The sequence below is a fragment of the Eubalaena glacialis genome, chromosome 15 (genome assembly GCF_028564815.1).
Source record: "Eubalaena glacialis isolate mEubGla1 chromosome 15, mEubGla1.1.hap2.+ XY, whole genome shotgun sequence".
Lineage (NCBI taxonomy): Eukaryota > Metazoa > Chordata > Mammalia > Artiodactyla > Balaenidae > Eubalaena > Eubalaena glacialis.
Genome location: NC_083730.1, coordinates 20,989,759 through 21,133,937, shown reverse-complemented (window position 1 = coordinate 21,133,937; position 144,179 = coordinate 20,989,759). Strand labels below are relative to the sequence as shown.

The 144,179-nt window shown below is 38.9% G+C and overlaps 1 protein-coding gene and 1 non-coding gene across 2 annotated transcripts; one reads left to right on the top strand and one right to left on the bottom strand.

The window, feature by feature from the left end:
• Positions 1-44,611: 44,611 nt before the first annotated feature.
• MBD2 (methyl-CpG binding domain protein 2) lies at positions 44,612-113,445 on the bottom strand. The gene is made up of 7 exons (XM_061169865.1): positions 112,754-113,445; positions 98,320-98,479; positions 79,815-79,952; positions 54,586-54,676; positions 53,112-53,289; positions 48,759-48,897; positions 44,612-45,088 (listed from the first exon to the last, which is right to left on the bottom strand). The coding sequence occupies exons 1-6, from the start codon at positions 113,287-113,289 to the stop codon at positions 48,771-48,773; spliced, it is 1,230 nt and encodes a 409-aa protein (XP_061025848.1). The 5' UTR covers positions 113,290-113,445; the 3' UTR covers positions 44,612-45,088; positions 48,759-48,770.
• A 25,683-nt stretch (positions 113,446-139,128) lies between these two features.
• On the top strand, positions 139,129-139,263 carry LOC133076077 (small nucleolar RNA SNORA1). The gene has a single exon (XR_009697485.1). It is a non-coding gene; the product is annotated as a small nucleolar RNA SNORA1 (small nucleolar RNA).
• The last annotated feature ends 4,916 nt before the right edge of the window (positions 139,264-144,179 follow it).

Sequence of the window (144,179 nt, the reverse complement as noted above, 5' to 3'; positions counted from 1 at the left end):
AAGGCCGTGCGCCACAACTTCTGAGCCTGCGCTCTAGAGCCCGCGAGCCACAACTACTGAACCCACGTGCCACAACTACTAAAGCCCACGTGCCTAGAGCCCGTGCTCCGCAACAAGAGAAGCCACCTCAATGGGAAGCCCGCGCACCGCAACGAAGAGTAGCCCCCGCTTGCCACAGCTAGAGAAAGCCCGCACGCAGCAACGAAGACCCAATGCAGCCATAAAATAAATAAATAATTAATTAATTATTTTAAAAAAAGAAAAGAAAACCAAACTGTGTGGTTGCTAAAGCCAACTGTCCAGCGGATGAGGAGAGTCTCCAAGTTGATGAAACCCACCTAGTTTGTATAAAAGGTCTGAGGGTTTTATCCATTAAGAGCAAGGCCCTATCCTCCCTTATTAGAAACGCCTCTTCCTGACTTTGTTCGCTGGCAATTCTTCTCTGGCACTCATTCCTGGCAGCTGATTGAACACATTAAATCAGCCCATAGGAATAAGTCAAACTCTATTAGTCACTCTGTAAAAATGCTATGTCTATTTATTTATTATGAGTTATTCATAAACACCAAGAGTAGACTCTATAATTTAATACCAGCTGCAATGATTCCTGAAAGTGGCAAGGTTTTACCAGTACAATCTGATTAATTGACCTGGTCAAACAGAGCTCCAAATCAAGCATAACTTCCCTTTGACAGAAGTACATTCATCTTCATCTAAAGGCAGCCTTCTTGACTCATCAGGGGAGAGCAAAACAGTGCATCACTTGGAACCAATTAACATCATCTGGATAATATGCACGTTCCACTAAAGAAATATTTATAAGCTTCTAATATTTTCTTAATATATATATATATATATATATACACAAGGAAGTACACACTTTATGATTTCAACTATATAGTGTCTGAAAACACAAATGTAGTATATGCTGTCAAAAGACAGGACAATGGCTTTTCTTGGTGGCCGAGGTGGGGAGACCCAACACCTGGGACGGGGCAGGAGAGGGGCCCCTAAGGGACTGGGTGTGTTCTGGGGGTTGGTTTCATGGCTGTGGTCACTCTGTGAATACTCTTCATATGAACACTGTATTTATATATGCTATACTTTACTAAAATGTTTGCCAAAAATTAAGAAAAAAAGAAACTCACACTTAAGTAGCAACATAAGCCTGGCATTTAACTAAAAATGATGCTATCTCAACTCTCCCACATTCTAGAGGCATTTAGATGGGCAAGTCACATTAAATTAGCCTTGATTTGCTCACTTGTAAAATGAGAATAATATGTACGTGATAGATGGATTAAATATGACTAAATGTATAAGCAATACATGTATATACATGTTTACATATAAACAATATATATATACACAATTTGCCAACTTGTAACTTGCCATGCAAATTAAGCATTGTTACTATTATTATTATAATTATTGCACAATCCTTGCTTTCAGCAATAATGCACATCATTCTTCCTGACAGAGTCTGAGCAGAGAAGTCAACATGTTGATTTTTAAAAATTTTGTATTTGGTTCATCCAAATAGTAGTAAGAGGGTAAAACTAATTAGTTACCACAATTTTGCTGTTGTCTATGAGTCATGAAATCCCATTGTCCATGAAATTCCCAGGCAGGGCCAGCCTTTTTCCTGGAAGAGTTAGCAGCCTCTTACACAGAATTTTTCCAGACCTTTTCCTCAAGCTTTGAACTAAAATTCAAACATGAGTCATTCCTTTGATTGACAATAGAGAACAACACTGTTTACAAGGCAATCCTTTGGAAGAGAGAATTTAGTAGACCATTCTCAGCCATTAACACCTTTTCTTAAATTACTCACTTTTCCAGCCTCTCACCAGGGAAGCAGGGTCCTGGGGGAAGGAAAACAGGAAAGGTGGGTTTATATCTCTAGAAGATCAGATGCTCCACCACTGTATGTTGGATGTGTAGGGACAGATATCTTGTCCTTTTAGTTCTTAGGTCACCAGTGTCTAGGGAGCCATATCCAGTTCTGAGGAGGAACACTGTAAACTCCTAGGATATTTTTTCCCAGCAGAAAAAAAAATCACATATTTTATGTGACTTAATTCTTTTCCAAGGTATCTCCAAGAGCTCCCAGGTGAGGCCAATGCAAATGGTGCAGGGCCCACACTTTGTGAAACATTGGTCTACTTTAAAGGTATATAAACGTGTCTGGCATAAATGATTCTGAAAGATCTTAAATCGGTTTGGAGAGAAATAATCTTAGAGACGTTGGTAGGATCTGAACTTCCATTTTAAGGCAACAGGAAATAGTTTCCGTCAGTGTCCAGGGGCGCTCCCCAGGACCCAGGAGAAACAGTCAAAATAGCTAAAAGCAAACACAAGCTTGAGGTAGACACTGAAATGGAAAAGAATTCATTTGCAAGAAGAAATTGCCATCACAGGGACAGTAAATACTTACGTAGCATGACTAGCCCACTAATCCTTTATGTAGACCTACAACCAAAATAAGGCCAAATCTGGAAAAAAAAAAAAAGGCAGTATATGCTTTCAATATTTAATGTACCAGTCTGGCTTGATACATTCATCTCATACAGTGGAAGCATCAATACTCAAAATCCAGAATCCTCTACATTAAACTCCAGTAAGAATATAGCCTTATTCTTGGGACCAGAAATACTCAAAGGCTAAAACCCTCCCAGCTGGACATGTCCAACGTGTGTTGTTAAGACACCACTTTTCTTGTATTTCCACAGACAACTGCCTTCAGATTGTCCCATTCTAAAAAAAAAAATTAAAAAAAAAAAGATTGTCTCATTCTTTTCAATGATATGGTAACGCAGTCAAATCATTTACATCAGCAACATTCATGCCACAAATGATTGTGAATACGTGTCAGGCGTTGAAGAAAACCCCTTAAGCTCCCTCCCCTTACTGGGCTTACAGTCGAGAGACTGTAAAAGGGTTTCATGGTCAGGTAAGTACAGTAAATACTGCATCCAAGATCCACTTATCAGAGATTCACAATATCCACTGGGAGTAAATAAACCTGTATCTCTCTTTTATCACCACTTCTCAATCTCATTAGATGCTTTTAGCATGGCATACACATGAACTCTTCTGGAACCCTGAGAAACAGTGATATGGATTAAAATAGCTCCAAGAATTAAGGAAAATAAGCCAACAGTAAAAATGGTGACAGAAAGGCTCGCACAGAGAAAAATGAGAAGTGCCTGGGTAACTTGGTGAAATTCAGCCTCTGTTCTACTAAATCCTCCAACGTAAACAAGCTTGGAACTGAACTGGCTTCCCAAGGACACGCTTGACCCAAGCCTACCTGCATTATAGAGTAACCATGTCTATCTCTTGGACCTTCTAGAATGAAGCAGGAATCTGGAGGAGGAGGCTTAAAGAGGAAGAGCAGAAGATTCTGCAAATGAATGTGGCCCATTTCAGGATTTCATCTAAAGCTCGTCTGGTGGCCAGTGGGCAGCCACTAACACCCAGGATTCCAGGAGCTAACATGCCTCCCACCAAACGGAAGATGCAGAAAATCACATTCTCATCTGGCAAAATCTAGTTTGATTACTTCAAATATGCTGACAAATCTCATAAAAGGAAAGAGCTATTCATTCACTGGGAAGAGGTATTTTCTTACTTAGCAGCAATTCCATGATCCCTCATTATTCTACTTTAGAGTTTTTCTACCTAAAAAAGACCTTAAACACTATCTAGGGCTTCGCTGGTGCTGCAGTGGTTAAGAATCTGCCTGCCAATGCAGGGGACACGGGTTCGAGCCCTGGTCCGGGAAGATCCCACATGCCGCCAGCAACTAAGCCCATGCACCACAACTACTGAGCCTGTGCTCTAGAGCCAGTGTGCCACAACTACTGAGCCTGCGTGCCACAACCACTGAGCCTGTGTGCCACAACTACTGAAGCCCGTGCGCCTACAGCTCCCGCTCACTGCAACTAAAGAAAGCCCGTGTGCAGCAACGAAGACCCAACACAGTCAAAAATAAAATAAATAAATTTTTTAAAAAAGGAAGCACACACATGCACACACACACATGCACACAATCCAAAGAAATAAATGGAAACCAACTTTATAAAAAAAAAAAAAAACACTATCTAGCCCAGTGTTGATAAAACTTGATTGCAACCACCTATGAGTGAAATGAATTCAGTGAGTCTCAACCAGCATTTTGCTCTAAATGAGATAGAATGGAATGAAATGAATTAGAGGATATCAGAGCATCAGACACAGCAGGAGTGATTTTTTTTGCAAAATTTTAATTTACATTTATATATCTATTCATATATGTATATATGTACAGTTTTATAATATAAAATATATTTCTTACTGTGAGCTGTAACCAGAAATATTTAACAACCAGTGATGCAGCCTAATGCCCTCATTCTATGTCTAAGTATATTGAAGCCCAGAGAAGTTAAGCAACTTGCCCAAAGACACACAGCTAGAAAAAACCATACTTAGAATCTAGCAACTCTGACTCCTTGTTCAATATTCTTGGCATTCTGCCAACTAATTTTGTTCAAAAAACAAAATTATACCTCATTTCTACCTTTTAAAATAGAACAATCCTGCCTATAAGGCTTGTTTAAAGATGCCTTTTCAATAACTCTCCACTCATTGCCTTAAACAAAACTCTAAACAAAATAGTAATATTGACCTTCGCTGAGATCTATGCCAGACAAACATGAAGCCTGAGGCAAAACCTGAAGGTGTTTAATGTTTTGCCTTATAAACTTCCTCACTAAATATGACAGAAGGGAATATAGCTAGAAGCGCTATAAAATTCCTATTAAACAATGTATCTCTTAAGTAGGTACTGCTTACAAAATAAACCATACTGTCCCATTTTCTCCTTTATGACCTAATTTTCTTGTCATCAGAGCTTAGATATTTTTTTTCTGAAGAAGAAGGAAAAGATTACTTCAGCAGCAGTAGTGACCTTCCCCCCAACCAATGAGAGCTTGTTATAAACAATAACAATGAGACCCTAAAGTTTTATGATAGCCTTTAAATTTCACAGAACTCTCTCAAGGGCGTTGAGTCAGACATAAAACCTGAAAACGTAGTATTTTCAATGAAGCTGCAGATGGGCAAAATTGGTAGAGAAAAGGAGAAAAGTGGATATGGCAGGGGGGAGGGTTTGTTTCTTTTTCTTCTCTAATTCTTTTACAAATAATTACGCAAGGAACTTCAAGCCACTCAAATTGAACTCAGAGATGGCAAAAAAAAAAAATTGTGCTCGTGGTTTTGAAAACAATTCTCTACAATAACTGGCACATAGGAAGATGCTTGCTGACAGGCGTTTCAAAGACAACTTTTATTTTTGTTTTGTTTTTCCCCTGGGGCAACTTTGCGAGCCATCATTTTTCTTGAAAGATTTCTCTCCCCTGAGGTGTTCCACATATATGCCATAATAAGAAAGTGAAACAGATGCAAATTCAAAATGTATGTAAGGGAGAATGTGGACAGAATAGATTTTATAGTATCCCATGGTACTAGCTTGAGTGATGGGAAGATTTTCCACTGAAATGCCCCAGTCCCCTGATTTACGTTATATTCAGAGGAATAAGAATTTCTTAGTATCCATCCTGTACCTAGTTTGTGGGCCCACAGAGCAATTGGGTTAATTAATATGACAGAATGACCTCATATGAATCATTCATTAGGCCCTGACACATCTCCAATGAAGTCAAGTCCTGACTTACCAACATTCACCTTTCACGTATTGGCTTTTAATTCAGCTATTTGCTACTAAGCTCTTGTTTTGCCATTAAAAAAGTGTGCAGTGCTCACAATAACAATCATTGTAATTGTAATATATATTAAATAGTTTCTTTATGTCAGCCATTGTTCTAATTGCTTTACATGTTTTAACTCTAATTTTCACAAGCTGATAAAGTAGATGAGGGTAAGTTCTAAGAAGGCAAAGATTTTTGTCTGTTTTGTTCACTGCTTTATCTCTATCACTGAAAATAGTTGCTGGCATACAGTAGATGCTCAGTAAATGTCCCCTTTAGAGAGCTGAGAAAAGTGAGGTCTAGAGAGGTCTCTTGTCCAAGGTCAAACAGGTAGGAAGTAGCAAAGCCCAGACGTAAAATGTGTACCTAATGGCTCGTAGTGTTAGTCAGTGGTGACTTGCTATTCAGTTATTCCTCGTGCTGTATTTTTCAAAACATCCAATTTTTAATTGAATGTTTCTAACTTAAAAGTTCTTTTTATTGAAAAGTTTTAAAATTCTGAAGATATACACAGAAAACAAAAAAAATGTATCCCACTAATTGGATGATAACCACTGTTAATGTTTTGGAATGTTTCAAAATCTCTGATAAATTTCTATGAATGTACTTATGAGATTAAAGGATATGGTCTACAAAATATGCATTCTGAGTTTGGAAATAATATGACCCACCAGTTTTTATGCCCACATTAAAAAAAAAGCAGGGTTAGCCTTGCCCAGTGATGATGGAAAAGGTCTGTAGGTGCCAATAATTTGCTAAAAGTGCATTAGATACAACTTTATAACAAGATATTACAATTGTATAATATAAAAATATAATGTTACAATGTGTTCTATCTCCTACAAACAGAGCTACCTTCACCTGTAGTCGGGACTCAGAGTCTCCCAACAACCATTCATGTGTAGGAGCCCAAAAGTTCAACCGTCAACAACAACCCACCTAACCAGGAAGAAGTGAACTTGGATGGCCAAGTAACTGGGTTCAAGTTACAAGGAAATTAAATCAGTATGAAGATGTGCCCAGAAATCAAGGAAATGCGTGAGAATGCCTAAAAGAGATAGCCTAAGACAAAAATCAGACCGGTGGCCTCCAATTTTCCTTCGTTTCACCACTATCAGGAAAAGTATTTTAGCATATGCTTTTAATATAGGGGGTTTTATTATAACATATATACATGTATCACTGTATTGGTATATTCTAAACCACAGGAAAAATAAATATTTTTAATGTGATGAAATTAATTTAAAAATAAATGTTAATGGGGACTTCCCTAGTGGCGCAGTGGTTAAGAATCCGCCTGCCAATGCAGGGGACACAGGTTCGAGCCCTGGTCCAGGAAGATCCCACATGCCGCGGAATGACTGAGCCCGTGTGCCACAACTACTGAGTCTGCACTCTAGAGCCCACGAGCCACAACTACTGAGCCCATGTGCCACAACTACTGAAGCCTGAGCGCCTAGAGCCCGTGCTCCACAACAAGAGAAGCCACTGCAATGAGAAGCCCGTGCACCACAACGAAGAGTAGCCCCCGCTCACCGCAACTAGAGAGAAAGCCGGCGTGCAGCAACAAAGACCCAACGCAGCCAAAAATAAATTTAAAAAAAAAATTAATTCCTTTAAAAAAATAAAAAATAAATGTTAATGTTATTTTTCCACACACCAATGGATCATTGCACATCCTGGAATACTTTCACTCTCTTATTTAGAAACTACTGATGAGTTGACTGAGGCAGTCTATGTTTTTAAGGATTGTGCCTGCTTCTTTTCAATTCAAGCCATTTTGCCTTACGGTGGTTTTGCTCATGGTAGTAAATAAAGTCTAATTTTTTTTTTCTGTTCACAGTTTTGCCTGATCCAGATTTTTTTTCACACAAAAGTCAATAAAAGACCAATAATGCCCAAAGTGCTGTGCTGGGTCCCATATCACAAAGTCATTTCACGTCATTCCCCAAAACCAAGAGAGATTAAGAAACTTCTCTTTTCAGATGAAACGATAAAGAAGATGTGGTATATATATAGACAATGGAACACTACTCAGCCATAAAAAAGAACAAAATATTGCCATTTGTAGCAACATGGATGGACCTAGAGATTATCATACTAAGTGAAGTAAGTCGGAAAAAGAAAGACAAATACCATACAATATCACTTATATGTGAAATCTAAAATATGACACAAATGAACTTATCTATGAAACAGAAACAGATTCACAGACATAGAAAACATACTTGTGGTTGCCAAGGGGGAGAAGGGGTGGGGGAGGGATGGATTGGGAGTTTGGGATTAGCAGATGCAAACTATTATATATAGAATGGATAAACAATAGGGTCCCACTGTATAGCACTAGGAACTATATTCAATATCCTGTGATAAACCATAATGGAAAAGAATATGAAAAAGAATATATATATACATGTTTAACTAAGTCAATTTGCTGTACACCAGAAATTAATACAACATTGTAAATCAACTATACTTCAATTATTTAAAAAAATGATCACCTCAAAAAAAAAACCAAAACTTCTCTTTTCACAAATCAAATGAATAAGTAATTAACTGCAGGCATTAATAGGCAATTCAAAAAAGAAATAGAAAAATTAATCAAATCATTAAAAGAATAACCAAAACAATTTTGAGAAAGAACAAAGTTGGAGTACTCATATTTTCCAATTTCAAAACTTCTCCAAAGCTACAGTAATCAAGAGAGTGTGGTGTGCTAACACATATATATGGAATCTAAAAGAAAAAAAAAAAAGGTTCTGAAGAACCTAGGGGCAGGACAGGAATAAAGACGCAAACTAGAGAATGGACTTGAGGACACAGGGAGGGGGAAGGGTAAGCTGGGAAAAAGTGAGAGAGTGGCATGGACTTATATATACTACCAAATGTAAAATAGCTAGCTAGTGGGAAGCAGCCGCATAGCACAGGGAGATCAGCTCGGTGCTTTGTGACCACCTAGAGGGATGGGATAGGGAGGGTGGGAGGGAGACGCAAGAGGGAGGAGATATGGGGATATATGTATATGTACAGCTGATTCACTTTGTTATAAAGCAGAAACTAACACACCATTGTAAAGCAATTATACTCTAATAAAGATGTTTTTAAAAAAAGAAAAAAGAAAAAAAAGTGTGATACTGGCATAAAATAGATGTACCTATCAATGGAATAGGATTGAATGTCCAGACATAAACACATACATTTATAGTCAATTGATTTTTGATGAGGGTACTAAGACAACTCAATGGGGAAAGAATAGTCTTCAACAAATGATGCTGAGACAACTACAGGTTTCACACCCCAAAGAATGAACTGGACCCTTCCTTTACACCCCACATGAAAATTAACTCAAAGTGAATCAAAAATTTCAGTGAAAGAGTTAATGCTATAGAACTCTTAGAAATCATGAAAAAATATTTAAAATCACTGACAATCAAAAATTAAAATTAAAATAATTAGAAATTATTTTCATCTCTCCAACTGATTAAAGAAATTCTAAAGACTAGTACGAGCTAGGTTTGGAGGAAAAGGAACTTTGATGCACTTTTGATGATTATGTAAATTGACAGCTTCTGGAAAGCAGTTTGGTAACATGGGCCAATGTTAGACTGTACATCTACTTTGACTTAGTAATTCCACTCGAAGGAAACTATCCTTTCAAAAAAAAAATTTGATAAGAATGCAGAATTGTATGTGTGAAGATGCCCATCTAGGCATTGTAAAGAAAAAGAAAATTGGAAGTAAAATTGCCCATCAGTTAAGGTTTGGTTAAAAACATGTATCCAACAAAATAATAAGCAGCCATTAAAATTGTTGATGAATACATGTATTTTATTGAAATGGAAAGATGCAGACAATCTAGTATTATGGTAAAAAAAAAAAGTAGGCAACCCCAGGCCAGATAGGGAATACAGAAAAGGGAAATTAACACCCAAAGGGAGTACCCAAGGTGCTAAAGTTGAACATTGTGTTCCTCTCTGCTTTTTCATGGGTCAGACCTGGCTGTATACTTCTTCCAATATGCTAAAGGTTGATTTTTCTCTTATCAATATTTCCTGGCTGGTAACAATTTGAACATTGGGACCAACAATCATAGGTCAATGTAATAATTCTAGACTGGCTGGCAGATGCTAAGGAATGTGGATGCATGATTAGACAGCTTTTTCCAATTACTCTAGCCAGTGGCCAGAGGTTCTGATCTTTGGATAATTGGGACGGATGACCCTAAATTACCAGATAATCCCAAAGATTCTAAATCTGTTTAAGAAAAAGAAATAGTAACAACCAACGTTCTCAACTAAGTGGTGGTACTCCTTTGTAGTATAAAACATGAGTCTGAGGAATATTTCCATGTTCACCCTTAGTTAGAACCCTCTGGAGAAAGGAGCTGTCTGACCCAGGGATATATTTATTCCTCCCAACAAGTTCCCGGGGGACAAACATCTGTCAATACAACTATAGCCTAACCTCCCCCAAATGGAGCAAAAGTCAATAACTATGTTTCCTAGCTCCTTCAAGAGAGTGCTTAGAGTATTAAAACAGCCCATAAAAGATTAGAGATCAACTGTTTTATCACTTGTCAGCTGCCTGAGCTACATTTTGTAACAATTTTGGTCTTACCTCCAACAGTCACCAAAAATGTTCCCTGGATGGACTACCTTACGCTAAAGTCCATGGGATCAAACAGCTTGGAAAGCCCCAAAGCGAGAAAATGCTGAGGACCTATCTCAGACGCTCTCCTTCCCTCCCAGGTCTTAGCCCAGAGCACACACTCTCATAAATTATCCATGCATCGCCCAAGCAAAAAGGAGCTTGACATTCCAGGGAATCACTCGGTCAAGTGTATATTTAGTTTCACTTCTGAAATGCTCAGTTAAATGTGGCTGTAGAGAGGAGACCTTCAAGATGGCAGAGTAATAAGACACGGAGATCACCTTCCTCCCCATAAATATGTCAGAAATACATCTACATGTGGAACAGCTAATACAGAACACCTACTGAACGCTGGCAGAAGACCTCAGACTTCCCAAAAGCCACTGGGCTGACAGGGTCTTGGTGCTCCGGCCAGGTGTCAGGCCTGTGACTCTGAGGTGGGAGAGCCAAGTTCAGGACATTGGTCCACCAGAGACCTCCCGGCTCCACATCATAGCAAACGGTGAAAGCTCTCCCAGAGATGTCCATCTCAATGCTAAGACCCAGCTCCACTCAATGACCAGCAAGCTCCAGTCCTGGACACACTATGCCAAACAACTAGCAAGACAGGAACACAATCCCACCCATTAGCAGAGAGGCTGCCTAAAATCATAATAAGGTCACAGACATCCCAAAACAAACCACCGGACGCAGTCCTGCCCGCCAGAAAGATAAGATCCAGCCTCATCCACCAGAACACAGGCACCAGTCCCTTCCACCAGGAAGCCTATGCAACCCACTGAACCAACCTTAGCCACTGGGGGCAGACACCAAAAACAACAGGAACTACGAACCTGCAGCCTGCGAAAAGGAGACCCCAAACACAGTAAGATAAGCAAAATGAGAAGACAGAGAAACACACAGCAGATGAAGAAACAAGGTAAAAACCCACAAGACCAAACAAATGAAGAGGAAATAGGCAGCCTACCTGGAAAATAATTCAGAGTAATGATAGTAAAGATGATCCAAAATCTTGGAAATACAGTGGAGAAAATACAAGAAATGTTTAACAAGGACTTAGAAGAAACAATGAGCAAAGAGCAAAGAAACAATGATGAACAACACAAGAGCAAAGAAACAATGATGAACAACAAAATAAATGAAATTTAAAATTCTCTAGAAGGGATCAATAGCAGAATAACTGAAGCAAAAGAATGGATAAGGGACCTGGAAGATAACATAGTGGAAATAACTACTGCAGAGCAGAATAAAGAAAAAAGAATGAAAAGAATTGAGGACAGTCTCAGAGACCTCTGGGACAAGAATAAACACACCAAGTTTTGAATTATAGGGGCTCAGAAGAAGAAGAGAAAAAGAAAGGGACTGAGAGAATATTTGAAGAGATTACAGTTGAAAAATTCCCTAATATGGGAAAGGAAAGAGTCAGTCAAGTCCAGGAAGTGCAGAGAGTCCCATACAGGATAAATCCAAGGAGAAACACACCAAGACACATATTAATCAAACTATCAAAATTTAAATACAAAGAAAAAATATTAAAAGCAACAAGGGAAAAACAACAAATAACATACAAGGGAATCCCCATAAGGTTAACAGCTGATCTTTCAGCAGAAACTCTGCAAGCCAGAAGAGAATGGCTGGACATATTTAAAGTGATGAAAGAAAAAAACCTGCAAACAGGATTACTCTACCCAGCAAGGATCTCATTCAGATTCAACAGAGAAATTAAAACCTTTACAGACAAGCAAAAGCTAAGAGAATTCAGCAACACCAAACCAGCTTTACAATAAATGCTAAAGGAACTTCTCTAGGCAGGAAACACAAGAGAAGGAAAGGCCTACAATAAAAAACCCAAAACAATTAAGAAAATGGTAACAGGAACATACATATCGATAACTACCTTGAACGTAAATAGATTAAATGCTCCAACCAAAAGACATAGATTGGCTGAATGGATACAAAAACAAGACCTGTATATATGCTGTCTACAAGAGACCAACTTCAGACCTAGGGACACATACAGACTGAAAGTGAGGGGATGGAAAAAGATATCCCATGCAAATGGAAATCAAAAGAAAGCTGGAGTAGCAATTCTCATATCAGACAAAATTGACTTTAAAATAAAGACTATTACAAGAGACAAAGAAGGACACTACATAATGATCAAGGGAGCAATCCAAGAAGAAGATATAACAAATGTAAATATTTATGCACCCAGCATAGGAGCACCTCAATACATAAGGCAAATGCTAACAGCCATAAAAAGGGAAATCAACAGTAACACATCACAGTAGGGGACTTTAACACCCTACTTTCACCAGTGGACAGATCATCCAAAATGAAAATAAATAAGGAAACACAAGCTTTAAATGGTACATTAAACAAGATGGACTTAATTGACATTTATAGGACATTCCATCCAAACACAACAGAATACACTTTCTTCTCAAGTGCTCATGGAACATTCTCCAGGATAGATCATATCTTGGGTCACAAATCAAGCCTTGGTAAATTTAAGAAAATTGAAATCATATCAAGTATCTTTTCCGACCACAATGCTATGAGACTAGATATCAATTACAGGAAAAAATCTGTAAACAATACAAACACATGGAGGCTAAATGATACACTACTAAATAACCAAGAGACCACTGAAGAAATTAAAATCTAGAAACAAATGACAATGAAAACATGACGACCTAAAACCTATGGGATGTAGCAAAAGCAGTTCTAAGAGGGAAGTTTATAGCAATACAATCCAACCTCAAGAAACAAGAAACAACTCAAATAAACAACCTAACCTTACACCTAAAGCAATTAGAGAAAGAAAAATAGAAAAACCCCAAAGTTAGCAGAAGGAAAGAAATCATAAAGATCAGATCAGAAATAAATGAAAAAGAAATGAAGGAAAAAATAACAAAGATGAATAAAACTAAAAGCTGGTTCTTTGAGAAGATAAACAAAATTGATAAACCATTAGCCAGACTCATCAAGAAAAAAAGGGAGAAGACTCAAATCAATAAAATTAGAAATGAAAAAGAAGAAGTAACAACTGACACTGCAGAAATACAAAGGATCATGAGAGATTACTACAAGCAACTATACGCCAATAAAATGGACAACTTGGAAGAAATGGACAGATTCTTAGAAAAGCACAACCTTCTGAGACTGAACCAGGAAGAAATAGAAAATATAAACAGACCAATCACAAGCACTGAAATTGAAACTGTGATTAAAAATCTTCCAACAAACAAAAGCCCAGGACCACATGACTTCACAGGCGAATTCCATCAAACATTTAGAGAAGAGCTAACACCTATCCTTCTCAAACTCTTCCAAAATATAGTAGAAGGAGAAACACTCCCCAACTCATTCTACGAGGCCACCATCACCCTGATACCAAAACCAGACAAAGATGTCACAAAGAAAGAAAACTACAGGCCAATATCACTGATGAATATAGATGCAAAAATCCTCAACAAAACACTAGCAAACAGAATCCAACAGCACATTAAAAGGATCATACACCATGATCAAGTGGGGTTTATCCCAGGAATGCAAGGAATCTTCAATATACGCAAATCAATCAATGTGATACACCATATAAACAAATTGAAGGAGAAAAATGATATGACCATCTCAATAGATGCAGAAAAAGCTTTTGACAAAATTCAACACCCATTTATGATAAAAACCCTCCAGAAAGTAGGCATAGAGGGAACTTACCTCAACATAATAAAGGTCATATATCACAAACCCACAGCCAACATTGTTCTCAATGGTGAAAAACTGAAATCATTTCCACTAAGATCAGGAACAAGACAAGGTTGTCCACTCTCACCACTGTTATTCAACATAGTTTTGGAAGTTTTAGCCACAGCAATCAGAGAAGAAAAGGAAATAAAAGAATCCAAATCAGAAAAGAAGAAGTAAAGCTGTCACTGTTTGCAGATGACATGATACTATACATAGAGAATCCTAAAGATGCTACCAGAAAAGTAGCATATAGTAGCATCCTAAAGATGCTACTAGAGCTAATCAATGAATATGGTAAAGTAGCAGGATACAAAATTAATGCACAGAAATCTCTTGCATTCCTATACACTAATGATGAAAAATCTGAAAGAGAAATTAAGGAAACACTCCCATTTACTATTGCAACAAAAAGAATAAAATACCTAGGAATAAACCTATCTAAGGAGACAGAAGACCTATATGCAGAAAACTATAAGACACCGATGAAAGAAATTAAAGATGATACAAACAGATGGAGAGATATACCACGTTCTTGGATTGGAAGAATCAACATTGTGAAAATAACTGTACTACCCAAAGCAAACTACAGATTCAGTGCAATCCCTATCAAACTACCAATGGCATTTTTCACAGAATTAGAACAAAAAATTTCACAACTTCACAATTTGTATGGAAACACAAAAGACCCCAAATAGCCAAAGCAATCTTGAGAAAGAAAAACGGAGCTGGAGGAATCAGGCTCCCAGACTTTAGACTATACTACAAAGCTACAGTAATCTAGACAGTATGGTACTGGCACAAACAGAAATATAGATCAATGGAACAGGAAAGAAAGCCCAGAGATAAACCCACACACATATGGTCACCTTGTTTTTGATAAAGGAGGCAATAATATGCAATGGAGAAAAGACAGCCTCTTCAATAAGTGGTGCTGGGAAAACTGGACAGCTACATGTAAAAGAATGAAATTAGAACACTCCCTAATACCATACACAAAAATAAACTCAAAATGTATTAAAGACCTAAATGTAAGGCCATACGCTATAAAACTCTTAGAGGAAAACATAGGAAGAACACTCTATGACATAAATCACAGCAGGATCCTTTTTGACCCACCTCCTAGAGAAATGGCAATAGAAACAAAAACAAACAAATGAAACTTAAAAGCTTTTGCACAGCAAAGGAAACCATAAATGAGACAAAAAGACAACCCTCAGAATGGGAGAAAATATTTGCAAATGAAGCAACTGACAAAGGATTAATCTCCAAAATTTACAAGCCGCTCATGCAGCTCAAAATCAAAAAAACAAACAACCCAATCCAAAAATGGGCAGAAGACCTAAATAGACATTTCTCCAAAGAAGATATACAGATTGCCAACAAACACATGAAAGAATGCTCAACATCACTAATCATTAGAGAAATGCAAATCAAAACTACAATGAGGTATCACCTCACACCAGTCAGAATGGCCATCATCAAAAAATCTACCAACACATGAAGAACCTAGGGGCAGGACAGGAATAAAGACGCAGACCTACTAGAGAATGGACTTGAGGACACAGGGAGGGGGAAGGGTAAGCTGGGACAAAGTGAGAGAGTGGCATGGACATATATACACGACCAAATGTAAAACCGATAGCTAGTGGGAAGCAGCCGCATAGCACAGGGAGATCAGCTTGGTGCTTTGTGACCACCTAGAGGGGTGGGATAGGGAGGGTGGGAGGGAGGGAGACACAAGAGGGAAGAGATATGGGGATATATGTATATGTATAGCTCATTCATTTTGTTATAAAGCAGAAACTAACACACCATTGTAAAGCAATTATATTCCAAAAAAGATGTTAAAAAACAAAATCTACCAACAATAAATGCTGGAGACGGTGTGGAGAAAAGGGAACCCTCTTGCATTGTTGGTGGGAATGTAAATTGATACAGCCACTATGGAGAACAGTATGGAGGTTGCTCAAAAAACTAAAAATAGAACTACCATACAACCCTGCAACCCCACTACTGGGCATATATCCTGAGAAAACCATAATTCAAAAAGAGTCATGTACCACCATGTTCATTGCAGCTCTATTTACAATAGCCAGGACATGGAAGCAACCTAAGTGTCCATCAACAGATGAATGGATGAAGAAGATGTGGCACATATATACAATGGAATATTACTCAGCCATAAAAAGAAATGAAATTGAGTTATTTGTAGTGAGGTGGATGGACCTAGAGTCTGTCATACAGAGTGAAGTAAGTCAGAAAGAGAAAACAAACACCGTATGCTAACACATATATATGGAATCTAAGAAAAAGAAAAAATACTTCTGAAGAACCTAGGGGCAGGACAGGAATAAAGACGCAGATGTAGAGAAGGAACTTGAGGACACGGGGAGGGGGAAGTGTAAACTGGGAAGAAATGAGAGAGTGGCATGGACATATATACACTACCAAATGTAAAATAGATAGCTAGTGAGAAGCAGCTGCATAGCACAGGGAGATTAGCTCAGTGCTTTGTGTCCACCTAGAGAGGTGGGATAGGGAGGGTGGGAGGGAGATGCAAGAGGGAGGAGATATGGGGATATATGTATATGTATAGCTGATCCACTTTGTTATAAAGCAGAAACTAACACACCATTGTAAAGCAATTATACTCCAATAAAGATGTTAAAAAAAAAATGTGGCTGTATGTTCTTAAAGTCAAAAACAAACAAACAATCAAACCCAGAAATCTGGTGCTCCTGGATCATTGCATATGCAGACCAATTACCTTCCACATTTCACCTCCATTATATTGTATCTTCTTTTGTATTCTGTCCTTCTGAATTCTTCTTGCCACCAACTCTATTTTGAAACCCTATGGGTTATTGGGTATGGTATTTTTAAAGAGAATCTCTACTTAGCTGACACATTTGGGAGAGGGAGTTATTTAATGTTGCATGGGAAACACCTGGGTGCCCATATTTCTGTCCAACAGGTGATCCATTTTCAACTCTACTTCTGATCAGAAAGCTAATTTTTCTATCAACAGCAGTGAAATCCTCTTCTTCCAAGCACTAAGTGTAGCTCATGGAAAACACAAGAGCCAATGGCCAAAGCCTTGAGAACAATTGGAGCAGATGATGAGAAAACTATAGGAACAGATAGCTATTATCTCATTCTTGGGTAATAATAATCAATAACCAACAGTCTTGCTGAAAGTAATGTTCATCAGGAATAGAGTGGATAAACACTGTAAGTGAAATAATTTGGGGTCTCTTCTTAAAAACAAAAACTTATTATTTTCAACTAGCTAGGGCCATGATAGAAGCAAGGAAATCTCTGGGTACACATATATGGAAAAAGTACAGTATAAAAAATACATTAGAGGATAACCAAGATTTATGTAATGGTGGGGCAGATGTCCAGATGAGACAAGAACAGGGCCATTTCTCTTTACATTCACTCATCATTTCCTTAAGAGGAAGAATCAGACCACAACTACTCTATATCACTTTTAATTGGTTGTCCATAATTATTTTAAGGGTATAGAAAACCTGTGTTGCTTTCATCTCAAAGTATGAGTTCAGTCATTATGAACTAATACATCTTCACAAATTTCTGAATTAAAGACTACGTCCAGATAGCATGAAAAGGGGATATCTGAATATGGTGGACCCAAATGACTATGGCGGTCAGGATTTTTGTACCTGGTGGGGAAGGCACCAGCTACATAAAGAATAATCCTAGAATGTCACCCTCTTCTTAATATGTTACCTTAGCAGGTATTTAATCTAAGAATACTCTTTGCATTTAGTTTTTTACTTAGATGACAAAGATGTGATTGGATTCTTCTTTCTAAGCAAGGCCTAGAGAAAAGAAGTCCTATATTTTAAAACCTGATCTGCCGATGTGAACAAGCAAGGTTTCCAGCAAGTGGAGTTCTCTGTACTGACTTAAGTGACTTAGTGTACAAGGGGGGGTCAGCCACTGAGATAAACAACAGTCTCAGGAGTAACTGTATAGTCAAAGCATTTCAATGAAACAACCACAGTTTTCTTCCTCCCCTTCCTCCCCTTTCTCCTCCTCCCCATCTGCCCTCCTCCTCCTCCTCCTCCTTCTTGTCTTTTAGTGATTCCAATGCTTTATAGTTATTAATATTCAAATATAGTCACAATTTCTAAGTCAAATACTAATTTTTAGTATCTGATATTTTAGATGAAACATGTTACTACTGCCTCTCTGAAAAGAGAGAACCTATCAGTGTTTCACCCACTTTTTATAAACTTTGCTCAGATGTCAAATCCCTGTTCCTTTCTAAAGGTATCAGTAACTGTGCAGGTGATTCCCAAGTCTTTCATCCAACAAGCTTGTGTGAAATACTCCTATGTGCTAGGCCCCAGGTGCATAAAGATGAGAAAAACAAAGTTCCCGCCCTCCAAAACTTTTAGGGGAAACCATCAAGAACACAGATTGCACTATAGAAACATAAGTAACATAATAGAGATCTGAACAAAGGCATGAGAACATGGAGGAGTTGATGATCTGAGTGTCTGTTCCAATGTGGTTTACCAGCTGTAGATAATATTCTGGATCCAAGAAACAGGTCTATGCTGTTGTTCAGTGTTCTGCAGGAATGTATCTGCTTTCCCTTTGCAGGATTTTACTACCAGAGAGGATTACAGGCTCAAACCAAGCATAATACCACTATTACTATTCATCACGCTAAAGGGTCATTTTTCTGGGATTCATCTTTAGGTGTCTTCTCTGCTAATGCAATCCTGGTGCAGTCTTTGACTTCATAGGGATGTGAAGTGATAGATTTATATGAGTTGGTAGATGAATAAAAAGAAGTCATTCCAGGTTATAGACTTAAAGAAATTAGAATGAAATGGAGAAAAGAAATGAAACGGGTGGTCAACAGCTCTTTCAGAAATGTATTAATAAGATGCCCAAAACTACTATCTGTGCAATCATGTCTCAATTTATGTATTACATGCCATCTCAGAAATTGGACTGTGAATCAACATTTGAGTCAAATTCTATTTGAAATGTACCCCAGGGCAATTTAAAGAAATAATTTAGTAAATCTCCTTCTAAAGCAGAGACTCTTACAATGTGAATAATCACTTCCTCATTTTATGTCTTGTAAGTTGGAGTTTTGTCAAGTTTACTTAATGCAAGGCAAACCACACCTTGTAGTTTATGTAAAAAAAAAAAATTACTATGAAGTTTCCTTCATAGTAAGGAAACTTTATCTCCATATGCATTCTAGTCACTAGGTTCATGAGATCAGTTGTTCTAGTTTTTAAATCACTTGTGCCAGGTAGATGAGTATCCCAGGACAGAGGCAGAATAGGAAGAGGCAAACTGAGTTGCAGACAACAAAGGGAAGGGAAGGAAAGGAAAGGAAAGGAAAGGAAAGGAAAGGAAAGGAAAGGAAAGGAAATGAGAGGAGAGGAGAGGAGAGGAGAGGAGAGGAGAGGAGAGGAGAGGAGAGGAGAGGGGAGGGGAGGGGAGGAGAGGGGAGGAGAGGAGAAGAGAGGAGAGGAGAGGGGAGGGGAGGGGAGGAGAGGAGAAGAGAGGAGAGGAGAGGGGAGGGGAGGGGAGGGAGAGGAAAGGAGAGGAAAGGAAAGGAGAGGGGAGGGGAGGGGAGGAGAGGGGAGGAGAGGAGAAGAGAGGAGAGGAGAGGGGAGGGGAGGGGAGGAGAGGAGGGGAGGGGAGAGGAGGGGAGAAGAGGGGAGAGGAAGGGAAGGGAAGGGAAAGGAAAGGAAAGGAGAGGAAAGGAAAGGAGAGGAGAGGGGAGGGGAGGGGAGGGGAAGGGAGGGGAGGGGTAGAGAGGGGAGGAGAGGAGGGGAGAGGAGGGGAGAGGAGGGGAGAGGGAGGGAAAGGAAGGGAGAGGAAAGGAGAGGAAAGGAGAGGAAAGGGAAGGAAAGGGAAGGAAGGGAAGGGAAGGGAGAAAAAGGAAGGGAAGGGAAGGGAGAAAAAGAAAGAAAGAAAGGAAGGAAGAAGGAAAGAGAGAGAGAAAGAAAGAAAGGAAGAAAGAAAGAGGGAGGGAAGAAGAAGAGGGAGGAAGGAAGGAAGAAAAGGGAGCGAAAGAGGGAAAGAGGAAGGAAAAAGGGATTATCTAAGCCATCACTTATCAAAATTTGATGCACACGTGAGTCACCTGTATTTTGTTAAAATGCAGATTCTGATTCAGGGGTCTGGGGTGAGGCACAGAGGTTCTGCTTTCTAACAAGTTTCTGGGCTATGCCAACGCTGCTAGGCCATGAACCATACTTTAAGTAGCAAGGATCTAAACTGAGTCTCTAAAATAATGGTTAGAAGCATACCTTATACTATGCAGTTTATCAGCAACTTGAACATGCAGGCAAAATGACTTTGAGGTCTTCAAACCATATTAGTGAGGGAAAAAGATCAAGAGAAACAGGGAACTCACTGAGACAATATTTCCTGTTCCTCATTTTTTTTTTTTTCTATTGCACTCCCAACCCCACCCTCTCTTTTGCTGGGGAGGGCATTATTTGAAGCAGGAAGTCAGCTACCATAACATTTTTCAGAGGAGTCTTCATAGTATTTCATAACAGCAATGAAAAGGCAGGGCATTGTGGGGCTGGTCAAAGGTTTTAGCTTTGATCTCACGCAATATCTTTCACTGAGCCACCCAAGCTCACTCTTTGAGCAAAATTAAGGCAGTGTCTTTTACTCTGGCTCTCTCCCCCGCCTGAGATGTCTCCGGAACAATAGTGCTGTATATGTAAAGTTTTTCCTTTGAACTAAGGCAAAGGGAGCACATAAGCCCCAGAACACCTTTGGGTTCCAAGCACTGTATCAACTTGAGTTGAAACTAGTTGAAACTATGAGACTATAGCTCTACATTTTTAGAAACACATATTTACTGAAAAATTGTAGGTATGCTATTGCACCAATTTTTTTAAAAGCCTTGGCCCAAATAAAAGCTTATAAAGAACTTCCCCTTATCTGGGCCTCAGGATAATTTCTACACCTTGGTTTTCTCAACAGCCAAAGAGAAATACATAATTAGTTGTACTTCACATTGCCATTATAAGGCTTCCATTTCTACATGGTTTAGAGAATTCCCTAAAACCACAAATCAGCCATAACATTCACTAGGATTTAACTTCCTACATAGTAGAAGTAAACTGGCAAAAACGATACTCAAAATCAAAATAATCCCACTTAGAAATTGCACATAGCTCTTCTCCAAGCTGATGAAAAAAAAAATCTTGAAGTAGAAATAAATCAGTATATCAGAATTGTTATTTCAAGTATATATCAGGCAAAACTAGGATATGACAGCAAATGTTCTTGCCAAATGGCATGCCATGCCAATTAGTTCTACATTTATTTCTTCTTAAAATCTCCTGTGATGTATGTTCTATGTTTCAAAGGAAATCTGGGGTAACACAAACCAATGTCTATTGCTAAACAGCCTTTCCAGGTCCATAAAACCACTATAAGTGAAAGTACAAGTAAAACCACCATAAGACTATACATATTCACTTAGGATAGATATCAGTGTTATACATACCCCTATAGAAGCTTATAAATATTAAAGATATACAGAGAAAGATACAGGAACATAATTTTTATGATACATTTTTTTTTAACCTGGTCTTCCTTTATTGCAAAACATACCCTGAGTGTTTCAATAGCTATGACATATCTGCCCTCTGGTGGAAAGATGGGTTTAGCATGTCAGGCACCACTGTTCTGGATCCTGCAACAGAAATTTGCCTGCAACAAGAAGGACATCTTTATTGAACCAGCAGAAGAGTATAATTCCATCCTGACTTGATGTTAAAGACACATCTAGGGGTGTCTTTCAGAATAATCAAGTCAGCTCTGCAGAGATATAGTTACATGAGAAATGGAGAAACCCTGGGTAAGAAAGAGCGAATCTTATGGGAAGCCAACAGACCCTTATACTTGGTTGCATGACAGTGTCCTAGAATCTGAGGGGAGGAAGAATTTTGAGTACGGCAGGTATCCTTCACTCAGATGGTCCTATGTTAGGGTCTTAGAAAGCTAAGGGCTGCTTACAAAAACTGAAAGATCTATTTTCAGTACTATTTGGGGAGCAGAAGGTAGCACTGCCTTGGAACCAAGAGGATGCGGCAGAAAGCTAGGGAAAGGATGTCCCCTCACTTCATCTGTCCATGCAGCATGGCACTGTCACATCGAGGGGGCTGGGCATCAAATGGCTTCAGCAGCATCAGTGCTTTAGCACAGGGCAACGCTGCAGGGCCCTTTGGGGTTGGCACAGCACAACTTCAGGGGCATCAGCAGATGTTGGTACCCAGAGCAGCTCTGCCAGCAGCAGCACCGGAACCAAGAGCATCGCCTTGGCAGAAAATGTCGGGATGTGTCGTCAAAAAGAAGAGACATGAGGATGCCTTGCACGGGCTGAAAAGGATTCTATTCATGAGCAAAGTGAGATTCTCAGAAGACCCCTAGAAATAACTGGCTGTTGGAGATTTTGAAATTGGAGGAGAGGAAAGAGCCAGAAGAGTAGTATTTACTATTATCATCAGCATCTTTTTAAGCTCAAACTGATGTGGCCTGATAAAGTTACAACAGTCTTGTGTACAACTGAGAACCTTTAGACGATGTCATGGAATTAGCCTTGTCACGACTCACTGATATTCAACATAAATACTGTTGCTGATAAAAGAACAACAGTTCTGATGAGTGAACGTAGATCAAGAATGAAGGAAACAGAAGAAGGCTGGGAGAAACTAGTTTAGTTAAGGATGGAACAACCCAGTCTTCACAGAGAATAAACCCTAGAGAATCTTTAGTTGTATAAACTTCACACATGCAAGCAACCTGTCAGCATCTTCATTGTATTTAATTGTTCCCACCACTGGAATTCATGTTTGGTGAGTATATTTCAATAGGGCTTTTCATTCAGGTATCTGATTTCTCCGTTCTGTAAACTCTATCACAATTTCTGTGATACTGGTCCCATAAGTTTCCACCTGTAAATCTTTCCTTGCTACTTCTTAATGTCATTTCCTCCACAGTGCCTGGCACAGATTAAGGGACCAATAAGTTTTAAACAAGCACATTTTTATGAGTGAAATATTTTTTAAAACACAGAAGGCAAACCATTTGAAAAACTCCCATAGAAATCAGGTTTACCTTCACCCCTCCTGCTGTTCCATCTATTTCTTTAGAATTAATAGGCCATCAGGAATATCCCAGGAATGGGATGCATCAAAATCACAAGATGCTGAAATTCTCTTCCATAATTCCTGCATTATCCAGGTTTTCTAAAGTAAGCATGTAGTTACTCTTAACATCAAAAGCAAAAGCATTTCAAATTCTCCCAGCTTAATTATTTTCCCCCGAACCATTTCCATCTACTTTTTTATTCTCTGTTAACTTGGGGCCACCACCCTCCCAGTCACTACTATCCAAACCTCAACTTTCCCTGGATCTTCCCTCTTTCCATTGCTTGCCTCCCCTATGCAAAAAAATCTTCAGATTTCATTTGTTTTTTTCCCCTCCACAAAGTCTCTTGCAAACATCTTTCTTCCCATTCCTCTGCCACTCAACATCCTTATGACCTAATCTAGACTCCAGCTCCATCCTGAAAAAACTGCAAAGTTAACCTTAATTTAAATATATATGTATACATATTTGCTTTGTTTTGAGCAAATCACTCCATTCAAAACTGTCACTGCCTTGAGTAAGAAATCCAAATGTTCTAGCCTGACAGCTTGGCTTTCAGCTTCCCCTCTGGCTTCTACACCCCACCACTCCACCTCGAGCATCACCACCTTCTGGCAACCCCCGATCCAGGCAGATGGATCTGCTCTTGGCTCCTTTATACAAACCCTTGGGTCTTCCCTCATTATATTCACGTTCACCCCCTTTTCCACACTTCAACATTTTCTCCTACCTCCTCTCACCATACCAAATCCTCCTCTTCCTTCAGGTCCTATAACAAGGTTCTCCTCTCCAGAGATTCTGTGACCCCTCACCTCCTAATGCTTGCATTCTCCTCTGAAACTCTGACATTTATAGTTCACGTTAAACATCTGACAGTTTTCCTTAGTGTGACCGTATGTCCCGGTGTGTGTGGGACACTCCTATTTTGCATCTATATTTCTGGTGAAATACTTAATAGCGCCCCCTTTCATGCTCAAAAATGTTTCCATCCAGATGATAAAACGTGATCACCCTACTTATCAAACCCAGCTTTGCAAGAATCTTGCCTCCTGAGCAGGACTGTCCATGACTCAGTGATGAGAACTTCACCACATTCCTCTGACACCTCTGCACGTGCTGCACATTTGCCCAAAGTAGCAGCTCAAACAGCCCCCGAAAAATCAACTGGTCTTATTTGACAGTGGGCAAGCCAGGAATGCTTATTTTGCTTATCAACTGTCTGCCCAACAGATAATTCTATGGGGAATTACCTACTCTACTCCTCACCACCCTCCCCTACACACACACACTCACACACACACACACTCACAGTCTGGCCAGAGTACATGTCTGAGCTCCTTCCACAGACACTGTCTTTACCGTGTGCCTCATTCCAGGTGGGTGGGGCTAGGGGCGCCTTTGTGTCTTGCAAAACCCAGAACTTCTAGATTGTAAATATCTTTACTAAGGATTGGTCTGAAACATAATCCTAACAGCTTGTCGCTGATGACACTCATTTCCTGTTTTAGCACATCCACTGCCTCCTTCATTCACAAAACAATTGATGGGCATCTGCCATGTGCTAGACACCATGCAAGGTGCTGCGGACTCAAAAAATAAGCAGACGTCCTTCCCTGTAGGAACTTAGAATTTTGGTGGCCGAAAAGACACCCAATCAGGATTCTGCGTGGCACGCGCTATTGAGAAATGTATAATATCATATGCTAGGGGGACACAGAGCAGAGAACACCTAATTCTGATTGGTCTACTTGGATGAGTTGGAGAAGGTTTCACAGCAGTGACCTTTGAGCTGGGGGACCAAACAGAGAATTACGAAGAAAAGCTACACCGGCAGTTAGCTGCAAGAACAATGTCCTGCACGGGGAGGGGGAAGGGTAAGCTGGGACGAAGTGAGAGAGTAGCACTGACATATATACACTACCAAATGCAAAATAGCTAGCTAGTGGGAAGCAGCTGCATAGCACAGGGAGATCAGCTCGGTGCTTTGTGACCACCTAGAGGGGTGGGATAGGGAGGGTGGGAGGGAGGCTCAAGAGGGAGGGGATATGGGGATATATGCATACATACAGCTGATTCACTTTGTTATACAGCAGCAACTAACACACCATCGTAAAGCAATTATACTCCAATAAAGATGTTTAAAAAAATGTCCTGGAAACATGAACTAATTCAGTGTATAACGAGCATGCCAGGCATGAGGGCTGGATGTGAAGGGGGAAAGGGCAGAAAATATGGCTGAAAATGTGGACTGAAACCAGGCAGAACCTCAGATAACATGCTCAGAGTTTTGGGCTTTACCTTACAGGCAAAGAGAAACCAGTAAAGGTTTATTAAGTTGGGGAATGGTGTGATTAGATTTATGCTTTCTTGCAGAGAACTCCAGAATTCATATACAAGAGGTTAAGGGCTGCTTTTCTGTAAGGAGAGGTTGGATAAGTATACTTAGAGTGTATGTTTTCAGGGTATGACTGGTTGGGAGCGGTGGTTTAATAAAGAGTATGGAGAAGCTAAAGCCCTTCCCACCAAATAATTACCCATTCTACCCAATTGTCATTTATCATATAGAGTCTTTGTTACTGGGTGGATTTTGAGGGGAAAGCAGTAGTGATGTGGGGAGTAGGAATGGGGTGGGGGGAGATTGAAAAAAAGAAGAGAAGCTTCTAGCTTGGGCCACTAGATGGATTATGATGCCGTTAACAAAGTTGGAGAATACAGCAGACCCAGATTTGCGAGGTATGATGATGAGCTTGGTTTGGGACATGCTGAATTAGAAGCACTTGTAGGCATTCCAGATGGGAAAATCTAATAGGTTATAGAACTATCAGTGTTAGGGGTCAGGGGGAAGACGTGTTCTGGAGACAGAGATTGGGGTGTTGTCAGCATATGAGTACTCATTGGAATTGTGGGAAGGGATGATGTCGTCCGAGGAAAGGATGGATATCAAAAGGAAATGGAATCAAGGATTGTAGGAGAGGCACAATTAAGGCAGGCTGAACGGGAGGTATCATCCATCCTGCCTACTTTGATAAACTGGCAGTGTCTGCTTGGAGCCCCGAGAGAGCATGCTAGGGCCACAAACAGGTGCCAGGATGGATTCACAAGGTCGTTAGTGGGGAACGAAGTGGTGGCACCGGTGCCATGAGGCTACCATGCCAGGTTTAGGAGGTTGTGAAATGCAAAAGTGCAAAAGGCCAACAAGAAAGCACATCGGAAAGAAATGTTCAACACAAGCAAGTGCCCCAGGGAGAGCTAATAGAATTAAGGGCTGAAAAAGGGATGCTGGAATTTGGACCTTTGTGATTTGAGAGTTGTCTCGGTGATGTAGTGGGGGCAGAACTGAAGAAGGTTGAGGAGTAAACGGGAGGAGTTGAAACTACTTCAATAAGGAGAGACTACAGCTCAAGAAATTCCCAGCATCCTTCACACGCTACAGTGCCTGCCCAGGGATCTCAAGTTCTCCACCGCCACCTGCCGTTTCAGTGTGTCCTGTGCCTGTTTATCATTCTCTCCCCCAACACTTCCACACCATCTCCACCGCGCCCTAACACTGAAATATCCTTTGATAACATAGCAGAAGAAATTAGGACTTCTCAACGTTGAAAAACAAAGGCCAAAATGACATATGTATACAAAAAGGGACACGCACACAGACACACACACACACATACACGGGTTCTTTTACTACAGGGGAAAAAAGGGGGAGTTAAAGTGAGGTGAAAGGCCAACAGGCTTCTGCCCACCCTGGGGGTGAAGCTTTGAAAGGACAGTGAGCAACCTTCGAGGTTCAAACAGAACAGGTGAAAAGCAACATATTTGAAAACAGCACAAACAGTCCTGAATTTCAAATTAGAGCTGCCTTTGATTGTACATGTTTAAAGTTACATTAAAGGAAAATGGCCATCTGGGGGATTGTTCTGGAGCCAGCCTCGGCAGGAAGTAATGGGACCGGTCCCTCATTAGGATGAAATAGGGATAAAGCTGTGATTGAAATCTCTGGGACTCAGCTCAGCTGCGAGCCTTGGCCATTTTTTACGTTGCACCCTAGAGGTTCTTCATTTCCTTCAGAACATGCTAGGCGTTTGGCCCAGGGGAAAAGAAATAATAAAGTATGGGAAAATGTTGCTTCGCTTTCTTAGCGCTTTCAAAAAGGGTGTGGAGAGTAGCGGTAAAGCAGAGAGCGGGATCTCACTGCCAAGTGCCATCAATTAAAACCGCCTTAATAGGAGCAAACTTCATCAGCGTTATTTCTCATGACCCGAGCGCCAGCAGTTAAGCTTGCTGCTGTATTAGTCAGACAGATTGGAAACAAGCGCTTGCATTTTAAATGTGCAACTTTGATTTCCTGCCCCGCGTAGCAGCTGAGACCCTAGGCCAGCTGCCAACCACTGCAGTCCCTCCCAACACAGGGAAGGCAACGGGGAGCTGTGTCCCTGCGTGGAGGCCCCGGGCTGCCTGGGATGCGGCATCACTCGCATCACCCCTTGCCTTGCTTCATTCCTCATCTAGAAGAGAAGGTTGAGTCACACTAGGTTGAAATACCAGCGCTGCCACGGAGGCTGGGGGCGCGGCGGACACAAGTTGCAGCATTGCCACCGAGTGGGGGGAAAACAGCTGTGGCGTGTCAGCTTCTCCCAAGAATCTTAATGACACACTTCTGGCAACTGAAATTTTGATTTGTAATACACAGATCACCCAGGGATCTGTCCCCATATATAGGGGGATTGAAGGAAAAGAAGCACATGGAACACTGAGATTCCGAGTCTGCAAGTCTAACTTTGAAGGATGGGCGATTTGGGGGGTGCATTCTAGGGTTGCAATAAGGAATGAACCCCCCCCCCCGGGGCAGACAGCCCACGTCAATCAGTCCGGAAGGAGCTGGGACTGTACTCTGAAATTCAAATGATCCGCAGTTATGCTCAGGGAATCTACCTAGTGTCACAAATAGGGACAGAGGAAAACTATAAGGAACTTTGGAAACAGCTCCAAAACCATAGCTCGATCACCCTCTAAACGTCATGTAAAGCTTCCTTATCCTTGAAGCAGCCCAGACCTACCTAAAGGGGTCCTCCCCTTCCAGGACATCTCTGGTTTAAACCGGCTTTGTTTGCACCTGGTCGTACACCAGGGCTCAGGGCTACCTGATTGGAACTGGAGGATGCTCCCCAAAGGGGTTGCCAACTAACCTGGAGAGGTCATTGCAGTCCATGGGTGAAGCAGCATAGTGTCCACTCCTCGGTCCGTGATTGTCTTGGTCTGAGCAGGTAAGAGTTCGGATGAGGTTTCCAATCTATTTTCCTCTGGGCAATAATACTCTCACCTACAAGATCGCTACCCTAAAGCTCCTTTCATCAGCAGTGTTAATCGTTAACATCTCAAACAAAGCCAGCCTCTCCAGAGCATACACCTGGGAAGAGGCTGAATTTATTGAAAACTGGTGAGTCTGAGAAATATAATCGCAGATAAATCTCTTTATCCCTATGAACTGTGGAAGAAGGAATTTTAAGCCGGTATATACATAGGTGACTTATTTCTTTTAAAAAATGAATACCTGTGGGGGGAGAGGAGATGACTTCTCATCTAGACACTTGATTTGACACCAAAAACAGAAACATAGATGGTAATTAAACAACTCGTGTCTTGTGGCTAAACCAGTTACCCATTTCATGAAAATAACAACTGTTAGTGTCACTATCCTTGACATTATCCATTTGGAATTTCAGGCTGTCTTTACTACTGATAGTCTAATAATTGATCAGGCAGTGATCTGATTTGATGGATGACTAGCTGAAATAATTGGATTGACAGTTTCCACAGATGAGGAGCTTACACACCATCTTTTGCCCATTAGGATCTCATGCATTTCCTTCAGTAGATCCATAGAGCATCATAATTATTCACAAAATTTTCCAGTGCCCCACTGCAGTTGTCACTCAAAAAGTGTGTCCAGAAACCAAGGAAAAGAAATACATAAGTATGTGAGCATTTATCAAATGTATCCACCTTACTGCCAGTCTAAGGGGTTCCCACTTTCATATACAAGGAGTCCTGATGCAGTCAGTCCTAAGACTTATAGCACTGATTGTGCCCTCAAATATGTCCCTTTTCCCCATGTGTAGTTTGAGTTCTAAAAAAGTATCAGAGCAAGCACTTGCTACCAACTTGTAAGCCTTCATAGTTACGTCTATAATTTCTAAAAAAAAAACCTGGGAGAATACCAATCTTCCCAAATTACAAGAAGATGTGATTTATACTTACTTTCCTTTTCAATTGTGTTTTGTTAGTTAAGCACCTTTTGCCCAAGGGAATGAGGCATTTCTAGTTGTCCTCTGGGCTTGGAAGGTAGAAGAAAGTAGAAAATACAGCGGCTAAGTAGGCGGGAAAAGCAAGTGCTAGTTGGCTAACTCCTGTACCCACCCCGGTCCAAGGATGCAATTTCTCCTTTAATTTCATCTTTTGGACTGGAAATCATAGAATGTTTTTGGTTTGCATTCTCGGGAGTTCCCCTGGTGAAATTCAAAACCGGCCCTAGTATGCAGAGGACAAGGAGTGACCATAGGCAGGCCACTCCAGATTGGTAGGTGGCAGGTGTAATAAGCAAGAGAACTTACCTACAAGGCTTGTCTTGAGCCGCTGCAAGATGAGTAACTCTCCGCACCTGCCCACCAGAATCTTAAGTTTATAAAAAGCCCTTAATGGAGTTCAGTCACATACATGGTCCAGGTGGTCTCAATCAGACATTACTCTTTCTAGACTTGTTCCTTGCAATGGCTGCTGATATAAGAACAGTGGACGGGTGGAACATACACCCCAAGGACAAGGGGCGGGGTGATGAGCCTCTGATGTCATGGTCAACTGGTGGCCATATCCTCTCTGTGACCTCCTCCAACTGTATTTAAAGAAGCCTAATGCATGGACATATATACACTACCAAACGTAACATAGATAGCTAGTGGGAAGCAGCCGCATAGCACAGGGAGATCAGCTCCGTGCTTTGTGACCACCTAGAGGGGTGGGATAGGGAGGGTGGGAAGGAGACCCAAGAGGGAGGAGATATGGGGATACATGTATATGTATAGCTGATTCACTTTGTTATACAGCAGCAACTAACACACCATTGTAAAGCAATTATACTCCAATAAAGATGTTAAAAAAAAAAAATTACCTTCCTCACAGTGTCCCTGTGAGGATTAACTGAGTTCATATGTGGAGCACTTGAAAGAGTGTTGGGTACGTTATAAGGGCTGTACAATGTTGTGTATGCGTGTGTTGAATGTGGAGACAAAATGTAGAGTGCTTGTTATTTATGGGAAAGGTATTCTAACAACACCACCCGTATGTCAACCATTAGACCCTAGCATTTTTTGCACTACAAACGCACTAAGAGTCTGATGGATGTGTGCTCATAGTGTAGGACACAAGTTTGCTTTATGATTTCAGCATGTTTATGGACCCCAAGTAGTCCATGGGCTCTAGCCTCGCCTTATGCTGAAATCAGGTTTACAGTGAAAACATGATGGCACAAAGAGCATTAAGATATTTTTAAAACTTCACCATCTAAGATGTGGTATCAAGGATGTAGGGAGTTATGGACTGAACTGTGTCCCCCCCCAAATTCATGTCCATATGTCTAGTCATAGCCCCCGGTACCTCAGAAAGTGACTCATTTGGAGATAGGGTCTTAAAGAGGTAAATGACTTAAAATGACGTCATTTGAGTTGACCCTAATCCAATCTGATTGGTGTCATTATAAGAAGAAACTGGACTCAGCCATATAGAGAAGGAAAATGATGGGAAGACACAAGGAGAAGATGGCCATGTACAAGTCAAGGAGAGAGGCCTCAGGAGAAATCAAACCTGCTGACAGCTTGATCTTGGACATCTAAGCTCCGGAAGTGTGGGAAAATAACATTCTGTTGTTTAAGCCCCCCACTTTGGGGTGCTTTCTTATGGCAGCCCTGGCAAACTAACACACAGGGTAATAGAGACAGTGACAGCATTGGGGTGTGCTGAACCAAAGAGCTGAAAAAGTTGCAAAAAAGAGGGGGAACACATTCCTTTACACTTAGATGTGTGAATATGGAAAAGAGGTGAAGAAAAACAGTTGCGATTATGAATTTTACTGAGACCTTGTTTGAAATGCTACATCCTTGTTTTGAAATTCTCAAACTGTTATCCCACGTGAGACTCTATGAGACTGTCCGAATGAACCAACAATAAATACAAAACCTTTGTATCCGGATGAATTTAATTACGTGGCAAGAGGAAAAGATTCCATAGGCAAGTGTATACAAGCATGAATGATGTAGATGCAGGTGTTATATTTCTGATAGGGGGAAAACTGTCTCTGTCCTTTGTCAAAACACTAGTCACGTTTGGCCAGAGAGCAGAGATTGAAATCTCCCTGTACAATACTCAAGCTACGGCCATGCATAATTGAGGGTAATGGTAGGGCTGCTACTGCACGCAGGAAGGACATGAATGTTAGCACCAAATGTTGTTTCTAGGAAAATAAGAGCCCAAGTCTGTGAGCCAGGTTGTTTTTCTCTTTTAGAAAAGGTCCTGAAACAAAGCCCTGCATGCCATGGTGATGACTAAAGAGAGGGAAAAGGAAGGGAGAGAAAAAGCAAAGAAGGAAGAGGAGCCCCATCATGTAAAGGCTTCCCTTCCATCCAGCCTGGGCAAGAATTGCCTACTAGCTCTGGAAAAGACTCAGGACAAAATTCTGAAAGAATATGGTAAATGGAACCTCAGAAGAGTTCTCTTGGAAACTCAGCACTGACTTTTCAACACGTGCTTCTTGGAGCACATTTCATTGTAAGTATTTCGTGGACGTTGATGCATGAGCTGGCAATGCTCCTCTTAAATTTTCTTGAATAAAAACAATTCAGGAACTAGCTTGCCTACATTTTGTATATGATTTTTAGAAAGAATGTAGCATTCAGGAAATATATTACATTGATGGCTTATTCCCAGGAGTACAGAAAGTTTCCCATTTACCCTGCCTGGGTCATTACCTCGGCTTGGCCCATCTGAACCTGAGCTATCTCGACAGCCAGTAAAAAATGAAGGTAATGAGGCTGCCTCTCCAACCAAAGGCTAGGAAAAGTGAAGCATTAAAGAAATAAAGCATGCCATTTGAGTGAAGATGCAAAATGCTGAAGAAGCAACATTTTCTAAAATATCTAAATGTGGCTTCTTTCAACATGGGACTCTTGCTCTTGTTTTCTTGCAGATTTTGACACAGGCTTTTTCTTTACATTTTCTTTACCATTCCCTGTTTAAAAATATATATATATATATTATTGAATATGAATGAATATATATATATATTTCTATTTCAAATCATCTTTTCTCATTCTTTTCTCATTCCTAGGTCCACTACTCCACTCAAATATCCCTACTTTCCACTCATTTGAGTTCATGCCATTTCTCTCAGTTCTGGGGTTTTTACAGGAATGTTGCCAAAAATGTTGTTCTCCCACTTTAACATAATCCATTCCTCTCTAGAATTGGGGCACTCCCTCATGCTGTTCTTTCTGTGAATATGCTAACCCGATCCACAGAGACAGAATGGAGAGGTGAAAATGGTGTCCTGAATGGACTCTGGCACCAGCTGGGTGGCCTTGATGAAGGTCCTCTAAGACTCAGTTTCCTGATCTGCAAAATGGGGATAGTAATGTCTTTCTTGCAGGGGATATTGTGAGTCTAAAATGAGTGTATGCAGATATCTGTCATTATTATATGTTATCTCATAAGCTATTTTCTGGGAGTTCTCCAACTCAGTAAGAACTGATAAGCCTTTTCCATGGAAAGAAAAATGGATTGTAATAGGAAACAGAGTAATGCTTCTCCTGGAAGTGTTCGGTCTGTGTCACTTCCCTCTGTGCCAGCAGAACCACATGGAAGAAGGTCCAGTCACTGCAAAGATCATCTCCCTTCCTTACGTGGCATCTTAATGTGATCACAAGGGTGACCCTGGGCTTAGGCCCCATGGATCCTTACCCCCGCTCATTTGTATCTTCATACACAATTCTAAATATAATTGGATCTTTTGAAGGCCCATCATTGGGTCAAACTGAAAGTTAATTATTAAGTTCACTAGTCCAGCCTGCCAATTTTCCATTAAACACCACCATAGAGTGTCAAGTCAGAAGTCAGCATTTTTCTTCAGGAATTAACCAAAACCGCCACCAAAACCATCCAACAAAAGAAAGAAACTGGTCACAAGGAAGGAAAGAAATTAAAAACTGAAATTTACAATAAGGGAGATGCTATGGTAACATAAGTTTCATATTTGACAACTGCTGACCAAGACCCATCTGGAAAGTCTGCCTCTTCACGGAGATTCGGGAGGGTCACACACTGATAGATGAGAAAGGCAACACACTCCTTTCCAGCCAGATCAGCAGGATCCACCCTCTGGATCTACCCTCTGGATTAGCAGTATAGGAGATGTTGCAGCCAGAAAGCCCTCCTATCCATGTTTGTTTAGTACTAGAGCAGCCAAAGAAATTCTGATTGCCAAGGGTGAAAGTAGCTTAAACAAGAAAAATGTCACTCAAAATACTTGGTAGGGAAATGTTCAGATGAATATACAGTTAGGATTCCAAAAGAATATCATTAAGGTTATATGATAGTGTTTTTTCTTTTCCTCTTTAGACCCACAATGGCTGTGATTACCAAGCAAACAGCATTCCCATATTATGTTGGGTTAGGCCAGAGGACAAAGAAGGTGTCTAACTCATGTGTTGCATTTGGAGAGTGTTTTGTACTTTTGTTACTGTATCCAGCACAGTCCGGAGCATATATTAAAGTGCAACTCTCTCTCTGAAACAAAAAGCAGAATGATTAAAAACAGAGCAATTGTCTCCTATTTGAATTTGACTTACATTGAATTTGGAAGTTCACTATGCATAGAGTATGATGCTACTCTTTTGTTTGATCCTCTCCACCATAAGATGTGTTAAGATGATCAAGTTTTGATCCTAAAACAAAGTGGAGTAATGTCCTTCAACAGATGAATGGATAACCATGGATAAACAAACATCCACAGCAATAAAAGAATGAACTTTCAATACATGACTTATTCTCAGATGTATCATGCTAGGTGAAAGAAGTCAGTCTTGTAAGGCTACATACTGCATGATTCCATTCATATGGCATTCTGGAAAAGGCAAAAGGCTATGGACATGGAGAACAGATCAGTGGTTGACAAGGGTTTAGGGTAGGGAAGTGGTTAACAACAAAGGAATTCGGAAGGGTGATGATGATAGAACATTTCCGTATCAACTATGGTGGTGGACATATGACTTTCTTCCTTTGTCAATACTCACAGGCCTGCACATCAAAAATTTTAGTGTATATAATTTTTAAAATAAATATTTTTTAAAACCAAAATTATATGTAATCCTCTAGGCAAGCAGGAGCACTTTAGAAATGTCTACCCACCCACCCATCCACCAACCCCAATTCCCATCTAGAGAGTGACATTTACTTGAAAGGCAAAATAAAATGCTCAGATATATCCACATTTTGACCATATGTATTTTGGAACCTCAGGATCCCCCAGAGATCATGACTCTATTGTAGAAATAATGTGTCAAGACTTGTTCTCCTGTCTTATAACCTCACTTATTGGTTTATCCCTTTTACTAGATTTTTATGACTAGCATTGTAAGATTAGCATCAAGAAAGTTCTAATGTGATATAGATGAAAGGATGGATTTTTTAAAAGGTCTAAAAAATATTGAATTAGAGGTAGGAAAGACCTATGACTTTGTAATTGCTGCAATAATTAAGTATTATTGTTAAAGTTTAATGGAGATTATTGCTTTTTCTTTCTAGGAGGTAAAGTGTTTGCATGATTACTCAGTCTGTGGCCTTGTTGTTTATTCCTACACCATTTATTTGCTCCAGATTAAGAAAAAAGAAAGCAATTATGTCTTAAGTATCTTATATAACTTGTGAAGAAAAAGCAACAGAGAGATACTCTTGCTTATTTTACATTACAAGTGCAAGGAAGTATTCCTGTATAATAAGAGCAAAGTTGAAAAATAAGGTTTTAGTGGAATGGCACAAAATGCTAATTGCTCTTCAAGTATGATCATTCTATAGCATATCTAAATATTAATTTGATTATCACAGATCTTTGCTGAAGGCTCTAGTAATAACCAGGTTAGTATATGTTATTACTAAAATACTTACCATGAAGTGTGTAGTAAAGAATTTGGCCTTGCCTAGAGAGAAGAGTGGCCATTGCCCTTGGCTTCTGGGAGGTAATCTATGTCATACCTGAAGGGAGTCTCTCTTTTTACGGGAAGACCTGGTCACAGTAGATTTTAGAATGGGGCTGACCATGCTGCACTGTCTTAGGGGGAGAGGGGCTAGCCACACCAGAAAGAACCAACCGTGTGACTTGGGTAGAGGCTTTGGGTCAAGCAGTATCGTGGAGACTGAGTTTGACCATGTGGGCAATCAATCAATCAGCCATGACTAGATAGTGAAGCCCCAGTGAAACAATGAACCCTGAAGCTCAGGTGAGCTCTCTGGGTTGGCAATACCCGGTGCGTTTTATCACGTTGATGCTGGGATGGTAGCGTGTCCTAACTCAGCAGGGAGAGGAAAATGGGGATTTTGCAGTTAATGCCAGGTATTAAATTGACGAACTCACCCCCAAATTCACTGCTCACATCCTGGAGGAACTTAACACCTAGTTAAGATGAGAAACATTTGAGGAAGGTGCCATATGGAGTCACACACAGTGTGTCAGACAGAGTCATGCTATCTGGAAGGGATAGATTGGAGGGAGGGATGCATGAGAAGCATTCCAGAAAGCAACGCGATGTTCTCGGGCTTAAAGACAATATAGGACTTGGACAATTGTGAGAAAAACAAGCTAGTTTTTACAAAGAAACAAAACTGAAAGCACAAATGTGGGGAAAGCATGACACAGAAGAATAGTGAGTCGTTTGAAGCAGGTATTGTGGTTGACTCCTAACAGCCATATCACTCCCATATGATTAATCTAAGCCATTTGGGGTAATTCCAACCCCCTTTTTCAGTGACTAGTTTAGGAATGGGCAGGTACCCAAATCTAGCCAGTGAAGTATAGAGAAAAGTGTTTGGGGCTTTTAAAATGCAGACGTAGGAAGAAACAGTCTATCTTCTTCCTCTGGCCACTGTCCTGTCTAAACATGTCATCTGGAACCATCCTGCTACTGAGATGAGGATGTAGCTAATACATGGAGGGGAGGCCAGAATCAGAAGACTACACAGAAGCAAAGCTGGGGGGCAGCACTGATGGTCTGCCCTGGGTGTCTGTCCTCCACTAGAATTGTCTTTAATATGCATTTAATATTTAAACCACTTAAGGCTGATTTTTCTGTTACAAAATGTCCATGCTCTAATTCTTAGTAGCATCAATATATTAGGTTCCATGGCAAAAGGGATTTTGCAGATGCAGTTAAAGTTGCAGACCTTAAAATAGGAAAAATTATTCTGGATTATCTGGGTGGACTCAGTCTAATCAAATGAGCTCTTAAAAGCAGAGAACTTTCTCTGGCTGGAGTTGGGGACATGAGGCAGAAGGGGAGATGAGAGAGATACAAAGCATAGAATGGATTTGACCCGCTTTTACTGGCTTTAAAGATGAAGGGAGTCATGAGCCAGGGAATGTGGGCAGCCTCTAGAAGTTGAGAATGACCCCTGGCTAACGGTCATCAAGGGGGACCTCGGTCCTATACTGCATGTACCTGAATTCTGCGGACAACCTGAATGCACCTGGAAGCAGATCTCCCCCAGAGCCTCCAGATAAAATCTCAGACCAGCCAACACCTCCATTTCAACCATAATACTCTGAGCAGGGAACCAGCTTGTCACACTGTGCTGGGATTTCTGACCCACAGAAACTATGAGATGATAAAGAGATGCTGTTTTAAGTTTCTAAAACTTTGGTAATTTGTTACCCCAGCAGCAGAAAACGAATACACAGTGTCTGAGCTGATTAAGGGGTTTAGTTGGGAGTATCTTCAGGTAAGGTATGTCGACCAAGGGCCAGACGTCATTTGAGGAATACACACCTGGTCCAGAAGGATAGAAGCCCACTGTAAACATGACCAAGAACATCAGATCATCTAAGAGGTATAGGCGAAACATCTGGCAGCAATAGGCAAAATGGAATGGAGCTGGAAAAACTAGAGGCAGGGACAGCAGATAGAAGTCACTGCAGGAATCCAGGCAAGGGTTAACAAAAGCATATGAAACCATGAGAATGAGAAGGAAAACTGGGTGGGGCTTCCAGTGACTAATTGAATACGAGTGTTCAAAGCTGAGTCTAAAGTTTGGGTACGTACTAATTAGCAATGGCTGCTGAAGATCTAGGCATCCGATCTTAATTAGGAGCATAAGTGTGGCACCAGTACATCTGTGAATGGCTGTCGGGCTAGCCAACCTTCTCTGTGTGCCACACATCACATGGTTAAATAACCAAATAAGAGATTTCCCTTTTTTGGGACTTCCCTGGTGGTGCAGTGGCTAAGACTCTGCACTCCCAATGCATGGGGCCCAGGTTCGATCCCTGATCAGGGAACTAGATCCCACATGCCACAACTAAGAGTTCTCATGCCGTGACTAAAGATCCTGCGTGCAGCAACGAATCCCGCGTGCTGCAACTAAGACCAGGCACAGCCTAAATAAATAAATATATTTTTTTTTAAAAAAAGAAGTTTCCCTTTTTATTTGAGAACATGAGCCAAGATTTTTATAGATATTTAAACTAATAAGCGAGTGCTAAGTGGACATATTTGTGAGAGTGTACATTTCTTCATTGTCACATTTGTTTCTTCCCCAAATGTCCTCTGTGATATCTCTGTGCCAGGTAGAAATCTCCTTGAGTGGTTTGAGTTATCTCTATTCTTTACCTCTCACCTGTATTTCCTCTTGCCTCTCAATTGGTCTTCAAGGATATGGCAATGGAGCCTATCGGATTTCATTAAAAAAAAAAAAAAAAATTCAGAAGAACAAAGATTGTGACCATTCCTTGAATGAATTTAAAGTTCCAGGAAAGTTGTGCGTGTTTTTGACTCATTGAGTAATACTGCATTTCTCCCCAGTGTTAAGTGTTTTCAGGGTTAGGTGACTAATCCATCCCCTTCTCACAGCAGGTTCTGATAAACTAAAATCTGGCTTGCTACAAAGAGCCACAATGTTATTTTTTAAAAAATAACAGTCATAGCTGTAAGCCTGTGGTTTTCTCATTTACATTATACTAAGTGACTTTATGTTTTGGGGGTGACAGAAGAAAGAAAGGCTTTAAAAGAAGACATTTATTCCCTTCATAAATAGAACATTCTACCATGCTGCTATTCATATCTTTCCTTTTAAGTTTCCAAATGTTTCTATTTTCACACAACTAGCTATTGTTGGGTCCAAGGCTCTTTAGTGTAAATCATGCTGCGATCAACAAGGCACTCTGACAGCTGGGCACCAACCTCCCACCAACACACCCAACTCCCCACTTTGGCTCTCTCTTGCCCCAAGAGGTGTCTGTCAAGTCAGCAAAATTCAGGATAACTCCCCCCAAAGCAGATTCCAATCCTGAAAAAATCATTGGGGTGTTTTTTGAGGGAAGGGGTTGGTACCATTTATGAAATACGGAAACTGTGATATGTATTCCCTGTTGAGAATTTTATGGAAGCTCTGGATACTAGCCCAGGAGAAGGGCACATCGCCACAAAACTTTGCACTTGATGGCAAGAGGTTGGTGGGCTCCTTGACTCCAGGGTACATGAACCCCAGATGAGGAGTCCTGCACTGGAGTAGTGGTCTCAAAACTCTTTTAATAGGGCTTCCCTGGTGGCTCAGTGGTTGAGAATCTGCCTGCCAATGCAGGGGACACGGGTTCAAGCCCTGGTCTGGGAAGATCCCACATGCTGCGGAGCAACTAGGCCCGTGAGCCACAACTACTGAGCCTGCGCGTCTGGAGCCTGTGCTCCGCAACAAGAGAGGCCGCGATAGTGAGAGGCCCGCGCACCGCGATGAAGAGTGGCCCCCACTTGCCGCAACTGGAGAAAACCCTCGCACAGAAACGAAGACCCAACACAGCCAAAAAAATAATAAATAAATAAATAAATTTAAAATTTAAAAAAACCTCTTTTAATAGTAAGAGTTTAATAACAAACCCTTTTAATAATAATAAGCCCTTTCAAAAACAAAAGTATATGTCCCCAATTTATGGATATTTACTTATAAATCATATACATGTACTATTCTGCTAATGTATTATATCTTTAATTAAATACTCAAAAATTAAAATCTCAAACAGATGAGATGAAAACAAATATTAAAAGGTCAGATATTTTCCTGTAACTGAGCAGGGCCCTTTGGGGCTTTCCTGGGACAGACCCCTTCCTCCATATCCTCGGCTGCAGTTCCTCTCTGAAGTATCTAGAAAATAGTATCTGACGCAGATTTCCTGAGTTTTTCAGATGCTAAAACCACCACCGAATGGAAGAAATTAACTACTTGATGATCATAAGCATGTAGCCCCCATACCTACTGGCACCTAAGGATTGATAATGTTAACCCTTGTGACACTGCCCTGTTACCTCACCATCCACAGATCAGAGAATTGTGCACAAGCTGATCACATACCCTGGGACATTGCCTTTAAAAGTGCTTTGCTGAAACCCATCAGGGAGTTTGGGTGTTTTGAGCACTAGCTGCCCTAGACTCCTTGTCTAGCACCCTGCAATAAACACTGCACTTTGCCTCACCAAGACCCAGTGTCAGTAGATTGGCTTTACTGCGCTCGGGTGGGCAGACCCAAGTTTGGTTCGGTAACATCTCCACCCCCACTGAATGCTTTTACACAAGCCCTAGATGCACGTGCCCCACTTTGCAGCCCCTTCCCCAGGTCCTGCGGTCCAGTTGCATCTTGATGCCAGACTTCTCACAGCATCAAGCTCATGAAGCAAAATATAGAAAGTACTACAGCAGAAAGAAAATGCTAACCCCCTCAGATAAAAATAACTCCCAACGTTCTGCGACTGAGAAGCTGCACCTCTTATAAAAGATTAATCTTAGTAAAGATTTCTCAGCAGAAGAATTCAATGGAAAAGCTTTGACTATTCAGACTGAAAAGAACAAAGTTTCCCATAAAGAGTCACTCTGCCCTGTGTAAGCTTTTAGGCCACAGTCACGCTGTACTTGATAAACCAAACTGTTTTGTTCTCTGTCACAGAGAGAAAGGCAGATTCAGATGTGAGTGAAGAGTGTTGGAAGGTTGCATGGCGTTCTAGAAACAGAAGACCTCTGCATTCAAATGCCCCTCTCTGTACCTTACCAGCTTGAGTAAGTAAGTCATTTAACCTGTCTGCTTCTTAGATTCCTCAACTCTTAAATGGGCGTAATAGCATGTGTATATGACATGGCTTATATGTAGCTTGAAATTCAAACATGACATTCATGGAGGTAAACGTGCTCTATAAGTCATAAAATGCTATATAAATGAGAGGAAATAAAAACTTGTGTCCTCCTGTCATAAGAACAAAAGCCAAATAATTGACAGAGTAACTTACATGTGCCCTTCTGGAAAAATCAGTATGCAACTGGAAATTTTAAAGTCCACCCCAGACCCTTTGAGACATGCAGGTTTGATAAGCCACTGCTGCGATTCGCAATCCCATAGCTAATGCTATTCTGACTGATGTGATGACTCCACCTGTGGATTTGGTAGCCACTGAAGTAGATTTCATATAGGGGTCACATATGCATCCCAGCAGTGAAGGCGGGCAGGACAAGGGAGCTATGACAGTCTTAGTGGAGGTTCAGAGGCTATGGCCTCACGAGGTCAAGTGTGGCCGCCACCTGATTCTGTGGAGAACCCTTCCAGACCTTTCTGTTCACTAGACATGCCAGCAGCATGACTGAGCAATTTGTCTCAGTAACAAATGAAAGAAGTATCACTGGATAAACTTGAAAGCTTTGGGGCCCTAACCCCAGTCTGAAGCCCCTATGTCTGGGAAACACAGGTCCTAGATGTTCTCCATAGATTAAGTCATTGAAGATAACTTACACAAACATTTTTAAAGCTTCAAAATTTATTGCTGTACATTTTCGCATAGCATTTACTATGGAAATACTAATAGTGCAAATATTTATTTTGGACTTTGTAGCATTTGAGGGATCACAAAGCTTTTTGATATCTTTTGCAATCATTTATGAAGATCTATATTGTTCAACTTATTTTAGAAATTCAAACAAGTCATCTTCTATTCAAAGAGATTACATAATGCTTTCTAGATCTCCTCTCTAGCACAAAAAACTACCCCGGAAGCTGCCAGGGGCATCCCTTTCTGTAATAATACATACATCTTGCAAGATTTTTCCAACTGCAAGACGCTTTGTTCACTAATTCATTCAACAAGTATTTATTGACAAACTGTTATGTGCCAGGCACAGCGCTAGGCTCTGGGGACATGAGGATGAGAAGATGCAATCTCTGCTTTCACTGTGCTTACAGTCTAAAAGTAGAAACAGACATCCAAACAAATTTACAATACAATACAGTAAAGTGCTTCCGTGGAGGTATTGACAAAGTGCAGTGGGAATTTGGAAGAGGGGAAAAAGAACATCTGCCTGGAGAAACCAGGGACAGCTTTACAGAGGAGGGAGCTGTGACTTGACCGGTGCTCAGGAATTGGCCATGTAGACAGGCAGGCAAAGGGAACGACAGGTGCAAAGACACAGAGGCCCAAGGGGCACTTCAAAGGAGCAGGTGATGTGGTTTTTCTTGAGCCGAAGGTGCAGTGGGGACAGTGGCAGGATGAGCTAGACAAGTAGGCGGGCGTCAGATCGTGAAGAGGCTTTTGATCATTTGTCCATGTATTCAACATGCACTTATTGAGTGCTCACTGTGTGCCAAGCACTAGGCTAAGCGCTGGGGTTATAACAGGGAACAAGACAGACACACCCTTGCCCTCACGGAGCTTACATTCTAGTAGATAGACAGACAAAAAGTCAACAAATAAATAAAATACAGATTTAGAAGATTTCTACAAAGGGAATAAACAGAGTGCCAAGGCAGAAAATAAAGTATTGCGGGTATTTATAAAGTGGAGGGTAGTTAGGGTTATCAGCGAATGCCTCTTGGAAGTGACATAAAATGACACCTGCAGAGATAATAGCGAGAGCGCCCGCCCCAACAGGAGCCCTCACTACGCGCCAGGCACTGTGCTAACGCTTGACAAACAGTATCTCCTTTAGTCCTCACAACGACTCTATGAGGTAGGTATTATTATTCCTATTTCACTGAGGACGAACAGGCTCAAAGACATTAAGTAACCTGACAAGTCACACAAACGGCAAAACCAGGGTTCAGACACAGGTTCTCTCCATTTCAAAGTGCTCGTTAAGCATGATTCTAAACTGCACACACGGAGAAGTGAGGAATTTCGAGCAGGGAAATGATAAGGTCACATTTGCTTCCAGGACCATTCTGATGACTATATGGAGGAGAAAAAGGAGGGATGGAGAGGGAAGAAGGGAAAGGGGACAGGTGGAAAATAAAAGGAAGCCGCTGAAAGAGAAGAGGAGAGGAGGCAGTGGTTGCAGGAATGGAGAAGAGATGTAGATGAAGGTGTGAGAAATGTGGTTAACAATTCTAACAGGATTGATGGGATATTGGAGGCAAGGGGAAGAGTGGCATCTGGGATCACTCCTGGGCTTCTGCCTTGGGCAACTGGATCAGATGATTTGCTTTTACACAAGTCAGGGAATGCAAGATGGTGGTAGGTTTGGGGGATAAGACGATGCATTTATTTTTGGACATGTCCCGTGGGTATACTGGGAACACCTGGACTTACGGGATAGTTCCCAGCTAGACACCATGTAACGGCTTTCAAACCTTGTTCTCTACCTGAGCAATGTATATAAGGACAAAAATCAAAGTTTTGTACGTGTGTGTTTTTCCTTTTACAAAATTTGTTTATAAAGGCATGTACGTCTTGGTTGGATTGCTTTGTGAAGAGAACATAGGATCACCAAGGTGAAGTTACCCCAAGCTTGATTACAAATGAAGACTCGTGACTTTGAGGAGTCTAAGCAAAGCCTTTGGACATTCATTCTAACTAGTCATAATAGCTCTTAGAAAGAAATCAATATTATTGTAACTTCCCACTGCCACCCCAACTGGGACAGTCGGAAGGGCCCAGAGCAGGCACCCTCTGTCACTTGTCTTCCCAGAGTCTGCAAGTATCTCTGCTTATTTGCCAGCAGGATTACTCTGTGGAAATTGGTGGCCTAAAGCCCAGAGAGCAAAGTTGCATGTAAATCAGGAATTCCAAGAAGGTGATATCTAGGTAGTTTTGCATAAGGTCCACAGAGACGGCAGCTCAAACCTAGCCAGTCACATCGCTTTCACCATTTTCTTTTCTCTCCCCTCCTCGGAAACCGGAAGGGTGCTGGAGGTAGTGATAAAAAAATGTACAAGTGACATTTAGAGGGGTTTGGTCACGTCCTTGATCGCATCATTCTGCATCTGATTTTGAAAGAACTCAGAGTTAAGAAGTGCATAAACCCTTCGTACAGAAAGATAACATGTTTGCTCTATTTCTCAAAATGTACTTAAATTTGCTTATAACCACTCCCTCCTTTTTTTGGCATCAGATTACCTTAAGTATGTTTTGATTTTTAAAACTCATTTCTCAATGCTATGCCAGTTTTAGTAATTAGATATCAAGGAATTTAACTGGTAATGAAGTTAACGCTTGTGAGTTTCAACAGAAAAAAAGATGTTAATACTTTGGAGGCCGGGTAGTAATTAGCAAAGTATTACAATCTGGTTCATTAAGCAACTCTGCCCAGAAAAATGCCTCTCTTTGTGGCAAAGGGTCTGACCTGCACCTGTTAACTCTGTAAGCCAGTACACACTGGAAAATGTAAAATGTTCTAGAAAAACAGACATGGACTTCCAGTAACATCTGAAGCGCACCTGTGTACCTAACTCACGCCCAAGGGAAGAAAATGCCTTATTTTTATAGAACTAACAAAAGTACTCGTTACAGGCAAGGGGAAAAAAATTACCCATGCTACACGACAACTTACAATTCTGGTGAAAGCAGCGCAATTCTCATGATATCCAGAGGCATACAGCAAATGTATGAACTATTTGCTACTACCTCCATTTCAAACCTAAGTCCCAGGGATCACAGTTGAATGTGAACCAGGAATCCTAAGGAGGGGCTATGTATTGTGTGCTCCTTAACAGAAAGAATTCCAATCAGTCTGTGAATAGAATCATTTATTTGTCTTTACAGTGATGATGGAAGAATGTACAGGTGTCCTCTTTCAATAAAGTATAAAAATCTGTTTATATACAGTGAAGTCACAATAAGCTTTCATTGGGAAATTTATTTGGTACTCCTGATCCGTTCATATTAAAATTGCGGGGGAGACGAATATTTCACGTTAAGTGCTACATTTCCAGTAGATTGCACCTGGCATGAAAAGCTCAGCTTCATCTTCAGGGTCCTGCTTGATAGATATTACAAAAGGCTAATTTTAAGTCCTGGGACTCAAAATAAACATCATTTTTGAATAATAGATATATACATCAAAAATACATCTAAAAAGGCATTGGTTAGTGCTATTAAAAAGCTCTATGTGCTCGGGTGCATTTTTTTCTTACAGGCAAAACCCAGTGGAAACGTTTTTGTTCAATTCTAGGAATTTTCTCTTGGGGAAAGTCTGTCGAAAGTTACCTGTAAGAAAAAACAAACAAACTTAAGTAATTCAGTGATTTCTCAGGTGAAGTCAGCAAAACCTGGAAAAGCAGTTAGAGGCCAAATTTCACTTAGAATAGGATTTTTAGAGCCTTGATAGCATTTAGTTACAGCACTTTGTACATAAAAAGTGCTCAACATTTCCCTTCATTGTTTCAAGTGTTTTATTTTGAAAATAACCCTTAATACTTCATTTTCAAATAAATCATATGTACCCCTTTGTATGCTTGTGAAAATATTTCCTATCATTAATTAAATCAGCATAAAAAGAGAAATCACAGGGCATACAAATGAAGAAAACATAATAGACGTAGCCAAATCCAAACATACCTTGAGAAAATTTAGGAAAATTTCTAACAATGATTTATTTTATTTCACAATAACTTATTTTACTTCTCAGAATTTACAGATGATAGAAATGTACTGAAGTTTTATTACTGCTTAACTTGGGTGAAATGGTACTGTGCAATTGCCAATTCAACTATCTATGTATTTGATACTCTAGCTCATTTATAGCTGAGTGTTTTAACACCTTCGTTTTTATAGTTATCGTCTTCTTGCAGTCACTCCTAAAATGTTTGATAACCTGGGCACTCCTCTTGAGTGTAAAATCTTAAGTAACACAGCAAACCTCAACCTGTTATTGACGGTGTGCGTGTACACACACACACACACACACACACACGCACATGCACGCACGCCTGTTCGCCCCGATCAATAACAGCCTCAGCTCCGTCCTCCCTGACGGGCTCACGTGTTCCGGCAATCTCTGGAGCAGATTCTGGCGGGAGGAACACACGCAGAGGTGGGCTGAAACCACAACTGAGCCCCAGGGGCCGTGTGACTAAGGAAGAAGAGCTGAAATCTCTCCTTGCGACTGCATGAAACTTGGAGTTACACCTCCGCTGACAGCTTCCTAAACTCTGCGCCTGCCAAATATATATATATACATACAAATTAAGGTCCGTTTTGCTAATAAGGACCATCAGAAAGAGCATCCATGTCATAATGCGGTGAACAGACCTAAACAGAACCGCATGTTACAGGTTCCATCTCTTAGCAGCCATGTGAACTTGGCCATGTCCCACCTTTAGTCAAGCTAAGTCCTACCTATTCCACAGGTTATTATGAACACCTAATTAAGTCATGTGGCAGTGCTCTGGTTTATTAAACACTTTAGGTGTACGTGGGGCTAAATTAGTGATTTAGGTAAATTTAATTTTGATAATTAAGAAGTACATCTAAATCTTCCATAACCTACAAGTCTAATGGCCTGGTCTAATAATACCATTCTCAAGTTTAGAATATGATACACGTAATGCAGATCTCTCCCTAGCACCATGCCAAAGTGATGGCTACTCTTTAAGTACATATTAAAACTTTAATCCCTCAACTTTAATTAGTTTGTTCGAGCATTAACCACAGGCTCGCTTACATAAATTAGGGTGCTGCCCTGACGTCAACCTGCAAAGTAATCTGCAAAGTAAGTGAGGGTCTCGTAAAACCTCAACTACATGACCCTTGATTATTCTAAACTGTTTGCAGGAAAAAAGTCTGAAAAACAACAAAAAGCTCTGGAGAAGAAGAGGGCTTTCCCAGAGTCAGTTCTGATGTGGTGCAGGCGCAATGGTCCAGATTCCCACACTGCACTGAAGTCTCTGGAGAAAAGAAGCACGCTGCAGACTTGCCTCTGAGAGACTTCACACACATTAAGTACGCTCATCAAAGTCCATAAAACACATCCTGATCGGAGTGGAAAACAAGATTCAGTGTCAACACGGCATCTTCCTGTCCTCAACATGGAAAACAAAACAAAACCACTTAAAATAGCACTGAACTCGATTTAAAAGGTTCTGCGTGGTCAGGAAACTGTGTGACCGAATGTTGCTGCTGTCACTGACTATGTAAATGGAAGACACTGTGATTATCACCTGATCTGTGTCACTGTGGCATGGGCCACTCCCTGAATTAAGACAAAGCACGGATGGGAAGGAAAGACTGTGTTAACAATGAATTCATCCCCCCTGCATGCAACACCCTCAGTATGACCCTCTACCAAACAGGACCCCTCCCCATCCACCCAGTGGCTCCAGTAAAACACCTGGAGTCATTCATCCCCCTCTCTCACCCTCACTAACAGTCACCCGGTCAAGTCGATTCTACCTCCAAATACATCTCAAATCGGCCTTTTCCTCTTTTTCTCCCCATCCGCTGCTGAGACCCTCGTGAAGCCACCATCACCTCTTGCGGGACTACGGCAGCCTCCTAACTGGTCTCCCTGCTTCTAAGCTTTCCTTAGAAAGGACATCCTTTTTCATGCAGCAGCCGTGGGGATCTTGTAAATAAGCACATCTAATCACTTTACACAGCCTTCAGTGGATTCCCAGTGGTTTTAATGATAAAGCTCAAAATCCTTAACAAGAATCCACAAGGCTCACCATGATTTGATTCATCTCCACACTTTCTAACCCTGCCCAGACTTCCTACATTCCAACCATAGTGATCTTTCCTTTGGTCCTCAAAGGAACTGAGTTGTCCCTGCTATTTCTTTTGATGAGAACACGTTTCACCCTAACTTCTGCTCACTCCTACCCGCCTTTCAGGCTCACCGTAAATGCCACGTCCCCAGAGTCCTGTTGGCCCTCACATCGCATTAGCTCCCCTGCCGGCAGCTCTCCCAGCACCTTCATTTCTCCTTTATCGCACTGATCACAGCTGGTGATCATACAGTTATGTGAGCATTTGTTGCATACAACTGTACGGTAAGTTCTGTGAGCGCGGGGACGTCCCCAGGACCCAGCACTGAATGCAAGGCTGACTCTCAGGACGAGGTGTGAGGGGCAGAGACAGGGCTCCAAGACCAGCACGGGGTTAGAACTCCCACACCCTCTGCTCGCCCTCCTTCTCGGTCCATCCCTTTCTCTTTCCCTCCTAACACCACCACCCACCGCTCAGTTCTGCCTTCAAAGGACGCAAATAAATAATTGGCTTGGGGGTGGCAGAAAGACATGGCCCCCAAAATGAAGCAGGATAGAAGGTGGGAAGCAAGATGCCACATAAACCCTTGGGGATTGGAGTGTAATCATCTACAGAGAATATGTACCCGATGGAACAGAGACTGTGAGACTCCTACGTGAGCTCAGGACAGGATCATTATTTGTATTTTTTAAGGTAAATTATTTATCATACTTTAAAATGTCCTTCTCATTCTCCCTGCGCCAAGTCTGTGCTAGAGAGAACAGAAATGGAGGGAAAAAAGGAGGGATTTTTGCCTACTTTGTGACCATAATTTTACAGAGGGGACAACAGACCCCAGAGAGCTACTGTGGTAGAGGCAATGGCGCCTTCATCTCCTCCAGCCGCTCCTCCCTCCCTGGCAGAGTCCTTTCCTCCTTCTTCTGCTTTTCTCTAGTGACACCTTGGAGACCAGATCCCTTGCAAGTGGCTGCAGGGGTGTGAACATCTTCGCATAATGAGAACAAAAGGATGCACACTTATATGGTCCTTAAATATAGAGGGGGCCAAACAACAGCACATGCACAAGATTTGCAGAGGAGAAGCCTTTGTAGGCACTGCTGAATCAGGCTACAAGGGCAAAAGCAAGGAAATAAAAGACCTTAAGTTCCACGTCTCTCTGGTGTTGCTTTACCTGATGCTAATCTTAGGCTTCATCTCCACTGTCCATTTCAATGCCCATCGCCTCCGTATCAGCAGCTCGTGACAAGATGTCTGCCATCAGTGCTTCTTCCAATTTCTTACGTACTTGTTGTACTCGCTCTTCCTGTTTCCTTTTTTAAAACAGAGTAAAAAGATACTAATAATTTGGCAAGTATTGGAACAATGAAGCTGCCGAAATGGTTTATCTTTACTTCAAAGTCATGAAAATTCCTGAGAAACATACATTTCCTTCTCCTTAGACTTTGCAAAAGTTGCTTCTACCCTCAAAAAACCAAGTCACATGGGGGATGAACTTTGTCCAAAAGAGGGACATTCAGACAGGCAGATAGCCCTCATCTCACAGAGAATTCCGGCAGGAGTAGATTTATTTCAGTGACCTTTTCTACAACTTCACAAACTTCAAATATGTGAAGATTCAGGGTTATTCCTATAAAGGATAATTAGAAATAACTTAAAAGCAGGGAAGGAATACAGAAAATAAAGAAGGAAAAGAGATGTGCTCAGTGAAGCACTGAGAAAGATGGATGAGCTGGGATTTCGTTGGCATTCTCTGGCTGTGTCAGGGGGAAGGTAGTTGGAGTTCTCCCTGGGTTCCCCGGCCTGCTGGGAGCAGGCCATCATGAAGGAACCAAGAGCACATGATCCTGTACACCAAGGACAGGGAATGAAAAGACTCTTGAACCGAGATGAGCTGAGTAGGTTAAGAATACACCACAAGTTTCCCTGTGTCTTGGGGACTCTAACGGAACCTCAAAAGTGAGAGTTAGTAACACCGAGTCATAAAAAAGTTCAGAACCATTAGGTGAAAAATAAAGCACAGGAAGAGAGGCTATTGGTATACAATTCATCTTAAAAAAGCAGGAAAAAACGGAGACTAGCTCCTTGACAGGGCAAGAGAGGGATTCCTAAAACAGTTCTAGCAAATGAAGATGGTAAATAGAAATTCGCATCCAGAACCCAGTGGAGAGGCAATGGTTGAAGACACAAGGGAAGGGACAAGACTGGCTAAGTAAAAGACTTAGAAAAAAGCAAGAAAGGGAGAGAGGCAAAGGCCCAGGTGGGAGGATGAGCCCTTTGATTAGAAAACAGGACGAGTCACCTCCTGAGACCAAAGGAAAGGTGGTTAGGATGGATACAGAATGGGAGACGGAGCAGCCCTGGGACAAATAAGAGATGCAACAAGGAATACTGATGGCTCTACTGAAAGAAGAAGTGATTTTCTCCATCAATAGTTGAGGAAGACAAAGTGTAACAATGCCCCAAACCTGGGAAAGCAGAAGGGTAGAGGAGCAATGTTCCAGAAGATGCCACTAAGATGCCCTGAGTATTCACCCCTTGGGCACTCAACCAGTTGTAAAGTCGTGTTTACTGTAGTCTAGTCCCCACGTCTCTCTATCTCATGAGACTATCCCCACGTCCCTCTATTTCATGAGACTATGTCCAAGGTAGTAAAATTAACATATACTGTGTAAACACAGTAACTTTAGACGTCATCTTTACTAAACTCTAAAAACAGCGCAAAGAGATAAAAGGTTTGGACTTCTACCTTTTAAATGAATTTTCAAAAAAGAGGGATCTGTCACTGAATTAATCGGGCTTTGCAGCCTCGATCATATTAACAGAAACTGAAGTTCAACCGATTTTCATGCAGTGGAGCAGAGTCACGAAGAACACAATGTTTATTTCTTCTACAGTTAGCCTTGCCTCTGGCTCAGTGACTCCAGCTTTATGATAAATGGCGTATCAGTCTCATGGCAGTCTCTCATGCCTAGTAACAGAGTATGAGAGTCTACACAACTGCCCTAAAGTCACCCCATCAGGAAGACAAAGAAAATGGAAGGAATGGTGCTTCTGGCTAGAGAAGCATATCTGAAACTCTTGACATTGGCCACTGCTTCTCTTTTGTCTTGAGCACTGCTTCCCACATTTATGAAAACTGAAATTAAAGCATCTGCTGGATGTGGTAGGCAGAATTCTAACACAGTCCCCAAGATGTCCCCACCTGCCCCTGCTTACATTCCTAGTATAATTCTCTCCCCTAAGGGCAGGCAGAACTTATGAATATGATTGAGCTATCATTCTCTGATTAGGTTACTAATAACTGACCTTGAGTTAATCAAAAGGGATTATCACAGAGGTCCTGATCTAATAAGAAGAGGCTTTAAAAGGGGCTGGGCCCTTCCAGAAAGAAGCAGGAGAGGGGATGTGAAGGGAGCCATGGGGCAAGGAAATGCTGGCAGCCTTTAACCGCTGTGAACCGCCTCGCCCCACAGCCAGCAAGAGAACGGGCGCTTCATTCTTACAACTGCAAAGAAATGAATTCTGCAACAAACTTAGGAGGAGCCCAAGCTCCAGAAGGCCTGCGGTTCCACTGACACTTTGATTTCAGCTTTGTAAGACCCCGGGAAGGGAATCCAGTCATGCCTGTCCCAGACTTCCGACCTACTGAACTAAGAGCTATAAACAGGTATTGTTTTAAGCTGTGAGGTTTGTGAGAACTTGTTACTCAGTATTAGGAAACAAATACACCCGTGGGTGAAAATAGCATCAAGACTGATGAAAATATATATGCTTAATGTTGAGATTCTTAGTTGAAGGTTTAATACAAACAGATTACTGGCTACCCAATTGGAGAAAGGGTAACAATTCCATCTGCAGTCATGTGTTTTGAACCTGTACTAATTCAACAAGAAATGTTTGCTTAATAATTTCTGTTATGACAATGAAATCAAATGGACAATTTGTTAGACAAGTTTACCGTAAAAGGAAAGCATCCAGGTCTGGCTTTGAGACAGCTTCCTCCACTGTCAAAAGATCTGGCGTTGAAGCCGTCAGCATTCCCATGACATCACTCAGAGAACCTCAGTCAACCCCCATAATGACCTAGCGGAATCCCTGCTGATTAACTGGGTACTCATTCCAAGACAGATAGGAACTTGTCTCCTAAGTAATTTCCTTCCTCAAAGGTAAGAATTGTCCAAAGAGCAAGTTGATTCCTTTCCTTGATTTTACGTTTTGTTTTTCTTAAAAAAATAACACTGATCGTAAATTCTATGTGATAAAGGCATCTGAATGCAACTTTGAACCATTCTACATCTTTGCAAAAGGAACTACTTTAAAACCCAGGAACGGCTTTCCAATTATAAACCTAGCTAGACTCAGGCATTTAAAAACATTCTCATGCCAACTTTCATGGATTTAGAAAAAAAAAATACAAATATAATACATGTTTTTTAATTCAAAAGTGACTTCTGCTGGTTTGGTTTAGGAATAATACTCCAGTAAAGCTTTCTGGTTTACATTCAGAGGACAGAAATAGTGAAGTGTACACACTGCCCTATATTTAAAGAAAATACAGTATACTACACCATCATTCTAGAGTAATAATACTGAAGTTCATAAATCCCATATAAGAATTTCTTTGTGGTCCTAAATATCTGGAATAGTTTTGTTTCTTCTGAGCAATGGTTTGCTTATACTCCTTGGGCATTATCAATCTGAGCTATATGTCTTCCTTTCAAAATGTGCTGCTAAAAACCTAATTTGTGGCCCAGCCTTAGAAAGAGTGAAAGATGTTAACAGATGCACCTTGTGTCCGCTCCTCATTCCTGGCTCTGTTTCATTGCTTTACGCTTTGCTTTGTCTTTCTTCTCATTTGCTTCTTATCCGGCTTCACTGTGGGGGGTGTGTGTGTGTGTGTGTGTGTGTGTCTCTCTGTGTGTGTCTGTGCGTGTGTGTGTGTGTGTCTCTCTGTGTGTGTCTGTGCATGTGTGTGTGTGTGTGTGTGTGTGTGTGTGTCTCTTTGGAGCCACCTTAAATCTTTACTTGAAACAAGTTGAAGTAGAGATAAATAAATCTCTAAATTGAGCTTAGGTGAGGTAAGTATAATCAAGATAAGTAAACTGAATTCTGAAAACACAACCTAACTTAAAGTAGCACGGCAATGATCTGCTACTGCAGACAAACCAATGCAGTCACAAAAGGCATAACTGAATGAAGGGGTTCTTAGAGCAGAAAGGCAGAACCCCAGATTTCATAAGACACTGCAAAACTGATGTGGAGAGAGTACAACTGATCTGTCCTTTGGACGTCATCGTGATGATATGCCTTATACACAGCACTGCTACCTTTTTCAAGCATGTATTTGTTTTAAACGTTCTCTATCACGTTTCATTAGTTTCACAAAAGCTCTGTAAAAAAAAAAAAAAAGTATAACTTTCTGATTGATTCATCACTTACTAGATGTGCCACGGAACCTAATAGGCAGTATAAAATGTAACAAGTGTAAAAGACAAGCTTTTGAAGTCATGTTAAGCTGCCTTACCTAATGTCTTCATCTGTGACAATGAAAGCCTTGCAGAGGGGTTGAGATGTGTTAAGCCAAACAGCGGGGTTCTTTTCCACAGCAGCGGAGACTTGCCCTGTGATTGGTGCAGAGCTTGTGTGCAAAGCACTGGCAACAGCAGATAAAAGGGTCTCATCATTACTACCTGGACCAACTCCTGCAATTAGAAACATATATGAGTTCAAGGAAATTTCTAGATGTGCCGAGCAAACCTTATGTAACCTAAAACAACTGATATCTTTATATTCATTTGGGATCAGCTATTTAAAACTGACACAAGCCAAAGCAGCAAAGGATAATAGCATATCTATTTAGTTATTATAGACCAAAGAACTAACATTAAAGAAACAGTAACAGAATACCTGAGTATTATAATAAAACTTTAACATAACTTTAAAATACATTTTCCAAAGTATTAAACTTTTTAAAAGTTGGCTACATTTCCACAAGCAAGTTCAATTATGTTAATGATCTAAGTCCCTTCTAAGGTCATATTACACTCCAGTATCCCTATTAATGTGTCCCTAGGATCCTGGAATAGTTTCCCCTGTAGCTGTTTAACATTCATTTCTAGCCATATCTCAAAACTTATCTTTTTTGTGTAGGGATTTCAAAGGAAAAGCCAATGCAAGTATGCTGTACCTGCACCTTTAACAGCTTTTTCAAATACCTAACGAAATATCCAAATTAACAGAATTAATAATTGCACACCTTGACTACACGTAGGAGACTGGAACCGTGGCTACATTTAAGTGCATTGCTTAAAGTCCTAAACTTGTTCAACCAGTTAAAGCAATAATTTCCAAGAGCATAGAGGGATGAGACAATATTCTAACCATGAATTATGAGGATTTCTGAGCAATCCACAATGTATCAAGTTTTAGAAGCCAAAGTTCTAATACTTGAAAAATAATGCTTCTCTAGAAGTTGGAATTAACATATGATATGACAAGCACACCAGCAGCTGAGGTCTGCACCCCAGATGCCACTCACGCCTCTCCCTGGACCAACGGGCATCTGCTCCCACTGCTACTTGCAGCAGCGGTTTGTGGAGGGAGAGGCAGAAGGAGAGCTGCTGGCTGCTCTTTTGATAAGAGCATGTGCTGGGGCCAGATGCTGCTTTGAGCAGGAAGCTTGGGACATTCTGTCATTCAGCTGCATTTGGTTCTAAAAGCAGCACATGGGTTAATTTACATGATGTACCCAACTAACCTAAAGCCAAAATGTACACGCAGAAAAACATCTTAGGTAAGACGCTGCCCCGACACATCCCCGCAACATACAAGCTTTTCAGGTACATTTCCTCTGGGTTTACTAAAACCCAAGAGGTACCTCATCCAGCAAGGCATACAGTCCCCAAAGCAAAGACTTGTCTCAATCATGTCTGACTCCACTGCGCCTAACACAGAGCCTGGCACATAGGAGGTACTGCTCAACTGAACTTGGATGATACCTTGAAGACCTTTAGGTAGTTCCATGGTTTTTATAATTTGTTCAGTTACATCTGATGCACTAAGTCCTTGTAGCCTCTTCTCCCAGAAAAGCTGTAAGGCAAAACATCACTGTTAATAGATACATTCTTGGGACAAGAAAGTAGCGCATCGATGCTGTTGAACAATGAAATTGAAATCATTTCAGTAGTTTCCTAATTTCCCCACTTTTTCCTTACAAAAAGCGAAATGATATTCCAAACATGACTTCAACACATCGTAATTCTTTCAAGTTATATTACTCAAAAACTTTTGTTTTGTTATTCTATGCAACCTATTCACTTGTTACATACAATAGATTGTTACGTGCTATGTACTATATATATAGTCCTTCATAAGGTATCTTCCAAAGAGTATAACTTGAATTTTTTAAAGATTCATTTGGCATGAAAACTTAATGTTATAATTTACCAGGAAAGAGAAAAACTATATTATGTAATACCTCTTAATCCAATATTGTTTGGGAAATAACTCCTCCACCTATGTGATTTTTCCAAGACACTGAAGTTTAGCCCTTTAGCATACTTTAAGGGGAAAAGGGCCATTTTTTAATGGAAACTTTCCTAAAATGTCTTACATACTTCCTTGCTTTTTAAACAGGATGTGATGTTCATGAGTGACTCTCTTCCTGTTGCACAGAGCCTGGATCGCCTTAGCCACTCGGGGGCCCCAGGTCATCCTTCTGGCACCAGTGAGCACACTGAAGTCTCTTCACACCCTCTGGGGCTAGTGAGGTACGCAATTGCTTATTCAAACACTAAATGGTCCAGGACCGTTCTGTTTGATTTTATACCCTTCCTACACTTAGTTCTCTCTCCTAGTTGGCTATTACTTCTCACTAATATCATTCATCCATTCGACATGTTATTTATTGAGCTCCTACTATGTGCTGTGCTTGTCCTGTGGATGCAACAGTAGATAAGATAGACAGTGTCTTTGTCCTTAAGCTTCATCTCTTTTCTAGTCTGTTTCATATTTACTACAGCCCAAAAAACAGATAAAGGAATTCCTCAGGATTCGATATACCTGTCTTTAACCCTGGATACCCAGGGCCTGTCACGTGGTAAATACTGAAAAAATATTTGTGTGAATGACTGAATGTGGGAGTAAATGGACTCAGAATCAGGAACTTGAGGGACACACAAACCCAAGCTGAGAGCCCAGCTATAGATGTATGACCCTGGACAAGTTCTATAACCTCCGAAGTTTCAATTTCCTCTTCTGTAAAATGTGGCAGCAATGACTATCACATAAGATTACTGTGGAGATTAAATAAAGCAGTATATGTAAACACCTGTCACAGAGTAGGAATAAGGTTCATTACATTTACTTTTAACAAATTTTGACCACTCTGAGGGCTTTTCAGGCTTATATTCTAACTTCAGGATATATGAAAAGTATCAAATAATCGCCTTCCAGACAAATGAAAAGATACAGTAAAATACTTCTATTTATGGCAGAACAATAATATGTTAGATTATATAATAACCACAATGCTAGCACCAAGAGTAACCTGCTTCACTGTCCTTTGAAGACCTCTGGTATATGGTTAACAGCTCCTTGTATCTCCACACAAATTACATCAGCAGCAGAATATGTGGTCAACACATATGAGGACATGAATATATCAACCGTCATGAGAAAAATAGTTAGGTGAAGGTAATAATTAATGAATGTGATAAATGTCCCAAGAAAGTCTGCCTGCTTTTCCTCTTTGGGGAAATAACAATCATCTATGCTTTGAATATCAAAACTACAGGGAAAAAAACAAGAAAAACGAAAGTGCAGTTAATTCCTAATGAAAAAGCATACAGAGGGAGTCAGTGAATATGAGATTAGTAAGTGCTTTTATAATAAAATTATATATATATATAATCTGTAAAAATAACACTGCCAAAAACCAAGTTTGAAAACCTTGTACAGAGATGATTACTAACAAATTATATCTAAAAATTCCAATTCTAGATAGCAAAAGTTAAATTGTTTACCCTCTATAATTTTTAATGTTTAAATTCCTATTAATTTGAAGGAAAACAAAAATTTAGAAAGAAAAATTTTGCAAAATAAATCTTGGATTGAGAAACAAGTGTACAGCTCTAGATTACAAATCTTGGTACCACTACGCGTCACCTGATAGCCCTCAACTAAATGTGAAGTTGAAACTGAAAGGTTGATGAGCTCTTTATAAATGAAATGCTTATGCCATGAAAATGGAGATACATGTATTTATGAATGTATAAGTGTGTATGTGTGTATTTCTCCCTGCCCCTACCCCCACCCCCGCCCCGAGAAGTGGGGAGGTAGTGGGAAAGTTCAGAGCAGGAAAGGAGGCTAGTTTGAGAAAAGAAAATATTTAACTGGTCAAGGGTACCACTGCCATCCTCTCCATTCTGTCCACCATGCGTTCAAAGAGAACAAGCTTGCCTAGGTTCCATGAGGACTGGAGCCATCTTCATGAGCTAGATGTCTGTTTACACTTCAATACGTCCCTAACTCACTTTCTCTACACCCATCTTCTCAGGTTCCTACTTGTTTTGTTTTGGAGAGGGGGGATTCTTTGTACTTTAAAATATGTTTAAAATTTACACTGAGCAGGCATTATGCTAAGTGAAGGGGTCCAGTCTTTTACATATTATATGATTGAATTTATATGACATCCTAAAAAAGAAAAAACTATAGGGATGGTTGCCAGGGATTAGGGGTGGAGGGAAGGTCTCACTGCAAGGGGTTAGCGCAAGGGAATTCCTTGGGGTGCTGGAATTGTACTCTGTTTTTTTTTTTTTGATAAACATAAACTTTATCCCGCTGATACAATTACCATTTTTTTTCCCCAAGCCAATTGCTCAAGGAATGATCAACATGCACTATCTCCATTCTCCCAGGCCCAGTTCAACTTTATTACCCCACCCCCTATGCCATGAATTTCCATTAGATTTACTGTAAAACTTAAGTCAGCTCCTCTCACCAAGTTCAGTGACCTTTTCTCGGTATCTCTGGTCACTTTATAGCCCTGAATGCTTTGGAGGGGTGCAGGGAAAGGGAGAGGTCTTCCTCTGCCTGAAATTAAAATTTCTGATCTACTCATGTATGTATTCTATGTGTTTACTAGGTGATTAACTGTGGTCATCTGGAGTTCTTTTTATTGCATTTCCATTAGAAATCTAAAGACAGAAATATCGAAAAGATGAATCTCCCTAAATTTGTAAGGAGTCCCCCACTAGGATAGCTGTCTTGTCCACCATACTTTCATGAACACTATTGCTTTCATAAATCCTAATCTACCCAATGAAAATCTGATTTCACCTGCCAAATCCAATAGTTTTCACGGCTTAACCTTGCTGCCTTGTGTGAGGTCAAATAATCAATGTAATACTTTTAAGGATCTAATATCTGGAGAAACTCCCTAATGTGCTATGACTCTCAGTTATTACATCCCTTTCTAATCCCCACTAATCAGACCCTCCTCTAATATCATGTTTTCTTTGTCACCCTCCAGTATGTAAGAGAACTGGATCAGTCCCATGTGTGCATCACTTTATATTGCCAACGATCTGGGCAATGCCCTATCCAACAAGCCAGTTGATAGAGAAGCACAGGATGGGATTAAAAGTCGTCCAAAACCAAAAAAAGTGCCTAAAATATCACTGACAGGGACAGTGCAGCTTTGGAGAAACCATCTTACTAGAAAGTGGAGTTCCTTTGCTCCTCACATGAATGTAGGAAATACCTCTATGACATCAGTGGAAGCACAGCTGCAAGTACTTTATCTATCTTATAGAGTCCCAGAGGACAAGCATGATGATGTGTTACAAAAGCTGCTTCATATGATCAAATCTGTTTCCTGAAAGTAAAACCAACCCAGAATACAACTGTATCATTTTCTTTTTTCAGTGGCTGCAGATTTAACTGGGACTTTGGCAGACTCTTTCAACGTGCCTTACAAATGGTATCCAAAGATGAGGATGAGGAAGAAACGGGGATGTCAAACAATTCCTCGTATCAAACACAAACACACATCCCAATTCTGATGTGCTGGGAACTAAGGTTGATCATGTTTATGAGGACTGTCCTCCGTCACCCTGAGCTTAATACGTACTCTGAAGGGATTTGTGCTCTTCGGAGGAAGTCAGAACAGAAGGTTTTATTGGAAAAAAGCAGTAGAGAATCAATCCAAATTACAGATACTCTTTTGGTGCCCATTATACACAAAGCATTTTGCTGGGCACCAGGGAGAGTTATTAGGATAACTGGCAATCAGGCAGTCACTGCCCTCTAGCTGCTTACTGTTTAGTGAAAAACTAGCAAAACTCTATGAAGTAGACTGTAATAATTGCAATAATGAAGATACAAAATTAACTTCAATTTGGGAGAATCTGGAAGGGCTTTTAGGAAGAGGTAGCATTCGAAAAATGTATAAGAATTCTATAGAAGAGGAAAGACTACTCCAAGCCAAGGAAATAGCTTAAGCAAAGGCAGGGGAGTGAGACGGAGAGTATGGGCCAGTATTTCTAAATGTTTTTTATACACAAGAATAACCAGGGTGGCTTATTTTATATGTATGTTCTAAGACCTCAGCCCCAGAGATTCTGTTCAGTAGGTCTGGGGTTAGAGAGCTGGCTTTTATTTTATTTTTTTAACCAGTGTCTTAGGTGATTCTGATGCAGGCCGGGGATCTCACTTTGAAAAAGGCTGGTCTGGTCTGTGCTGAGAGAACGGCAGTACACACACAGGGCTGTGTACACTGATCACCGAGACCCCCGAGTTATTCCTGATTCTACCAGAAGATAAAAAACACATCATGCTATCCTCTCTTCACAGAGAACAGGAGGAAGATATCTGCCTTTCTATTTTTCACTGCAGGAGGACGTGTGTCAAAGTATATTTAAGAGTATAGCAAATTATTTAGCTGTAAACAGAAAAAGGGCTTGCCCAAAGTTCTGTTTATGCCCAGGCATATTCTCTTGGTGGAATAAGAGGAGGAGCAGGAGAAGGAGGATGACAACTTCCACTTACCCACTGGGCCCTTTCCTTCAGCCTGGCACCGTGCTCAGCGCTTTACATACACTAATTCGGTTAGTCTTTCCTACAGCATTTTGAAGAAGACATCATTGGTCCCGCCTACAGTAACTCACCAAAGGTGCACAACTAGTCAGCAGTGCAGCTGGAATTAAAACTCAGGTCAGTGTGATTAAACAGTCCTGATCTTAACAGTAAAAGCTCTGGAAGAGCATTTACATGCATGGCTCTGTGTTAATAGTAACAGGCCTGAGACCCTTGTAGTCATGAAATCAAAGGCAGATGAAAGATCAGTAACTGCTAAGAAAATTGTCAAGTTGCTCTTAATCCATTCACCTACTAAGTAATGCTGTGTAAACTGCCCACTGTAGGTGACTGGTGCCGACACCTGCCTCCTCCTCATGTAGAATTAAGAGGCCTGGCCGTGTAATGTATTTTGGCTAAAGCTGGCACAGGGTTTCAAGATGACATCAAGGGACATCCCTGGCGGTGCAGTGGCTAAGACTCTGCGCTCCCAATGCAGGGGGCCCGGGTTCGATCCCTGGTCAGGGAACTAGATCCCATATGCATGCCACAACTAAGAGTTCGCATGCCACAACTAAGGAGCTGATGAGCTGCAACTAAGGAGCCGGCCTGCCGCAACTAAGACCCAGTGCATCCAAATAAATAAATAAATATATATATATTTTTAAATTTTTATTTATCTATCTGTTTATTTATTTATTTTTGGCTGCGTTGGGTCTTTGTTGCTGCACGTGGGCTTTCTCTAGTTGCGGCGAGCGGGGGCTACTCTTCAATGTGGTGCACAGGCTTCTCATTGCGGTGGCTTCTCTTGTTGAGGAGCATGGGCTCTAGGCACGCAGGCTCAGTAGTTGTGGCATGCGGGCTTCAGTAGTTGTGGCTCACGGGCTCTAGAGCACAGGCTCAGTAGTTGTGGCACACGGGCTTAGTTGCTCCGCGGCATGTGGGATCTTCCCAGACCAGGGCGCGAACCCATGTCCCCTGCACTGGAGGACGGATTCTTAACCACTGCGCCACCAGGGAAGTCCCCAAAATAAATAAATATTAAAAAAAAAAAAAAGATGATACCAAACCATAATGTGGGGTAGCTCACATGATAAAAACCAAAGAATTGGTATAAAATATATTCTCTACAAATTAGCTTTCTTAGAATTAATTGCAAATATCGATGACATTGAACACCACATTTTTTATTTGGTGGATAAAAATTAAAGACAGAAACCCGTAATCCAAGAAAACTCTTTCAGATAAGTCACACTAACAATGGAGTGTTAGCTCCAATGGATGTTTCATAAAACAGGAGAGATGGAGTGATTTACGAAGCTTATAGAATTGGAAGACTTTTGAGTTTTTTCTGTAAGAGTATTATTTTTGGTTACTTATGCGAATATCTATTTCTCATGAACACAAGGAAAAGCATCTAGATCAAACACACATTTTCATCCACCATTATATTTAATTTGAAAAGCACTGTGTAGTGTTTTAAAAGAATTCACTGATTAAAATAAATTGACCTCCTATGTATGCTCATGACCTCAACTTGAGAGTCAACTGGACAGTAGGAAGATTGAACTTCTGAGTAGCTGAGTGAACGGGACTGGCCTTCAGAGTCAGACCGACCTAGGTTCAAATCCATTCTTTGTCATTTACTAGCTTTATAAACTTAGACAAGTAACATAGCCTGTTTCAGCTTCCTACCCTATGGAATGGGACAATAAAAACAATCTCAAATGGTTATGGACACTACATGAAGAGGTTTTATAAACACTTGAAGATAACCCATAGAGAGCCAATATCAGTTTACTACTTAGTTTTACCCACGGCGTCTAGCACACTGTTTTATCACACAATAGTACCTAGTAAGTAATTGGTCATCTTATTAAAATTAACAAATATAAACACAGCAGAAAGAGTCAGCTCTGAAAGGTAGGTATTTACAAAGGAAGACTGAGACGTGCATTCCAGTCTGGTAGTCCCGCCCAGATTTTCAGCGGGGGGGGGGGGGCTTTCTTGCTACTCTAAGTATCTTAAAACCCTTCCCCTTCCTTTTCTCATCCAAGCCAGTCTGCGCCCCTCCGGGGCCCAAGGTTGGCTGGGAGAACTCTGGCAAGCAGGAGCGGCTACACAGTTTGCAAGGCCCAGTACAAAATGAAAATGTGAGGCTCTTGTTCCGAAAGTTATTAAGATTATTTCATGATGACAGCACAGCATGTGACCAGGCACGGGCCCTAGTAAGGAACTGCTCAGGTCACATGCCCAGGGAGCCAGAGGGATGGTGACTACCGTGCCGGGTGGAAAGGAGGAGAGACCAGCAGAGACAGGAGACCCCCATGCCGTGCAGCAGTACTTAGGGAAACGCTGTGGTATAATCTCATTCTGTGAATTCTTTAAAAGTAGCAGGGCAACAGAAAATTGTTCTGGCAGGATCTATGCAATAACAAAGGAACCTTCCCTTCACTCCGCGTCAAAACAGCCCAACGATTTCTCTTCCCTCCTGTCACTCCTCATTTGGAAGACTGGAGCGAGGACCCCTGCCAAAGCCTCTGCGATTGAGCTGTACGGTAGAAAGAAGGGAAGCCCAGGGAATGAGGAAATCATAATGGGGAAGAAGGACAGAAGCCTAAAGAGGGATGAGAATTCTGTTCTATTTAAAGGACAGTGGATAACATGGAAGCTTTTCATTAAGATGTCCTGAAACTGTAATTTTCTTGTTATTTTTACTCCATCTATTTCCATCTTGTGATGAGAGTAGAGCCCTTAGAGAAACCTCAAAAGGCTATGAGCTTGTTTCAAGAACAGAAGGTAGAAAAGAAACTGGAAACAAACGACATTTCTGTTCCTCAGTGAAGCAAGAAGGCAAAAAACTCCAACCAGTAGTAGTAGCCTAGCGCTGAGTTTCTCAGTCTTGGCATTATCGACGTTTCAAGTTGGATAATTCTTGGTTCTCAATGTTTAGCAACATCCTTGGTCTACACACACTAGATACGAGTAGCACCACCCCAGTTGTGACAGCCAAAATGTCTCTGGACACTGCCAAATTTCCCCAGGTATTTGGGGTCGGGGCGGGAGGACAAAATCAGGTCTGGCTAAGAACCAGGGGTCCAGAGAAAGAGAAAGGGGAGAGGAGACAGGAGGTTTACAGCGGCAGGGGCCCAGATCTCACAGCTGAGACAGAAGGGGGACCCTTCCCTGGCATATGCATCACCACACCAGCCCCTTTCTCGACTTTCAAAGAGTCTCTATCCCAGCTCTCCATTCCCAGGCCTTACCAGAACCACACTAAGTGGTCTGGAGCTGGGTGCCTCTTTTGTCACTGCCAGACAGCCAGGGGGTGAGTACGATAAAGCAGAAGTGGGAGAAACACTTCTTACCTTAAGACCTGAAATTGAACACACTCCCTGATAGAAACATGGTTATAAACAGTAATTATTTTTAGTAATTCAGACACACTTTAGATTTAATTGTCTTTTATGGGCTGGTCTAGGACACTAGAACCATTTATAATATCATTTCTATTGGAAGATGTGGAGTTCCAAATGACTGAAACACGACATTTTATATCCCAACCTGTAAGTTGAAAAGCATCTGTGTGTACAGATTTTAGAGGGAGTTCTCTGTTATTACCACAGGATCAGAGACCACATGTATGTGCAAAGATGTCACTGACTACTGAGAAAAACACAGCTCCATTCAGAATGACTTTAGGAAAATACAGATTAGGGGGGGAGAAGAAGATGGCGGAAGAGTAAGACGCGGAGATCACCTTCCTTCCCACAGATACATTAGAAATACATCTACACGTGGAACTGCTCCTACAGAATGACTTTAGGTGTTCAAATACAGGTATGGTAACAAAATAGAACCATGGGTTGATCTTGAACATTTTAACTTCCACAAATTCTTAGTATGTAGCTATCAGTAGGGCCTGGCCAATATTAAATTAAAAGCCCAGGGAAAAAGCATCCCGCCAAACAGAGCCATACAAAAACTTAAAACTTAGATCTTCATATAATTTTCATATCTTGTCTTAAATTACATCTTCCCTTCCCTTTTGAAATTATAATCTCCATTAGAAAAAATCAAACTGACTATATAGAACACACTGAGATTTCAATAGTGAAACGAAATTCATCTAAAACTGCGATATATCCAAACTTCTATTTCTTATTGCTCATTTTAAATACCACAAGCTGAATATTAGCTCCTAAGCCAAGCAGCCTGTAATAATTGACTCCACAGCTGACTAGAAACACGAGCAACTGAAGCCTAAGGGCCCCAGATTTCTTGAGTTATCCTCCCTGCTCCACAGATGGCCCCTGGACCATTTCACCCTTCCTTTACTTTTCTCCTGTCTCAGAGGAGTAAGAGCTTCTCTACAGTGATGCTTGGTCATATCTTCTCCTGCCTCCTTCTGATCTTGCCCATCAATTTACAATATCCTCCTCTCACACTTTCCATTTTACCCCTTCCTCTCCTTGGGCTTCTTCCCCTGGAGTGACAGATACACTGGAACATGGCTAACATAAAAAGTGTCCTTATTTAACTACATCTCCCTCAAACCATCTGTCTTCCTCCTTCCACTAGGAGAGAAATTTTCTTCTTTCCTCACCTTCCATTCATTCTTTCCTTCTAACCTCGACTCTACTCCTACTATTATATTAACACTGACCTGCCCAAGGTCACAGTAACCTTCTAATTACCAAATCCAATTCCTGATTCAAGCCTCCTTTGCCCTGCTTCACTGTTGCCACTGTCTGCTGTCAGAAGACTTATGAAAGTCTGCCTTTTATGATGCTTCTCTGTATGTTTCTGTATTTTCTATTACTGTTAGGCAACAAATTAAGACTTCTAACAGTAATTGTCAAAGAAATAAGACTATAAGCAATTTTTCTAATAAAAACAAATATTTAAAATGTATGAGATGAAATATACCAGGACTTTCCTGGTGGCGCAGTGGTTAAGACTTCACACTCCCAATGCAGGGGGCCCAGGTTCAATCCCTGGTAAGGGAACTAGATCCCACATGCATGCCGCAACTAAGAGTTCACATGCCACAACTAAGAGTTCGCATTCCAGAACTAAGGAGCCCACCCGTGTGCCGCAACTAAGGAGCCAGCGAGCCACACCTAAGGAGCCCGCCTGACGCAACTAAGATCTGGTGCAACCAAATAAATAAATAAATAAATAAATATTAAAAACAAAACAGAACAAAACAAAATAATTATCAACATTTAAAAACAAAAGATGTAATATACCTTTTAAAGTATTTGAGCACAGAAGTGTTAATACTTTGTAAAGTAGAAGAACCAAAAGTTACCTTTAAAATTTAACCATTTTATGAATTTTAACTTGCACAGTCTTCATCTCTGTCAAGAGCATGATGCGAGACACTCAGATTTCACGGGATGAATTTGTGGCTAAGTAGAGGGAATACAGGGTAACAGGAAAACCACTGGTTTGGAAGTTTAATGCTTTGGTCCTGACTCAACCATTAAATAGATGTGCTGTCTTAGGGAAGTCACTTAATCGCCTTTGGATGTATCTTCACTAGTAAAACTAGAAATACTAATAACTGCCTTATCTACCTCAGAAGATAAACACCGATAAAAAATGAGGAAGTTCTTTGAAAACATAAAAATTTTATTGTATTGTTTAGAATATTTTCCAATGTTAGGATTCCATAAATTCAATGAATATCTTATTCACTTTTCTAAGGCTTTTGCTAAATCGAATCAAAGAACAAAGGATCTTGTCATGTATTTGTAGACTAAACCAAAACCCAAAAAATGTACACTTTATATTCAGTGATTCATGAAAAGCTAAATATGCAAGACACTGGGTTAGGGCTACACAGAAGAACAATGTTTCCTGCCCAGAAGGAATTTGCTGTCCAGTTTATAAACTGCTCTATTTCAAATCAACCCCATATGATATCTGAGTTGCTAGTTTTGGTCAGCAAAAACAACTTAACTTAAATACCATGGCCTGCAAACATCAAAAGACAAACATGAGCTACCCTTTTATTTTGGGGGAGTGGGCTAGGAAGAAAGGGCTAGATAATGACAAGAAAATTATTATGTAAATCAAGGAAAAGCTTGACTCATGTGGTTGTGCAAACTACAGTGAGATCGCTTGTTAAGGCAAAAGATAACAATGTGGGCTGGAGAGGATGGAAGGATGAAGCAAGAGGCAGTAGAGCTGAGGAGGATGGAGGTGCAGTAACTGCCCGCTGCAGCTGCTCGTCTGAACTCTGTCATGAACGCCACTTCACTTACACAAAGTGGGTAGGTAATACTTGCCAAGTACCTGAAAAGGTACTGTTACCCTAAGATAACCATGCAATAAGAATACTTGCTCATGAGGCCTATAAGTTTTTCATGTGCTACTCCCACAGGAAAAGTGGTAACAATTTTCTTATCAATATGTAAGTCCATATAAGGATGTAGCTATGTTCCTTTATTTCTTGTATGTCACATTTCCACACAGTTGAAATTATTTGTTCAGTGTTTGTTTTCCTTATTAGATTGGAAGTTTTATAAGGAGAGGATGCATGACTGATTTGTGTGTTTGTACAGCACCTGTAATAGAAGCAACAATATACTCTGTTTAATAAATGAATTAATGATTTCAAAACCCACTCAAGTGCAAGAACTTTAATCTCTGATAGAGAGCTATCACTAGTTGCTTATCAGAAGAGAGGCCCTTCAGAAGAGCTTCCCTGAAACTAATTTCAACAGTATAAAGTAATTCCTCATTTTTATAGTGGGACATTAATAGATACTATTTCCTTTTTAATATCAATAAATCAAGAAATAGAAGTACATACGTACTATTTAAAACATGACATTGAGCAATGACTAGAACTAAAATCAGGTTACAAATCCTCAAAATTATCAGAAGTATGAATTTAAGTGGAAAACCCAGACCTCAGAACAAAAATATTAATACCAGAAAATGACAATAAAATATTAAAAACAGTATATAAATAGAATGATAGAATCAAGACCAAACATATCTATAAAATCAATAAATGTAATGGTCAACTCGGCTATAAAAGAAAAAAAGACCCTCAGATCAGATAGAAAAAAAAAAAACAACCGTATGTTTTATGGAAAAAAAAAAAATTTTTCTAAAAATAAAGGGACTCAAAAAGCTGACAATAAAGAGTAAAGAAATAGAAAGCCAATATAGACAATGAGAAAACAAAGGTTCCAATATTACTAGAAAATTACTTCAAGGCAGTAAGTGTCAAATAAGACAAAGCTTATTAACCCATTATAATTAACTAACTTCCATAAAATAAATATTATCTTAATAAATTTGATGATAAAATTGGAGTTTGGTTTTCCATGGGGAAATGTGCATGTATAGACTGAGTTCAAAACTTGTTAAGAAAGCTCTCCCCAATACTTCATTCCACCTTTCACCTAGATACTACCAACATCAGAGAAAAGAGGGTATCACAGATACTACAAACATTAAAAATATTACTAGAAAATATTATGAACATCCTTATATCATTAACTTGAAAATTATGAAATGCACAAATTCCTAGAAAAACATGTTCTCAAAGTTGGTATAGGAACTATGAATATTCATCCATGTATTCATTAAATAAATTGAATCTGCAATTTCAAGGCCTCCCACTTAAAAACAACAACAACGGCTTCCCTGGTGGCGCAGTGGTCGAAGGTCTGCCTGCCAATGCAGGGGACACGGGTTCGAGCCCTGGTCTGGGAGGATCCCACATGCCGCGGAGCAACTAGGCCCGTGAGCCACAACTACTGATCCTGCGTGTCTGGAGCCTGTGCTCCGCAACAAGAGAGGCCGCGATAGTGAGAGGCCCGCGCACCACGATGAAGAGTGGCCCCCGCTTGCCGCAACTAGAGAAAGCCCTCGCACAGAAACGAAGACCCAACACAGCCAAAAATAAATTAAATAAATTAATTAATTAAAAACAACAACAACAACAACAAATTAGGCTGAGATGACTTCACAATTAAGTCTTCTAAACATTTAAAGAAAAGTACCAATCTTCACAAATTCTTCCAGAGAATATTAAAAGAGAGATCACCTCCCAGCTTATTTTACAAGGTCAGCAAAACCTTGATACTAAAGCTTGAGAAGAAAATTATGAGAAAAGAAAAATACACATCAATCTCTCTTGTGACTATAAATGCAAAAAATCCTAAACAAAGTAACACCAAATCTAAACAGTGATAACACAACATGACAACACTGAGCTTAATCCAGGAATTCAAGGTATGTTTAAAGTCTTTTCCATTTAAAAAAATCAAGCCTTGCAATTTACCACATCAACCAATCACTGTAATTCACCCTATTAACAGAAAAGAGATCATTATATCATTTAACTAGGTAGGGAAAATAATTTGATAAAATTCAATACACATTCATGAAAAATATTCTTAGTAAACTAGGAATATAGCGAATTTCCTTAATTTGACAAAGGTTATTTACCAAAAACCTACAGCAAGCATCATATTTAACGGAGAATGATTAAAAACGTTCCCTGGTATTACAATAACAGACAAGGATGTCTGCTATCACTTTTATTCAAGATCGTATTAGCATTCCAAGCCAGTGAAATAAGACAAGGAAAAACAAAATCAAAGGTTTAAGGATTGGCAAGGAAGAAATAAAACTCTCGTTTGCAGATTATATGTTTGTTCATGTGCAAAGTTGGAGAGACTCACTATCTAATAAGTGAATTTAGGAAGATAACTGAATACGTAGTCAATATACAAAATTCAGCTTATTTCTTCATATTAGCAACAGATAACTAGAAAAAATTTAAATGTAATCAGAATAGCATCAAAAAACATCAAATATCTAGAAATCAATTAAAGATATAAGATGTCTAGACTGAAAACTATAAAATCTTAATGGTGGGATATACAAGGTTAGTGAATTGTAAGACTTAATATTGTAAAAATGTTAATTCTCCCCCAAATTGATCTATAGATTTAAATCCTGGCAGGTTTTGAAGAAGACGGGACAAGCTGAGTCTAAAGTGTATGTGGGGGACTTCCCTGGTGGTCCACTGGTTAAGACTTCACCTTCCAATGCAGGGGGTATGGGTTTGATCCCTGGTCAGGGAGCTAAGATCCCACATGCCTCGTGGCCAAAAAAAAACCAGAACATAAAACAGAAGCAATATTGTAACAAATTCAATAAAGACTTTAAAAATGGTCCACATCAAAAAAAAAAAAACTTTAAATAAATGAATAAACAAATAAAATAAAATGTATGTGGAAATGCCAACAGCCAAGACTAACCAAGATAATCTTAAATGAAGAATAAGAAAGCTAGAAAACTTACACTACCAGATATCAAGACTTTTTATAAAACTACAGCAATTAAAAGAGTGCAGTATTGAGAAACAACAAACAGACCAATGAAATAAAACAGAGTGTAGAAACAGATTCACATGTACAAATAGGGCAAAGGAGCAGAACAGACCAAAAACAGACTTTCACAAGACTTTCACACTTACACATTTCATTTATGACAGAGGTGACAACACAAAGCAACAGAAAAAGAATGGTCTTTCAGTAAATGGTGTTGGGTCAACTGGATATCCATATGGGAAAAAAATAAGTCTACCTCACATCATACACAAAAGTCAATTCCAGATGGATCATAGACCCAAATGCAAAAGTAAAACAAAGCTTTCAGAAGATGACACGGGGAATATATTGATAACCTTGGGGTAAGCAAAAATTTCTTAAACATGTCACAGAAATAAAAGGAAGAGACTGATAAAGTATATCCTTTACTTTTTGTAAATCGTCATTGAAGTATTACATACAGAAAAGTATAAAAAAAACATAAGTATACAGCTCACTGGAGTTTCATAAAGTAAACACTCATGTAACTACCATGCAGATCAAGAAATAGAATATCATTAGCACCCCAGAAGCCCCCACCCCACACTCTCCCAGTCTCTATCCCACCTCCCAACTCTCTTAAAATTATGAACTTACATTTACCAAAAAACGCCATTAAGAAAGTGGAAAAGATAAAGAAGATATGTGTGATAGATATATCTGACAAAGTACTGATACTCAGAATATACAAAGAACTCCCACAAGTCAATGAAAAAAAGATAAACAACATAACGGAACAATGCATAAAAGAGTAGGCACTTCAAAAGAAAGGATATCTATGCAGCCAATAGACATACAAACAGTGCACAGTGTCATTAAATACCAAGGAAATGCAAGTTAAAACTGTAACAAATACACCTAAACACATACCAGAATGTTCAAAATTTTAAAGACGGATAATACCAACTGCTGACAAGAATTTGAAGCAACTGCACACTGCTGGTAGAAGGGTAACTTTGCATAATCACTTTGGAAAACTATATGGTAGCATCTAATAAAGCTGAACATATGCATACTCTATGACCCAGCACTCCTACTCTATAAGCTCAAAACCAAAAACACATAGTAGAATATTCACTGAAGAATATCCATAATAGCCAACAAGAAAGACAGAAACTAAAATAACAGCAACAGAATAGTCAATGCAGGGAACAGAGAAAAAACAAATATCATACAAATAAAAAATTTCCCTATAATTAATAGATTCAGAGAAGAAAGAGTAGAGGTTGTATCCATAAAACAAGAACAGCAAAATTTTATATACAAAAGCCAAGAAACAGCTGCTGGAAATTAAAAATATGATCACCAAAATAAAAAAATCAAAACAAGGACTAAAAGTAATATCAAGAAAATATCCCAGAAAGTAAAACAACAACAATAATAAGATGGAAAATACAAAAGTAGAAATAGTAGAAAAAGTAGAAATAGATGGCTAATACACAACTCATACAAAGAGAGAATGGAAAGTTAGGGGATTCAGGAGAAAATGGGAAAAAATGACACAGGAAAATTTCCCACGCAAAGGATAGTAGTCACGTCTATCACCTACTAAGTGCCTGGTGAATGAAAAAAGGCCTACAGGCACATATCAGTGAATTTTTAAAAATCATAAATATAGTAAACTTTTTAAGAGAGAAAAGAAAAGACCATAAAAGAGGAACAGAGATTGAGCATGGCACTGAACTTCTCCTTGGCAACTCTAAAGCTAGAGAACAATGAAGCAATGCCTTCAAAACTTCAGGAAAAATGATTCTCAATCTAAGATTTCATACCCAGACAAACTTGGTTGTGTCCAGCTGGAATAAAGTTTATTTCCAGTGTGCGGGTTCTCAACTTTACCTCCCATTTTATTTTATTAGAAAGCTACTAGAGGATTTGTTACAAACTGAAGGCATCTTCTGAGACAGAGGAAGACAGAACTCCAGAAAACAAGCTCCCCACACAGAAGCACAGTAAAGAAAATCCTCAGAGCTACAGCTACACAGCAAGACCAGAGAATGCATTCAGACTGAAGAGGAGCAGAGGTGATTCCAGGAAAGACACAAGAAGGAACCCCACGGATTTCAGCATAAGGAAAGTATTATTGATGGGCATGTGGCAGAAACAAGGACAAGGAAAGATTAACTCTGTTATAAAGAAAACGTAGCATACAATTCTTAAGACTGACAACAATAAAGAATTCTGATGCTGATGATAAGACATTACTTGCCATAACCATGAATAACTTTCAGTCATAGTAATGTAAACCCTGACTATTTAACCTATTTAACTAAAAATGTGTGTAACTATGTTGGGAGCATGAAGCAGAGAGAGAACTATGTACTCATGTACCATTGTGGGAAGTCAAGAAATAATGTCTAAAATTAATAAATAAAGGAATAGGATAATAAGTTTATTATTCAGAAATATAGAGGTAATTATAAAGGGAAGTGACCAGAATTGAGATTAAATGCTTCTGGAAATGGAACTAAAAGACACAAAAAGTAGGAAACTACTGTTTTGAAACACAAGTTTTTAAGCATTGATTTTTTTTCATCTATATTCCTACGTTTCTTAGAGAAATACAAAAATCTCAAAAAATGCCATGTATCTCCCCATATCGGTAAAATATTTTTAAGTGATCTAGAGAAATATATGATGATTAAAGGTCACTATGAATGAAAAACCTATGGATTCATTAATTTTTTTAAAAAAGTCACATATAATCTTTCAGCTGCAACTCTTACCCCCATAAAACTGACAAGTCACCAAACCGGTTTTCTCTATAGGGCTCCAACCCATCATCCTTTACCTGGATCTTTTACTTCCCACAACTGCTTTAAGAGTATACATTTTCTAATACTTACATTCATATTTTATTATTCAAAAAACATTTCCACATTCCAGTCAACGACATTGTTTTCCCAGCTACGTTAAATTTTAAAACTCTCCTCATAGGCACAGCTGATTCATAGATAAATTTTGTCAATTATTTTATGACCAGCATGAAACCAATCTTATCATCTATGCCCTAGCTTCCTCTACTTTCTTCAACGGTCTCCTGGCCTTAAGTCAGTTATCATATTACATAGAAAAGCAAGATTAAAACCTCTGTCTAGGGACTTCCCTGGTGGCGCAGTGGTTAAGAATCCGCCTGCCAATGCAGGGGACATGGGTTCGAGCCCTGGTTCAGGAAGATCCCACATGCCACGGAGCAACTAAGCCCGTGCACCACAACTACTGAGCCTGTGCTCTAGAGCCCATGTGCCACAACTACTGAAGCCCGTGCGCCTAGAGCCTGCGCTCCGCAACAAGAGAAGATACCACAATGAGAAGCCCGCGCAGCGCCACCAAGAGTAGCCCCTGCTCGCCGCAACTAGGGAAAGCCCGTGTGCAGCAACGAAGACCCAACGCAGCCAAAAATAAAATAAATAAATAAATAAATTTAAACCTCTGTCTAGAATGTCCTCCCCATACTTCTCTTCTTTCAAAGACCATATATTCTCTCACTCCTCTGCTTTTTGTTTTCATTGCATTTACCATGCCATGACACATTATATATGTATTTATCTGTTTGTCTCTCTCCTTATCACTCTAGAAAGTAAGTTCCATGAGAGCAGGGACTTAGTTTTGTTCACTGCAGTATTCCCACAACTTAGAAAAGTGCCTGGCACAAGTTGAGGGCTCAATTTATGATTTTTGAATTAAAAAAAATTCATTCATTCATTAATGCGACAAATATGTGTTAAGCACTGATGTAATGGAGACACTGTGGATAAAGCAATGAACAACTAATACAGTTATGATCAGAAAAGGAGAAAGGAGAAGCACTAAGGAGGGTCTCTAAATCTAGACTTCATGAATCAGGTTTCTTGAACAGATGAAGTGATATCTAAGTTCAGGCTTGAGGGATGAGTAGGAAATAGCTAATTAAAGTGGGAAAGAAAGCAGCATGAAATATGATCAGGGAATGCAAGGGCAGGATGCAGAGGGGGAGATGAATAGCACATTCAAAAATCTGCAGTTTCACATGATTCAGTTGTAGAACAAGGGAAGAATGTGAGGCCAGAGAGATACACAAAAGCCAAATCATGAAGGACTTTGTAAGTTATGTTAAGTGTTTTGACTTTAAAAGTCATGTTTAGGTTTTTTTTGACCTAAAAACTAACACGAATCATCAAAACGTTTTCAGCAGAATAACACTATTAGATCATTATGTCAAACAGATCTTCAGGATGCAATATGAAGAAAGAATTGAAGAAAATAAGACAAGAAGCAGAGAGATGAAATGAGAGTTACTTGGTAGAGAGATGGAGCAAGTGAATATTTAAGAGGTAGAGTCAACAGGACTCGTTGGCTAATTAGATTTGGGGGTAAGAGATGGGAAGAGTCAAGGATGATGCTCACGTTTCTGGCTTAGGTGGCCAAGTGGGCAGTGGTACATACAGTGAGATAAAGCATACAGAAGAAAGAGCTGGTTTGAAGGGATGATGATGAAGTTTGGGAAGATGGATTAGAGATACTGGTGAGACTTCCAAGCAAACAATGTTAGTAGATTGAGTGATACAAACAACTGAAGCTCAGGATAAAGATGTAAATTTGGAAATCAGTAACATACAGATGATAACTGAAGCCATGACAATGAGTGAAATCATCCATGGAGGGTTTACATACAGAGAAGAATGCACAGTATTCCCCAGGAAACCCCACCGTTTTGAAAGATAGACACAGAAAGAACATAGGATGGGGACTGAGAAAAAAGAAAGAAGGAGGAAAACCAAGAGAGTACAGTGTCACAGAATAAAAGATACTATTTCAGAAGGCAGGAGTAGTCAAGAGTGCCTAATACTAAAACAGGTCAAGTAATGTAAGGAATGAAGTTTGCTCAACCAATTTAATTAGGATCATCAATAATCTTGATGAGAACAGTTCAAGTGGCATAGTGAGAACAAAAGCAGTATTTCAGAGATTTAAAAATTAAGAGGTAAAGTAGATAGTAAATACACACAACTCCAAGAAGTTTGACTGTAAAGGGAAAAGAAAGAAAATGAATTCTAAAGGAGACACAGAGTAAAATAAATGAATTTTTAAGATAGGGAAGATCTGAATATATTTAAATGCTTTGGGGAAGAAGCCAGTTTAGAAAGAAGTTGAAGATGAAAGGTAGCTGACATAATCCATTGAGTGAGCTGTCTGAGAAGGTAACTGGGAATGTATCTGGGAAGCACAGATATTGGTATTAGCTTTAGGTCACAAGATATGGTCAAGTTCAGTTCAGAGGGGTAATAAAAAAGCTACTCCCTTGTTCAAATCCTTTAATCGCTTCTCATTTGCAAATTTAAACACAAATACTTTAGTCTGTTCAACTTCACGAATATTCAAATAAGTGCAAATTTAAAATGAAATACAGTTTTTATATAATGAATTACCAAGAAGAAGAAATATTGATAATAATACCATAGAAGGTAAGCTGAAACTGAATTGTACATAATTTGTCAATAGACTTTTAATTTGGTACAAGTCTTTGGAAATCAACTTGCCAGTATGTATCAAAAATCATAAATATTCATACTAATTATGTTTCTGGGAATCTAACCCAAGGAAATATTGAAAAATATAGGAAGGAACTTACATACATAAGGATACTCACTTGAGTACTACCTATAATGGTGAAAAATTGGAAATAATATGGAAATGATAAAGTAAATTGTATGCTAGTACAATGCACAGTTTTTGGAATAATATACAGTTAATTATAAAATTATAGCACACAAATTATATAAAACATGGATTAAATGTGTATAATACAATGTTAGGTGAAATGTTTTAAAGTATGTATATATACATGGCATCTTTCCAACATCACCCAGAATAATGCTTTTAAATAATACTGGACAACATATCATCTATTTCTTCTGCCCAGGCAGCCAATTTATCTGTCTAGAGACAAGGAATATAATATCCTCCATGGAACTCTGTGCTTTAGCTTATCTATTTCTCAATCATAAAAGCATTATACTAAAGACTAAACTAGAAATAATAGTCAGGGGTCAGGAAGAAGTAAATGTTAAAATGCCTGGAATGAACAGCAATTTTCAGGATTATAATAACTGAATAATAAAATATTTTATAAACTTTGCACACACAATGTCTTTAAAGTGCACATATTTAAAATCTATCTTTCACCTAGAAAGTTTCTTCTAACATGTAAAAATAGTCACTCTCGGTTATTATCAAAAAGATGAGATTTAAGTGCTGGCAAGGATGTAGAGAAAAGGGAACCCTCATGCACTATTGGTAAGAATGTAAATCGGTACAGCCATGATGGAAAACATTTAAGGTTCCTCAAGAAATTAGAAATAGAACTACCATATGATCCAGCAATCCCACTTCTGGCTATATATCCAAAGGAAACGAAATCAACATCTCAAAGAGATATCTGCACCCCCATATTCACTGCAACTTTATTCACAATAACCAAGTTATGGAAACAAACTAAGTGTCCATCGATGGATGAACGGATAATATGTATGTGTGTGTGTGTGTGTGTGTGTATATATGTATGTATATACACACACACAATGGAATATTATCATCCATAAAAAAGAAAGAAATCCTGCCATTTGTGATAACATAGATGAAACTTGAGGTCATTATGCTAAGTGAAATAAGTCAAACAGAGAAAGCAAACACTGTGTGATCTTGCTTATATGTGGAATCTCAAAAAACCACACTCACAGAAACACAGAGTAGAATGGTGATTGCCGGGGGCTGAAGGTGGGGAAAATGGGGAGATGTTGATCAAAACGTACGAACTTCCAGTTATAAGATGAATAAGTTCTGGGGATCTAATGTACAGCATGGTGACTACAGTTAACAATACTGTATTATACACCTGAAAGTTGTTAAGAGAGATCTTAAATGTTCTCACAATCACCACCACAACAAAAAAATGGTAATTATGTTAAGTTGATAGATGTATTAACTAACTTTTTTCTGGTAATCATTTTGCAATGTATACATGTATCAAATCGTCACATTGTACACCTTAAACTTACACGATGTTATACGTCAATTACATCTCAATAAAGCTGGAAAAAAATCATTAAAAAAAAGACATTTCTGGAAGGGAGTAAAGGAAAGTTTCATATCCTTTGAACAAAGAATTAGCTAACAAAATAAAACGGAAAAAATCTAGGATCAAATGGAAGATTTAAATCCACTTCTTTGGTGATTTAAATGTTTACTTTTGGGTAAAAAAAAGAATATTCTGTAAGAAATGTAATTAATATTCAAAGACTATCAGAAACACCTAAAGCCTATAGGCTTTAATTAAAAGGAAGAAGTAATGGCTCAAAAGATGAAGTTTCTTTGATTTGAGGATAAAAAAAGAGAAAAAGCAAGAGACCATAAAGTGTCAAAGATGACAGCATGAAAGAAACAGATATGTGAGTTCTTCATATATTGAAAGAAGGAAGCTAGGAAAGACACCCTTAACAGCAAAATCACTATTCAATTAGATTAAAAAGAATTTGGGGCATGTTTTACGTATCTGGCCAAATAAGGATATTTCAATGATCTTACTGTTTGGGATAAGAGTCTTATAATTGGTAGAATTCCCTCCACCCCAGTCAAGATTTCTTTTTAATCTAATGACAAGACAAGTACATGTTAAATATGCCGATAGTATATATAAAACTGGCTGGCTACTTACCCTATCATAACCAGATTTTACAAATGCCATCTCTACCTTACAATTTTAATTGTAGGCAGAAATCACTGCTGAATTCTGTTTAATGCACTTTTGTTTACGTACCCTAATTTGCCCTTTTAAAACTAAGGCATTTTCAAGGAGTCAGTACATTAGAATTTCATAATTTATATATTTTATAGAACTCAAATTAGCCTGCCATATAGACAGAACTAGGCATATGATGTTTGTTATATAAAAAACAGAATTATGAATTTCTATGATTGCTTCACATCTAAACTAATCACTTCAAACCGATTCAAGGTAAAAGATCTAAAAATCAAATCCTAGTTCTAGGTCTCAAAATTCAACACTCCGAAAGGAATTACAATACCACTAGCTTGAATATCTTATTAAAAGAATGTGATGCAGTTAAGATAAAAACATATCTGCAGGAACCTCAAAAAAATAGAAACCTCATTGTCTAATTTATTTACTCTATGATCAAAATAACTTCTCCAAATGAAATATTTGGCAATTTATATTACTAATCTAGTTCAATGAAGCTATGCAAAAGGTAGCAAAATTGGAAGAATCATTTCTGCCTACGTATTTTATGCCAACTATCTCCTCAACAATAATAGCTCACTAGCGGTCATCTGCCATATGTATGCCAAAATATAACTAAATCAACATTTTTCCTTTACTTAAAAACCTGAATCTAAACTGGAATAGTCAGGATGACAGATCATGATTTCAAAAAACATTAATACCAAAGTTGCCTCTTTACTATTTTCCTGCATTTACTCAATGCACAGTCCTATATTTTGAAATCCTGTTAGTGAGACAGTAGTCAAATGTTATCTCAATTCTTACGTTCAGGATAAAGAAGGGGGAGAGACAACTAATGTCTTAGTGTAATCAAAAACGTCCAGCAAAAATTGTCAGGTGACAAGAGGATGATGTGAAAAACAGTGCAAACATTTGGAGAAGTAACCTCCAAAATAATTTTAACACTCTCCTGTCTCTGAAAGCTAGAAGGAAGATAAAAACCCTCAAAAGATCTGGGTTAAAATGACATAAGTGGGTTTTTTTTGGTGGGGGCGGGAGATGATTTAGCTTTTTTGACATATTCTTTTCACTTGAGAACAATCTCATAAACGTTAATTAAAGAAGGAAAACTTACAACTACTCAACATACCAAAAAATAAGAAGCAACTAATCTGGTTACTTCAGCTTTAAAAATCTAGGTTGCCAATATCTCTACAACCAGATAAACACCCAGTAAATATAATTATTACTGTTTTTAAAATCTGTGACTGAACTTAAGTGCAGAAAACAATTAAATTCCTATTCAAATGACCATAATTTGCTACTCGGTTTGTCTTTAACCAAAATATTTGTTCACAGACTATATTGCGAATGATTTGACAAGGAAAAGATGAGGATAAAATTTACTAAATACTATCTGTTCTCAATGAGACAACTCAAATTTTCAATATGGAACTAATATTATTAGTTATTCCACTTTCTTTATCTTTTGGGCTTTTTGAAGCAAACTGTCTTACCCAATTACATACTTTCAAATTTTTCAATTAATAAAAATCTTTACAAGGAAACGATTTTAAAATCACCAAAAAGCCAAAGGACAAGATGTTCAAGACTTTAGACAGTATCTAAGAAAGAACACAATCAGGGAATGGCTTTGTCAAGGTGGGCAAAGTTCAGAATGGCAGAATTCCTTCCCTGTTGGAATGAATATACTAAAACTGCCGGTGGTTTGGTGGCTATCACTGGGTGCAGTAGTAAAACAGAAGGGAAAAGCCTGGCACAGAAAGCTGAATGGCCCAAAGAAAACCTAAGTGGTGACAAGAGCCTAAAGGCACATGCAGGTACGCATCTTTTATATTGGATGTGATACACTTACATGGCCCCTGTTGAATCTCTTGGGGACCAACAGTAAAGCAAGTTTAGAACTTCAAATCTTGAGACATCTATAGCAAGATGCTGATCCAATGTGGCTCCAAATATCTTCTGTTTTCCTGGCTCACCTGAAGAGGAAAAAACACTACAGAGGATGTGGGAACTGAATTTCTTTATGTAGTTTCTTCTAGAGCAACTGTCTGAAAGTTTTGGCCCAATCCTTTTTGAAGTCTGGAGATGAGACACTTGAGGGACTAGTGAAAAACCAAATTCAAATGAAAAGGTGGAGTGAGACATCTAAAAGGGGAATACGAGAGCAAAAGATACTGGTCGTAGGTAAATCAGTGTTTCTAATCCTTAAGTGGGAGGAGGCAGAGAAAGGAGAGAAAAAATGCACCAAGGTTTCTCCCTCCGCTCCCTCACCCCAATTGCTACTAAAATTTCACAAAGTACCTAAACTTTTTGACCGCAATTAGGGAGTGAGTGAGCGAGACTACTTGGAAAGTTTAAGCGTTTTGTCAAGTCTCCCTCCCCTGGCTAAGTGGCATTATTAAGCAGCAGGGAGGCCTTTCAGATAATACTTTTTTTTCTAAGAAAAGATTCTGGTGGAATACAGCTTGAAACAATAAAGAAAGAGAAAAATAAATGCAATTTATACAAAAATGGAAGTCACAGGACAATATACCATATTGACAAAGTTGATTTACTGCTGTTTTTCCAAAGGGGAGGGACTGCTTTCATGTAATAAGAAATCAGAACAAAAAGTCGTTTCCAAATAATAGAAAATATTTTTAAACTAAGCAACACAAACTGCATGCTTCATCCCCTTAGGAAATAATATCCCTGGAAAGATAATCTTTAAAAAACTAAGAAGAGCAGAACCAAGTCTGATGTACATTACCACACAAAAGCATAAAAGTGGAGTCCATAAAATTAATTTTAGATTTTTTTAATTAACTTAATTTTTTTCTTAAAACATTTTACCTAAATGTTGTCTTATCAGAGTTATTCTCCAGCATTCATGTAATAGCCTAGGATATAAAACAATTTTCTTTCCGGATATATTCCATTTTAACCAGAGTTTACTTGAACTATATCTGGTAAAGATACCAGAATTTTCTGAAAAATAAGATTGGAGAACCAATTAGATCCTTACCTGACGTGGCTGTTCATTCATTCGTTGTGGATCTGATTTCACTTTATTACTAGGATGATTTGTGACTTTGGTTACCGGTTGTTTGAAAATTGATGCTGTTTGTCTAATTGGCAATGTTGTATTCAAGTCTGGTTTACCCTGTGGATATAAGTGTGTTTTAATTAATAAATATTATATATAAATACAATTAGATGAATTTTTATTAATTCAATATGTATTACTTTAACTTAGATTATTCCAAACTTCTCAATCTCAGCATTTTAAATACTCTGAAGTACACTTTAATCACTTTATTATGTAAGACTTACACAAAGTTTTCTCATAATAAGAAGCTTTCTGTATTCTTTTAAATGTAAGAAAATTCTCTATATTAAAATTCATAATTAATTTGATTAGCAAGATACTAGGAACTTTTAGGTGAACAAATATGTTTAAGGTTAGGTTACACAAAAGGAAGGAGGGTTTTCAGGACAATAATCGGAAAGCAGTCATTTCTACATTCTGAGAATGGAGGAAACTAATAGCGTACTTGGCCATTAAAATATAAATAACCTCATGAGCTGTCAGGGGGCCAGGCTTACATAAAACCACAAAGGTTAACCTTCCCCTTTATATTAAAAAAAAAGATAATTAGAAATGAAAGTTGTAATTCCACAAACAGAGCTCAATTTAGAAAAATGTAATAAAATAAGGAAATATTCTTTATCTTTAATATTTTATAGCACATTTAATGCTTTTTAAAAATAAACTTAAAATTGAAGTTTCAGAAGGGCAAGCAACATACTTATATACTTTTAATCAACCAGTAAAAAAATTAAGATATGTTCTAATGAAAAGCAAATGTGGCACAGAATTGCTATTGAGCTCATTTGAAATACTCTAACAACAGGTGGGGGCAGAGGCGAGGAAAAAGAGGAAGAAAAAGAACAAAATGTGATTTAATCACTGTGTATTCTGATTCTGGCAAAAACCATAAAGGGTCAAATATACCTGAAAGCAATATACATCAGATTATTTTAGTATAGAAGTATACTTGATAAATCATCTACAGGATATTCAATGAACTTTTATCTTTATAACTATCTCCAAATAAAAATTATATCAACTTCGAGACTCCAGAACAGCAGTTCTCAACCTGGAGCATGCATCAGAGTCACCCAGAGGGCTGATTAAAACACAGATTATTGGGCCTCACTCCCAGAAATTCTGACTCAGGAGGTCTGAGGTAGGACCTGGGAAACTGCATTTCTATGAAGGTCCAGGTGATGCTGATGCTGGTCCAGGGACCACACTTGGACAACTACTGCTCTACAACACAGACTGCAAGTTGGTGGCGGGGAGACCAGGTCTAACCCATAGATGTGTTTTGTTCAGTTTTTAGTTTCTTTAGTAAATTAAGCCAACATCTACAAATAAAATTCACAAAAAATGCAGAATTCTAGCTTCTCTTAAAAACTCAAAGATTTAGGAATACTGGACTGATGTGCCCAAAGCAGGCCATTATTGATTAGTAATGGCTGCCACTAGAGGTGTCAAGGTTTGTTCTTTTGCAAAAGTCTTCCATTCACATTTGCAAAGCTGTCTGAGCCCTACAGGTACTGAGTTTGTGATCTCTGCTTAAAGAATATCAGAATGGCTAGAAAGGTAAATTAATCTGATCATTATTACAATTACAGTATTATTTGGACTATTAAATATGCCTCTACCCCCAGCCCCAAACACACACACACACACACACTGATCTTCTGTACCTACTGGGCATGCTTGTCATTTCTTGCACTCAATTTTCTCCCCATGTATGTGCTTACCTTTAAGAGACATATTCATCTTTAATAACTCTAATGTTATTTCTCAGGCATTTCACTTTCTTATCTTTATGGCTTTCCAAAAAACTTAGAGGTGTGGAAACTTGACCAACAGGCTGCAAGATAACCATTTAGGATGCCATCTCTGAAAAGTGTGAGGCCCAGAAATGTGTATTTTTTAAAGCTCTCCTGGTAATTCTGTGATGCACAGGTTTGGATCCCTCTGATTTATGACATCTAGAGCATTCTGAGGCCCTAAGTGAAGCCATCCAACCTATCACATAGTCAATATTCAATCCTAAAGAAGCTTAACACATAAATGCTTAGGAAGAACTTATCCTGTCACTAATTAGTTATAATTAGTATCTTCCACTAAACAATACCTTGTTTGGTTTTTAATGTTTTTGTTCTTGAATAAAGAACAATAAACTCTGCTGGTATTAGAACGAAGATGGCATCAGCAGACAAAGAAGTATATAACAACTATTTGTATGAGCAAACACAGTCGAGCCTGTAAGATTCTCATTGTTACAAAGAATGACTGGAGGAAGCACAGACTAGCCTAAACTATTCAAAACTATAAAATCCTGAATCCACACAGATTGGAAGGAAGCATGGAACATGTAAAACGACCTGTGCTACAATGGTTAGATTGATATTTTTTTCATTAACTTATGTTCGTGGTGCAATTAATAAAAATTTATTTACTGGCTAAAAGTATTCAAAATACACCATTAACTTCCATTGTCTGACAATGAGACAATTCATTTCCCAGTGGCATGGAATGAGATTATTCAAGAGTGTGCTGCCTTGCTCTTCTGTTGATCTTATTTTGGTTTTTATTATTTTTTCTTTTTTAAACTGGCCTGAAAGCTCTGAAGACAGAAAGAATTTTTTACTCATTACTTTTGTATTCTACAGCAGTATCGTGTAGAATAATCTGAGAAGCTGGACGAACTGGTTTTCCCAGAAACTGTCACAAAAACAGTAAATTTTATTACCATTCTCCCCTGAGGACTGTCAAAGAGTCACTGTTAATTCACGCCCAGTTGTTGTGTGAGTTTTTCTAAATAACTACCAATCTGCCATGAACTTAGGAGTTATAAAGCAAACACTTTTTTTATGGGACAAGTTAAAGCTATTCATGCATCTGAAATCTTCCCTTTCAATACAAGAAAAAGTAAAATAGAAGTTCCTTATATTATAAAACTAAACTGACAAACACCCACATTCTAATAAAGTTTCCAACCTTTGATAAATCTTCTCAGTATACAGGCTAGCGCTCAAATCAAAATTTAATGTATTTTATAATAATGTGTATTATTAAGCTGGAAGTATTCAAATAACTCAAATAACTGTTGAGGGTTTATTCTATCCCCCTGGGATGAATACAAAAATAAATCTTTTAAAAAAATTTTTAAACTTTTACTTCATCTCTTTCCAATAAATATCTGAGATGGCTCTTAAAACTCACAAAGGACAAATATGCAATAAAAATTAATTTTTAAATTAATTTTTAAAAATCAAGGAGAAAACAAATTTCCTTTTGAAAAGGTTAACAGTGATTGATACTAGAGCTGAGCATCAAATGTGGATGTGAACTTTCTAGGGGTGTGGATGAAAAAAGAAATATTAAATTACATAGATATCACACTCAGAAGGGAGGAAGCATACCAATTAAGGAGGAAAACAAAAGCTGTCCTGGTATTAAACCTAGAAAAAAAATTAAAGACACTTAACATCACAACAAATATTTAGCAGATTTCAAATGCTTTTTCTTTTTCCAATGACCTTCCATAAAAGCCAAGAACATATTTAAAGGACAACTCAGTGAAGATGATTCTGAAAAGGACTAAACCAGTGTGGTCGGATTACTGTGTAAACTTTCAGTGATCTAACGTGATTAAGGCTAGAAAAGAGGATAACTAAAGAGGTGATGCAGAGCATGTCTCATAAACCGGTCGTTTTCAAATACTGTTTCATTCCTACCCCTAAAAATTTTTTGCAAATATATATACCCCACCTACATTTTGAAGTATTTCACATTTTAATGTAAAGAGCTGGGGAGCGGGGATGGGGGATGAATTGGGAGATTGGGATTGACATGTATACACTAATACGTATAAAATAGATGACTAATAAGAACCTGCTGTATAAAAAATAAATAAAATAAAATTTTAAAAAAAAGAATTGGGGAGGATGAGCTTACTAAGGTATTTTAAATACTGACACTTTAATAATAAACTGTTACATCATGTTAAAATGTATCTAACAGAATCTAAATATACCCACCATCAGCCATGTATACATAAACAAAATCTTCAATAGTAATACATTTATTATACTCCTTTTTCCCTTTGAACTAACAATTCCATTCCCAGAATTATTTCTTATTTTAAACTTGAAAACCTTTAATTAATCATTTATACATCATAAAGTTATTTTTTTAACTTTCTGTGACCTTAAAGTTCTTAGTGATAAAAAAAAATTTTTTTTCTGGTTTATTACAATTATTAGTATATAACTGACCAAAAACAGTAAATTATACATTTTAATAAATAATTATTAAACATAAGAGATAAAACTATACATGAAAATAATTTTTTATTTAAAAATTAAGTCCATAGCCTTAGATGAGTAGTCCTAATTGCTAGAATAAGATTTAATATCGATTCTATTCCTATTCTTCATTTTTTGATAGATATAACACTAAGAAACCTTGTTCGCATAAATGAATAAATAGTTTTAGTCTGTCTGTCAATTTTTTGGACTTCTTTTGAGTTATATGTCAAAATATCACATAGCGAACCATCAAAAATGTCAATAATTGACATCTACATTAAGTCCTCTGTAAATTTTATTGCGGGCAAAGAACTGTAGTAGTAGAAAGACTTGACAATTGCCAAGTCATTCATTTTCTCAGTATCAACACCAATATTTCAAATTGTCCCTTTATTGGAGGTCAAACATTTTATACCATGGTAAAATTGCACACAAGCGAGAAGAGTATTACTCTTCTATAAAATGGGAGAGAGTTGACTATGGAAGGGGAACTGGGGAAAAAAGAACCTGTACCTCTATCTCAGGTACATTCTCAGAACCTAAGGATACAGAAATAATTCCTTTAAAACCACCCATGCTGTGTATACCATATTAAGCTTCCACATAGCATAGTTTGAACAGCAGGAACTTAAACTATATATTCTAAATACCACTTTTCTCAGCCTAGCTTTGAAACAGTATGATAGTTCAGAACTGTACATATTCTATAACAAGCGCCTAGGGGATTCATTTTATCTTTAAAATGCATGCAAATTTTGCATTTAGTTTAGAAATTGGCCATGTTTGTTTTAACGTAAAAATGTTGCTCTCCTACCCAAAATGCTTCAACAAAACTGGACACCTCCAATGGAATACTACTCAGCCATAAAAGAATGAAATTTTGCCATTTGCAGCAACATGGATGGACTTGGAGGGCATTATGCTATGTGAAATAAGTCAGACAGAGAAAGACAAATACTGTATGATATCACTTGTATGTGGAATCTAAAAAATACAACAAACTAGTGAATATAACAAGAAAGAAGCAGACTCACAGATACAGAGAACAAACCAGTGGTTACCAATGGGGAGAGGGAAGGGGGGAGGGGCAATATAGGGGTAGGGGACTAAGAGGTACAAACTATTAGGTATAAAATAAGCTACAAGGATATACTGTACAACATGGCGAATATAGCCAATATTTTATAATGGCTATAAATGGAGTAACCTTCAAAAACTGTGAATCATACATTATACACCTGTAATTTATATAATATTGTACAGCAACTATACTTCAATTTAAAAAAACAACAAAAACAAAAGGAAAAAAAAGAAAATTAATCATTTAAGTATCATTTTAATTTTGTGGCTCTGCATATCCCCAAGAGATAGTCATGCCCCAATTTGAGAAGCAAAGACTTTATTTTTCTAAGGTCACTTTCCTCATCTGTAAATGAGGGTAAATACAATAACTATTCCTAAGATTCTTATAAAGATCAAACAAGATAATTCATGTATGATAATGAAAGCTCATGCAGCTTTCATTCAGTCACTGAACAAACACTGAGTGCCTACTATCTGCCGGGTACTGACCGTACGCTGGGTATAGTATCACTCACGAAACACCAAAATCCTCAGAGCTTACATTCTCAGGGTAGGGATAAGACGACAATTAACAAAATAGGTGTAGAGTTTATAGTCATGTTGGCACATAAATCCTGAAGAAATAGGAGCTATTTTTATTAACAGCACTAACATGTTATTGAACATGCTACTAAAATTTAGAAACTTGACCTATTAAGCTTTCCCATAAGGAAAGCCATCTGCTGCTTCACACAAAGAGGAGCCTGAGTGGTATCTTCAGGTCGAAACAAGATTATCCTCAAAACTTAATTTCGCATTTTCTCCAGAATATGCACAGTAGCCAACAGCTAATGCGTTTCCACAAAAATCAAAAGCCAACAATGCAAAGTGCTTTACAATCCTTCAGTTTTTTATATAATTCACACACCATAAAATTCACCATTTTAAAGTATACAACTCAGTGGGTTTTAGTAGATTCAGAAGGTTGTGCAAGCTTCATAGGTTTCTGCAAAGAGTAAAGAAAAATATATCTGGGATCTACGATTTTGTACTGAAAATCCACTTCATGTAATATCCTAAATGAGGAATAAGATATTACCTTTTTAAGGAGATCAATGGAATATTAAAAAAAATAATGAAATGGGTATACTATACTTTGAGCTCATTAAAAAAGGACATATACTTGTAGTTAATTGAAGAAGTGGAGGTTTGAAATTCACCACTGAAATCAAGTTTTGAAGAGTTTTGTTTGAAAAAATAACTTCTTGGAGATTTAGTTAATATGGGGTCATAAAAGGACAGATGGCAAAAGATTAATGAGTTTCGACCAGAACAGCTCTACTCGCTCAAACTAAGGCATCAACTGCATGGAATTGATTATCTCCTTTACATCTGTGTTGGCACTAGCTGAGTACACATCCCTAGAATTATGGAAACAGTCACCCAAATCGTTTTCTGTAGGGCTTCATTCTCTCGTTGACCTAGAGTCTACAAAGTCAGGTAACTCTTCAAGACCTATAAAACTTGGTGAAATTCACTCAATTGTTGACAGAAAACCAGGCATCCAAAATAAATCTTGACAAAACCGTACCATGGGCACCTATGTCCCCAAATCTACCTTCATTATTAGCACAAAGGCCAAGCCAGACCCTCCCAAAAGGTCTACTGTACTTTGCTACCTTTGAAGTACTAACTTATAACATGCTAAACCTGCTCTCATACTGAAGAGTATACTCTCATCAGCAAGTCTATCTGCTAACATGGCTAAAGTTCTTCTGTTCACTTTTTGCTTCCTAGCAATCTTTATACCATCCATACCTAAATACCTACCTCAAGTCAGCCAAAAAATGGACCAGTGCTGTTAGTTGTTAATAACTTGTTCATTATCTTCATTCATCAGCTAAAGATAAATAAATATCCTTTATTTATTTATTAAGGATATTTCTGCATATGAGAAAATCAGAAGTTCTCTGGAATACTAAATACAGTTGATCTTTGAACGACGTGGGAGTTTAGGTGTCAACCCTCTGCACAAATGAAAATCGGCATCTTAACTTATAGTCAGCCCTCTGGATCCGTGGTCCTGCATCCATGGATTCAACCAACTGCTGATCGTGTAGTACTGCAGTATTTACTATGGGAAAAAATCTGCATATAAGTGGATGCATGCAGTTCAAATGCGTTGTTCAAAGGTCAACTGTAGTTCTAGTGTCTCTTGCTACAACTTACTCTTTCTTTATTCATTAAACGACCACTGTCCAAGGCATCATCATCCCAGCCTGGGTAAATAGCCTCCTGCTGTAACTGGTCCCCAGCTCCCACTTCTGCACCTCTACAGTACATTCTCCACACAGCAGCCAGAGAGCCTATCGCTCCCTACATAAAGTCCACAAATAAGCATTCCATACCACTCCTTATGGTGGCTTCCCAAGTCCTGTCATTAGGTTTGTCTTCTTCCTTGACCTCACCAAGTACCCCTCTCCCACTCACTAACCTCCAGCCACCCTGGCCTACTTTCTGCCCTCATATGCTAAACATATCCAGCCTTAAGGATTTTGCACTGGCTACTCCACTCTGCTTAGAACACTTTTCCCTCTGGTTTTTATAGAGCTGACTCCTTCTCATTCAGATCTTGGCCAAAAATCACGCCCTCCAAAAAGCTTTCCTGATCACTCAGCCTACAATAGCCACCTAGTCGATCTCAACCATTCTTACTTAATTTACTGTGTAGCATTTAATACTTAAATTGTGTATTAGTTTGTCATACCACTAGAATAATAAGCTCCACAAACACATAATCTTCCTCTCCTATATTTCCAGAATCTGGAATAATGTCTGAGCACACAGAATGTGCTAAAAAAATTTTTGTGGAATAAATGATGCATAAAATGTCTGTTACATGTAAAGTCTTGTGTTGTGCAGCCCTTACTCTTGAATACTCTCATTGTCAGCCTGAAACGTACCCATGCTACGGAAGTGGAAATTATTAACTCAACATGGTCTATAATATCCATGTCAAAATTATTAAGCATAGTCATCTATTATATACCTCAAGATTACCAATGTAAAATAATCCCCAGACTTGTTCCATTTATTAGTATTTAACATGAAGTTATGCTTATAGATACACAGCCAGTCCTACACAAACATCCCATGGGAAAATAAATCCTCAGATGGTGTTTGTGGCAAAGTCACTGTCAATTATAGTGATGCTATACCATGAAATAATGGGAAATAAAGAGTGCAAAAAATGTATAACTCAGCAGACTGCCAACATGAGATTAAGACAACAAAACAAACTATGTACATTGGCAGAAAGCATGCCATATTGCTCCTACAGAGCCACGGTTTAGGAAAAATGTTCTTCATTATGGATCTGAAAACTTGGATCATCTCACTACAACTTACTGGCCATAACAACTTTTCATTTGTATAGTAAAATAACCTAAAATTTAGCAGTGGTCTAGACAAAGGAGACTGGTATGGAGATTAAAACCTTGGGCCAAAGTGTAAGGTCAATAGGATGTCAACAGGTAAGTTATAGAGATGAGACAGGTGATCTCTTGGTTGTTACACCAACTCAAAGTTGGTGTAAGTTTAATTGGTAAGAAAAATAGGACTTCCCTGGTGGCGCAGTGGTTAAGAATCCGCCTGCCAATGCAGGGGGCACGGGTTCAATCCCTGGTCCGGGAAGATCCCACATGCCGCGGAGCAACTAAGCCTGTGCGTCACAACTACTGGGCCTGCACTCTAGAGCCCACGAGCCACAACCACTGAGCCTGCATGCTGCAACTACTGAGGCCCGCACGCCTAGAGCCTGTGCTCCGCAGCCAGAGAAGCCACCACAATGAGAAGCCCACTCTCCGCAACTAGACAAAGCCCTCGCGCAGCAACGAAGACCCAACACAGCCAAAAAAAAAAAAAGAAGAAGAATATTAACTTGGAGATAAGCAGAGCTAATCAACTTGAATCCTAAAAAGTTTAGTGAGAATTCAGCCTGCCCCAATCGGTAAAACTATTCTCTCTTAGGGAGGTAAGCAAAGGTGTTTAAGGAGCCCATACTCTGCTGAGTAGTCCTGTAGCAGATCACTCATGTAGGAGGCTGAGAACTAAGGCAGGAATAAAGCCAGTTCTTTTGGGGCTCAGAGTTCCAGACAGGTCCTACCTGCCTAAGAAAGTTCTTCTGAGTTCATTTATAATAGTTATCTGGCAGAGGTACACGTACCTCCTTTCTAAAAAGTCAGGACAACAATATTTCAAATGTTTGTATACTCTGCTCTAGCAATTATCAAAATTAAACCCATCACACCCCACATCCTATCTTCATAATAACCAAACGGCCAAGTCCCCCAGATCACAGGTCATCACCCAGTACTAATCTCCAAAATATTCTGTACATCCACGCCATAGTTCAGTGGCTCTCAAACTTTTTTGACTTCAACTAAGAGTAGAAATATATACTTTACATCATGACTTAGCATACACAAGGGTGTGTATCACAAAAGTCACCTAAAATACTTATCCTTCCTAAATGGGATGGACACTATTTTCTATCCTATTGCATTTCATATCTTAAAAATCCCAGTCATGAACAATTACATTGATTTAACCATCTGACGTTTCAAAACCAACCCCCCACCTTACCCATCCCACCCCCCCAGTCCTTGCACTGTACACTCGAGTGACTGATCAGCAGGTTCTCCTATACCCTCAGTATTTTCTTTAAACATTCCCTCAAGTTGCTGGGCTTACTGAAACTTGGCTGTCCCTCAAAGATCCTATCTTCCCTAAAGTTCTTTCAAATTTAAAGAGAAAGAGTTTTTTCTCTCTTTCTCTCTCTCTTACAACTACATATCTAAGGGGCCAGGAAGTGGTAATTTCCTCCTTTCTCCCCATTTTTCTCAAATCATCTATTTTTCCTCCTCCAAAAACAGGAGCTCCTCTGAAGCTCATAGGATCTGACTATACTATTGTCTACCCTTTCTCCCTGCTTTCTCCTTATTCACTAAAGACTTTAGTTTCTGTTCCATGTTTTCCTCTCCATCCCAACTCTTGTCCTCATTCTTAAAGGCCTCAGTACCCATGTGGATAATCCACCCAACATCCTGAGTCCTTTGACCTATTTGTCTACCCAACCTCACCCACCTAACATTATAGGCACAGGCTTGTCAACACTAGTAACTACACCATCTCCAATATCTCAATCAAGCATCCAACTCTCCAATTTCTACTTCCTATCCTTGTAACTCACTGAGGACTGCCCTCTGCATTCTCTGAACCCATCAATATTTCCCATCCATTGACTGACCATATTTCTTACTCTTCCATAACCTCTTTCACATTCCTCCCTACCCAGTATAGATTCCATGGTCCATCATCATTGTTATTACACTGCAAATATGCTTAACTTTCTTGACCTCTGTGGTTTTTCCACTTGTGCTATAGACCCCATTCTTATCCTTTCCACAATCTTTAAAATGGGAGATTACCCAAAGCAGCATCCCTTTCATCTACTATCTAGTGATTCTCCTTCCTAGCCAAGAAAATTTATTGAAAGAATTGTCCATGCTGACAATTTTAACTCTCATTCACTTTCAGCCCAATCCAATCTAGCTTCGCTTCCCACTGAAACTACTGCTATCAAGGTTATTAATAACCTTCAGGCTGCCAAACTCAATGGAAATTTCTGTCTTCCTCCATTCAAACTTTCAGCAACAATCAATGTAACAGACCACTCTCTTTTTTGAAACTTTCTCCTCTTCTATGTCTCTACTACCTTACTAGCCATTCTTTCACAATCCACTTGGCTGATTCCTTCTACTCTAACTCAATTTTAATTACCAGACTTTCTCCGAGCTTTGTTCTGGATCCTTCTATCTACCTATCTATAAACTCCAGTCCCATTACTTGGAATACTACTTACGTGCTAATGACTTTCCAGCTCAGACCTCTCAATTAGTATACACACATGACATGACATCTCCATTTGGATGTTTAATAAGCATCTCAAACTCTGCATGTTCGAAGTTGAATTTATTGTATTCACCCATATAAATTCTTTCCTAAGGCAATCTCAGTAGATGGCAATCCAATCCACCCAGTCACTCAATCTATCTAAAATCTAAGGGCTCACACTTGGAGTCTTCTCTGTCATCTTTCAAAACCAATTCATTAGTAAATTCTGTCAATTCTATATTCAAAACGGAACTAGGATCTATTCACTTCTATCACCACATATGTCTAGGCCATCGCCATTCCTCATTGTACCATTGTTAACAGCTACTCGCTCCTCACTTCCGCTTTTGTCAATTTCATTTTAAATTAACAGAAACCTGTACTCAAGAGTGGCCCACACTTAAGTGAGATGCCAGTAATCCCCTGTAAGGACTTCAAGGCCTAGAAATGCTGGATTCATCAGCTGTAATCTACTCTCTCCTCCTTCCACCCCCAACTATATCCAACAGAGAGAGACCAAAAGACACTCTGTTCAGCAAGGGCTTAACACAGTGATGAAAAGAGCACCAGCATCTTTGGGAAAGATTTTACTTTCCCGATAGGCCAGGAATGTTGATGTAAGGAATGAGGTCTCTGGTTTCAGTTTGGATGGAAAGATTCTAGGAAGGGAGAAGCCAAGGGGTACTTCTTACCACAATACCAGGAGTTGGTAATCAGACTGATCCTACCACGGGGCCCTTTAGTGTTGGTTAATTGACAATGGGGTCCCTAGGACAGAAATAAATCACCCCTCTAAGGCGTTACTTCAATAACTGAAAAATTCCTAATCAGTTAAACAAATGCCTAATTTGAGCTACAGCAAATGAGCTGGTCTTTAACATCTTCCGCCAAAGCCTTGCTCCCTCTTCCTGTCTGTAAAACAGTAGTTATTAACTTTTTCGGCTACAGTCTTTGAGAAGTTGATGAAGATAGACTTTCTCCTTAAAAAATTCGTAACAGGGGCTTCCCTGGTGGCACAGTGGTTAAGAATCTGCCTGCCAATGCAGAGGACATGGGTTCGAGCCCTGGTCCGGGAAGGTCCCACATGCCGCGAAGCTACTAAGCCCGTGTGCCACAACTACTAAGCCTGCGCTCTAGAGCCCGTGAGCCACAACTACTGAAGCCCACACACCTAGAGCCTGTGCTCTGCAACAAGAGAAGCCACCGCAGTGAGAAGCCTGTGCACCGCAACAAAGAGTAGTCCCTGCTCACTGCAACTAGAGAAAGCCCGCGTGCAGCAACAAAGACCCAACGCAGTCAAAAATAAATTAATTAATTAATTTTTAAAAATTCGTAACAGAAAGTATTACACACATTTCAAAGGTTCCTGGAGAGCATCCTGAAACGTGGACTCTCAGGTTAGACACCTCCCTACTCTACTGGTTCCTGCCAAGTTGGCCTCTTTCAACTTTTACAGGAAAAATAACAATAATAATAATGTCCCTTCGTGGTGCATTCTCTTCTGAATATTGTCCTCTTTCCTCCACCTCTCATTCAAGCTTCACAAGAGTAGTCTAACCATTTTATGGGGAGATGTAGAAATGCACATACGCGTACGTGTTTGTAAATGCACAGAAGCTCTGAAAGGACATACCAAAAAAAAAAAAAAACTGGTTAACAACAGTTTCCTCTAGGGAAGAGGCTGAGCTTAAGAGACTGAAAGAGGAGAGAGATGTTTTTCATTGAATATCCTTTCTACCATGTGTGCAAATCCTAATCAAATAATATCAAATAAAATTTTCTTAAACTTTTAAAACAGCAGGCTACATTTTTGCTTCTAATTTCTCATTTCCCAGAAACTTTCTGGCATTCTAAATATGACTTCTGGTCCTTCTATCCCTCAAAAGCTGGTTATATCAAAGTCACCAGGTGACTTCTAATTTGAAAACCCAATGAATACTACAAAGTCTTTATCCTCCTTGATCTCTCCACAGCATCCAACAAAAAAATCTTTCCTAGGCTTTTATAACACCACATTCTCTTCATTCTCCTACTACTTTTTCTGGAAGTTCCTTCTTACTCCCCACACAACTACTTTATTCACTGCCTACAGTGTGACAAGATACTTTTCTGTTTGCCCCTATGTTGGGCGATCTCAATATGTTTTAGCAAACCACTATGACAGGAGTTCTCAAAGTGCGACCTGGGAAACCCTGGCGGTCCACAATTTCTTTTCAGATGTCCAAGAAACAAAAGTATTTTAACGCAATCTTCCTCACCAACCCCCTCCCCAAACCTGCTCTTCTTGTCCTACTTCCTACTGACCCCTGCCCCAAGTGACTCAAACCAGAATTGTAGCTAGCATCAACAATTCCCTCTCTCTACAATCATCAGGTACTCATATCTACTAATTTCTCTTGACTGAGTCTCACACCTTTTCATACCTCCTAATACAGCATTAATTCAAGCCATCATTATTTCTCTGGACTAAAACAACTCAAACTACTCTCCCTACTTCCAGTCTCCCCTTTTCCCAAATCGTACCTACTGGATATTCACCTATCCAATACCCAATCTGACTTCCACCATTACTACCAGCTCACTTGAGTTTCTCAACTTGCACAAATATTGCTCCCAAGATATATGAGCTCTCTACAAGAATTTGTTATTATTTTGTTGAAGATAATTAAAGCAAACACCTGCTAGATGGTCTGATTAAGTACTTAGGACACAACCATACAGAATCCAATGCTGTGTTTATAATCACAATAGCATACTACCATAAACCAAGGTAATTCATGAGAAAATAATGGCAGACTTATACAATTAATTCCTTCAAGAGAACATAATGCCTTTATTTCCAAATGTATCAAATTTGTGAAATGTGATGAAAGAACTGAGTCCTTCCAAGGTATTAGCAGAATTGACAAGTCAGGCTAAAATATAATTTGTTCCATACCATATTCATATTGTGAGCAAGCTGTAAAATATATGCCACATTAATGTTAGGGAACTTGAATTTTATTAGTTTTGTAGATTTAATTCATAAACATTTATTTCAGTGTTGTTAAGAGCTAGAAACACAAGGAATTCAGTTTAATATTTACACATCTGAAACATTAAAATAAATTTCTAGCAAGAAAACCAAGCTACTCAAGTTCCTTAAACATATCCTACACTGAGAAACACCGTACTCTTCTTTATCCAATCTTAAGACTGTTGTCTAATTTTTAAAGAAATGTATCTTTTTAAGAAATTAACTTCCTTCATAAAATGTTGAGGATTGTATCTCTAAAACACTGAAACATCTCCTCTTTGAAAAAGCAAAGCCTGCATAAATACCTAGACAATATTCAGCTTTCGAAGCAAAAGTTGTATTGAGAGGCATAGCTCTAGAACTGTGCAGTCCAATATGGTAGCCACTAGGCACATGTGGCTACTTAAACTTTAAATAAAACTGAAAGTTCAGTTATTCAATCACACCAGCCACATTTCAAGTACTCAACAGCCACATGTGGCTGGTGGCCAGAACATCTCCATCGTCACAGAAGCTGCTATTGACAGTGCTGCTCTACAACTTCTCCCTCTGAGTAAGCTTTGAGAAAGCTGCTCATGACGTCAACTATCAGCTCTAGCTTGATAACTTCCAAATCTTTCTCTAGTCTTTTTCCATTAACCTAATGGAATATCTTTAGTAACATACTCGATATTTCAATTCTACTTTATCAGCTGAAGAGATGGAAGTTGCGGCTGGAAATAATCAAGGCAGTGGCAAGAAAATCTATAAGGTACAATGTAATCAAGAATGGAACAGATTTTCAGGGTAAGGTTAAGACTGAGTTTGAGACAAACGGGAATAGGTACTGCAAAAACCTTAGTAAGTATCAATCGAAAGATAATTTCCACTCCATTGTACCCACCAATCCTAAAAGAATTAAAAACCATTTTGCAAAGATCTTCAAAAGATAAAACACACCTGAAGATATTCACCCAGTAAATTCCCCTTTGATATGAAAGATACATTAAAATCACAGTTTATAATCAGTCAATATAAACTACAATTTAGCCTGTTTCAAAGTTTATTTTGTTCATTACATTTCTAATTCTTTAAAGATACGAATCTTTAAAAAAATTTCACTCCTAGGTATACAGTCGAAGAAAACGAAAGCACTAATTTGAAAAGATACATGCACCCCAATGTTCACAGCAGCATTATTTACAATAGCCAAGATATGGAAGCAACCTAAGCATCCATCAACAGATGAATGGATAAAGAAGATGTGATATATAAAGATATACATATAGACAGATACACATACACACACACACACCCCTCAATACTACTCAGCCATAAAAAAAGAATGAAATTTTGCCATTTGCAACAATATGGATGGACCTGGAGGGTATTATGCTAAGTGAAATAAGTCAGACAGAGAAAGACAAATACTGTATGTTATCATTTACATGTGGAATCTAAAAAATAAAACAAACCAGTGAATACTAAGAAATAATAATACAATTAATAAAGCACTTCAGCCAGGTTCACAACTACATAGCAAAACACTACCTCAGATTCCTGTTTATCACTTTAAATCTCTCAATTTTCTCTATACTGTATTATTATAAAAAAATACCTAATATAGTTATTAATTACCCACAAACATGTTTTCTGCTTTATAGAGATATTTAATGTTGGTGTTACTCCAAAAGAGAGCGTACCTAAAAAAAAAAAAGGAAAAACTCCATCTTCTGTCTACTCAACTAAAATAAAATCAGATACAAAAATAAATCAGGCCCCCCAAAATTCAGACAGAGAGCTTCAGAAAACAATGATAATAAAAGGCATTTCCAAAATATGTATGGTATATTAATTTATTCAGTAAACATTTATGACCACTATAAACTTCTGGAATGAGGTGAATAATACACAAACATTCAGCAAACATTTATTAAGTACCTACCGTATGCTAGGCTTTGGACTAAATATACCAAAACAAAAGACATGGACCCTGCCCTCACGGAGCTCACAGTCTAGCTGAAGCCGACAAACAATCACAAATACAACGGCCAAGCACCAGGGAGGCATTATGGAAGGAAGGACTGGTTCTGCCTGGAGGATGCAGAGCGGCTTCACAGAGACGAGACAATGGAGCTGGGCCTTGGATGAGGAGCAGTTCACCAGATGGAGGGGGAGGGGGAAGCACATTCCAAGCAGAGGAAACAGCACATGAGCAAGCAGAATCTTGAAAGCACATGCCACGGTGCAGGATGACGAGCGGTCCAGCGCAGCTAGCGCGGAAAGGTGCACACAAACTAAAGAGACGAATTAGTTTTAGGTTTTTAGTGAATCATAACTACCAGGAAGTATATCTTCATATTACACTTAGCGCAGCTTAACTGTGATTCTGGTAACAACAGAGTAGTTTGAAAGCATTCCATTCATTTCATAAATATTTAAGCCCCTTCAAAAGACATCCAGCACTGTTCAGAGTTTTAAAAAGGCAGTTTCAGAAAAATAAATCGTAATTTTCCTCCCTACATTTAAGCAGCAAAATAAACCCAGAATAAAGACTTTCTTAAGCTGAAATCACCCAGCTTCGCCTCTACACACTCAAGGTCCCAACCTGAGCACCCCCGACTCCTACCACTACCTCATATCCTCCTTAACACCTTCAGAACCATCAACCCACAGTAACACCATAAGCGATACGGAGGCAATTCCAGCCTTCCCTTCCCGCTCTGCCTCTAAACATGGTACTTGCCCATGTCCCTTGGGAAACCATGCCAGGTAACTAACACAGTATGTGAGGAAACAGTGCATTCTCACCTCCACACCAATTTTTTGGAAATCAAACTATTGTTAAAAAAAAAAAAAAAAAGACAACCATTAAGCTAAATTCTGAAAAAAAGAGGGATATGAAGCAGAGACCCCATATTCTCCAGGAAAAGTAAAAGGTGAGGAGGAAGACAGCTTGGGTCAGAAAAGCTTCCTACACTGGCCACCAGGCAACACTGTTCACTGAGGTAGCTCGCTGCTTAGGAAGCTACAACGGGAACAGGAAAGGAACTTGCTAGGTAATTTCACATAAATTCCTGTTTACTCCTCACAACAACTAAAGGATAGATTTTATTACCTTAATTTTACAAATGAGAAATCTGAGGCCATCAGAGGTTAAACTTGCCCATGACTGCCTGAGCTGGTAAGTGGCAGAGCCAGTACATCAAAACATGCCCACCCCACTCCACATGCCGCCCCGGTTCCTCAAGTGAACGTGGCACTCCCAAGGGGCACGCAGGGCTACATCGGCCAAATATCTAGAAAGAAAAGCCCTTCCTTTTCCCTCCACCATTTTCATGGTCAGTGTGAGACAACGGTGGTGGCAACACACATACATGTGTCTCTCTGAAATTTAGAGGGAAAAAACTGGGGAAAAAAAAAAAGGTTATCTAAGATTAGTTGTTTCGGGGCCACGGGGAGGTGGGGAGCTTTCTCTGTAAAGATACTGGGTGCTTTAACACAATTAAATTAGCATCAGAATTCAAATGCTACTCATTTAAATTCCTGTACAATAAACCATCAACTAAGCAACTCAGTAAAAGTAAGAGCTAATGGAACAATCTCCAATCACAGTATTAGAATGAGAATATTATTCCTAAAGGTCACTATCCTCAACATCATCAAAAAGTCAAAATAAAAACTGCTCTTTCTCAAATCCTAATCCTGAAAATTAACAGGTAAGTATAAACTATGTGGTAGGTAAGGATACTTGCGCCACAATAAAATTTTGCCTCTTTCTGGGCAACAGGAACTATTTTAAGGGGGGGGGAATAAAGGAGACAATTAATATCAACAAAGAAATCTTTTGTAAATAGTCCCAATGGGCCAAAAGTGTGATGTATGTTGGCCTAGAGAGATACTGAAATGTTGTTTTCAACTGTGCACAATTTTACTTAGGCTATCTCTCTGTAAGCCAACTACCAGAAAATTAATCAGATATATAAGTCAAAATGCTTTGGAGGGGGAGGAGAAAAAAAAACTGGGAAATTCAGACAACCAAAATTCCAGTGACATAGTACAATGTAAGATACTTTTGGGAGAGCTTCTGGAATAGCACTCATTTGCTATAAGTAAATTAACCAACCTTATTTTGATTGAGAGGATCATTCCGCAGTCTCTGTTTGTTCTTCTGTAATTTACTAGGCATCATCTTTCCAGTTCTGAAGTCAAAACTGCTGAGGTCAACAGTATTTCCCAGGTACCTTGCCAACTGAGGTTTGCTTCTGAACTTCTTCCCACTTGGACTAGAAGAAAGATAACATTAATTGTACAAAAGACAACAATATTTACCCTAGATCACTACATAAATCTTTTCTTCATGCCTTCTTTTCTGCTCCCAATTATTATCACATCACGATTTTACATATTTTTTTTCAAAGAAATATTAGAAGTTTTAAAGGAACTTAATTAGAACTTTTTATCTCCTGTAAAAAGAGATAATGTGTCACCTAATATAATACTCCACTAGGTACACCCCTGGAGCACATAACAGATGTGAATACCGATTATCCCACTGGTCATTCACCCAGCAACCATTAACAGAATCCCAACCCAAACAGCATGCACAACACAATGTGCACACTGCAAACGTCTTCAATCTTACACATTTTCCAAATTAATTTTTGAATTTTTTTTTCTGTATTACATATACACAATGCCAACAGTAATCACAAAGAACTTCAAAACAAATTGTTCTGAAGTCAACAACTCTTGTTAACAACACATTTACACACTTGGAACCCATATAATCTTTGCGCTACCGATTCGAACTCATAACATTCACAACAGAAAAAAAAAACTGTTGAATTTTTGACAATATTTAAATGCTCCCTAACGTTACTGAAAGGAGAAAACTAAGGCAAACATTTGCAAATGTGTTTGTATGATGCTGACATGACTTTTGTTAGCCTAACTCTTATCTGAGAGAAGGGTATCAAGAATAACTTACTTCCTGTAAGAAAAACTGTCGAAGCTGGAAAATGACAGAAGTGCCAGAATTATATAGAGGGCTAAACTAAACTAGTCTTTTCTAAAAAAATTTTTCCCATATTGCACTGAAATGTAAGAAAAATTTTATAGGAAGAATACCCCAAAGTCTCATCTAATAAATTTTCTGAATCAAATGTGCTGGAATAAACTGCAGTGGGATATGTCACCAGAAGAGAATTGTGAGAATTCTCAAATACCTCTCAAAGAAGCCAATATGTCATATTGAGAACTTAACCTTGCACCAACTGACTACAGCAAAAGAAAAATAATTCAACAGGAAGACAAAAGAGAAAAGGCTGGAAAACCAAGCAATTTACATTTCCCTGGAACAGCAAAACTTCTCTCTGGGTCAAGTCCAAATCAACACACCCCAGTCTGTCACAAACTCCATGGTATTCTGCCACCACAGACTTCAACACAACTGAAGATCGTATCAACATTCTTTTTCCACAATCACATGACGTAGCTATTCCTGAAACACAATTCAAGGTATAGAATTCGGCCTGAAGATGAAGATAACAGCCAGTTAAGACCAGAATATAACAGAATAGAAAGAAGCAAACAACAACCAGAACACAGCAGAGGAAAGAATATAGAATTATGTATAAACAAACCTCAACTCCCATTCTAATCCAGATTTCCAAATACGCTCAGTATCACAAAATAAAATAGCACGTAACCCTCAATACTGTTTAAAACCTGAATCATTTCTGCTCACTGCAAACTTCCACCCCCAAACCTGATCTTCTTGTGTTGCCCTCTATTGTAGCATCCATCCCTCAGCCCACACATCCAATACCAAGTTCTAAACGTTCAGAGGCTCCCCAATGCTGACAAAATAGTTTTGCCTCCTTAATAGGACATCAAAAACCTTCCATCTGTTCAGGTTTTTTTTTTTTCCTGACTTTTTCCCACCAGCCTTGAACACGCCTCACGTTCTAAACTCAGTGTCACCAAAACATGCCATGTACCTTTGACTTCCAGCCATGTCTTTCCAGGTGGAAGGATGAGCATAAGCAATATCCTGTCTATCATAAAACTATTAAATCCTCCAAGCCCAGCTAAAATGTCACTGCATCTATGAAGTTGTCTGTGATTCTGCAAGCCCACTTAGAAATAATTCTACTATCCCTCAATTCTACTTCATTACAATTCTAAACATTCCCTTGATTAGTAAACAACCAAAGATTACGATGTCCCTTATTAAAACCCTCAAACATAACGTATATAGGCTAGTACTGAACAAAGTAACTTCTGAGAGCAAAAAAAAAAACCTCTCAGTTGAATAGTTAAGAACATGGTTTTCATTTGCAGACACATGGAACAGAAAAGTCTATGCTTATATAAAACTTACATTGTCTGGAATTCAAAAACTGAACTGGAAAATATTTTCATGGTTAATCTTATACTACATAAGAAATGAAGTATTACTAAAAAACCCAAGTTAATGAAAAATTGGTAAAGAGTACCCTGTTATTATATCACTTATATAATTATGAATAATTTTAATTAAGCTAAAATAGGCATATAGTCCTTATAATCAGATATTCCAGTTACTGGTAAATAAGATTCTGATAAACTGCTTGATATACAGATACAAGCATCTGTAATGCACAGCTACAAGTACTGGTCATACACACTGTTGCCTTCAGAACATGCTACAAGCCATTTTCTTCTCCATAACTGCTATAGCTTGTGCTCGGTGCTTTAAGGAAAGTCAACCTGGCTGCCCCAGGGGATTTTAAGACCAGGGACCTTCCTCTGCAGGAGATGAAGGCAAGCATATTAGAAAGGCAAGGCCCATGGGAATGGTTAAGCAGAAATTCTGTCCATAGGGACCATCGCACAACGGCAAAATGACTCTGGAAGTGGCCGAGGAAGTCAGTGCTAGATAAACAAAACGACTGTATGTCACTAAAGTGACTAAGTTATCATCTGTCTGCCCTCTAAGATGGCTGCTGTTAGGTAACAGTCTCAGACACACCAGGACTTAATGTGACTAAGCTTTTATTCTAAAAGCATCAAATTGTAACTTAGGGAAATTATTTTTTTTTAAACTCTAGTAGACTAGTGAAGGATATTAGTCACTTTCAGTTTTCTCTGCCCAAAGCGATTACTTCTAATCCTGGTAATGAAATACTAATATTTCACTTTCAACCACAAAAAATTTCCCTACCAACTGCCCCCTAGATCTGCCTATCCTGAGCCAACCTGTGATCTCACCTTTAACTTGTCCTCCCCACTAAATACCCTGAAGAAAAGTAACTATTAAATGAAAATCAAAAGCATGAGTTACATTTTTCCGGTTCATATTAGAACATTTCATCACTTGAACTATGTCTTTGCTTGCCTTCATTTTGATTAAGCTGTTTAAAGCAACTTTTTTTTAAAAATTGAAGTATAGTTGATTTAAAGCACTTTTTAAACCTAACTCTACCTTAGAGGTTTCTAACTATAGATTATCAAACGGAAATAAATTTTATTTGGCATCTGACTTTCAAATCTAAAAAAACTTTGAGATACCAGAAAGACTTAAATAACGGTCACCCTAACTTAGTAGTATTCCCATTATGTCACTCTATAAACTCATCTGTAAACAGCATTACTGGAGCTAGACAACTGTAATATGCCCTGCCAGTCTATGATATGAAAATTAACTCTCTGAAGACCGCTGCTTGCATGTGAAACTATACTCTGAAAATGAGTAGTAGAGCAAACGTATTTTTTCATGTTACTTTGGTAGAATGGATAATCATGATGTCTAGTCAAACCATTATGAGGAGACCAGAGGTCTGAGCAAACACAAGTATACCTTCAAACCAGTTTCTAACAGGATGAACTGTGGGGGTGGCGGCAACCAGAGTGGAAGAAGATGGACTGGCCTATCAGCAGGAAGGAGCATCGTGGACGGCAGATGGTTAGGTCTCCGGCTCAAGCGCAAGTTCTAAGGCGCATGGCTCTCCAACATCAGGAAGTGCTTTGTGGGGAATAATAAAAATTCTAGAAGCTACAGCACTGGAAAAGTTTGAGAATAAAGAAACATCAACTTTCTATTTTTTCTATCCCTCTAAGTGTTAAAATTTACTTGTTACTTACAAGAGTGTTAAGTACTTAAAGAAAGATTTCTCTAACTTTAAATAACAATTGTCTCCAGAAATCAAATTTTAGCTGAGACTGAAAATCTGAAATTAAAATTATCTTTTTGTACCTTAGTACAATCAGAAAACTGCCAAACCAATTAATTCGAAGAAATATATACCAATTTTTTCAAAACTACATGACATACACACAGGAAAATCCATCTAAAAGTCAGCTCCCAGTCCCCCTTAACTCCTTTCCTCCCAAACTTTAAATGTAGGCCTTTTCTAAAATGAACATCCTCAGCTCTCCTCTATAGTTTGTCCCAGGCAGAATTTATCTACTCTTATCTTATCTTAATATCTCCCATCTCTGATCAATTACAAAATCCAGTTCCTTCATAATCACCTTTGAATCCATCCTTCCTTTCCATTTCCATTGCCACTGCCTAAATCAAGTCTTTATCACCTCAAGTCTCAATCACCACAATAGGCTGATTTTCTATTTGCTAGCCTCTTTGCATCCTAAACTAGCCATACTGCTCTTCCTCAAACACCACTATTGACAAAGTTCCAGTTTAAATGCCTTCAACGGACTTCAACCCATTAGCAAAAGGGAACCAAACATTTTAGCCCTGCATTTGAGATTCTTTGTCATCTAGTCTTCTCTTAACCTTTCAACCCTATTTTCCACTCCTCTTACCCAGTGACTCCTGCCATATTGGTTTATTCAAGTCTGTTCTGAATCAATAGGCTGAATGATTTCCCTCTTCAGCCCTTTGCAAACCATGTATTTTACTTGGTCCAGCATGCGTGTCTCCACCCCCCAATCCCCAAGAGTCCAGAAACACTAATCCATCTTATACCTCTTCCACAAAGCCTTAACAGAACAAAGTAATAGGAATTACGTAAATAATCATGAACCGCCTGTTGGCATCTCTTGTAGTCTAGTTTGAAATACTGAGTTCTGTATGGCTGTAAAACTTCTACAAGTTCAAATCTTATCTTCACAAATAGCATACTGAAGTATAGTTATTAATGAATGAAATGATAGGACATCAAATGTGCTTCAAAATAATGAAGGCTGAGTCAGGGTAGTAGATGTGGGTATGGATGAAATAAGGCTGTCAACTGTTGAACTGGACACTTGGTAGTTCTTTATATAATTCTACTTTTGTATATATGTCTGAAATGTTCTATAATAAAATTCTTAAAATATAAACATTAAAGTATGCAAGCTATTTCCCCATGAAAACTGAAAAGTAGTTTTTAAAAAATATGAAGAGTTTGGGCAAGTAAACTGGAGCATGAAAGAATTTCCTTAGCAGCTGGGGTGGGGGCTGGGGTGGAGAATTATTTTTAAAGTATCAACAAGAAAAAAAATGTATTTACAATTTGGCTACTGATAAGATATGACAGCATTCCACCTTTTTCCTCGACTTAAATGTTTAAGGAATCACCACACAATTTTAAATGGTATGAAAGACCTTTAGTAGAATTCAAATTCTGTACCAATCATCCTTATTCCGTAAACTAGCATTTATTTAACAAAAATTATATGCAAAGAGTATATTATTGGTAGCAAATTCTATTATCTCTATATCATGGTTACGAATATGGTTAAAAAGTCAGGGTGATCCACTAAAAAATAAAAAATGAATGAACATAGAATTCTACCTAATCTCATCCCACTGCCACAAGCACTCACCTTCTGAAAAAGAAAAAACACTGGTTATTTTGGTTGAATTGGGGACTGAACACTGTTATGGAAATGTCAGAAATTAAGCATGTCTGGAAATTATTTCAAAATATAATGGGAGAGGTGGGAAGGGGACTGGATATTGATGAAACGAGACTGGACAGGAGTCGATAATTGTTAAAACTGGTAGACAAGTACATGAGGAATTCATTACACTTTTCTAACTAGTTTTGTTTTTGCGTATGTTTGAACTTTCCCATAATAAAAAAATATACATATAGATAGATAAGAACACCCAAAAAACAAACTATATTTCTTAAAAAGAGGTTAGGGGTCTCTGGAAAAGGCCTTTTTAAAGAAATGCATACATCACTGCATACATGTTAAAAAGAATTTTAAGTTCATTCATCCTTGCTTTAATCTATGGATTCCTCCAGTATGAAAAGAACTATGAAAGAAAATACACACATACACACACATGTGTTGGGGTGTGTGTACGTGTATATGTGTGTGCACAGACAAATATATTCAGAAAACAGAATGGAAGACAATGTATCAAAATATTAACAGTGATTCTCTTTAGAACTATATAAGGATTGTCATTTCTCTTTATATACTCTTCTGTATTTTCCCAATTTTCCACACTGAGCATGGGTTATTTTTATAATCAGGGAAAAAATGGAATATTTTTTAAACCTCTGATGAACTTGTATAACCTAAGCTCTACCCTAAACACATTTCAAAATACAACAAAATATTGCAAATCCTCACATAATTAACAAGCACATGCTTCTATTTATGCTGGGTAATTAAGTGAAGAGAAAGGAACAAAGATTTTACTGATCTATTGACCATCTACTACACGCCGAATGCCTTACATGTATTTTCATTTAATCTCACAAAATTCCATGAAGTAGAATTCCTACCCCTGATTTACAGTTGAGAAATCGGAAGCTTACAGAAGTTTAAAAATCTGTCCAAGTTAAAACAGTAAAGCAAGATTCAAGATTCAAGTCCCAATCTTCTGACTTAAAGTCCCTATTTTTATTCTAAACCAGTGCTATGCAAGTATAGTTTATGCACAGACTTACTTCAAACAAGGTCTTCAAATAAGTACAGAAATGGAGAGAAAGCATTTAGAAACTGCTATGGCAATATGACATGGTAAATTTATGACTTGTAGCATCTAACAATAAAAAGTTGCAATGTGTATTTCATATGTCCACTTTTGTATTATATTGCCCACTTCTGCTAGGGGCCTCCAGGAAAGATCTTTCTTTTTTAAAGAGATGCATACATCACTGCATACATGTTAAAAAGAATTCTAAGGACATTCATTTTTGCTTTAATCTATGGATTCTTTCAGTATAAAAAGAAGAGGAGGGCTTCCCAGGTGGCGCAGTGGTTAAGAATCTGCCTGCCAAGGCAAGGGACACAGGTTCGTGCCCTGGTCCGGGAAGATCCCACATGCGGTGGAGCAACTAAGCCCGTGCACCACAACTACTGAGCCTGCGCTCTAGAGCCTGCAAGCCACAACTACTGAGCCTGCCTGCTGCAACTACTGAAGCCTGCGTGCCTAGAGCCCGTGCTCCACAAAAGAAGCCATCGCAATGAGAAGCCCGTGCACCGCAACGAAGAGTAGCCCCCGCTCGCCACAACTAGAGAAAGCCGGCGTGCAGCAACATAGACCCAGCACAGCCAAAAAATAAAAAAAATTAAAAAAAAAAAAAGAAGAGGAAAAGAATATCAAGATACAGTAGTCAAAAATCATCAAGAGGATGATGTTCTTCTTCCTCACATTTGTAAATCACTAATAATTGTTCCTGACAAATGCTAAGTGTTCAATTTTTAAGATCTAATTTTAAATTATATTTACTATCATTTGCATTTACACACTGCTTATGTAGTCAAGTTCCCAAACAAATGAGTTTGAATTTATACTCTAATAAGATAAGGCAACATCATAAGATCCACATATATTATTCAAATTTCACCCTATTTCATACTTCTCCTTCCTTGAGAAGTTTTAGTTTTTAGAAGTTCTGACAAAATTAAGTAAAACTTCATTTTTCAATTTGCCTAGTCATTTCTTAGTGGAAATGGCAAACAACAATAAAAGATCAACAGACAAGAGCTGCAAGTAATACCTATCAAGTCAAACAGTAAATCCATGAAATAAGAGTTGATGACTTACTTCTAATTCATCATGCTGGGCTAAGAAATCTCAAATACAAGCTAAACATTATGAATCTCTATTAGTCCCACTATAAAGTGTAAAACAAAAACAAAGCAAAAAAAATCATCATCAACTTCACAAATCATCTGCTTCTGTTCCACTAATTAAAGTTAAATTACGAAAAATTAATTGTGACTCTATATTTCACAAATGAAATTTTAAAGCAATTTGAAAAAAATCATACATCAGTTTCTGTTGGAAATTATTTTTAGAATGTACGTGTATCGGTTCCTTTTGAGCTATGTATTTCCTCTACTACAGGTATTATGCATGTTCTGGCAGGTGAGACTTTGCATGTCAGACTCTAAAAATCGGATGTAGGACAGATGGCAATGTTGCAACCTAACAGAAATCCCTCTAGCACATCACAAAAGGATGTGATGGTACAGTTGAGAAAAGAATTATCAGAGCACAATTTCCACCACACCTATGTCTTTTATTTCTGGATTCAGGCTTCAATCAGGCATTATCAAGAAGAGACTAAAAGCAAGTTAAACTTTCAATTACGCAATAAGCATTTAATAAATACTGTATTTTGTTCCTTTCTCCAACTAAAGGGATTTTTTTTTTAATTGGTCTGTAGGATACATTTCAACTGTATCTCAACTCTGAAAGAAACATATAAAGCTTTTCCCAGGAACCATATAAAACTATCTCATAAGCTGCATTTAGCCTGCAAGTTACAATGTGATTTCTTCTAATTTAAGTGAAAGCTTTTAAAATGAAGAAGATCTATATAGCTTGCTCCTTGGCGAATGTGTTGCCTATCTGAATAGCTGATAAATAAGAGGGGCAACCCTAGGATAAACAAGAAAAAGAGAAAGAGAAATACTTCTGAACAAAATGGTCACTTCCGTTACCCAGAAAAAAACTGCTTTAATTATGTTAATTTACCACAATTTTTCCATTTTTTTTTTGCCCTTCAATATTACATAGAACTAACTGGAAGATCATCTTTTGGTACAATAGCTTCACTGCGAAATAGGATTTAAAATGTACCCCTTGTCAACTTCAGGATGCAAGCATAATAGTAAATAATTACATTATTTTAGTGGTACACCAAGTTTAATAAAGTAGATTAGGCAAGAGATGTTGCAATATTTCAGAATATAACTAGAGATCTCTATGTGAGGCAGCAGCAGAGCAGGGTAGCTAAGAGTTGTGGGGTTAAACCACCTGCCTCAGGATTCTAACTCTGCACCTACTAGCAGTACAACCTCAAGCCTATTACTTAACTTCTCTGTCCTAACTCCCCACCTATAAAATGGAGATGATTGTACAGCACAACATCACAGGTAATATAAAGCAAAGGCTAAGAGGTGATTTAAGCCCTGTTTTACAAAATTTTACGTGCCATGTATCAAACACTTATTTAGTATCTGTGTGTTCAGCACTGTGTCTGGGGGGAGGAAGACAGCTATGTGAGAAAGCCACAGGTTCTAGGGAAATGAACAACAGAGTAATACAGAAGACACCACGTTTCACTACATAGGGATGACCAGAAAGAAAATATTATGGAGAACGACAGTTTACTGAATGTCAGCGAGACTTCAATTAAGAACTGTGACCCTTGCAACTATACTCCAATAAAAATTATAAAAAAAAAAAAAAAAGAACTGTGACCCTTGGTCCACTGAGCTAGTTTTTTCCAACAACGACTACAAGGGAGAGTCTATTATTTTTAAACCAAAAAAAAAAGAGGGAAAGAGCCTAGTTGAACTTTGACATCCTCAATGATTCAGAATTCATGCCCTCAAAAACCATACCAGCCTTTCATAACAAATGAGATACGCTTACAGACTTTTTTAAACCTATTTATATGTTCAGTCCATACAACTTGAGTTATTTAATGAACTGTTTTCCTTAGTCCTTAAACATATCCAAAGCTTTAAGGGATCTACATATTTATTTTGGTGTTCTGGAATTGAATCCTTATAGCACTATGCGGTACAGGTACAATCATACCAGTTTTACAAACAGAGAAACCACAGCACTGGGAAGTGTAAATGACATGCTCAAGGCTGCACCATTGGTAAATGCAGAGGTAGAATACCAGTTCCAGACCTTAACCCCCTGTGCCCTGCTGCTTTCCCTGGAGACTCCTACTTTTATCATCTCACTCATGATTTAAAGCCCTCAATTATATTGCCTCTGAGTCCTCTTCTTTCCAGATCAAGGTGAAATCTCTTTAGTCTCTCATCATGCATCTGCTCCTTAATGATTATTTTAATTGTTCTCTGGTTCCATTTTATCTTTTCAGAGAAGTGATCAGGTGTGAATGTATCATAATTTGATAAAAGAGTCAAAAATGGTTACTATTATGTTTCCAATACCCAACCAGATGATATTTTACGGCAGCAGCTGTAGCAGTTTACCATGACTCCCAGGCCTTTAACCCAGTTATAACCAGAAGTCTAGAACCCAACAGGACACCGATACAGAGCTCACACCAAGGTTAAGCATAGACTTGATTTTTAAAAAGGCATAAGACAGCTACTAAAGGTTCCTCTGCAGAGGAAAACAATATTTCAAAAATATCAATCTGCAAGTGCAAGAACCAAAAACTAGAAATGACAGGAGTCAAGTAGACAGGTAAGAAAAGTATTGTTCAAATAATGGGCTCATGTGATGGCAATGAACTTTTTCAGAAACTCTACCAATGGATCCAACGCTTGATGAAACCACACCCTTTTAAAAAACGAACTTTGGATGATCATATACAAACTGTCACAGTACTATCAGTAATCCTGACAGAAGGCATAATTATATTGCTTAACTAGCAACCAGAGGCATACCTTCCTATTAGAACTTGGCAATCTCAGAAAGCAGCAAAAAAAGAAAAAAATTCTACCAAAATTTGAGGCTTTCTCAATGAGCTTAAGTCCAATTAATAATTGTAAGACACACCCTGCGTTAACAGGCACAGATTTGTTTAAATTAATCTTCCCATGGGCAAGCTAAATCAGGAGTTAGCATTATTAGAATCTATGTGCACACAACTGTGTGCAGGTGTTCACATTACCAACGGAAGAGTTGACTCTTAACCCACCTATTAACAGATATGGCTAGTATTTTGTGAGCTACTGGTTTTTAATGAGTGGCAGGTATACGGGGATGCTAATATTCAAAGCAGTGACACTGCGGATTGAAAAATAGTGTGTTCACCTCTAATATGAGTAGCTGACTTCCAGCATTCATCACTGAAAGCAGAAGTCAAAGTCAGAGTAACTACTATATCACAAGTATCACATCACACTCTATGTGTCCTCCTGTCGCAGAATGTAACCTCTCAGAATGAAATCAAGACTGGATGTTACAATCTTGTAGAGTAACTAAGCTTTGTAGGTAGACAACAAACAATAGACAACACTCCCTCCAGCCCTGAACTAAGCACATGTGGCACAAATCTGTTCAATGTGTCTTTTCATTTGGCATAAACAAGTAAAAAGCAAATCATGTTGCACTGTCTCATAAAAAGGCTTTAAGGGACTTCCCTGGTGGCTCAGTGGTTAAGAATCTGCCTGCCAAGTCAGGGGACACAGGTTCGAGCCCTGGTCCAGGAAGATCCCACATGCTGTGGAAAACCCGTGCGCCACAAATACTGAGCCTGCACTCTAGAGCCCGCGAGCCACAACTACAGAGCCCTCGTGCCACAACTACTGAAGCCTGAGTGCCTAGAGCCCGTGCTCCGCAACAAGGGAAGCCACCACACTGAGAAGCACACACCGCAATGAAGAGTAGCCCCCGCTCGCCGCAACCAGAGAAAGCTGGCGCGCAGCAACGAAGACCCAGTGCAGCCAATAATAAAATAAATAAATAAATTTATTTTTTAAAAAAGACTTTAATTTTATAAATTAAATAAATTTTTAAAAAGACTTTAATTTTATGAATTTATTTATTAAATAAATTTATTAAAAGACTATTTATTTAATAAATTTATTAAGACTTTAATTTTATAAATTTATTTATTAAATAAATTTATTTTAAAGACTTTAATTTTATAAATTTATTAAATAAATTTATTTTAAAAGACTAATTTTATAAATTTATTAAATAAATTTATTTTTAAAAAGACTTTAATTTTATAAATTTATTTTATTACTGGCTGCATTGGGTCTTTGTTGCTGCATGCAGGCTACTCTTCATTGCGGTGCGCGGGCTTCTCATTGCAGTGATTTCCCTTGTTGCGGAGCACAGGCTCTAGGCGCACAGGCTTCAGTAGTTGTGGCACGTGGGCTCAGTAGCTGTGGCTCGTGGGCTCTAGAGGGCAGGCTCAGTAGCTGTGGCGCACAGGCTTAGCTGCTCCGCTGCATGTGGGATCTTCCTGCACCAGGGCTCGAACCCGTGTCGCCTGCACTGGCTGGTGGACTCTTAACCACTGTGCCACCAGGGAAGCCCCAGACTTTAATTTTAGAGAGTAATTATTACACTACTGGTTTGTGATTCTTCACAGGATGAATTTGTTTAGAAAGTTTTAGATTGATTATACCAGTTTTTCTACCATAAAATAATCTATTGAGCTTGTATAGAAAAGTTAACATCGAAAATTTACAACACATTAAAAAAAAGGTGACCACACATCAGAATGAGCGCTACAGCAATCTGCCTTTTTAAAATAACTTTTCCAGGTACTGCAAGAACAGCAACAAAAAAGCTTCGCAGTAACCAAAAGTAAGTTCGAACAAATACATCATACCAAAACCAAACAAACCATATCCCAGGAGAAATGCCACAGGGAGTGAAATTCAAAGTTGAAGATGCTCTACTGAGAATAGACTAGTCACTTATTCCTCAAGGAGTTCAATCCCAGACACAGAATGTTCTTGTCAAATATAACTGGCTAAAAGACATCAAAACAGAGTTTACATAAAGAAGGTTATGCATACTACTTGCTTAAAAAGGAAACAGAAAGAGCTGTTAACGAAAGAATATGCAAAAATGAACAATTGTGAAAAGCACTACATGAAACAAGTGAACTTGAGAGTAACCATTTGTTCCACAATAACTTTCTTAGCGTTATTGAAATAAACTTAATATGTAATGATGGGGAAATACAAAACAAGATTATCACCTTTGTATGTTTAAAATAAGTTGTCTAATTATCATTTAAGATTTCAAAATGAGTGGTCTCGGATTAAGTGACAAAATAAGTTCTAATGCAACACCACTTTCATTTTATTTTTTTTTTTACTTCAATAGGTGAAGTAACTTCACTGAAACTACTCTTCCATATATTTGAGCAACTATCAGGAATATGTTCATATTTACATGTTACACCAGTAGTGATCACATTCTTGTGTGTATGTATATATGTACATACTCATATACACATATACACGTATTTTTTTAACCTCAAATCTATTTAAGAATATTTTCAATTCATAAACATTGTATTTTGTGTGTGTGTGTGTATATATATATATATACTTTTACCCAGGGGTAATGTATTAAACCTACTTGATGTTGGAAAAAAGGAAATCCTTCCTACCATACTCCAATGGCTAAATGGCAGACAACAACACCCATATATCGTCCCTGAAAATGATTCAATTAGCCCACAAACATGGCCCTCCAAGCCACTGAGTAAAACATGTTTATATTTATATTCTCTTCGAGAAATGGGACTGTTTATAAGAAAAGTTAGTAAATTTGTTGTTAAGAAAATTCCATTGGTATCAATAGCCAAAGACCCTTCCCTGAGCTTACTGGGTCGGACAGCATGACCACAGGATTCACCATCAAGGTGAAAACCTGTTATCATTCAGACCAAGTTTTCTCAATCCAGCACTTGTGACACTTGGGGCCAGATAATCCTTTGTTGTGAGGGCTGTCCTGTGTATCGTAGAATGTTTAGCAGCATCTCTGGCCTCTACCCGCTAGATGCCAGTAGCACCCCCTTCCAAGGTGTGACAACCAAAAATGTCCCCAGACATTACCGAATATCCCCTGGAGGACAAATTTTGGTCTAGGAGTCTAACAATGTATTACAGTGTTTCGTTTCAAAAGGGAGTAAATTCTGCAACACCAAGAAACTACAGGCATTCCAAGTGGCTACTTCATAAGAAACTTTCGTGGATCCCACAAAGCAACTGAAACCTTGTTACTGTAGATACCTCATTCTTCCACATGTGCATGATTAAACACTCTTGTGATGATGAATCTGGGACAGGAGCCAACAGTGACTGGTTTTATAGTTTCGATGAATTACACCTTCTTTTAACCCTTCAGAGGAATAATCATCCCTGCCAGAGTAACCCTTCTTTCCGCAAACCATTTTCCCCAACACTTAACCCATAAGAGGCCCTCCTATGAGCTCTCACCATTCAGACATTGTGACTGTCACTGCACTGGGGTCAACTCTCACCCAAGGGCTCGGGCACCTTCTACTACCAGGCCGGTCTGTCTCTGCCACTCCCCTCTGGCCCCTGCTCTCCTCTTGACATCCCCTAACAGGTCAGCTCTCGACCCTTGACCCCGGCCTGACCCTGCCGCCCCCTCCCCGCCCCCAAGGCGGTACCTGAAGTAGTAGACATCGCTCTTGCCGGCACTGAGCCCAGATTTTCGGATCACTTCCTCCTTCTTCCATCCGGGGGGGAGGGCCGGGCAGTCCATCCTCTTCCCGCTCTCCGTGGCCCGGGGTCCCCTGGGCCCCGGTCCCGCGCTCCCCGACGGGAAAGGGACCGGCTCCCGCCGGGGGGCGCCGCCGCCACCGCTGCCGCCGCAGCCGCCGCCGTCGCCGCCAAGGCCGCTGCCGCCACTCTGGGGACGGCCGCGGCCCCGGCCCCGGCCCCGTCCCCGTCCCCGGCCACGGCCCCGGCCCCGGCCACGGCCACAGACGCCGCCGCCCCGGCCCGCCTGCTTCCACCGCCCCCGGCCACGGCCGCCGCCCCGAGCGCCTTCCCTGCGCACGCCGCTCACCGGGGACGGGGCGAGCGCGCAGCCCTGGCCCCCCTGCTCTATGGCGGAGTCGCCGCCAGCGCCGCTGCCGCCCGCCGCGCTCTCCCCCTCCTCCTGCTCCGGGCAGCAGCGGCCTCCCCCCGGGTGCGCGCGCATCCAGCCCCCTCCCCAGCCGGCGCTGCGCTTCTTCCGTAACCGAGCCCTTGGAATCCCGGAGACCCGCCCCGCCCGCAGCGCGGCGCGCGGGGGACGCGCGCAAGCATCATAGAGCGGGCGCGCACAGAGAGGCCCTCCCGCCCGGGGCGTGGCCCCAGCCACCGCCTCTTAGGTCCTCCAAGCGGTCAGGGCGGCCATCTTGTCTCCGCCTCCTCGAGGACACGCCCCCCAGCCCCACCCGCTCCGCCCCCGGCCGCGCCCTTCCGGCCTCCACCCCCACGAGGCGCGCGATTTGGGCCCAGAGTCACTTGTAGAGAAATGTCAGGACTGCGGTTGTTTCAAACTGGGTTAACCTCTCTCACTGTATGATTTTACCTACGTTTGCTTCCCAATTAAAGAGCAACAAACAAAATGTATCTCATATTTTATGTTTACTATGTAAATATGAGACTATTCATTTAACAGCATAGAAGATACCCCCTTTCCTGCCTCGACATCGTAGCTTGCCAGGGAGCTCAGATTGATGGATTGAGTCGAAGTGTCCCCATAGAGGAGTATCACTATCCTCCAGAGTCTGGCTTCCGGGCCTTAGGACCCTGGATTGATTATTCTCTTAGAACTTTGTAAGGCTACAGGAAGGTAAGCGACAACTTGGAAAGTTCCCTCCAGTTCTACAGGTTTTACCGCTAAATTCCCCATAAAATGATCAGAATTCCTGAATCCACCTAGAATTTACCAAATTTCTCAGGATCTTTTCTTAATTTGTACTTCCTTGTCTAATGACCTTTGACAAATATCAATGGCCTTTGACTTGGTAAATACACCTTTATGTTGAAAGACCAATTTAACACACTGTCACCAGCCTTTAGGAATCTGGATGGAATTCACTTGGACCTGCCAACTCATTGTTCAGGAGTGATTTTTAAAGAATAATACCAAATTGATTAAGAAAACTGATTGCCATTTCGGAGGAGCACAGTTTCTATATCTTTGTTTAACCTTTTGAAATTCAAGATGATATATTATGAAATGTTTGGAATACTGAAAATAGTGTTCAATTATCTTCAGTTTTTGGACACGTGGGACCTAAAAGTTGAGGGCCAAGTTTAATGGATAGGAAATATTGATTAATATAAAATAATGGAAAATCTAAATTTATTTGATTTGCCTTTGCAGCATATTCAAACACCAGCTCAAACACACAAACTTGTCTATCTCTGAGCTTGATCTTAGACTTCTTTTAATGTCCTTGAGTTGAGATACACTAAGCTATAGCTTCCTCCATGAAATCTGTCTAGAAATGTGTCTAGCAAAGAGTTGGAAAGTCAAGTTCTCAGGAGAGAGGTCAGTGCTGGAGACATGCATTTAGAAGTCATCTTGTGAAAGTGACAATTGAAGGAAACCCTGCAAGTAAATAAGATCGCCAAGGAAGAGTATGCATGGTAAAATAATCAATTAACTAATTAATTAAAATCTTAAAAATAATAATAAAAAAAGAAAGAGGAACCAAGAACTGAATCTTAAGGAACACCTACGTTTAAGGCTCAGGTGAAGGAGTAAAAGTCAGAGAATTATGAGATCAAAGTTTGGATAACAGGGAATTCCCTGCTGGTCCAGAGATTAGGACTCCATGCGTCCACTGCTGGGGGCCCAGGTTCAATCCCAGGTCCGGGAACTAAGATCCCACAAGCCACACGGTTCGCAAAACAACAACAAAAAAAAAAAAACAGAAAAAAACAACCTCTGTAAGAGGAAGGGCTTTGATATTCACACCTAATTAAAAACGAAAGGATAAATGTGAGCAAAAAATCTCAGTAGAAATGGTAGTTGAGATAAGAGATAGGAAAAGATATACTTTTGGAAATATTTACCTTTCCATGCTGTGTCTAACAAGGCTATAGATTAAATGATCTAATGGATATAAAAGCATGTTTAAAAGAATAAATCACTATCATTTTAAGGTAATTACTTTGACTTCTATTAACAGATTCTATATGCTAAATCCCGCTAGACATAGTGGAATGTTCCCTCTGTTAAGAAAAATCTCATTTAGAGCATTTCAAAAGCTTTTCTGGTCACATTTGAATTTTTCTGTTGTGATACCATAAACCAAAGTATAAAAACAAACAAAAAACATTTATTCTCCCACTAAAAGAAGAAAATAGTGTAATTAAGTAAACATTAAATTCTCACAGGGATTAGATTGACACCTAAAAGTATTGAGGATAAATGCTAAATACCTAAGAGATAGGTCCTTTTGTTTCCCTTAAAATACTGGACAAATAATAACCCTTTTCTAATTCTGAGAAAATGCATTTTGTATCACTCCTCGAAGAATAGCAACATTGTTTTTCTCAGGCAGGACAGCTGTGACCAAACTTTTCAATTTTATCTCTCTTACAGTGGAAAAGGTCTTGCTGGCTTCACCTAATGGAAAAAGTGAAAGACAACAAGAGAGAATTATGTATGAAATCTGGCCCATTAAGCAAACAATAGAGATTTAACCACCTCTGATCTCTTACTCCCAGATGGAAAAGCAGGTGCTGAAACACCAACTGTCACCCCTGGAAGACTACCTATTCTTTAAAATATTTTCGCTTTGTTATTTCCAGGGAAAGCTGAGTTTAAGCCACTACAGAAAATGCAGTTTTCAAGAAAAATAGGTGTTAGTTTGGATTTTTATTAAGAAAAATAGAACAAATTCAGGGAGTGAAACTTAAAAGAACGTGAAGTAGTGGCCGGTTTTTAGATCTGTATATTTATTAACAAATACATAACCTGCATTTGAATTTTCGAGTGTGATAAGATACTAAGTAAATGAAGGATTTAAATGTTGGAAATTCTTCTTGTTTCTAATGAGCATATTTGCATCAAGTGATAACAGGGGCATAACTTTCCCTCTCTTAACAGAGTCCAAGCAGTATGGTCAGAATTCATCAAGACATTAAATAAGAGTGAGGGCATAGCCAAAAACCATTTTCCAGCTCTAATTAGCAGGTTTTATGATTCACTGAGTTGGCCCAACTACCGTTCACCTAATTCCCAACTAAAACAAAATGCTGCTGGCATGGCATGTCAGGAAACCTAATGACACTTTCAAGTATATGCAGTATAAATAAAGGTTTTTTTGCTTTTTTTTTTTTTTTTTACCTGCCACTTGGAATGACTCCAGAGGAATCTTACACTGCATAGTTCAAACTAAAAAGAGAAGAGTTAATTACTTGAAAGGCAAGAGAAAACAAGGAAAGGTAAGTTTTGTACCAAGGGAAATTATTTCAGAAGATACTGTCTGGTATTTTTTAAATTTTCTGCTGGTTGTTACATTAACCATAGGTATGTGGCTGGTATTAAGTGTTTAGGATTAAGGGGCGGAGAGATGCTTATTTGATTTAACATCCTAAAAAATAGAAAACACAGTACTAGGAGTAGAAAGAAAACCACATTTAGGTTTCAGAGTCCTAAGATACCACTTAACACGCCAAACAGTGGGATTTTTTAACTTAATTCTGGCTACAAAACACCAGAATGCTCAAGCCCAAGTTCCCAAAGGGTGGCAGCCGCAAACCTCAGGCGACTTGCCTACACTGCTCACCCCAAGCTCGGGAAACGTGCTTGTGCCCACGTCGCCAAGGGTCTCAGGCTCTGCCGGCCAAAGTCCCAGGCCAAGGCTCAAACCAAGGCCAAGCCAACTGCAGCTGTGGCTCCAGCTCCAGCTCCAGCTCAGGCTCAGGCTCCCAAAGATGCCCAGGCCCTCACAAAGGCTCCAGAGTAGAGGCCTTTGTGAGGACAGAATGTCTTGATGAATTCTGCCAGTGTGAGGACAGAAGGACTGGTGTGACCCCTGGGCTGCATGGGGCTGGTGTCCTCCTGTGCTATTTGTACAAATAAACCTGAGGCAGGATCTGTCAAAAACAAAAACAAAAAACCAAAAACCACCAGAATGCTAGGACACGTGATCCAGAGAAATAAGGGCTGACAATGGCTGCTGTTCACAAGAAGTGGAGGAGTAGTAACTGAATAAATCGGAAAACGCATCTTGCCAGGAGATTTCATGCTGTTAAGTGGCCTTCCCAATGTCTCACATATGTCTCAGATGTAGCAGAGCTAGGGCTAGACCCCAATCCTCCTGACTCCCAAGTTTAGAGCTTTGTCTGCTTAGCTGCTTTCAAACTGCCCCATTGTCTCTGGTTTTCTCACCCTTGAACTTGTTCCTATTTCAGAGTAGAAAAAGCTCCTTTGCTTCTACCCCCATCCCCACCCCAGCACCTGTCTTTGGCTAATTCCTATTTATCCCTTAGGTCTCACCTTAGACATCACTTCCCCCAAGGAGCCTTTTCTGACCTCCCCTAACCCTCCTCTCCTGCACCCCCCTGGGTTGTGTGCTGGATGCCACACTATCCTTAGGTATTTCCCCCATCCATTTATTGTACTTTATTGTAATTTGTTATTTGTCTTTCTTCCCCTACCAGCCTAGAAGGCCATTCTTCATGTTCACCATGGCATCCCCAGTACCTATGACTGGGCTTGCCTGGAACATGGGAGAGGTTATTAGATACTTGATGAATAAATCAAATTAATACATTTTGTAAAAACTGTGCACTCTCAAAATAATGGGCAGCATATTTTATTCTCAATGGAAGTATATAATCACATGGATTATGTGAAATCAGAGTATTAACAGCTGTTCTTATCTTAGAAAATGTGAATAGGTTTCCATGTCCCAAGAGTTAGTTAACAATAAATTTGACTTAATTAAAAATGAGGCTTAAACTTATTTTACAAACATGTTTAATTATAAAACAATTATAAGATTTTTTTAGGGTAGTCGCTCCTACATGAATTGAAAGTAAATATTCATCGGTTCCCCCAAAATTTTGAGGAATATGTATATAAAAGAATCACAAAATAAGAGTCTACTTCTAAACAACCATTCCTGAATTGGTATATTTATCTACATTTGTTTCTCCTCTTTGACTTCGAATAACTTGACTCCTCCTAATAGTCTGAAATTATATGCACACATATATTTCAATGTCTTTTTGTTTATTTTGGAATCTTTTACAAAGTTCTCAGAGTGTTTTTTGTTTGTTTGTTTTTGAGTTGCTAATTTCTGCCTTACCCCTAATCTGTGGTACTTTTTAGCATAGCTTAAAAAAACTAAGAGCAAGCCCATGATTTGGCCTTTTGATTCCATTCTGAAATATTTTCAGATTTTATATCCCAACCTTTCAACTACCTCGACTCCCCAGCAAGTTAATCACAATTGTACAGTCTTGAGTCCTCATATTGCTTATCTCCAAGCATCTATTATTAACGTCACATATTCTTCTGCACAGCCTGGAAGTCTGTCCTCTGAGATGGAAGGTGGGAACAGCAGTGATCCAGCAGCTGTCTGTCACCATCTGTGGCAGACACATTGGTTGGTCTAATGCAACACCCACTACCCATCTCCCTTGCCTGCCTCTATTATAAAGACTAAAAAAATCTAAGTACTAGCTATCCCAGTGTAGTTTAAATGAGAACAGGGAAGAACTGGCAGTGGTTCTGAGAAAGTCTTTACTTCTCTATTAAAGCAAAACAAAAACATGATTGGCACTACCCTCGTCCCTTTGTCCCTGCCTTGAACACGGACATGATTTCTGAAGCCTTGACAGCCACTTGCAACTGTGAAGCAAAGAACAGAAAGATAAACGGCAGACATCCTAAGAACAGTGGAGCCAGAGGATGAAGCCTGAATGGCCTTATTGAGCGGCTGAACCAAATCTTGCAAACTCTTTATCGCCAGACCTTTGTGTTATTTGAGAAACTAGACCATGTTTGGATTAAACCACTTTTGGGTTTTTGGATAACTGAAGTAGAAAGCATTCTTTACTGAGATATGGTTCCTACCCTCAATGAAGTGTGTGTATCTTGCTGGAAATTGGGCCGCTCCCAAGCTTAAGATCGTTGGGTAAGAGATTGCAAAGGGTAAGGGAGAGAATCAGGGAGAAGCGAAGAGAGAAAGCATAGGAGAATGGTTGGTAGGCTTTGCCCCTAACAGTAGCAGACCAAGAAAGGCCTCCCTTTCATACTCTGATAGAAGGAAAAGCATTCCAAGAGATCCCCTCTACTTGGGCTCTAATTTTTATCCCCTTGCTTCACACAATGACAGGTCCAGCTCCAGAGAGTATCTGGAGTTCAAGTTATCTTTGAACTTGATCATTTCATTGCAACTGTCATCTGAGCCCTGAGTAGGGTAATAAGTATGGGGAGGGAGAGCCTAGTCAGTGTTTCTACAGCTGAAAATTCCATTTCAAGAAAATCTTTTGTTTAAAAAAAAATCCCTAACGTAAGAATAAACACCTGGTGTCTGAGTCACGCCACCGTATTTCACTGCCCAAGATTGATCTAGTTGGTAACAGTGCTATTTTGAATGATATTGACTAATGACAAAGGGAGGGACAGATGCCAACTTAATATGTGAACGATGAGGTTGTGCCATATGAAAGCCAAATAACTTCAGGGCACGTCAAATAAAAAGTTTTGCTCTCTTTCAATCAGAGAAAAGCGGTGGGAAAGCTTGTTACTTGACGAATACAGTGGTGTTCATAGGCCAAAACCCAAACTATCTGACTAGTGGCAATCAGCGCCATGTTCACTTGAAATCAGTAATTTGGTTTCAGGGAGGGGGAACGGGTTTTGGAGGGTTTGGGAATCATCCACAATAGTAAATTGAGTTAATTTGATAATTTTACTTATATTTAACTTATAAATTTGTTCATTTTTAATTACATAAGAACCATAAGCATAATGAGGTTAAAACAAGTTTCATATTTTTACATATTTAAGTAACATCAGAACAATAATTTAACTCAACACAGGGAGGGGAGGGTCCTCAAGAATTTTTCCCTTGTAAAAGAAATATGTGTATTTCTCAAGGTTAAGGAAAAGGGCCCTAATTTGCAGTCTCCTGGTCATATCCTTTCTTCCTAAGCAAAGAGATTTCTGAGAAATTGATATTCGTCTCTGGTGACCCCCTACTTCTTGAAATTTTTTCCTTCCTTGACTTATGAGACATCATACTCTTCTGTTCTCATTCTATCACTTTCCACTTGCCTGTGGTATAGCTTCTTTCTTGAATAGTTCCTTAGATAACGGTATTCTTCAAGGTCCTTCTTTAGGTGACTTGTCTTCTCATTCTACATGCTCTCCCTCGGCAATGTCACCTACTCACCAGATTTAGCCACAGGAGCTGACCCCTGCCCTCTGATGCCGACATGGCTTAGGCAGCAATGGCAAGATCATCCTACTATAGATATCGGATAGCAGTTTTCCAGGTGAAAAGGGAATCACACTCATTGGCTTCTGATGAGGCCTTGAGGGGCCCAAAGCCTGGAACCCCTCTATCACTCTTGAGTAGTGAATCTAATAAAGAAGTAAGAAAAGGAATAAGAAAGATGATGTCTAAAATAACTCCTTTCTCACTGAGAAAAGCTTGGCCAGAGGACAGAGCATAGTGTGACAGCTGAATGGGCTTGACACTGAACCCCAAAATTTAATAGACTAACCTGCCTGGTTAGGACTAGACTACATAGGGGCTCTCCCTCCACCCCCAGGGGCCTGGTTTATAATTTTAGTCTTTATAACCTGGCCAAGAATAATCAAGAACAAATGGACTGGACAGGCATCAAAATGCCAGAGAGGAAGAGAAGAGAGAAAGTGGCTGAGCGACAAAGATTCTGCTTTTTCCCAGATTCACTGTTTATCTCTTCGGGGAATTGGGGCAAGAGACCAGGAGTGTTTTGGAAAAACAAAACAAAGCAAAAGCAGCTCTCTCTTTAAAACAAGAGTAGAAAAGAGACATTCCCTTCTAGTAGCAGTGTCATTTGTGAGCACTGAAAATTGTCCCTTTAAATGTTTTTAAATCATATGGTAAAGCTTCTTTTTTCTAAGAAGTTTGGAAAATATTCAAATGATTTAACCCTAGACTTAGAATAATAACTAATAATAAGATCTGAGTGGTCTAATAGCATAGAAGGACAAGATACTGCTATAATATTATGGTGAAGTGAAGCAAGTTGTGATATTTCACTGGGTTGTATATTGCAGGGGTGGGAGGAACACAGGAGAAGTCAGTAATGTGACTGGAAAGAAATATAATTTTATTCAGGTCTAGTTTTTGCCTAACCTTGCTTTATCATGGAACTGATAACAGAATAATCTCTGAACATATTTTGAAATGTAAGTCTCCTGTGACCATCATGAGAATGTGAACTTTCTTTGCCAGAGAAACATTATTTTAGAGTATAAGCTATTTAATCATTCAAGATACACCTGAATAAGAGGGTAGGGTTGCAGGCACAACTTTTTGCATGTCTCCTACTGAGATCGTTGGATTGTAGAAATAAGAGAGATAATAGGATGTCAAATTTTAATATTTCTTTCACTCATTGGTACTTTGGTGTTGACCTTGTCTTCATAACCCAAGGCAGGCCATGCCAAATGTCATTGTTACCCCCACAGAAGCAGCACGATGCCCAGACTACAGACTTCTTTTCCTTGAACTAATGTTATATCATCACGAGATTCCTCAGCACAACAGCCTGTACTTAACTCACTCCCAAATATTTCCTTCACTATCATTTAGATCAGACCACCCCCATTCTTAGGTTCTTAGGGTACCTTCTCACTGTATCTTAATCAGATCAAGTCCTTCAACTGATTGCATTTCAAATGCTTCACCAAGCTGGCCTAAGCACCTTTACTTGGTTTTCTCTTATCCTGTTTCTTCCACTCTTTATATAAGATAGATTTTTCTCAGAGGATGTTATTTAACTCTTCAGCACTTACCCCCAGGTCTTTTTCTTGGGACATAAATGCCCTGCTTTCTGTGTATTGTACTATTTCTTTATTTGTTGAAGACATTCTTAAAATCTCTCCTGTCCATGTACATAGAGCTTCCAAACAACTTTCTCATGTTTTACTCGCTATTATGGGCATTCTAGGATCCCCAGACATTTGAGGAAAGCTTTACATGGAAAAACATAGTAAAAAACAGTAGAAAAAAATAATTTTGGAAGAAACAGAGCAATGAAAAGAACTGAATAAACTTAAACAAAATTCTAATTAATATACTCAGAGATTAACATATTCAGAAGATGTTTCAGGATGAACAAGATGATATTAAAAAGGAACAATCAGAGAATAAGAAAGAGCTCTTAGAAATGTAACTATGATAGCAAAATTTAAAAATCAATAGAAGTATTAGAAAATTAAGAAAATCCCCCAGAAAAAAGATTGAAAAAAACCTAGGAATTCCAATATATGACCAATAAAAGTATCAGAAATAAAGAATAGAAAAAGCAAAGAGGAGTAAATTATCAAAAAAAATTTAAGGAATATTCTAGGGCATGAGTCTCCAGATTGATAGGCCCACTGAGACCCCAGCATAATGAAGAATAACACAAATTCTCCCCTAGATATAGCATCATGAGATTTCAGAACATCATAGTTAAAGGAGAGATCCTGAACTTCCAGAGAGAAAAAAATTCACATACGAAGCATTGGCAATAACAACACCATTGAACTCTGGAGAATTCACATACAAAGAGCTGGCAGTAAGCATACCACTGAACTTCTCAACAACACTTAAAGCTACAAGGCAAAGAAATGATGCCTTAAATTTTTTTTAAAAAGTTATTTTTAAACTAGAATTTTATACTCCATCAACAATCAATTTCAGAACTGCAAGGTAGGTCTCAAAAGTGAATCTTCTAAGGGGTCTTTCCCAGGAGGCTGCTAAAAGATGATTTTTACCAAAACATGAGGGTGAAACAAGATTAAGGAAGATGGGGGTATCCAGGAAAGGGCGATTCCAATAACACCGGAGAGAGGCAAAGGAATGCCCAGGGTGATGGGGAAAAGAGCTCCTAAGAGATGTGCAGTAGGCCCAGGGAGCAATATTTGGGAGAAAAGGACAAAGGTTATATGAGGCAAATTTCTAGAAAAAAAAAAGAGGACCATTTATCTATGCTAATGCCTATGCAGAAAATTATAGTAGAAAGCTCTTGGAGGGACTTCCCTGGTGGCGCAGTGGTTAAGAATCCACCTACCAATGCAGGGGACACAGGTTCGAGCCCTGGTCTGAGAAGATCCCACATGCCACGGAGCAACTAAGCCCGTGCGCCACAACTTCTGAGCCTGCGCTCTAGAGCCCGCGAGCCACAACTACTGAGCCCATGTGCCACAACTACTGAAGCCCACGCACCTAGAGCCTGTGCTCCACAACAAGAGAAGCCACTGCAATGAGAAGCCCGCGCACTGCAACGAAGAGTAGCCCCCGCTCACCACAACTAGAGAAAACCCCGCGGGCAGCAATGAAGACCCGATGCAGCCAAAAATAAATTAATTAATTTTTTAAAAAAAGAAAGCTCTTGGAGACTGCAGGGAAGAAAATCAATGATAATTACATAGAACACTAAGAAAATTTTTAAAAGAGGTAATCATTAACTTCAGGGGAAAAAAAGAAATGAAATATACTCATGGTCATAATATTGTGATATTATGTAATAAGTAATAATATTTGAGTGATTTAACCAAATATTGAGAAGGTGAATGTACACGAGAGAAAGCAGCTAATAAAGCAGAAATGTGTTGCCTCTGGAGGATGGGACAGAGGATTAGAGAGATGGGGCAGAGTATTGCATATTTTCTTTATATACTTCTTAGTATTATTTAACTTTTTGAACTATGTGCATGTATGATTTTGGTAAAATATAACAATTTAAAAAATTGTAATGTGACTTCCTTTTGGTACCTTCGCTCACCACCTCACGAATATGAAGGATAATTACCATTTTTTCCTGGGTGTTTATTACACACCAGTCCTTGTGCTGGATACTTCCCGTGCATTATATTTAATCTTCGCAACACCATGCAAAGTAAATAGCATTATCTCTAGTTTACACATGAGGAAACTAAGGCATTGAGCAGTTAAATTACCCATCAGAACTTACCTAACTGGTAAATAATAAAGCTAGAGTGTAGCCATCTGGTTTCAAAACCTAGACTCTTTGAATTACATATTGTGGTGAAATACAGCTTTACCTTTGATTATATATAATTTTAATTTTTGTACATGTGGCACGTGTTACATAAAGCCCTGCATGGCTTTTATGTAGAGGGCGAGGGATCAGTGTTGTCCGTTATGCTGTCACTCCTTAAGCTGACATTTTCAGCAAGCAGCATACTTTTCTTTCTCAGGTTTCTAGTGTATCATTTTTGATAAATCTTCATATTGTTTCTTCTTTAGCTGATTTGAGTTTCAGGGATTGCTCTTAGCTCTAACTCTGAGCTTAAAGAAATTTTTAGCACTGAACGATAGACCTGAACTGTTGACAGTGTTCATCTGTAAGTCGGATTGCTTGGTGTAAGGAGAAGAAAAGTGTTAGTTGAAGAAGTGGGATGTGTCTAGAAAATCAAGAGTTTCTGTAGGGTCACTGACTACAGAGCCAAATATTATTATATAGTAGCAGCCTCAGGAGCAAGAGAGAGCAAAGCTTGCTCTCTTGATGAGGATTATATCCTCATTCCCTTCCCTTATTCGTCTCCATCTATTCATCAGGAAGTAATTATTCCAATATAGGGGTTTCATGACAGTAAAAATGTATGAAAATATTAATGTCAAAAAGTTCAGTGGGAAATATTTTTCTTTAAAAGATGTGAAACACAGAAATGTTTACAAACTTTTCTAAACATGTGACTTGTCTGCAGTAATTATATATGAGAAAGATATTTTTAGAATCTTAGTTAACAATAAAAAGAAGATAGGGTTATAAATTGATTTTTTTTAGTATCTAAACTTAAGTCAGAAAGAAATGGTTTTCCAGTTGTATACTTTTTATTGTCTGCACTAAAATAACATTTGAACATCCATGGTGGATTTGCTATTAGCCCCTACAACTTATAGAATACTATAATTGATTCTAAAAACTAAATGGCACTGGAGGATGCATAAGGGAAAAAAATCCCAAACTAAACTACATTTTGGAGAGAAATGGAGAATTAGTGGATGCCTGAAAATATGAGAAATATGTACTTACTTTAGCAAACATCTCCTGCAAATTTTTCAAAGTCTATGATTATACAAATCATGACCTAATCACAAAGGGAAAAAAAATTAAACAATTAGTGAAACCACAAAACAGAAAAATGATAAATTATGCAGTTTTTAAAATAAATAGAAAAGTATATGGTTACCATATAGATGAGAGGTAGTTTTATTTAACATCGTGTTATATTTGGAAAAAATAAACCAAAGCCTTTTAAAAACAGTGCTCCCTGAGAAGTACTTTAGGGGTTGCCCAAACGCATCATTTCTTAAAAGTCCAAGTATGTAGTTTTTTGTGTACCTCTTATTTTAAAACAATCTCAAACTTACAAAAAAATTTAAAGAACATCTTTTTCCTGACCATTTGAAACTAGATTGCGAACATGATGTCTTATCACCCCAAATACTTTAATGTGTAATTCTTACAAACAAGGACATTCTCCTCCAAAACAATCGCAGTAAAACCATTCAATCAATCAAAATTAACATTTATATATATCATGATCCTCAGACCCCATTCAAGTTCCGCCAGTTGTCCTAACAATATTCTTTATAGCAAAAGAATCTTGTCCAGAATCATAACAGTGCATTTGGTTGTCATGTCTTTTTAGTCTCCTTCAATTGTGGAACAATTCTTCAGTCTTTCGTTGATTTTCATGACCTTGAAGCTTTTGGAGATTACAGGTTGGTTATTTTGTAGAACGTCCTTCAGTTTGGGTTTGTCTGATGCTTCCTTGTGATTAAATGCAGGTAATGTGCAACTTTGGCAGGAAGACCACAGAAGCGATGCTGTGTTCTCATTACATCCTATCAGCAGACACAGGATTTCTATTTGTCCCATTACTGGTCATGTTAACTTTGATTACCTGATGGTGGTGTCTAGCAAGCTCCTCCACTGTAAGGTTACATTTTTTACTTTTGTAATTTGTACGTATTTTAGTATATAGCCTAAAAAAGTTTTAATCATGGTAAAACACACTAGAATATGTTATAAATCAACTTTTAACACCTTGGAGGCCATTTCAAGTTGTTGGCTTAACTCACGTTTGCATAGAGCCTAGCCTGTTGCTTACTATCTTTCTCAGGTTCTTACAATATAATTTTGAGTGATTCTTTATAGCGTTTTCTCTTTAGCTGAGCTGAGTTTTCTGAGCTAATCTGAAATCACTCTCAGCTATATCTCCGAGCTTAAAGAATTTTCAACACTGAGTGACAGCCCTGAAGTGCTCACAGTATTTATTTGCCTGGGAATAAAGCATCTGTATTCATTTTTCTATTGCAGGATAACAAATTACCACAAATTTCGCCTTTTAAAACAACACATATTTATTATCACACAGTTTCCACGGATCAGGAGTCTGGGCATGGTTTTCCGGGTCCTCTGATTTTGAGAATATTCCAGGCGTTGACTAGGGCCAGGGTCTCAATCCGAAGCCCAGTCTTCTTTCAAGCCCACGTGCTTGTTGGCAGTATTCATTCCTTGTAGCCATAGTACTCACAGTGGCCTATTTCTCCAAGATCCACAAAAGGGTCTCTGGCTTCTGCTTCTGATCTCAGGACCCTCTTTGAAAGGGTTCACCTGGTAAGGTCAGGCTACAAGGATAATCTCCCTTTTGATTCGCTCAGTGTAAACTAATCAGGCACATTAATTACACCTTGCAAAACCTCTTCACCTTTGCCATCCAGATTAGATGCTTGAGCCTCTTGCACTGCTTCACTGGCGACTGAGTTTGTCACTCGGTTCTGACTCAGCTTTTTCTTTTCTCAATCTTAATTTAAGTTTTTGCCTGTCTGAACACATAAAACTGTACAAGTAAAGACACTGTTACAGCCTGTGTGCACCATTGTGAAATATCAGGCGAGGCTCGGGTACATCTGCTTTATGTGTGCTTACCATGAAGTTGTGCAATGAGAGTAAATGCACAGCCCCTGGGGTTGTGATCCTTTCCTGTTAAGTGATTTTAACACTTATTGCAAATCTTTTGTGCTTTTTGCCTGCCTTTTTTTTTTTTTTTTTTTTTGGTAAGGAATGAAATCAGTTGTTAGGTATTATTGGGAATTCCACTCAGGGGCAAACCTTTATTAACATCCTCTTAAGCTTCTGGAACAGTTTAATTGAAGAGTTTTCCAGGAGCGCTGATAACAAAATACCACTTGAAATTCCTTATCTGTATGAATCTGGAATTTGTGAAAGCTCGGCAATCCCGACAAGATATAGAAATGGATGCTGAGGTAGATAAATCAACAACGATCATCCAAGCCTGTGTTTTATTTTCTAGTTACGTTATACTCGTTGATAAGGATTTTAAAATGTAATCTTATAAAATAAACATGACTTATGGTCATAAGGTTCTGCTTTTATCTACAGCAGGGGCAGTGACTGAGGTGGGTGTCCTGAGTGAGGTTTTGCTTGATTGAAGAGTCTATTGCTTTAAAAAGATTTGAAAGCCACAGAAGAGTTTGAACAAGGTAGTATTGGGAAGGCTGGATCTTCAGCTAGCAAATGAATCTAGGAAATTCAGGAGCTTAACAAGTTAATAATTTAATTCAATTCTCTCTTGAATAGAACTAATGGAGCTTTTATATAATTTGATCATTTGTATATCCACCCAGTCTGATTACAGGACTACTGACTTCACCTCCTCTAGCTAAGGTTTGTTGAACCTGATCAAGACCCCGTTCATTCTCTGCTACAGAGATATACAACAGCCTTTCTTTTGTCGCTGAGTAAGCCTTAAATCTGAATAAGTAAGTCTCCTACCACTAAGATCTGACTAGACGCATTTTACCAGACAAGGTCAGTTCTTTCAACTGTCAGCTGTAGTTTTAGTTAACTGTAGGCTGCCTAAAGTCCATGATACAATTTTCCAAACACAGTGTATTCCTTGGTCTGTGCCTCCTATGGGACAAAGACTTCCTCTCCTGGACTGGGGTCAGGAAAGAGCTAAATCTAAATGTCCTAAAGTGTTAGGTTTCTCAGGGGTTTTCCCCCCGAATCTTACTGAGGTACAATTGAAATGTACCAAACCACACACATCTGGAGAGTACAATTTGATCCATCTTAACATATGCACACACCACAGTCAAGATAATGAACCCTTCCATCAGCTTCAAAAGTTTCCATTGCCTCTTTGTAATCCTTCCCTGCCTCCACCCCCTCCCCCAGAGAACCAGTACTCTGCTTTCTGTTATCACAGATTAATTAACATTTTCTGAAATTAAATGGTATCATCCACTATATCTTCTCCTTTTGCCTGGCTTCTTTCACTCAGCTAACTCATTTTCAGATTCTTCCTTGTGGTGAACATCAACTGTCCATTCCTTTTTATTGCTGAGTGTATGGATATACCACATTTGTTTATCCATTCAATATTTTTTTCTTTTTTTAATTTTTATTTCATTTTATTTTTTTATTTTTTAGGGGATATATATATATATTTTTTTAACATCTTTATTGGAGTATAATTGCTTTACAATGGTGTGTTAGTTTCTGCTTTATAACAAAGTGAGTCAGCTATACATATACATACATCCCCATATCTCCTCCCTCTTGCGTCTCCCTCCCACCGTCCCTATCCCACCCCTCTAGGTGGTCACAAAGCACCGAGCTGATCTCCCTGTGCTATGCGGCTGCTTCCCACTAGCTATCTATTTTACATTTGGTAGTATACATAAGTCCATGCCACTCTCTCACTTCGTCCCAGCTTACCCTTCCCCCTCCCCGTGTCCTCAAGTCCATTCTCTATGTCTGCGTCTTTATTCCTGTCCTGCCCCTAGGTTCTTCAGAACCATTTATTTTTCTAGATTCCATATATATGTGTTAGCATATGGTATTTGCTTTTCTCTTTCTGACTTACTTCACTCTGTATGACAGACTCTAGGTCCATCCACCTCACTGCAAATAACTCAATTTCGTTTCTTTTTATGGCTGAGTAATGTTCCATTGTATATATGTGCCACATCTTCTTTATCCATTCATCTGCTGTTGGACATTTAGGTTGCTTCAATGTCTCAGCTATTGTAAATGGTGCTGCAATGAACATTGTAGTACATGACTCTTTTTGAATTATGGTTTTCTCAGGGTATATGCCCAGTAGTGGGATTGCTGGGTCGTATGGTAGTTCTATTTTTAGTTTTTTAAGGAACCTCCATACTGTTCTCCATAGTGGCTGTATCAATTTACATTCCCACCAACAGTGCAAGAGGGTGCCCTTTTCTCCACACCCTCTCCAGCATTTATTGTTGGTAGATTTTTTGATGATGGCCATTCTGATATCCATTCAATATTGATGGACATTTGGGTTGTTTCCAGTTTTGGACTATTACAAATAAACCTGATAGGAACTTTCACGTACAGGTCTTTATGTGGGCATATGTTTTAATTTCTCTAGGGCATATAGCTAGGAATGGAATTGGCATATGGTAGGTGTTATGTTTAACTTTTTAAGAAACTGCTACATTGCTTTCCAAAGTCAGTGCACCATTATGCATTCCCATGAAAAATGTATGAGACTTCTAGTCGCTCTACAGCCTCATCCACACTTGGTACAGTTTTTAGAAGATTAGTCTTTCTAATGGGTGTGTAGTGGTCTTAAGTTACATTTCCCCAATGACTAATGATGTTAAGGATCTTTTTGCGTGAAGTGTTCAAACCTTTTGCCCATTTTCTTACTGGGTTGTCCAATGTGTTTTTAATGAGTGTGTCTGGGAAAGGTTTGGCATTCAAATAATCCATTTCCTCATGTTGAACATTTTGGCTCAGAAAATGATAAGCCAACCACTTTGATCTCTACCAAACTTGCGGGGACTTATTCTTTCCTCTCTGTATAATAAGAATCTGTTCTGGACTGCTCAATCTGATCACCTAGTATGTTAGATGTCCCCTATCTTTATAGTTATATCTTTCCTGCCAGGGCATGTGCTGCTTGTTACAATTTGGTGCCCTCTTTATTTCACATACCTTGTGGTAGATATTAGTATTGGAGACATGAGCACTAGAATTAGTGCAAGGGCTGTTGAAAGCCTCCTTGCAATCAATGTAGAATGGAATAAAGTTTTTTCGTGTGTGTTTTTGTTTTTATGGTTATCCTTCTAGGGAGAGAATGTCAACTTAAACAGAAAATTTTCTCTAACTGTATCAATTAGTAAATGAGATATTGCCAGTAGAAATCTAGGGGATACTTTTTAAATAACTCATATTTACCCTTAGACTTAGAATTATCTATTTAAAACGAGAGAGGCAAATTGAAAAACATTTAAGCTCTCGTTGCTCTCTCCCATCCTCAGGGTAGATTCTTTGGACTGTATAGACGGTGTTGTATCTCCTTACTCCAAATCTTGAATAGCTGTCTCTGAGCTGAGTTGTGTGCATACTTAGACTTTGAAATCTGTACTACCTGATAAAACAAAATACAGATAAAAAAGATGGAGTCCCGGGCTTCCCTGGTGGCGCAGTGGTTGAGAATCTGCCTGCTAATGCAGGGGACACGGGTTCGAGCCCTGGTCTGGGAAGATCCCACATGCCGCGGAGCAACTAGGCCCTTGAGCCACAGCTACTGAGCCTGCGCATCTGGAGCTTGTGCTCTGCAACAAGAGAGGCCGCGATAGTGAGAGGCCCACGCACCGCGATGAAGAGTGGCCCCCACTTGCCGCAGCTGGAGAAAGCCCTCGCACAGAAACGAAGATCCAGCACAGCCAAAAATAAATAAATAAATATATAGAGTGGTTAATAGAATTTCTTAAAAAAAAAAAAAAGATGGAGTCCCATCCAAAATAATAGCGGTGATCTATTTTTCACACTATTGCAGATGTGTGTATGGGGGGTGGTTTGTTAAAGATTTGCTCTTAACATTTTAATAATGAAGAGGACTTCTGCTCTGCTCTCTCAGAGGCGGTGTATTTACTTTCTTTCTCTCTTTTACTTTCTTCATCCTCTCTTTTGTCTTCCCCAAGGCAAGAACAGTTATTTATTTAATTAGTGGGGAGAGCCTGACAATCCTAAAGCCAGGTGGGCTCAGCCTTTAGAATTCTTCCTGGACCGCCTCCCCCGAGGCATTGTGGGCTCACTGTGCTTCCAGGTTCTAATCAGTAAGTTGGCAGGTGTGTTTAGCCTCCCGCAGGCCCTAACAGGCCTCTGTTCTCTCAGAACCAGCTTCCTACCCTGTTCCTGGGTGGAAAAATCAGCGCGGCTGTTCACATTTGGTTGTTTATCTTCAATTCATGGTGGGTAGGGCAATATGGGAGGTAGCGGAGGGGCCTCAGAAAAAAGTTTTTTACTTCAAACCTAGTTTTACTGCTAATAAAATTTTGAATCAAGATGTCTTCCATCTCCTTGGGGCTGTGTTTGAGTTAGCAGAATCTGGAGGGGATTTGAGCTATGGCCTTTGAGATTCAAAAAAAGACCTTGCATTGACTTATGTGAATGTGTGGTTCCATTCTGTTCCCTTCATGGTAGTATGGCCCAGTTCAGAGGTTCATGGCCAGCTCTGTTTTTTGCCCCACCCTCTCTGACATGCCTTCAAAACCAGACTCCCTCCTCTCTCCCCTAATACTTGAATATTGAGATACCTTGTAAAAAGTCTGGGTGTTACCCAAGCATTTGCTGAGACTTGCAAAAAACAAAGGAAAGCATAAGAAAAAAAAACCCAGTAAATTTTAAGGCAGAGAGGGATGATTCGAAAGCATTAAGTAGCCATAGTCTGATAACATGCTGTTAGCTTGTTTATCTACCCCAGCAATTTTTCCTGAATAATGGATAAAGGCGACTCAGGAAAAGGGTGACTTACTGGAGCAGATATTTAATGCCAACAAATCTGGTTTCTTTCTAAAGCAGACGCCTTCTGCTTTTATTTACTGAGTTAAAAACACGTATCACATTTTTATGATGTGCATTTTTCTCCTCACACTGTATATTTTTTGTGTTTAGGATCATAACCACAGTGGTTTTGCCAACCACAGTACTTTTTAGGAATTTAACCTCCATAACTGATAAAGGATTGCCATATTGCTTTTATATTGGGGGAGGGGAGAGAGTTATTAAATTAAAAAATGAAAACTTAAATGACCTGGTTGAAAATCACGGGCTTTCAAATTCTATTATTTATTGAAATTTCCCTCAGATCTCAAAAAACAGATCAATAACAACCTACAACTGACTTTATCCTTCTCAGGTTTAAACTTCCATGATTAGTGAGTCAGAGGCACAATCTGGATGAGGCTATTTGAGAACTCAGTGATTTTCAATCTTATTGTAAATGTACTATCTGTAAAAATATGTGTAAAATCTTGGGTCTTCGCATTCAAACCTTCGCTGAGAACGGTAGAATAACTCTGATGTGTGAGATTTTAGAAGCCCGAGCCCTGACAGAAATTTTGGAGGCCTTTTTCAGCTCTAACATCCTAAGACAATTGCTCTGAACTTTGCAGACTGCAGCCTTTTCTCTTGAAACCTAGGAATAACTCTTCATATATGTCACTGGAATAAAAAGTTTGATTTAAGTAGGGTACACAGTGAAGACTTTTGCTATCAAAACAGTTCAAAAATCTTCTTAGATTTGTGAGCTTCAAACCTTGTCTCCCTTTATACCTTATTAAAAATTCTATCAGTGGGATTCTGTTTGAACGGACACAGAATAGATTCAACCCAATGTCCAGGAGGATATTCTTCCAACACAGCACTATAAACAAACGAATCTGTTGCCTATTTTATCTAAAAAGTATGCTAGTAGCCTCTTCAATAATTGTGTCTCAATTTTTAGAACAATATTGAATTGAGCTTTAGGCAGAATATGCCACTGTTAACCTGTTATACTGTGTTTGCATGCTTGTAATAAAATCAGTTGACAAATGAGGATTATTGGCAGCTCATATTGGACATTTATTGACCTTGAACTGAGGGCTAATCTGTTCAAGCTTTACATAGATCCTATTTGTTGATGCTTTTACAAAGCCTGAACCTCAGTGAGCAAGAATGATTTCTTAACAGATATTTCAAATAATGTCAAATAAAATTCTGTCACCTATAATCCCTGTGCATTTTCTTTAAATTGTCTCTCTCTTTCTAAACTTGTATTTTTTTTTAATACTCTGCACAATTAGCACTTTAAAATTTTTTAGCACTTGGGATTGTGTTCTTTACAACCTCAAAGCATAAGCTTGAGCAACCTGAGAGGTAGACTCTGTCTAGGAAGATAGTTTGCTGAGATTAAAAACCACTGGTTTAGGAATTAAGAAGCCTGGCTCTGCCAAACAGCTCAATGACTGTGAGCAAGTTATTTAATCTTTCTGAACGTTAATTTCCTCATCTGTAAAATGACCCAGTCATTTTAGTCTCTATGATCCTTTCCAATTCAGAATATTTGAATATATTCTGTTTTTAAATACCCTGGCATTTCTCATAAAGCCCTTTCACATACACGTCATTTCATCCTCAAAAGAATCATTAAATTCGATAAGACTGGTCTTTGCAGAACAGATAGAGAAGTTGGGTAACATTTTAACTGTGGTAACGAAGATTGTGGGAAATTAGGTGATTGGCAAAGATTACCTATCTGATAAATGGCAGAACTGGAACAAGAACTCTGGTCTTTCGACTCCAGCAAATGCCTGTGTAGGCCACAAAAAGATGCAAGAGAAAGCATGACTGTTTGTTTGGAATCATTAATTGTGTGCATGAATTTCTTCTCCTGGTGATATGCCCTTGAGCTACTTAAACCACACTAAACTCAAAGTAACAGAAATAAAAGTAACAAAATGACCAGTGCTTTACTGTGATATGAATATGGGGTAATTATGAGGGATTGAAAGATAACAGCTGAGCTCTGGGTGGGTAAGTTTGAGGCTGCAATGTGGAGCAACGTTATGATTCAGTATGGCCACTCCTTACCAGAAAGGTAGAGATAAGGTACAGGCGGTAGGGGAACAAAGTCATGAGGAAACACAAGGAACTGGGAAATTCTCACAACTTAGCTAGGTAAAGTAGGAGAACACATAGACCAAAAATATTTGAAAAACAATGGCACACGAAAGTCACAAGTATGTATCATGTTGGAATGAACTAAGACTAGGAAAGGATGTAAACTTGATGGTTAGATTGCAATAAAAAAATGTTTGTGACTACAAAATCATATGCCAAAATGTGATAGGATTTAGGAAATGCACACTGAAAAACTAAGGGGTAAAGGGAATGATGTATGGACCCTACTCCCAAATAGTTCAGAAAAAAAATGTATGGGTGTAGATCAAACCAGAAAACTTTCTGCTTTCTGTTGCTCTCTGACACAATTATTCCTGTGGGTGGAATAAAACTCCACCCAGTTCCATAAGGATATGGGAGATAGGCAAAGGTTATAGACGGAAGGTATTAGCGATGTTTATGTCCTGGTACGTGGCCCCATTCTTGAGAGGAATATGCTAAACTCCTGTCTTGCTCAAGGTTTCCCTGAAGATCAACTGAGCTAATGAAGGAGAAAGTACTTGGTAATGACAATAGAATAATAAAAGTGAAAGCGTTCCTGAACTGTGGCAATATAACTATAATGTATACACAGTTGTTACTATTAAGCTAAAAGAAAGCCAAGGTTAGCATTGGAAAAAAGATCATCAGATTGGTAGACTTGTTTTTTTATTACTATAAACGCATAATAGACAATTTAGTTGCCCTAATCCTGATAGACACAAATCCACTGCTCTTTTCTCTTCCCGATGACTCATGAAGTATATTAGTTTGCCAGGGTTGCTGTAACAAAGCATCACAAACTGGGTGGCTTACACAACAGAGATGTAATGTCTCACAGTTCTTAAAGTTGGAAGCCCAAAATCAAAGTGTCAGCAGGGTTAGTTCCTTCTGTGACGGAAGGATCTGTTCTAGGCCTTTCTCCTTGACTTGTGGATGCCTGTTTTCTCCTATGTCTCTTCACCTAGTATTTTTCTACAAGTGTCTGTGCCCAAATTCCCTCTTCTTATAAGGACACCAGTCATATTGGACTAAGGTCCACTCTAGTGACCTCATTTTAACTTGATCACTTCTGTAAAGACCTACTCTCCAAATACGGCCACATCTGAGGTACTGAGGGTTTGGACTTCAACATATGAAATTTGGGGCAAAAGAATTCAACCCATAACATGAAGAATGGTTTCTTTTGTGAATGTAGGTCCTTTTCTTAAAGACCGAATTCTTTGATGATCCAATGAGTTCAGTGAGAGATGGTTCTCCCTTCTTTACTTTCTTAGTTTCAAGGCATGTCTCATTTCCACTGCTGAATCTGTCTCATTGAAATGGGGAAGAAGAGATAGGCTTGCCCTCCACAATAGTGCAAAGGATTGGCAGTGAATTCAAAGACCTACCAGGTGGTATTCCAGGCATAGCCAATGGGGTGTTCCAGTCTTTCAGTATACAGATCTTTCCCCAAGAATTTAGTAATAATAGGTGAGAACCCACCTTACTACTTTCTGCAAGAATGTACAAAAAAATATTTTTATAATGAACACATCAGTGACAGAACACTTACAAATACCAGATATCAATACGTTCTGTCGGAGAGCACACTTTTGAAGACACATGAGGCATTGAAAAAGCCTTTTTTGTGTGTGTGGCTAGAATATCTATAAATCTGAGAATTATCCTATTCATTTATTTTTAACCATTAAACTAAATTTTTTTTGCTGTTTTAATAAAAGCATTTCATCTAGAATATTCATTGCGGCAGCCAGCCTTTTCCCTTGTTCCCTGAGTGCACCCCCAAAGTTTAAAATATAATCCTCATTTTCATTTATCATGTACTAACACGTGCTCTACACCTTAACTGCAGGCAATTACTGAAAATGTCCTTGATACAGTAAGACAAGTTGTACCTAATTCTCCTCTTCTGACTCGGCAGAGTTCAAGGATAAACTCTGGAAGTAAAAGGGGAAAAAAAAGGAAACCCCCAATCCTTTTTATGAAACCTTCCCTCAATTTTTATTCAAACAGTGACCAGTTGACTTCTCCTGCTACCAACAATTACTAAATAGTGGTGAAAGCTGTGTAAGAAACTATCAGTGAAGCACACGTAAGAAGCTCTGAAATAATCCCTAGAAAAGACTGGAAAATGTGCTGTAGGCTTCATGTGCAGCAGTGTGTGAGAGTAGAGGCCTGAAACTGAAATCCTCAGTTACCTTTTGCAGTAGCCCGATGTCCAGCCCATGCACTTGTTTATTTTTGAATGCCTTTCCACTGTGTAAGAGCTGAAAGTGTACCTGATGGGCTTAAACCAACAGTAAGCAATGGTGGTGACAATCACTGAACCCCAGCTGAGTTGAATTATTGGTACAACGAATATAATGAGAGGGAAAGAATCTAGCATTTCCTGAACCCTTACTAGGTGACGAGGTCAGCGCTTGGCCAACTTTAATGTGTGTATGAATCACCCAGGGCATCTTCTTAACAAACATATTCAGATTCAGCAGGTCTGGGGCAGGGCCTGAGAGTCTGCATTTTTAACAAATTCTCGGTGACTACTAGCTTCTGGTCCCCAGACCACAGTTTGTGTAGCAAAAGCCTAGATCCTTCATATTTAATACAATAAATTTGAGAGATAGATATTATTATTTTTTTAAAAGCAGATGTTGAAGGAGAGATTAAAAAATTCCTAAATGAGAAAAACTGTAATTTGACTTATAGCAAAGTTCCTATTCTTTCCAGTACTCTAATAGCATCCAGTAAGAGCAGCAAATGCTTTATTTTATTTTTAAAAGTTTGTGTCTCAAGTATGCCTGGTCACCTGTAACATTTGTCTAAATTTCCGATCCTCAGGCCCCAACCCAATCTATTAAATTGAAGTTGCTAGATGGCGTGCCCAGGAAACGGTATTTTAAACTGGTACCTAGCTGATTCTTGTGATCAGGAAAGTTTAGGAAACAATGATTACCTAGGTGATACTATAGTTTTGGAACTGAAGTGAGGAACTTTGGTGTTCTAGCTTTATTCGAGAGTTTGAGCAGAACATTATCTGCTCAGAACCTTTAATGCATTTCAGCTTCACTGAGAAGGGCTGCTGGGGCACCAGAATGAAACTTGTCAGTTTCATGATGTAAGGGATAGGTTTAAACCTGTATCTTATAACAGGGTGCTAAAGTATAGTATCTAGTTATGCCACTTTTAATTGTAAGGTGAAAACAACAACAGCCACAAAGTTTTCTTTCCCTCTTTATCAGGTAAATGATCTTTGCTACCAATCCAGTTACAATCGGTATTCTAGAAGAGAAGCTCTTCGGAATAATTTTTCCCATGTCCAAACTACATAATTAACTTTTTTAGTAGAAACTCTCAATGCGATTAAAGTAAGGTTGGTTATTTATCTCTGCTTTGAAAGGTTTACTTTGCACCAAGGAGATTACCCATAAATTTTTCACTATAGTTCTGAACAGGAAATGAAGGGCCAAAGTAGACTTTTTAAAGTAAACATTGAGTTACTTCTTTTAGATCACTGATATTTTTTCTGGCTTTTAAAAAACACGTTTAATGTACTGCAATACTGTATGTGCTTAAAAGGCACTTTAGGATCTTGGTATAGTTAAGTTAATGTACTTAACAAATATAATTTATTAGCCTGATACATTCTGTTATTAATGGAACCTAATAACTTAATAACTGGAAGACCTTGAATTTTCTTATATATTTCTATATTTTTAAGAAAATCTAATTATATATGACCAATTTTCAAATGAAATATCACATTTCCTTTTAAAATTAACAGGATATTTCAAATATGTCAAAAGACTTGTATACTGAAATCTCACTATGACACAATTCACTAAGGGTGGAATTCGCTGCAGGGAAGTTCAACCCATATAAATATTAGTCATTTGGAGACGCTCAACTTGAACTTCAAACCTAGATTGGGCCAGTTAAGTAGCTTTTCTGAGCCTCCATTTCCTCATCTGTAAAATAGGGACATTTCCTTGCTGAGTTATGTATTAGACTAGCGGTAGATGAATGGGCAAGCATGTGGTAGGTGATTAATGAATGGTAATAATAAAACAGGGCATCATTGCTGAACTGCTGAAAGGACTTCTTTTTACTGATTATCACTTTTATAGTAATCTCAGAGAATGAATTCCATCATCACCCGTTTAGCAAAGTTCCTGCGTATGTACTTCCTCCATTGGATTACAGTGAAGTCACATGATATCTACATTTTACTTATTCAAATTCAACTACATGCACTTGACATGAAAGAGAAAACATGGAAAGAGGGGGGAAATCCCCCAATTTATAACTGTCTAGGCAATTCAACCCAATATTCCGCTCAATGAGCATAAATATTCTGGTGTAAATATAAGATGAGAAATGTGACTCTTTCTCTCCATTGGTCTTGCTTCCATTGGTTCATGCCTCTCAAAGCATGAACACTTCACTGTCCAAAGTATAACTCTAGGATCTTGACATATACATTTCTGTACAAAATATTCCTAAAGTGCAGGCCAACAACTGCACTTTATCTGCTGCTAACTGAAGAAAGAATGCTCTCTGTTTCAAAGCTGCAGGGAAAACTGGCTCTATTGGAACTATTGAGAAATACTGTGTCTCTCTTTGAAGTAACAACTTCCTGAGGAGTTTTCCAATGCAATGTTTAAAAATCTCTTATTTTGAAATAATTTTAGACACAGAAGTTACAAAAATAGTTCAGAAAGTTATTGTCTATACTTCACCCAGTTTCTCTGTGTTAACAACTTTCATCACCGTAGTCTAATTATCAAAAGCAGGAGATAAAAGCCTCATACTACTGAAAATGGACAGTGTTGTTCATGGTGTCCATAAATTGTTAATGTGGCTACATTGAGAACACAGGTTTTGCTTCCATCACTGTAATTTTATTGCAGTGGTGACAATGAGAACTGCAACATTTTTTTCTTTTTTTTTTTTTTTTGGCTAGGCTCATGAGTAAAAATTGGATATAACAAGGCTTTTCAGTACTAGAAAAGATGAAGGAGTAAATAGCAATGTACTTGCTATATTTAACTTCTAGGGTCCTAAAGTAAATTGCTCGAGGAAATTGGATCCCAAAGATTACAGGTGGGGAATTTTGAAGTGTGTCCATATTCCACTGGAGATCAAAGAAGCCCAACTAGAAGAATTGTGGGCTGACTCACATGACAACTTCTTCTTTGAAAGGGCTATTTTATCTTGAAGATTATGAGCTTGGAGGAACTAAGGTGATTGGCAGTGGAAAGAATCAGAACATGTGAAATTCCTTAAAAACTTATTGACTTAATTTTGTCTATGTTACACATTATTAAAAAAAAAACCCTTTACACTTTGTGCGGGAAAAAAAAAAAATCAGGAGATAAACCTGTATAAAACTCTTAACCAAACTGCAAAGCTTATTCGAACTTTGCCACATTTTCTCCAATGTCACTTTTCTGTCCCAGAATCTGATCCAGGCTCCTACCTTTCATTTATTTGTTCCATTTTCTTAGTCTCCTCCAAACTGTGACGATTCCTCATTTTTCTTATCTTTCATGACTTTCATCTGACTCCAGGAAGATAAAGAAAAGTAAATCAAGTCATTTTCAAGAATGTCTGAAGTAGGTATTGATTTCTTAGCTAAAAAATCTTGTGTAAATCCCAAACCAGGATATTTTCTACAGGGCATTATTTATCAGTCTGTCGTTACACAAGTGAATGCACCAGGTGCCATTTACTGGAATGAATATAACTACCTGAGTGACAACAAAAGTAACAAACTGTTCTTGCTTTTGGATAGTGACTATTTTAGAGTCGGAGCCATTTCAGGCACTGATGGAAGAATCTGTTGATGGGTCTCCATTTCTAACCCCTCAGATGGATTGGAGATTCAGCAATCTTGACTTCAGGTGCTCATTACCCTTGATTTCTCAATAATCTTTCTGGGGCTTCCCTGGTGGCACAGTGGTTAAGAATCCACCTGCCATAGCCTAAGAAGCACTTATGCCAAGTGCTCATTTAAATGGAGAAATATACATGTTAAGAAAGAAGCACACACGCAGCTGCTTAATCATTGTGGAGTCACTTATCTGACAATTTTAACCATTTGAAGTTTCAATAAATGCTGGAAAAGAAAAAAAAAAGAAAAGAATCCACCTGCCAATGCAGGGGACATGGGTTCGATCCCTGGTCTGGGAAGATCCCACATGCCGCGGAGCAACTAAGCCCGCGAGCCACAACTACCGAGCCCGTGAGTGCGCCTAGAGCCCGTGCTCTGCAACAAGAGAAGCCACCGCAATGAAAAGCCCGTGCACCGCAAGGAAGAGTAGCCCCTGCTGGCTGCAGCTAGAGAACGACCGCGCGCAGCAACGAAGACCCAACGCAGCCAAAATTAAATAAAAATAAAATAAATAAATTTATTAAAAAAATAATCTTTCTGGCTTTATTTAAAAGAAAAATGAGGTAAAATGTATAGATAAGTAAGAATCATCTCATGCAGAAACTTTCTTAGCAGTGATTATTTTAACAGCAGTAATTATCTGTTTGGTGCCAGTATATGCAAAAATATCCTTCAATTATAAACATTAAATGGGCATGAGAGCATCTTTTAGGGAATCTAAAGTATGGTAACAGAAATGGAAAATAATGGTTGAGACCTCAGAGGTTTAAAAATTTTGTAAACAGAATTCAAAGGATAATAGTCGTCGATCTATATATATATTAACTAATAAAAAGATAGATTTTTCATTGCACTTTTGAATATCAGTAGCAACATATAAGATTTTTTTCCTCAACCTTAGTGAGGTATAATTGCAAATAAAAGCTGTATATATTTAGGTTGTAAAACGTGATAATTTAATAAACACACACATTGTAAAATGATTACCACAATCAAGTTAATTAACACATCTATCACCTCACAGAGTTTGTGTGTGTGTGTGTGTGTGATGAGTCTTGAGGACTTTCTGTTTTCAGTTTTTTGTTCTTCTATGTCTAAGATTTGAAAAAATATTGTGGTTTGTTTAGAGTCTGGTTTGTGATCACCTATTTTTTTAAGTAAACTTTTTATTTTAGAATACATTTTTGTTTACAGAAACATTGCAAAGATAATCAAGAGAGTTCTTATTACATAACCCTCGCCAGTTTCTGCTGTTAACATCTAACACTACCATGGTACTTTGGTTAAAACTAAGAAACCAGCATAGACACATTTCTTAAACTTGAGATTTTACTTAGATTTCCCCAGTTTTCCCATTAATATCCTCTTTCTGTTCTGGAATCCAATCCAGTGGGCCACACTGCATTTAGTTGTCACGTTTTCTTAGTCTTTGCCAACCGGTGACACTTCCTTTTATCTTGTCTTTAGTGATCTTGACACTTCTGATAGAAACTGGTTAACTGTTCTGTAAAACACCCCTCAGTTTGGATTTGTCTGAGGTTTCCTTATGATTACATTGAGGTTACACATTTTTTGGCAAGAATTCCACAGAAGTGATGCTGTGCCTTTCTGAACGCATCCTATCAGGGATGTATGATATCCACATGATAGTTTGGTTAAGTAGTGACTGCCAGGTGTCTCCACTGTAAGTTTACTATCCCTCCCTTTCCATCTTCTATTCTTTGGAAGCAAGTCACTGTCTAGCCCACCTGCAAGAGGGAGAAGAATAAGCTCCACCTCCTGGAGGGGGGCTTATCTCCATATATTATTTGGAATATAATAGGAAGATTTGTCTACACAGGACTTCTAAAATCTAATGTTACTAAATTATCCAATTGATGTTGAAATAATGCTATTCATTTATTGCACACATGTTTTGGGTAGATACCAATAAAGTACAAGGCATGCTAGGCCCCTAACCTGATATATCCTAGTAGGAGAGAGAGGGTAAAAACAAGTAAACAGCAAATGAAAAAATTACACATCGGGATAAGTGTTATAAATGATACTCAGTATGTCGCGAGAGAATGTGGTAATTCTGAGGTAGGTCACCTGAGAGAGTGCCGTTTGGAAAAGTCAGAGGTGTTGACATTTGAACTGAGAACTGGAGAAAGAGAACAAGCCAATTCTACAAAACCTTTCAAATGATAGAATGGTCTGGAGGCAGGAAATTGGCCTATGACGTTTCATTTCACGTGTCAACTTGATTGGGCCACAGGGTGCCTGGGTATTTGGTTAAATACTATTCTGAGTCTGCCTTTGAGGATGTGTCTGCATGAGATTTACATTCCAATGGGTAGACTGAGTAAAGCAGATGTGGATGGGCCTTATCCAATCTGTTGAAGGCCTGAACAGAAGCAAAAGGCTGAATAAGGGAGAATTTGCTCTCTCTGCCTGACTGTGTTAGAGCTGGGACATCGGTCTTCTCTTGTTTTCAGACGAGGACTTGAACTGGAGTTTACACCATCGGCTCTCCCGGTTCTTGGGCCTTGGGGCTTAGACTGGAACCATATCATCAGTTCTCCTGGGTCTCCAGCTTGCTGACTTCAGACTAACATATGTCCCCAGAACAGAAAGGGGGCTGAGGTGGCCCAAGTACAAGAGAAAAACATAAACTGCTATGAGAAGAAGCAGGGGCAGGAAGGAAGAATGATAAACTGCTATGAAACCTGCCCCAGTGCTGTCTTGAGGACCATGTGAGAAAGGGGTTTGAATTTTACTCTAAAGGTTGTGGGAAGCCTTTCAAAGATTCTCAGCAGGAAACTTAAATTATATATTACATTATTTAAAGATCATTCTAGGGCCCACAGATGGTAAAAGGCAGATGCTCTGAGGCCAGTGCTGTAGGCTGAGCTGGAGATGTCTGTGTGTGGCCTGCGCTGTGTTAGCCGGGGTGCAGAGAATTGAAGGGGTTCAAGAGAATATTTGGAGGTAGAACTGACAGGTCCCCTGTATCATGGTGCTCTCTCAAGTGGTTTTTATTAATTTTAAAAAGATAAAGATAACATTCTTACAGAATTTTAGGAGGCTAGATTTGTCCTAGGGAAGGGTGGGATCAAATTCCTGAGGGAGAGCACAAAGATATAGGTACAAGGATGTTCACTGCAGCAAAAAATCAGAAAGAAGTGTCCATAAATATGGAACTGGTAAAACAGAACATCCGTTAAAAAAGAACACAGTAGATTTTTGTGCATGGAAAAGAAATGATGTTCAAGAGATACTAAGTGAAAAAGCATGGTACAGAAGAGTCTGCATAATACGATCCCACTGATATGAATTAGAAGTGATTATCACTATGTCTACTCTATATTAAATATTATAAGAAAAAGTCTGATGAAGTGTATCAATATATGTTAACAGTGGTTAACTCTGCTGACAGTGGTCATGTCACGGTGCAGTGGAGATTATGAGGGATTTTTACATTATACCTTATACCTTTCTGTCTTACTAGAATATCTTAAAATATGGATGAGAAAAAAAATTTTTTTTTATTTAGACGTGGAATTTTCCTTCCTTTCCATATAACTTATCTAATTAAAATATTCATCTTGGTAGTTACCACAAAAAAGTAACATAGAAAATTGTATTTACATTTTGGGACCAAAATACAAATGAAGAACAAGGTAATACCTTGCTCCTTTCCCTCCCACTTCCCGGAAAGAAAGAAAAAGCCCCAAAGAAACTGATCATTACACCAAGGATCACAAAGGGTTAATTTGTAATTTGGTGATTTGTATGTAGTGTAGCACAGAAAAAAAAAAAATTGCACAAGTTTTCACAAATGAGATCGAAGGTTCAACATCATCCTGTGTCTGCTCTGCAGCCATTTCACTAACCCAGGAGAGGTGGTCATTTAGAAACTCAGTTTTTCCTCTTCCCTCTTCTCACTAAGTCACATCCCTGATGCAGACACTCTTGGA

Coding starts and splice junctions, on each gene's coding strand:
- MBD2 (XM_061169865.1), bottom strand. CDS start 113,289: ATGCGCGCGCACCCGGGGGGAGGCCGCTGCTGCCCGGAGCAGGAGGAG. Junction 98,480..112,753: donor AGCGATGTCTACTACTTCAG/GTACCGCCTTGG, acceptor TCTTTCTTCTAG/TCCAAGTGGGAAGAAGTTCA. Junction 79,953..98,319: donor ATCCTCTCAATCAAAATAAG/GTTGGTTAATTT, acceptor TTATATCCACAG/GGTAAACCAGACTTGAATAC.